This window comes from Nymphalis io, chromosome 23, assembly GCF_905147045.1.
Source record: "Nymphalis io chromosome 23, ilAglIoxx1.1, whole genome shotgun sequence".
Lineage (NCBI taxonomy): Eukaryota > Metazoa > Arthropoda > Insecta > Lepidoptera > Nymphalidae > Nymphalis > Nymphalis io.
Window position 1 is genome coordinate 3,270,344 of NC_065910.1, and position 144,179 is coordinate 3,414,522.

Sequence of the window (144,179 nt, forward strand, 5' to 3'; positions counted from 1 at the left end):
TAAAATAGGCAAAAAGTATACAATAATTAAATAAATAATAATGAAAGTATACAATAATCCGCAATGGAGCAGCGTGGTGGAATAAGCTCCAAACCTTCTCCTCAAAAGGGAGAGGAGGCCTTAGCCCAGCAGTGGGACATTAACAGGCTGTAACTGTATACAATAATGGAGTTGACATCCCAAACTTCTTCTTCGGAGAGGTTCTTAATATGTTAGTAGGTTATAAATTAGATTACCATTTCGTTTTAAATTATAGATTAAAAATAAAACTAATATTTGCTACACATACGAATATATTTATAAGTGACATATATGAATTACAATATTATAGTATAGAAAAAATACATTGAATTTTAACGGTTCTGTCAAAGAAGGTAGAGAAGATAAGTACAGGCCTTATTTAATATTCATTTAAACTGTTAAGATGCGACTTTAACAGATTTCTTGAATTTGAAATGTTGATTTATTTTTAAATAAAAGGCAAATCGAGGTTGTATAACTATTGTTATAAAATTTCCACTAATTTAGTTCCAATACCTTAACTAGCATAAATTAAAATGCGGATGTATTTGTAATGTTTAATTTTAAATATAGCAATTAATAATAGATATAAAATATATATAAATTATTGATAAAGTAAAAGTATATCTTTAAACAGTGACAAAATATACCATAAATTATAAGACTAAAATAAATTTTTAAAAATTAAATCAAGTCCGGAAAGAAAATAGTTAAGCAAAACTAATGTATTAAAAATTAATGTTCTCAGTTAAAAAAATATTTAAAATAAAAAAATATGATTAAATAATTTTTCTTATTACAATAAATGTAAACTATAGTAAAATTGTTAAAAGTTATATACATTATCGAAATTGCAAAACAAACTTATAGAAATAAAAATTATACGTAAAATATGTATTTAATATTTATTAGTATGTCGTGTGGCATAAACGATAAAAAGAGTCATCAAATCTATTCAAAATGATTGAACGAGTGAACGAATGAATGAATATTTAATTTACAAAAAGATAATAAAATTTTATTAATATATTAATTAATTTGATTTAATGTTTCCAATGCGGTTTATATATTCAATAACTTTCTTGTAAGTAACTTAGCTACATCTTAATACAATTTGAAAGTCACTATCATTGCAACTATTTATTCAGTCGTAAAAAAATCACTAAGAACGTTATTCATCGTTATTTTATTATTAAAAGTGTGCAAGAAACTGTTAAATGCGCATCAGCGATCAGTAAATATATATAATCTGATAAAATTTAATATTAACAATAGAAACATACATTTTAATATATCTACTAACATACAAGCGGTCAAAGTGAGGCAAGTGAACATATGTATGCCGTTAAAAACTATGTCACTCACTATAATAATGCACAAACTACGATTCAAATACAGATAATGACAAAACACCAATCACATGAAACGTCAAATCGATAATGGAATCAAAACGTTGACATAAAATGCGAATGGCCAATTCAATAATTTCGAAACGATATATACAATACTTTTAAGATCTTAAAACATAAATAAACTCTCAAAAAATATTATACAAAATAGACTCACTCTCGTCAACGCTTCATAATCTGTTACAATTAAATCATAGATAATAAAAAAAAAAATGAAAGTGAGCCTCTTAACACACTCTGATAACAGCTTGTAACACTTGTTGTTCCTAATACTCCTCCACATTCCCTTTATTATCACTAGAAGATGCATAAGTACTACAATTTTGATCTAATTCTAGGCAATTCGGTTAGCTGTATTCATTAGTACTTGCGCAGTGACAACGTCAGACTTGTATGAATCCCTCGAAGAAATTTCGAATGAAAAAACTTTACTACAGAAACTTTTTGATAATTTTATTGTCATTTGTTAATACAATAAGATAATTTTAAAACGATACATGTTGTAAATTTCTGTCTCAAAATTTCTTCGAAGGTCTTTTCAGGTATGTTTCGCGAAATGTCGAAAAGAAAATCTGTAAATATATTTATTTGTAATATAGCAACATTGTCACAGCGAGGCATAATGAATAGTACAACAAAGGGCATACGCTTATAATCATAAGCCCTAAAGTTCGTCATTGAAATACCATAAAATTCGTTACAAATTATTTTAGGTGGGTTAAAAAAATATCATGCCCTTCGTCTATTGATTGTATTGGAAAAATCAGTTAACCAACTAAAGTTCATTTAGCTGCAAATTAACGACTTCACCTATAAATAATGCTCATTGGATGATTGGTCAAACATTGCTGTCTTCTCCTTTCAAATGTCAAATAAATGATGACGGAAAGAGATCAGTCAGTGTTTAACTAAAAACACAAAGCACGTTTATAAGTAAAACCAAAAAATGTTTTAACACGATCAATTACTTTGCTATAGAAAAGTTATTTATTTTAAACGAGAACGATCTCATAAATATCGTACTATTTGCTGTTAACTGATTTTTCCAACAACTCTTATTTCACAATGTTTAAAAAATTAGCCGAACCGAATCAAGTTGTTTCACAGCCTTATTGAAGTCTTTGTTTTTAAGTCTCTGCCATATTTGGAATCGAGATGAGTACGCAAAACTATTACATCTTTGGTGTTTATCGATTAATGTTAATAATAGAGATGCGTACCGTCTTCAAAACAATGACGATATAACAAAAGTGTAATATTTTTAAAGCTGTCTTTTTGGCAGAGACAAAATTATTTAAACAAGAGGCGGGAATGATTTTCCTTTGTTAATGTTCTTAAAATACGGTTGTCATTTGTATTTCTATCACATTTCATTATATATATGTCAGTTGTCAATTATGGCTGTCAAAACAAAAGTGGTATAAGTTTGATAAACAGAGACTTTTTTCCCATTTAAATTACGGCTATTTTAAATAGGTAAATATATGTATTTCTTTTATGTAAGTCTTTTATTAAACTCCTATTTTAATAATATAGTTTTTGATATTTGATATTGTTTATATTATACAGAGTATAGTAATAAATATTATTGTACGCTATCCACTTTTGCAATGACCACCATCGTTGTTCTTAATATTATTTTGTAATACATATTAAGGTCTTATTTGATCTAAGCCTCTTCTATTTGTTCTCAGTCTCAGGGAATGTATGTTGGTAAGTCTCTTCGTTGCCTTACAATATATGTTCTTCGCATCGAACTTTTTATAAATGTCTTAAAAAATATTTGAAGAAACCATTGCTTTTTTTTATTCCAAGTAATTTAGTGAGTTTATTTATCTAAAGTACTTAGTACTATAACCTACTTGAAGCAATTTCTTTTAATACAAATAAATTGGCCTAGTAAAGTGATTTTTCGATTACAATAATTATTTAGCACAATTTAATATTACGAGAATCGAAGATAATGTACGAATATAATTTTTTTTTGTACACTATAATAAAAGGCGTACTTTTGAATAATTGGGTTTATTCATAAGATCACAATGTTTGTGCGTGACTATGATATATATATTTATTATCATTTTTTGCACTCCTTGTATTGTTATTGAGGAAAGCTAAAGCCGCTTCAATTTGTTTAGTCAGTGTATTTATAAACGCAATCGTGTAGCGCTGGGGACGGACTATATATGACTTCACTGAAATAAAACTATACCAACATCGGCTGTTTCATATAAATAAACATATAATATACAAGGTATAGTGAATTTCGAATTTTAATCGTTCGTATGAAATAAAATGTAATTTAAGTATTTTTTCTTCACTCTCGTGGTCGATAATGTAATGATAAATGCAATGTCTTTTTTTATATTTGTAAAAAAAAAAAATCACATTGTTAACTACGAAATTGTGTTTTAACTTAAAAGATAACATTCCACCTATATAACATTCAAGTTCCTCGGAGAAAAACTAGATTCATCGCAACAACAGAGTGGCACGTATGATAAAAATAACTGTATTTGATACAGTATTGAGATTTTTATTCTCTTAAAGCTATAGAGATGATATAAATTATAATATGTATTTTTGTAATACTTCGTTACATTTTGTGCAAATCGATCTTTAATACCGCAGGTAAACGCGTTATTCTATATAATATATGTACAAATGTCCCACGGTTCTGACTAGATGTTGCGAATTTTTTCTTTACCACCACGCCAAGTTACAAATTACAGTTTATCTCATTTTAAAACCGATACAAGAGCCTTATTTATTCGGACTTTCGTCAACCAAATTAGTGATCATTAAAAAAAAAAGAATGATTCACCTACGAATAATAAAAACTGGCGCGAACTATCTGTCAAAGAACACAGCGTAAATAAAATTTTATAAATATAACATTAAAACGTCTACACTTAAGCCAATAAAAATGAAATGTCACTTATGTTTTTATGGATATTCGAAAATGTAATGTAATCGTAAGAATATATTGAAACTTTTTTTTATTGATAAAAAAAAAAACAATGGCGAAGACTTATACGACAAAATACTATGAAAAAGATACCAATATAAAAATTCCATTTGTAGTGGTCATAAATATAAAAACTACAAGACTGAATTATTTACTATTGAAATTTGTAGTTTAATGAGTCTAAATCTATTTTTGAATTTGAATACAAATACTGTTGGCTTCATTTTATTAACCAAATCTATATAGTCTATTGTTTTTGCATCGTGTTATTTTATCGCATATATTTGTATTGAAGATAATATCAGTTCAACCGTTTTATACAACCCTTGGCGTGGGAATACTAACTTTTTAAATTTTTTATCATGAATTTCAACTACGATAAATTCGTATTTTTGAGAGATGATGCCAGTAAACATATCATTCGGCGTTTCTCAATTTTTTTTTATACATATTAGAAATTACTAAGAAACTCTATTTTTTTCGAAGTTTTATAATTTAATCTGTATTCATAAGCCTGTATAACTAATTTCTTTGCTACCGTTGATATGACAAAAGGTTAAGATAGCACTTTATTTCGTTCATTAATGATAGAACTTTTTGGTCACAATAATAAATTAATTAATGTTCTACCATAGACAAATTTATGACCACAGATTAAATATATATTTATACATATACACTCTGTTAGTAATTTTGTGAAAATTGACTTTTACTATGACTTTTGAATGCCATTATTATTTAGATTTATGATATATATAGGATACAATTTTCACAGATTTTTTTTTACTTTTTTCTTCTAAGTTTGAAAAACTTAAAGCTATTTACAAGCGTAAAACATCTATGAAGTTATCGCGTTTTCACTAAGTGCACGTTTAATTAATATGAACTTTATTAGGTCACCAGTAAATTCTAGATAAAGGAACTTTTGCTAATTAAATATTTTAATAATAGTTATGAGGAAATGCAATTTAAAAAAAAATACAACGCGAATATTCGAGGAGAAGTCGTTTAGGCCTACATATATCAATTTTTTTTTTAATATTGCATACCTTAAAAGAATGTTTTAAGATAAATTATTTAAAAACGATAGACAGAAGTAATCGACATATTTCTAACGATATAATTCTTATATCTAAATATTTCACTTAATAATGAATTTAAATTTGAGAACCCGAAACCAATTTTAGATTCAATCAACAATATCTTTTCAATATTGATGTTTTAAAATGGCATAATCAATACTGATCGTTACGATAAGAACTGGTATAATTTTTTATATAAAAAAAAATCATTCGTATATCCGATCTCAGTACAAAACAACATTATGGGTCTTACACTCCGCAGCTGTAAAATAAATCTTAGTAAATCAATCTTTGTTTATCATGCAATTCTTTTAATACATGAATATCAAAAAGATACCTAAAATTACAAGTTGTAAACATTTGCGACAAACAACAGTTGTCGTTTAATGTAAAGCCTTCGTGGCCTATAAATATGACACCAATTTCAAAAACATTCCAGTAAGTCTCACAGACCCGAGTGAATATTATATATTAAAGATCTTACTACAGTCCGTTGCTGGTAACCGTTGATAACCTGCATCTTAAATCTTGAGATCATTTTCGAATTCCATTCTAAAACCTGTTTAGAAAAAAAAATGTATAAGAATACAATTTGATTTATAAAAGGACAGATGTATTAGAATTTTTTAAAATAAATAATTGAACTATTAAGTGCAGATTTTCCAAACCAGTACTAACAGATGGCGCTAATCGTTTATAAAAGCTTTTCCAAATCGCAGTATGTAGTCGATGCGGGCGCGGGGCGCGGGGGGAGGGGACACTCACGTGCGCACGGCGGGGCGCAGGCTCTCCCGCAGCACGTAGTCGATGCGGGCGCGGGGGGAGGGGACACTCACGTGCGCACGGCGGGGCGCAGGCCCTCCCGCAGCACGTAGTCGATGCGGGCGCGGGGGGAGGGGACACTCACGTGCGCACGGCGGGGCGCAGGCTCTCCCGCAGCACGTAGTCGATGCGGGCGCGGGGCGCGGGGGGAGGGGACACTCACGTGCGCACGGCGGGGCGCAGGCTCTCCCGCAGCACGTAGTCGATGCGGGCGCGGGGGGAGGGGACACTCACGTGCGCACGGCGGGGCGCAGGCTCTCCCGCAGCACGTAGTCGATGCGGGCGCGGGGGGAGGGGACACTCACGTGCGCACGGCGGGGCGCAGGCTCTCCCGCAGCACGTAGTCGATGCGGGCGCGGGGCGCGGGGGGAGGGGACACTCACGTGCGCACGGCGGGGCGCAGGCTCTCCCGCAGCACGTAGTCGATGCGGGCGCGGGGGGAGGGGACACTCACGTGCGCACGGCGGGGCGCAGGCTCTCCCGCAGCACGTAGTCGATGCGGGCGCGGGGGGAGGGGACACTCACGTGCGCACGGCGGGGCGCAGGCTCTCCCGCAGCACGTAGTCGATGCGGGCGCGGGGCGCGGGGGGAGGGGACACTCACGTGCGCACGGCGGGGCGCAGGCTCTCCCGCAGCACTTAGTCGATGCGGGCGCGGGGCGCTGGGGGAGGGGACACTCACGTGCGCACGGCGGGGCGCAGGCTCTCCCGCAGCACGTAGTCGATGCGGGCGCGGGGGGAGGGGGGAGGGGACACTCACGTGCGCACGGCGGGGCGCAGGCTCTCCCGCAGCACGTAGTCGATGCGGGCGCGGGGCGCGGGGGGAGGGGACACTCACGTGCGCACGGCGGGGCGCAGGCTCTCCCGCAGCACGTAGTCGATGCGGGCGCGGGGCGCGGGGGGAGGGGACACTCACGTGCGCACGGCGGGGCGCAGGCTCTCCCGCAGCACGTAGTCGATGCGGGCGCGGGGCGCGGGGGGAGGGGACACTCACGTGCGCACGGCGGGGCGCAGGCTCTCCCGCAGCACGTAGTCGATGCGGGCGCGGGGGGGGGGGACACTCACGTGCGCACGGCGGGGCGCAGGCTCTCCCGCAGCACGTAGTCGATGCGGGCGCGGGGGGAGGGGACACTCACGTGCGCACGGCGGGGCGCAGGCTCTCCCGCAGCACGTAGTCGATGCGGGCGCGGGGGGAGGGGACACTCACGTGCGCACGGCGGGGCGCAGGCTCTCCCGCAGCACGTAGTCGATGCGGGCGCGGGGGGAGGGGACACTCACGTGCGCACGGCGGGGCGCAGGCTCTCCCGCAGCACGTAGTCGATGCGGGCGCGGGGGGAGGGGACACGCACGTGCGCACGGCGGGGCGCAGGCTCTCCCGCAGCACGTAGTCGATGCGGGCGCGGGGCGCGGGGGGAGGGGACACTCACGTGCGCACGGCGGGGCGCAGGCTCTCCCGCAGCACGTAGTCGATGCGGGCGCGGGGGGAGGGGACACTCACGTGCGCACGGCGGGGCGCAGGCTCTCCCGCAGCACGTAGTCGATGCGGGCGCGGGGGGAGGGGACACTCACGTGCGCACGGCGGGGCGCAGGCTCTCCCGCAGCACGTAGTCGATGCGGGCGCGGGGCGCGGGGGGAGGGGACACTCACGTGCGCACGGCGGGGCGCAGGCTCTCCCGCAGCACGTAGTCGATGCGGGCGCGGGGGGAGGGGACACTCACGTGCGCACGGCGGGGCGCAGGCTCTCCCGCAGCACGTAGTCGATGCGGGCGCGGGGGGAGGGGACACTCACGTGCGCACGGCGGGGCGCAGGCTCTCCCGCAGCACGTAGTCGATGCGGGCGCGGGGCGCGGGGGGAGGGGACACTCACGTGCGCACGGCGGGGCGCAGGCTCTCCCGCAGCACGTAGTCGATGCGGGCGCGGGGCGCGGGGGGAGGGGACACTCACGTGCGCACGGCGGGGCGCAGGCTCTCCCGCAGCACGTAGTCGATGCGGGCGCGGGGCGCGGGGGGAGGGGACACTCACGTGCGCACGGCGGGGCGCAGGCTCTCCCGCAGCACGTAGTCGATGCGGGCGCGGGGGGGGGGGACACTCACGTGCGCACGGCGGGGCGCAGGCTCTCCCGCAGCACGTAGTCGATGCGGGCGCGGGGGGAGGGGACACTCACGTGCGCACGGCGGGGCGCAGGCTCTCCCGCAGCACGTAGTCGATGCGGGCGCGGGGGGAGGGGACACTCACGTGCGCACGGCGGGGCGCAGGCTCTCCCGCAGCACGTAGTCGATGCGGGCGCGGGGGGAGGGGACACTCACGTGCGCACGGCGGGGCGCAGGCTCTCCCGCAGCACGTAGTCGATGCGGGCGCGGGGGGAGGGGACACTCACGTGCGCACGGCGGGGCGCAGGCTCTCCCGCAGCACGTAGTCGATGCGGGCGCGGGGCGCGGGGGGAGGGGACACTCACGTGCGCACGGCGGGGCGCAGGCTCTCCCGCAGCACGTAGTCGATGCGGGCGCGGGGGGAGGGGACACTCACGTGCGCACGGCGGGGCGCAGGCTCTCCCGCAGCACGTAGTCGATGCGGGCGCGGGGGGAGGGGACACTCACGTGCGCACGGCGGGGCGCAGGCTCTCCCGCAGCACGTAGTCGATGCGGGCGCGGGGGGAGGGGACACTCACGTGCGCACGGCGGGGCGCAGGCTCTCCCGCAGCACGTAGTCGATGCGGGCGCGGGGCGCGGGGGGAGGGGACACTCACGTGCGCACGGCGGGGCGCAGGCTCTCCCGCAGCACTTAGTCGATGCGGGCGCGGGGCGCGGGGGGAGGGGACACTCACGTGCGCACGGCGGGGCGCAGGCTCTCCCGCAGCACGTAGTCGATGCGGGCGCGGGGGGAGGGGACACTCACGTGCGCACGGCGGGGCGCAGGCTCTCCCGCAGCACGTAGTCGATGCGGGCGCGGGGGGAGGGGACACTCACGTGCGCACGGCGGGGCGCAGGCTCTCCCGCAGCACGTAGTCGATGCGGGCGCGGGGGGAGGGGACACTCACGTGCGCACGGCGGGGCGCAGGCTCTCCCGCAGCACGTAGTCGATGCGGGCGCGGGGCGCGGGGGGAGGGGACACTCACGTGCGCACGGCGGGGCGCAGGCTCTCCCGCAGCACTTAGTCGATGCGGGCGCGGGGCGCGGGGGGAGGGGACACTCACGTGCGCACGGCGGGGCGCAGGCTCTCCCGCAGCACGTAGTCGAGGGGGGCGCGGGGGGAGGGGACACTCACGTGCGCACGGCGGGGCGCAGGCTCTCCCGCAGCACGTAGTCGATGCGGGCGCGGGGGGAGGGGACACTCACGTGCGCACGGCGGGGCGCAGGCTCTCCCGCAGCACGTAGTCGATGCGGTGTGCGACGGTGGCTCGCGGGCGCAGGGCGGGGTGGAGTTGCTCCCACAGCGCGGGCACCCACTCGAACTCCGTATACGAGTTCACTTGCTGTCGACGATTATTATAATATATAAAGTACGACACCAACAATAACGTTCCGAGGACGTCTCTGGTGTCTTAAATAAAGAAGTACGCGACCTTCGTTTACGTTCAAAGTATTATATCCGTTGTGCCATTTATTCTGCATGATATCGAGCAAGGTGTTAAAATTACTGTCTCGGCTCACGGTGTGTTTTACTCACTTGTATATATTCAGGATCGAGGACCTTCTGCGTGTCGGTGGCCAGCACCCGTACCATGTGATCGCTGCGTGTGGCTGTAGTGAAGCGACTTTGTCTATCGTATATGGCAGATATTTCCAGATCCTGCAGGGACCTACGGAGGCGAACTATGCCTAGAAGATCGTATTGCCACACCCAGTAACCTGAAAATACATTTGTGTCCAGTACTAAACAACTGCCTCGTTGGTCTAGTGGCTTGATGTAAGGCCGCAGACCCGGAGGTCCTGGGTTCAACTCCCAGGTCAAACCCAAAAGTTATTGGGTTTTTCTGTCTGAAAATTCTCAGTAGCAGCCCGGAGTCTGGAAGTTGGAAGTGTGTGCACTCCCGTGCCTCGGAAAGCACGTAAAGCCGTCCTGCGCCTGAACTCTTTCCGGTCGTGTCGGATTGCCGTCCCATCGGATTATGAGAGTTAGGGAAAAGAGAGTGCACGTGTGTTTGCACACACACTTGTGCACTATAATATCTACTGCGTAGTTGGCTAATATCTCTTGAGATTGGCCGTCGTGGCCGAAATCGGTCTGGAGGACATTATTATTATCATTATTAATAAACAATACATTAAAATATTATATTTGTTTAAGTAGCAACACGAATATCAATAAAGTAATTAATTGTTTAAAAAACATAGTGACTTTACTCACCATGTATGACAAGTCTTTTTAATTGAGTGCACTGCCAGCATAATAATATAATCGGATTCACGTTAGACATCGTAAACTGAAATAAACAAAATACAGACATTATTTATTCCGTTATGACTTTCTTCAATATTTATATCTAACTATGCTACTTCTAGTACCATGTAAAACAGTGTAAAATGGCGTATATTACTATTCCCTACCGATAGATGGCGTTGATTAAATATGTCACAATTCTGAATTGAGCTCTCTAGATTCGCTGAGTATATATAGTGTAGGAAGTGATTATATTAATTGAGTGATTATCAAACAAATTATAGTTGTGTAAACATTGGAAAGCTGTTCCTTAGTTTCATTAACCGTTTGATCCCGCGAAATTAGTTTGGCGTAAACAAACAGTAAAACATTTTCCTGAATCGCGCTATCGTTTGGTTCGCCTCAAATGTAATCTCGACTTTAAAAATATAGAGATGGCATTTTAGTAACGTTTTGATATTTCAATTATCAAGTACCAGTTTCAGTACCAAGTTTTTTGGATCGTTCGTGTACACACCATGTAGATATACTATAATTGAAATATTCAGTAAGCATATGTAACAACTTTAATTCAATATAACAAGCTTAATTTTTTGAGTGGAAATGTAAAAAGGCAACAATGAAAAATATAATATTTGGTTTCTTGAAAAAAAAAAATTAATTAAAAAAAATCTGATTCATATACACAATACTGTACTTATATTTACATAGTTGCACGCACACATACATTAGAATTAACACCATAAACATTATATTAACAGTAGTACTTGGTTTTTTTTTTTTATAGAATAGGAAGGCGGACGAGCATATGGGCCACCTGATGGTAAGTGGTCACCAACGCTCTTAGACATTAGCATTGTAAGAAATGTCAACCATCGCTTACATATCCAATGCGCCACCAACCTTGGGAACTAAGATTTTATGTCCCTTGTGCCTGTAATTACACTGGCTCACTCACCCTTCAAACCGGAACACAACAATATCAAGTATTGCTGTTTTGCGGTAGAATATCTGATGAGTGGGTGGTACCTACCCAGACGAGCTTGCACAAAGCCCTACCACCAGTAAATTACAGGTATTGTTGTGTTCCGGTTTGAAGGATGAGTGAGCCAGTGTAATTACAGACACAAGGGGCTTAAAATATTAGGTCCCAAGGTTGGTGGCGCATTGGCTATGTAAGGTTGACATTTCTTACAATGTCAATGTCTAAGGGCGTTGGTGACCACTTACCATCAGGTGGCCCATCTGCTCGTCCGCCTTCCTATTCTATCAATCAATCAATCAATCAACAGCCAATCGTTGTCCACTGCTGAACATAGGCCTCTCCCAAGGTGCGCCAAAGCTCCCTGTCCTCCGCCTTCCGCATCCAGTTGGTGCCCGCCACCTTCTTAAGGTCGTCGGTCCACCTGACATATATATATATGAATATATATATATATATATATGTATATTTAAAAAAAAATACCTCAGTGGGTTCCCGGTGATGTTTGATAATCCTGCCGCAGACGTCGACAGTGTTGCCCGGCGAGTCGATCCAAACGAATTCGCGTATCGTCTCCTTGTACATAAGTACAACGCGTTGTAGGATACCCACGTGCAACTGCCGAATAAAATTATATGTATAAAAAGACTGGGGGGCTAAAACCACTTCAAGTGATTATGATGTTTCAAATATGGACCAAGGAAATTTTCCCATCGACCTTCCATTGACAGTTTAGCACCAAAATGATACGGTTTTTTGAACCGTTGATACTTCATCGCCAATTTTATTGCTTACTTTGATAAAGACCGTTGTATTTGTGAAAAAGTTGCGATAAAAATTAAATAAAAAAAAATTAAAATAATAAAATTTGCGACGTAATGCTAAGCTTTCCAGACAATTTGACCAGACAAATGACCCTTTTTTCAATGCTGGAAAATCTCTAGTGCAATGAAATCAACACCCATAAGGAGACGTTTGAACTGCTTACTTAAAAAAAATAAGCTATCGTCGCCTTAACGCCATTTAATTTTGTTTCAGACATAACCCAGCCCAGAATTACAGCGACCAAAAAGAAGCCTTTTATACTCATCACCGACATTGATCACAATTTTATCAAGTACTCAGTTGTAACACACAAAAATTTCCACGCGAACGGAGTCGCGGGCAATATCTAGTATTAAATAACTAACACTAAACTCATTTATACTCAAAAAGAAGAAGAAAATGAGGGTTTAGTAGTAGTATGTTAATTAAATAAGAATGGATATTGTCAAATGACATTGTTGGTTTTGAAGAATTTACAAATCCGTAATATTGTTTGGCTTGATATAACCCATCAAGTAACTTATAACGTTTTCAAACTGTCTCATTTCGATAGAATTTTGCCACTCACCGTTTCACAGAACAAAACCTTCAACGAGAATAATGGTAAGCCCTCGATGAATACTTCCTCAATCACCATGTTCATCATGCAGTGTGGGACTGTTATCTGTTAGCAAAGCATATATTTACTTGATCATTATGTTATTAAAATCGAAATCTATAAATAAAAAAAACCTATAAAACTTTGAAATTAAATTTGAAAATTTCGGAAATAAAGGTCTATTATTATTAATATTTTATTTAGATTTCGCTAATCGATGTGTTACATATTATTTTATAGATGGCGCTGGTGGCGCATTCTCTACCAAAAGTTAATATTTCTTCCACAGCCAATGTATAGGATCTGTCGTGACCACTTACCATCATATTGGCCAATCGCCAGTCTGCCTATCTATTCTAAATATAATAATTAAAAAAATACTTACAACTATCAAGGTTACACGTAAGTTACGGTTCGCGTAGTTCCAATCCACCAGTGGTAGATTGACGGGCCGCTTTTGTCCAATTGTCAACGTGAGGTCTGTTATTTGACCCATAAGACTGAGAGTCTGCAGTGTTTGTGTACTCATCAGGTCAAAATCGAAGATTAGTTGCTGAAAAAATTCAAGGTAAAGACAAAATAAGATGTAAACAAATAACTTTTGTTATACTTATTGTATAACAAAAGTTATTGGTTTTTTTTAATTAAAAATTTAAAGTTAAGTACTTTTTTTTAAAAGACATGGCTATGGGTGGGGCTTACCCAGACGAGCTTGCACATATCCCTACCAACTATGTTTAGGTCCTAGTTAGTATCTAATATAAACACATATGCAGATTATATACATAATCGGTTCTCAATACCTGTGACAATCTTAAGGCGTGGATATTCATTTAGTTTTCTCCACTATAATAATAATAATAATGTCCTGCAGACCGATTTCGGCCACGGCGGCCAATCTCAAGAGAGATTAGCGAACTGCGCAGGAGATATTATAGTGCACAAGTGTGTGCGCAAACACAGATGCACTCTCTATTCTCTAACTCTCATAATCCGATGGGACGGCTATCCGACACGACCGGAAAGAGTTCAGACGCAGGACCAACGGCTTTACGTGCTTTCCGAGGCACGAGAGCGTACACACTTCCAACTTCCAGACTCCGGGCTGCTACTGAGAATTTTCTGACAGAAAAACCCAATAACTTTTTACTGGCCTGACCTGGGAATTGAACCCAGGACCTCCGGGTCTGCGGCCTCACATCAAGCCACAAGACCAACGAGGCAGTCACCACTATATAGAATGGTTCACGAGAAAGGTTTATGAAGTTTTACTTGGCTGTTTATGAAGCTTTACAAGTAGTGTGGGATTCTGCGCGTAAAATCTTACCGATCGTGTCGGATCGCTGTCCCATCGGATTATGAGAGTGAGGAAATAGGGAGTGCATCACAGACTTTTGCACTATAATATGTCCTGCACAGTTGGCTAATCTCTCTTGAGAATGAATGCCGCGGCCGAAATCAGTTAGACATAATTGCAGAATACCATTATTCTTTTAAAACGCTAGTTATTTTGTTTTTCCCTTCAAAATATATGCTAAGTTTTTAGAAATTAGGATATACATATATACTTCTATGATACAAGAACATGAAATTGACGCGTCATTACGATTGTGTCAATTTAAAGCGGGCTAAACAGTGAATAACTCCTTATATTATGATATTATTATATAGTAAAACCTTCTTCGAAATGCGCGACATCCTCTAATACAATGTTATGTATGTTCATTTAGAAGTTTTTTTCAGTTAGGCATTCCAAAAAACACCTAATTTACTATAAAAAATAGATTATTGCATAAACAGAGAAATAACTAAGGAGTGTTCGTTGTGTGCAAATTACAAAGTTACCGTATAACTCTACATAATTGCATGATAGTTGATTAAATACTCACTCGTAATGAAGAGAAGGCCATCAAACCAGCGTTGCAATGCGAAAAAACTGTATCGAAGGGTGAAACGGCGCTGAATGTAAGTGGTCTCGAATAATACTCCACATATTTATGCTGAAATAATTTATTTGATTATATTTTCATAAATAATAATTATTGATAAAGTTAGTTTGTGTAACACGTGACTTCCTTGTTGGTACTGTTCGATATAATGCCCAATTAAAACCAGTAACACAGATAAAAAATTTTAAAGTGAAAAAAAAAAACAACTCTACATCTATCCTGGCAAACTACAATTTAATTCAATATTGTATATTATGATTATATTTGATAGAACTTACAGTGTATCTGTCGTTTTCATTCTTCACCGGTGCCATGGTACAACCCAATAAAGTGAATCTTTGTAGACAGTGAGAATTCTTAAACATTAAACTCTCAGTGATGATTCTGAAAATAAATTATGTTTTAATATTAATTTATCATAAATAAAAGTAAGATTTATAAATATTTCGTGATTTAAGAAACTTAAGAAACTTAAAAGATAGAGTTCGAAAATAATAATACGTCTATTCCTAAGTTAGGCAATATATTTTAAATAAATGTATAAATACATAATACACCCAGACTTGGGGCTGGAATCTAACCCCGGAGCGTAAGGCAGGGTCATTGCCAACTGCGCCAAATGGCCAGCGATAAAATATTAATAATCTCACCGATTTAGTTTCGACGCTGATATAATGTTCTTCTGTTGAAGGTAAACGGGTCCTATAAATACTAATTCTTGCAAGTTCATCGTATCAAAGAATCTGAAAAGATATTGATTAACTGTAAGATTTTTTGATAAATATAAATGTTAAGAATAATGAACAGGAGATTTCATTTAAATATTGACGGGATTAGTGTTGTTTCAAAATCTTATATTTTTATCGATGATATATCGGCAGACTGACAAATGCACCACGTGACGGTAATTGGTCACTACAACCCTGAGATATTGATAAGAAATATTAAACTCTTATGTCCGTTATATCTGTAGTTACATTGTCTCAACCTTCAAACCGGAACACAACAAAACTAAGTACTGCTGTTTGGAGTTAAAATAAGTTATGAGTAAAAGTTTTAAACTAAAACTAACGATGCATATTATAAAAAAAATATTAATATTGAATAATCTATTTGAATGAAAGGAGGAAATCTGTTCAAACTAAACTCACAAACGCTGTGATAAAATTATACATATGCAAATTGAACAAAAACGTAATTAATTTAGTCATTTATATAAAACACAGTCATGTAGTACATTCAATTACAATTCGTACAAAGTGAAAACATTTAAATGTCGACATAACCTCGTTATGTGTTTATAAATTTGTGTATACAATTTTCTATTTGGATAAGTTACATATGCAAAATTGAACTGGAATCCTTAAGTTCATTTCTTTTTGCTCAAACATATTATTTATACTAAAAAAATAGTAAATCTAATTGATTTAAGACACTTTAACACTAAAATTTAACCAAGTGTTCATAATATTATAAGATTATTTTTATTTACACGTAATTAGAAGAAAAAGCCGAGATGACCTAGTGGTTAGAACGCGTGAATGTTAACGGATGATCGTGGGTTCAAATCCGGGCAAACACCACTGAATTTTCATGTGCTTAATTGAACGGTGAAGGAAAACATCATGAGGAAACCTGCATGTGTCTAATTTCATTGAAATTCTGCACATGTGTATTCTACCAAACCGCATTTGAGCAGCGTGGTGGAATAAGTTCCAAACCTTCTCCTCAAAAGGTAGAGGAGGCCTTAGCCCAGCAGTGGGACATTAACAGGCTGTTACTGTAATTAGAAGAATGAATAAAATGTCCTTGAGGTAAATATATAAAAAAATTACCAAGTATATTTTACTTCTCTACATAATCTCTTTCAATCGAAAAAGTTTCTTAACTGAAATAAAGTCATCTAACGAAGCAATAACCGCGTCATCATCGTCAACTACAGTTCCACGAAAATGCTTTTTAATCTTTTAACTATGGGAGAATCAGTGAAAATCACTAAAATCTCCGGAGAATATGGTGGGTGTTGAAAGATATCGAATCAATGCGGATTGCGTAGAGCGCAACTTCCGATCAATATGCAGGAGCTTTGAAGGAACAATGACGGTTTTTCAGGGTATTTCCTTTAACCACATCAAGTATTTTTGGAATTATTTTTGCACAATAGTTTCCAATAATCGTCTGTTCATCGATTGATTTCATGCCAAAAGAACTGAGTTAAATAAATATAATATTTGTATAGTGAGCCTTGAAGGCAGAACTTGAGCTTTTTAAACGTCGACTGCTCGAGTCGCTACTCGTATGCCTTGAATATATGACTCAGCGCTGAAGCTGGAGCCTTCTAATAAAGCTTTAGCTTTAATTACGTTAGACTAGGGAAACTCGAGCCTTTTAAGTTTTAACAACATTGTAATAAGCTTATATATTTCTGATTCAACCCCGTATTAACTATTTGTCGATCAACTGACAGAGGAACCGAATAATTTCGAGTATACCTAACACAAGTTAAACCGAAATAGTTGACAGCCTTAAGATAATCTTAAGTCATACCACTAAATAGACTCTTTTTTTGCCCTGCTTTCCCTGCTATTTAAAACTATGTCGTGACATTTGGCCCAAAATAATTTGGAAAAACTTAATCAAATTACCTTCAATATTTGTTGTAAAATGACAATTCAATTGGTTTACGTAATCACTATTTAAAGAAAACTAAAATATTCACATGAAAATTATTGAATAAAAATATCATTACTTTAAACGCTTTTAAATTTTATTTTAATTAAATTTTTATGCACGTTAATAAAATAAACTATACATTTTACATAAGCGGTCGTTACATTACAAAAGAAATACATGATTTGAATTGTTAAACGAATATCGTAAAAATTACGAAATTTTACTATAATCAACTTTCTATTGCGCAAGATAAGAATAGAAATTCCACTTTATGTAAATTTACTTACATTATAAATATAGCAATTTATAATTACTATTAATAGTTAAATCGTTTTAAAAGAAAATTTTCATATTATTTGATATCGATTTTAAGGTAGGACGTATTATTATTAAGAAAAATATAAAAACAGTGGTCACGTGAATCAACCACGTGACCAAGGCGTAAAGAAATTCAGCGTTGAAGAAAGTTATAATGAAGAAACCCGAGTAATAACCAAATGACATTACGTCACACTTTATATACAATATAGCATATACTCTGAGAATTTTAAATAGCAATATAATACTGCTAATTGGCGTATGTTGGCGTTCTATGGGGGAGGCAGTGGACGGCAAAAGGCTGAAAAAAAAAAAAAAAAAAAAAAAAAAAAAAAAAAAAAAAAAAAAAAAAAACTGCTAATAAATACTGATAGATAGAATTAATTTGACATACGTATATATTTTTAATTTGAAAAATTATTGTTGATAAATTTAATGTTTATTTATGTTGTTTTATGTTTATAATCGCTTTCATTTTGTGATTCATATAATTTATAATGTATTAATATAAACTCGTTAGCGTAAGTGGCATCGTCGTTCGAATTAGATGTAAATAAACAAACAATTATGTCACAGGCAGCAAGCTTTTCCTATTAAAAATATTATAGACTAAATCAATTAAAAATACTTATTACACCTTAGATGAAACGCCTGAGTGTAACATTTATTAAAGACAATAAGTAATAAGATTACGAAATAGCATGTCGATTGTACGTAGGCTATCGTTATTACCGTAATTGTAGGTAATACGTCAATAAGGCGACAATAAAACCAACAACTGTAGGGTTGTAGCATTGTACGCATCGCTGGTTACATAACAAATAATAACATAAACTGTCTCGCCGATGTGATCGCTAACTCATAAAGCCACAGATTCAAGCCAATGAAATGTTATTGAGTTGTTTCTGTAACAGCTCGGAGTATGAAATTGGGAAATGTGTACATTCTCATAACGCCTCGCGCCTGAACTCCGGTCGGATAGGATGTCCCGTCCAATTTGTTTTTGGGAGTGAGAGAATAGGAAATACATACGTGTTTGCCGCACATACTTGTGCAATATGTTTAATAATACATGTATATAATGTATTACAATATGATTAATAATATGTTTTAATTGTATGTATATAATATACAATTAAAACATATTTCCCTTTCAAATAACCATTTCTTTGGATTAATCATCTAATCGTAATTTTCAATAAAATCACGCAAAACACAAATAAAGAACCAATTTGTATGATCTTTTTCACGTTTTTTTTATTTTCTAATTATTCAAGAAAACATGTTTGGGACAGTGTTGTATGGGTGAATTTCCATTTATTAGAAAAACACTCATACAATACCTGCGCAGTTGTGTAGTCTACAATGAGAACAGCCGCCGTGGCTGAAGTCATTCCTAAGTTCTTAATCAATATCACAAATCACATTCCGTGATAGTTACATGTATCGTAAACTCCTGTTACAATTATTTTGTAACATTTAAGGCGATATACCTGATATAGTGATATAACTATATGGTCGTCATGTGAAACGATTTTAATTGCATTCGTTGTCCGTTAGTGACTGATATTCCTTTTTGATTTGGTAAATATCTTCAAAAACAATTGTTATAAATAATAGAAATACTAGCCAAATAAAGATTTTATCGAGATGCAATGAGAGATTGATACGTCACGAATAGAAAAAGCTGAGATGGCCTAGTGGTTAGAACGCGTGAATCTTAACCGATGATCGTGGGTTCAAACCCGGGCAAGCACCACTGAATTTTCATGTTAATTTGTGTTTATAATTCGTCTCGTGCTTGACGGTGAAGGAAAACATCGTGAGAAAACCTGCATGTGTCTAATTTCATTGAAATTCAGCCACATGTGTATTCCACCAACCCGCATTGGAGCAGCGTGGTGGAATAAGCTCCAAACCTTCTCCTCAAAAGGGAGAGGAGGCCTTAGCCCAGCAGTGGGACATTAACAGGCTGTTACTGTACTGTTACTGTGAATAGAAAACTAATTGAAATAAAAATATATGAGGTCGCTGGAAGGCTGTTAAATAAAGATTAGGTTGTTTTTTACGTGAGAAATTAAAAAAAAATCTAAATGTATACCTAAGAACCATCCAGGTGATAGATCCAAAAAAAAATACTATCAAAATCGGTCAAGCTGTTTAGAAAAATAATTACGAGCACACGCACACCATAATAAACAAAGATCTGTTACCCTTGATATTATATATTATTAGTGACAAAAGTAATGACACAATATTATTATATAATAATAATATATAATTACTATCACTAACCAACTGTATTGATTAAATTCGTCTTCAATTACGATATCGATTGCATTGCGTGATTTGATTGTAACAGATGTTATTCATACATTATTGTTTCGCCACGTCGTCGTCCAAACGTTGGACCAGTGTGTTGGGCCAATGTACTGGCTCACAAATCACAATAAAAGCAAACAATTTACAGGTTGGCTTACAAATTCATTTGGCTGTTTGATACGGATGACTATTTTGTTAAACGTATCACAGCCCTATGTATATCGACGCACGTTCCATTATTATGAAAATGTATCATCCAAGTAGAGTGACTAAAAATATGGAAAGTAGCATTATGGCTTGACATAAAAATAAAATTACAAAATTTAATATTTTCTTTATTTCTAATTTTTTTTTTTTTTTTTTTTTTTTTTTTTTTTTTTCAGCCTTTTGCCGTCCACTGCTGGACGAAAGCCTCCCCCATATTTCTAAATAGAGCTGTGTTTTATTTTGTATTCTAAATTTCATCCAAATATCGGCTAAGCCGATAGACATTCTTGCAGTAAAGGCGATTAGATTAATCATACTCAAACGTTGAGCGGTTTGAGAGGTTCTACGTAATGATAATATGCTAATTTCCAGTTTAAACAAATCTAAAAGTTTAAATAAGTATCGAATTATATCAAATATTAAGCTATTATTTTAATAATTATTGTTTCTTTACACTTAGCTTAGTTTCACTTCTAAAATAATAATTATTGATTTGCTGTATGGAATGGCTGTATGGAAAACATACTCTATTTTTTACGTTGGTCATTTAGGGGATATTTCGGTAAAATTCTATAACTAAAAATTTAATCTATAATCCATATCTGTAAACCTAAAAGTTGAATATAATAATGCCCATTTATACAACTGCGTCTGCCTCTGTTGAAGCGTAATACGAACCGAATATGAAACCAACCTTGTTGGCGGAGAGCGCCAAAATCCATTGAAATGTTTAAGATAATATTGAACGACCAATGCATGCCACCAATGTCAAAAACAGACAAATCGGACCTTTACACTTGTTTACACGTTCGTTGGCCAATGCGTTGGCCGCCATCGTTGGCCCAACATGTACTGCAGACTAAATATTTTATCAAAAAGTATAACGGTTTAACGTAACGCCTTTTGTATTTAATTGGATCATTGTGGCTTGATTTATTCCGTACCACTGGGGGTTTATTTCCGTAAATTTCGATTTACACATAATTGGGTTAATGTACATTACTAGACTGCCAAAATAACAAGAATATAACGGTCTTAGCGTTACGTACGTATATACATCGCAATTCGTATTCGTAGAAAATGGTCGTCCATTTTACAATACCATTATTATATTTATATAGATAATATATATATATATATATATATATATATATGGATATGGATTTATATATGTACATATTTTTATATATTATACTTTTTAATTCATCCATAGACTACTACAAGATTTCCAGTCTCTTGTCCCGTGGGGTCCATGTAATGCAGACGACGTTATCCTCTTAATCAATGGACATAAGGACTGGAGAACATTAGCTTCCGCATTAATCATAGTAAAACAGAATACATGAACTGAAAATATTCAAACTGTAGTATAAATACATTTACATCATAAACAGAATAGTGCTTATTATATATATATATAAATTTAGAAGTCAAAGTGTTAACGTAGCATGGCTATTATAGAGAACACTGTCAGGTACTGAGTAGGTACCACCCACTTATCAGATATGATACCACTAAACAGCAATACTTATCGTTAGTATTATATTCCGGTTTGAAAGGTGAGTGAGCCAGTGTAATAAGGGACATAAAATCTTCGTTCCCAATGTTAGTGGCGCTTTTGCGATCTAAGGAATGATTAATATTTCTTCCAAATTATGTCGCAATACAATAACACTTAAATTCCGAATAAACTGATATATAAGCGGTATACATATTTAGTAATGTAACGTTTGAAATAATACAAAAACACATAAGATATTAGAGCGACTTTATTTTATTTTAAAATGCAAAACACCAGCTCTAGTCTGCTTATTGCAAATTGTAATTTGTGTAATCTTATTAAGCTAATGCATATTACATAACACGCGTCATTACATGAATGGCAATTTTTATTTTAAGTAGATTTATCACTTTGTCGTCAACACCTCAGATATTCGTGGAACTTCGTTGAAACTATAATTTTATTAAATGGTTAAATTCTATTTAAATTTTATAATCGATGATATATTTTTATTCTGTCAAAATTCAGCACAGATTAAATATTAAAATAATATCGGAGCTTCATTCAAGTTCAAGAACATTTTTTTATACGGCAACTTTAGCAACTATGCTAATTTCTTTATTTACAATTTTATAATTGAAAATTTAAGAAAATTATTAGTCAAAAAATTCACTTCAACTCGACAATTTCACTTTGCTCGAATATTAAGCAAAGTAAGTTGATATTTTGCATTTGAACCCAGTGTCGTATAATGTCAACAGTTTTGTTCTACAATTCTGTATACATTTACATCAACAATATTGTTTACACAGTACCGAACCCGAAATGATGTTTACAGTTGAAGCAAATCAATTATGCAATTCTTCCGATAAGCTATCATATTTTATAATGTAGGTATATTTTTTTTAAACACGAAATAGTATTCTTTAAAGTATATATTACGATTTTATAGAACCGTGATAGTCAAACAGAATTTGTAGACATCGTTAACGTTAATACTGAAATCTAGGAAATAATTCAATCGTTAATGAGTTTTCCAAGTAACTTTGTATTAAGAGATACTTTAGCGAGCAATATTCCGAAATATGCATATTATGCATTCGGCGTTCATTTTCAATGGAGACTGGCAAACGAGTGATATTATACTACAGCTGTCTGATTGTGTACGTAAATACAGACGCTCTATTCCCTTTTTTTACGCTGGAAAAACGCATTACGCTTTTCCTCCACAGGAACAAAAAGGGTATGTAGGGCTCACCGGTGTTCAAAGCGCCAAGAGCGCCCCGAACATCGGAAAACACTAAAAAACCAGCGGTACCCTTTCCGTCTTAACGAGGATCGCCACGGGATCACTTGCGCATGCTACCGTGTGACGTTCTATTTTTTTTTTATATAGAATTGGAAGGCGGACGAGCTTATGGGCCACCTGATGGTAAGTGGTCACCAAGGCCCATAGACATTGGCATTGTAAGAAATGTTAACCATCGCTGACATCACCAATGCTCCACCAACCTTGGGAATTAAGATGTTATGTCCCTTGTGCCTGTAATTAGACTGGCTCACTCACCCTTCAAACCGGACAAAACAATACCAAGTACTGCTGTTATGCGGTAGAATATTTCCTCTTATAGGGGCAGGATCCAAGGGTTTATCATACAAGTCATAGTATCACCGCCTAATTCATAACTCCAGACTAATATTAAGAAATTTTCGACAAAGTAAACCTCAATATTTTTTTTTAACAAAGTAATTCGAATTAGAGTCATTATGTGTAGCCGTAAAATCAAGTCACTAGAACAACGACAAAGGTATTACAGTTAAATAAACTATATCACTCGCTACAAAATGAATCAGGTAAAAATTGAGATAAAAAGGAATCAATATAACTCATAATGTCATGTACAGTTTATTACATGTCTATGTTTAAATCATGTGGATATATAAAGCTGAAAGTTGATATAGACACACCTTTCAAGGTACTGGCATTTCCTAGACATAAACATCTGAAGTTTCAAATTATAAACAATATGATTTAAACTTGCACCTTGGTTATTGTTTCAAGGTATAATGCAATAATGAAAATGTTTTCAATAAACTAAAATTTGTTATTATAAAAATAGCAGGCCTTTGCACAGCGTACAATGGGTCATGGGTACACACTCACCAGCTACTCTAACATAATTAGCAGTACCAAGTATTAATATTCTAATTTGAATTCCATTCCATATCAGAATAAATGTTAGAAAAATAGTTTTTTGTTCAATATCTATTATAATAACATCTTTCTGTTTACTGCCGTCGTGAATTGAGGAAGTAATCCATGGCAATTTAACATTAATATTATGACAAGAATGCATTAAATGAGGTTTTCAATAATTATGTTTGAAGATGTCGTACCATGTAAAAAATTTGATGTTTTCAAAACCTGAGTCATTACTGGTGGTAAGGCTTTGTACAAGCTCGCCTGGGTAAGTACCACCCCCTCATCAGATAATCTACCGCAAAACAGCAGTACTTGGTATTGTTGTGTTCCTGTTTGAAGGGTGAGTGAGCCAATGTAATTACAGGCACAAGGGACATAACATCTTAGTTCCCATTGGTGATGTAAGCAATAGTTAACATTTTATACAAAGCCAATGTCTATGGGCATTGGTGACCACTTACGATCAGGTGGCCCATATGCTCGTAACCCTACCTATACTATAAAAAAATATATATATTTTAAATTATAGTACAGATGTTACAAAAACAATATATTAATTATTATTATTCATATAAAAGAATACTCACTGCGGTAGGACAAAATTCATAAAGTTCTCTAAATCCTTGTTGTCGCTATCGATGATAACGTGGAGTCTTCTAGTGTACTTCTTGAACAGCCTCGTAACAAAGAGGTTTCTTTCAAGGGTTTTCACATTTAACTTGAGTAATTCTCTGTTATGGAATAAATAACAATATATTATGTCATTTAAATATACAAATTTTTATGTTTATTACAGATTAAAATGTTTGATTTTAAGTCTACATTGATTGAACATGGTAAAGGGTTGTTTCCTAGAAATGCAATGTTGAAACCTCTTAAGAATCAAGTTTGTACTTAAGGACTCATTCGATAGGACAATAAAATATGGCTATTGCATTTTGAAGATGTTTTCTGATGTTGATGTTACTTTTCACCACAAAAACATTTACTTTAATTGAAAAAAAGAAAATGACACTAATTGAGGAAATTAATTGTGAGGGAGTTTTGATTGAATTTATATAATGAATTAACCATATATAAATACATTCACACTAATTAAATTGTGGTATGAAAGTCTCTAGCTAAATGGTACTACAAGTGACTAGAATAATAAGGTCCTTGAAAACAATCTAAAAATACTGGAACTAAATTAAGTTAAGTATTAATCCATTTATAATGTAAATTATAAATTTTATTTTATAGAAAATATGTGGAGTATTTTTATATGTAATATTACTCGAACCACATTTTTTGTGTAAAAAAAATTAAAACAAATTAATAATGCTTTTATACTTACTTTTGACCCTCATATAGTAAAATGGCACTACGCCAGTGACGGCAAGTGGACAATGCAGCGAGAGCATCCTCTGTACTCAAATGATCTAATACGCATCTCAGTGAGAGGAGAGGCAGGCTGCCCCATTCTGCAGCCATCTATTATCAAAATAAGTTGTTAAAGCACAATGCCATAAATACTACATACAGATTGATTATTGTTTATGGCAATTTCAGATGAAATCATAATAATGAATAAATGTAGTTCTTTAATATTTTTCTCTGATCAATAAATTGATATAGGAATATATAAATTTTACTTTACTACAGATTAATAACAAATTTCGTTACATGTTTTCATTATTTTTGATACACCAATTACTTAACGCACGTAAAATATTAATCAATATTTAATACGCATAGATAAAATGTTGACCTTCAGTTTGCAATCAAGTTTAAAATAATTATTGAAAGCTGAAAACATGAAAAACAAAAAGAACCACTTAATCAGCTGTTTAGCATAAGGTGTGACGACGTAACAGCTGTTTTTGAGAAAGTAGGCTGTTTATAACAAACTGCGTAAATAATTATTACTTATAGTAGAATTAAACCACACCTATATACAGAACACAATAAATCAGATTTGTTAAAACAAAAAAGTCGAAAACATGATGATTTATACTATTTCCATACTTATTTAAGGTAAAAACAAAGAAAGGTCATTTAATAAAGATACATACCTTCAGATATGTCGTATTTTCTGACGATACTATACTATATTAGTCAGTGTATTTTATTATTAATACTTTTAAAAAACAGGTCTCATAAGGAGAAAGAGTACAATTTTATTTAAACGCCCATTGTCAATGGTATTATTGTAAAAACCGAAATCACCCGTTGCAAACACAGATTACTGGACACTTACTGAATGAGAAAACTACGTTTTACAAAAAGTGAAAACTAACTTCAAGTTGTTAACCATAGAGAATAAGTGTAGGCAGTAGGGGAAATGGGGAATGCAGAATCGAGAAGAGTTGCCAAAAACACACTAGTTTCCTTTTTAATACGATCCGACTTCATCCAGAAAATTAGGCAAATTATTCCGGGGCATTTTACAAATTTTATTTTTAATTAATTCATTAACAAAAGGCTTATACAAAAAAAAAACTATATTTGTATAAAACTGTAACTGAGTCCTGACGATTTTTTCCAAATAAGTTATGTATTTCTTGATACTAAAATTATCGTAATGTAATAGCTATGTTATAAGTTGTGTAATGAGTGAAATTTTTTAATAAGATGTAATGTAAGAAATTAACTTTGTTCTTGTGATAGTGTATGGTTATTTGGGATTCCAAATTTGATTATTTCTTTGTCCCACAACGCTTCCCTAACGTTGTTTGTTACAAATCCACAGTAAGAGTAGCACATGGATACCCAATAAAATTAAATAAATATATTTAAAAGTATCGTCTTAAGTTGTTTTGTAAAATTGTATTAGAGCAGCCACAAAAAAAACTAAGCAATATCAATTCGGTAAATACATTTTATAAGAATTAAGTATTGTTTTTATAAGTGAATTCTGAAAAAAATCGAAAGGAGACGTTCATATAAGTAGAATGTTAAAAATATCTAAAGAGTTCTTGTCATCGGGCCTACATGAAGTACGTTCTTTGATAAAGTAGTTAAATTACATTATTTTATTGTTAGTTATGGCAACTTAGTGACTGTATTTAACGAGCAATGGCGGCCAAAAATCAATTTTGAATTCTGACAGATGATTGTTTGTCGCAGTAATATTTAATAAAAAATATAAAATGCTACGCGAACATTATAATATTTTATGTCTAAATTGTTATGAATAAGGTGGGGTGATATTAGTTTGTGCACATTGTTATATTTTGTGAATAAGTCATCGCATACTAGTTATTGTAATCGATGATGTAAGATCATTGAAGGTCTCTGTGCGCGTTTCATTGTTCATTAGTTTTTTCGTGTATTCGTCATGGAAGGTAATAATTGTGGAATCGGTAATCATGAGAAGGAAGATAATGAAAGTAGTTCCCATACTACACCCCAGGAGCATAAATCTTTTGCCGAATTTGCGAAAGATAAATTGGATAGCGGTATGTTAAAAAAAGTTTTCTGAAAATATTTTTTGTTCAAAAATTGAATAATTATTTTGTTTATTATTCATTTGTAAATTATTTTTCGATTAAATATTATAAGGATTCAGATTTATGTAAGAAATGTAAATCTTTTAGGGTCTCTTTCGTACATTTTATAAGACTAACAAAGTTATAGTGAACACGTAAATAATAATAATAATATTTTTGAATGTTTGTCTTCTATTTGATGCAGCTAAAATTTTATTTTATTTATTTTGTTAATATTGATCATTCTTGAATTTGTAATTTTTTAATTAATTTAACAATATGTTATAAAGCAAAGTTTAGATCATTAAACTAACTTGTCTCCTTCTTAACTAACATCATAACCATTATATTTATACTTTTGCTAAAAAGAATATGTGATTTACAATATTTAAAATAAGGATACACATTTTTTTAAATATTTGCATAATGAATTTCTCTATAAATTAACGAAGAAGATGCTTTCGGACATTTTATCTTTACATCTTTAGATCTGTTATTGATGCAACTAATAATTAGTGTATAATAACACTACATACTTATACTTAATTACCAGCTGGTAGAGAACTACGCAGACGTTTGCCGATGGCGGGGCAATTGGGTGCTCATTTAATGCATCCAAGACGATTATTGCTACATTCTACACCGACACAACAAACTGATGTTGTGCTCATTTTTCCTAAAGGTAAATGTTTCTATTATATTTAAACATTTTACTTAGTGTTTCATCGTTTGTAAAGAGTATAATGACAATAAAAATTTTAAATTAAAATATATGGCATTCAAGTAATTACTTTTGTATTTAAAGTTAACACAATTTCAGAACATATATATAATGTAATATATATTATACATATGTGTATAATAATGAATTTTTCAATTTATGAAGTCTAAGTCATCCATGTTGGTGATTGTTAACACAACATTACATTTAAATGATGATTACTGTATTAACGGGACAGTCTGAAATAAAAAAAATAGTAATGTCCTCCAGACCGATTTAGGCCACGGCGGCCAATCTCAAGAGAGATTAGCCAACTACGCAGGAGATATTATAGTGCACAAGTGTGTGCTCAAACACAGGTGCACTCTCTATTCCCTAACTCTCATAATGACGACAATCCGACACAACCAGAAAGAGTTCAGGCGCAGGACCAACGGCTTTACGTGCTTTCCGAGGCACGGGAGTGAACACACTTTCAACTTCCAGACTCCGGGCTGCTACTGAGAATTTTCTGATAGTAAAACAAAATACAAATTTTTTATTGCCCGAACTGGAAATTGAACCCAGGACCTTCAGGTCTGCGGCCTTATATCAAGCCACTAGACCAACGAGGCCCAAAAAATAGATCAGAAACACACATAAGAATCCTATTTAAGGCCTTCTCTTTCTTGGGCGTTAGGAACTTATTCTATCTGTTATTAATTAAATAAAACTATTTAACCAATTGGCGAATTGTCATATGTCTATTGAAACAATCAGTTCTATTAGGCATATAAGCATATTTACATGTGTCAGTCTAAAAATTAAACAATTTGTTTTTTATTTGTCTAACAAACGTCGAAACAATTTTTAAGAAACAAAAGCTTAAGTTTAATAAAACACATATTTAATACATATGTATTAATCTTTTTTGCGAGACTGTAACTCTGAAATGTGACGAGACGATCTTATAATTCTTATACTTATTTGTATTTGTGTACATAGATGAGTCGCACCTTCGCCAGACCGCAATAATGTATATATATATAACGGGGTGGTATTGATCACGTGGGGCAATTCGTTGTCAGTTCAGCAAACCTCAAGTGTCTGATGTCAAATCATTAACAACTCATTATTCATTAACTGTCAAGTCGGCACTCTGAATTCCTGTATCGACCTTACAATCAATGGTCCTCCTGGCTGGCCTAGGCCAGTCTGGGTAAGGGCCTCGGGGTTGCCCCCCCTACCCGGGATGGTCCTCCCCGACGGTTCATCCGTCGTGTCGATTCATTTAGGCCCATAGGGCCAGGGTCCTTGTGACCCAGCGGCTATCCTTACACAAGCGACCTTACACAAGCGTACTACTTGACGTTTCCTAGAACCGTTTATAGACGGCGTTGTACTTAAATTATGGCGTCTTATCTTTGATTTGATTCTGCGACATATACATTCCTTACATCGCGCCACCAACCTCGAGAACTAAGATGTTATGTCCCTTGTGCCTGTAGTTACATTGGCTGGCTTACCCTTCAAACCGCAACATATTAAGTATTGCTGTTTAGCATTAGAATATACGAAAAGTGGGTGAGACCCAAGTGGGTGACGGGCTTGCACCGGCGCCATCTAAACGATAAGCTTACGCAAATAATAAATGAAGCTATTCAAGCATTATCGATTATATTGCTTATATAACTGAAAAAAAACTTCTTAACAAAGAATGGCTTACTAAAATGTTGATGATATTGTACATAAAAGCTTAGACTTGTTTGAAGTAGGGGCATTTCAAAGTTTGTGTGTCGTAAAATCCGCCTAAGGGTTTTTTTATTAAGCTCATCAATCGAGCACTTACCAATAAAAGTATTCCCAAGAAACGTAGGCGTGAATTAATTAATGCGATAAGAACGAGCTAATTGTGATGACTTGCTGGATATACTATAAACAATGGTGGGTACAAAGTACTAACGATATAATATGTTACATCCTGTTTTAATATCAACAAATAATGAAAATGTTAGTATACAATTGTACTGTAATAAAAATATATATACATATATATAATAGCTAATCGCGCCGACTTCGTAAAGATAGAGAAGAAAAATGTATTTTGGATAGCATTTGCGTAAAGTCCATTCTTAGTGACGTCTACGTCGGGTGACAGAAAGAGTAATAGTGACAGAAGGAGTAACCGTGAGAAATTTCAAGTCAATCGGGTGGATAGTTTAGGAGACCTCGTGATGAGTGGTATTTCGCTAATATATATATGATTTATTGTTATACACAAATTGTGTATTTATTCATAAACAACCGACCACCCTATGCTTAGACCTTAATAATTCAAGCGCCGAGTCTAAAATAAAAGTTCCCTATATAAATCAGGCTGAGTAGACATTTGGCAAGGCTATTTGGCAAGTGAAGTACCTATTTAACTTTCCAGTTCTCACAATGAACGTCGCTCTCGGACAGAAATCGAATTGAGACGAACGTTTTTTATTTTGCATTATATTAAATTATTTACCTTCTAATTCTAAGTTGAAACAATTATTATTTTAACCCATGTTAATATACAATATGTAATGAATTATTGGAGTAATTGAATATCACATAATTATTATATAATAATAATAATATCCTGGGTCATTTTTCACACACGGCCATCTGATCCCAAATTATGCTTGTTGAGAGTTTGTTTGTTGCAGTTTGTACTATGGAAACCAGACAACTGATATACTATACTGCTTTTCTTTTGTAAATACATACTTATATAGATAATTACACCCAGACTCAGGACAAACAGACATGTTCATGCACACAAATATCTGTCCTGGGTGGGTATCGAACACTAATATTAATGATTTATGTTGAAAAAAAAATCGAAGTCCAATCAATCAGTAATCTCAAACAGATGTACAAATATACATTTATACATAAATATAAGATTACGTATAATGTACATACGTATAAGGGTCCGTTCACACAGACCGGCTCGGAGAGCATCGGCCTGCTTTTTTCTTTTCACACAGACCGGGTCGTATACGCTTGGAATTGGCCGGAGCGGAGCCGCCAACTATTTCACATCGACCGGCTGGAAGAGATCTGAAAGCAAAAGAATCTGAAAGAGCACGCAATCAGAGCCGATCGGCTGCGCGAGCGAGAAAGAGCACGCAAGCGGAGCCGGTCGGCTCCTTTTATTACTTCACACGAAGCGCGTTCAGGCATTTTTAATGACAAAAAAGGTGCAAATGCAAAAATAAACTTTACTACAATCACTCAAAACACTGTTTCCAACGTGATAAAAATCTGCTCTCCTCTCCGAGCCGGTCTGTGTGAACGGACCCTTATACTCAGATATGATCATTAAAAAAAAATCCGCTTTCTCGGTTTGTGACTAGAGGTTAAAAATTTGTTGAAAAACCAACGTCTGTCCAATGAATTCTCCAAGTGTCCAAGTCCAATTTACAAGATATTATTCTCATTACTATTTTGTAAAACCTTCTTAAGGGTTTTTCCACTAGTCCCGTTTTCAAATTAATAACATATACAGTGCATTCAAATCCCAACGGGACTTTAACTATCGATATGTTTTCTAAATTGATTCTGAGAGATTGCCAAAATATCAATCGCTTTTCGAATATTTTTTTTATAGAATAGGAAGGCGGACGAGCATATGGGCCACCTGATGGTAAGTGGTTACCAACGCCATAGACATTGGCATTGTAAGAAATGTTAACCATCGCTCACATAGCCAATGCGCCACCAACCTGGGACCTAAGATTTTATGTCCCTCTTGTGCCTGTAATTACACTGGCTCACTCACCCTTCAAACCGGAACACAACAATACCAAATACTGCTGTTTTGCGGTAGAATATCTGATGAGTGGGTGGTACCTACCCAGACGAGCTTGCACAAAGCCCTACCACCAGTAATGATGTATAAAAGATTAACAATCGAATTAAATACTACTTACACTATTATAAAATTTCTATATCTAAGATCGAAAATTTGTAAGCCGAATTGATGATTTTAAGTTGGCTTTATTAAAGGGATCGTCAAACATCTTTAGTTTAGTGATTGTATGATATATTAAATTCGGTATTGAGATTTAAATTGAAAGTCACATCACTATTACTACATATTATAAAACAAAATTCCTCTCGCCGCGTCTGACTTTCTCTCTGAAAGCGATAAACTCAAAAACTACCAAACGGTTTTGCATACAACAACACGGTTTCCACCAATGGACGGAGTAATTTTTTAGGAAGAATTTATGACGATGATTGTTGGAGATTTAAAAAAAATATACCGTTTGGAGTTATGCCGTGTGCCACGTAAACCAATACGGTTATGTATTACAATATAAACCGCGTGGAGCCGGGATGGGTAGCTAGTATAAAGTAATTTTATTTTTTTCACTAAATCTTGATCTGAAAGTGTGTACTATAATGCTATATTTATACGTTTTAGGTCTCCCAGACAGCATGCTACTGTGGTTGCTGCAAAAGTTGCGCGGGAGTCGACCACGTTTGCGCGTATGCGTTCGTCAACACGCTTCCTCACAATGCTCTGCTTTTTATATTACTGCTGATGATGAAGTGTAAGACAACAATTAATTATACAAATATTTTCTAGTCCATTAACTTATATCAATTTATTATTATTTTTATTTATTTTTTATTATAGAATAAGAAGGCGGACGAGCATATGGACCACCTGACGGTAAGTGGTCACCAAACGCCCTTAGACATTGGCATTGTAAAAATGTCAACCATCGCTTACATCACCAATGCGCCGCCAACCTTGGGAACTAAGATGTTATGTTCCTTGTGCCTGTAATTACACTGGCTCACTTACCCTTTAAACCGGAACACAACAATACTAAGTACTGCTGTTTTGCGGTAGAATATCTAATGAGTGGGTGGTGGTGCCCAGACGAGCTTGCACAAAGCTCTACCACCAGTAAAAATTTTAATTTGTTAAAACATACGTTTCAATGATTTGTTCCTTCGTTTAGACTTCTGCAAACAGCTGAAGAAGTTCATCTGCCAAAGTTGCTGAAACCGGAGTTTGGTGGGGGATACAAGGAATTCACTGTTCGTGATATGCATTGTTTTCAAAAGGTAAGTGCCAACGATTGTTTTTGTATTTCTATTAAAATAATAACAATTTTATATTCAAGCTGTTGAATTACTGCCACTCAATAAACGTACCGTGCGAGTGTATTTATTATTATATATTTTGTTTTTTTGCTGTTTGTTAACTGTTTGAATCTTCATAATTATTTTTTATAATTTACTAAATCACTTGATTGGTGTGTGAACGAGTTAATTGTTGTATAATGTATGTGGTGTGTACTGCACGTTTCCCAATTATAATAAAAAAAAATATTAAAAAAATGTATAGTATGATTTAGTCGGCAATATTATCCTTAGAATTTATTATTCCTTTACTGGCATTAATAATTCGGAATAGAATTGTATATTTCAGTGTACAATACTCTTAGGGGTCGGACGTGCCTTATCATTATTATTAAATCGGTCGTACATTTTATTTTCAAATTGCATGAGACGTAACAGTTTTTCGAGCACTCATTTTATTTTCATGAATATGGTTTTATTTTTTATTTTAGGCATTAACCTAAATTTAGCCAAGTCTTCGATTGAATACTTTTTTTTTTTTTTAATCGTTAGATCGTCCTGTCCTAATAGCATTTGTACCGATAATATAATAACATACTATCCTTAATCGAAATAAACATAAGTTTTTAAAAATAACTTCAAAGTGTTATGGTTAAATGAATATAAATATCAAACGAATATCAATGTTAAATGTATATCAAGATAAACTTTCGTGGTTTTTGTAGTGCCATCGTTTAATTGTTATTTGGTCGTTTATATTGTTAAATAAGTAAATAAAACAGGGTACAACGGCCGCGGATTTGCTAAGCTCCCAGGAGCGCGGGGCGTTGGTGAAACACGTGCTCGAGTCCGCGCGCGCCGAGCCCGGCGACGAGCACGCGCTCGAACCGGCGCTCACTCTGCGCGCCGGGCAAAGCATCGGTAACCAGCTCGAGCTGAGCGATTATACTTAGAGCTTTGTGCTAGCTCGTCTGGATAGGTACCACCCACTCATCAGATATTCTACCGCAAAACAGCAATACTTGATATTGTTGTGTTCCGGTTTGAAGGGTGAGTGAGCCAGTGTAATTACAGGCACAAGGGACATAAAATCTTAGTTTCCAAGGTTGGTGGCGCATTGGCTATAAGCGATGGTTGACATTTCTTACAATGCCAATGTCTATGGGCGTTGGTGATCACTTACCATCAGGTGGCCCATATGCTCGTCCGCCTTCCCATTCTATAAAAAAAAACTTCGTACTGTTGCGGTCCGATTCGGTAACTGTAGACACAAGGGACATATCTTAGTTTCCAAGGTTGGTGGCGCATTGGCGATGAAAGAAATGGTTATTATTTCTCACAGCGTCAATGTCAAAAAAATAAACTTCTGGATGACTTGAAATCTTCTACTTCAAATAAAAATAAGTTTATTTTTTCTTATGAACCTTTGATCACCTATGCTTTTCTATTATTTATATTTCAAAGTAAGATAAGGGAATTTATTTAGCTGTACTAATCTTCTGTATTACAGTTCCAGCATGCGTAAGTCGTGGTGTGGTCGCTGGAATGTTCCCACTTCATGAGCGAACTGCTCTGGAAAATCTACGAAAGAAATGGGTTAAGACATTATTCTCTCCTCAGCCGTTAGGTAAGTTTTTTTTATGTTATCAATTTAATACTCGACAAGAAGATTTATTATATGATATTTAAACTTAGCTATAATAAAAATAACTTTACTTCTAAAAGTATATGTCTGACTCTGATTTATAAATTACGATGTATTGTATTAAAGTCTGAAATTAGTCTGACGGGCCTGTTGGCGTGGTTGGTAGATATTTGCCTTTCACGCCGAAGGTTGTGGGTTCTTTTTTTTTTTTATAGAATAGGAAGTTGGACGAGCATATGGGCCACCTGATGGTAAATGGTCACCAAACGCCCTTAGACATTGGCATTGTAAGAAATGTCAACCATCGCTTATAGCCAATGCGCCACCAACCTTGGAAACTAAGATTTTATGTCCCTTGTGCCTGTAATTACACTGGCTCACTCACCCTTCAAACCGGAACACAACAATATCAAGTATTGCTGTTTTGCGGTAGAATATCTGATGAGTGGGTGGTACCTACCCAGACGAGCTTGCACAAAGCCCTACCACCAGTAACCCATTTCCCACCCAGGACTGACGTTTGTGTGCATGAACATGTCTGTTTGTCCTTAGTCTGGGTGTAATTATCTATATAAGTATGTATTTACAAAAAGAAAAGTAGCATATGTATTATATAAGTTGTCTGGTTTCCATAGTATAAGCTTTGCTTAGTTTGGGATCAGATGGCCGTGTGTGAATAATGTCTAAGGTTATTATTAATATTATTATAAAGTCGGTGTCACATTGCAATATTTAATGACTTAATTATAAACCTGTCCCGTGATTCGCATATGGCTCATTATTATTTGTTTAACTAAACTTAAAATTTGTATCTTTTGTTTGTTAAGTTCTTAAAACATAAATGGACAGATCGTAACATAATCTCATTTGTGTTAGTCAATATTAACTTTTTTTTTTACACTTAATAGGCAATTGTTTGACCGTTCACTTGCCTGATATTAAGCATCGACACGGTCTAAGATGTAGCACGCTTGCCTAGGCAAGGCATTCCACAGTTTCGCAGTGCGAATAATGAATGTGGATTCAAAACGCTTCGTACGTAGGCGGGGAATTTACTGTATAAGCGAACGGATCGATTGGCGAATGTTTGTTATTTTTATACATATGAAGTCGGAACCGGCAGCCACTTTAAAATAAGTCGTTTGCCTTAGTGAGCAAAAAAATGTTAAGTTTTGAGTCCGGAACGGGACGCATTGTATACGATTATATTCTCTTAAATTTCAGATGAAATAAGCGAATATTTCGGTGTGAAAATAGCAATGTACTTTGCTTGGCTGGGACATTACACGCAGTCGCTCACAGTTCCCGCTGTCGTCGGGTTTATATTTTGGGTAAGCCCTAATCAATTGTGTAAAGTAATATGGATATTCATAAGAAAATATGACTTAATAAAACGCAAGTTTCTTGGTGGGCATAAGTTTTTTTTTAATTCTGTGAAAAGTGAGAAAAGCTTTGCTACTTGTATTGAAAATTGTAAAAAAAAACACCTGCGAGTATATTACAAGAGTAAAGATACACGATTTTTAGATTTACATAATCCATGTACTTTACTAATGTACTCTGTTATATTATGCACTACAGACAGTTCTTGGATAATTTACTTTTATTTATACAGTAGCAGTATTTATGTCCCACTGCTGGGCTAAGGCCTCTTCTCCCTTTTTGAGGAGAAGGTTTTGAAGATTATTCCACCACGCTGTTTCAATGCGGGTTGATGAAATACACATGTGGCAGAAATTCAGTTAAATTAGACAGATGCAGGTTTCCTCACGATGTTATCCTTCACCGTCAAACACGAGATGAATTATAAACACAAATTAAGTACATGAATATTCAGTGGTGCTTGCCCGGGTTTGAACCCACGGTCATCGGTTAAGATTCACGCGTTCTTACCACTAGGCCATCTCAGTTATTTATAACTCAACACCATTCCAGTTAACTTATTATATCTACTTTAATTTTTTTTCAAAGATTCCTATTATAACTTCGCCGACATTCAAAACCCATAGTGACTTCTATAGTATAGATGCCTACACCACTAAGCCGACTAGGCACCTGTCAAATATGACATCACCCGCATATGTTTCGGGTACGAATAGCAAAACAATAACAATGAAAATGGATGGAATAAAATTCGTTAACATTTAGAATGGGTAGAAAAAGTAAAATCTGTATGAACGAAAAACTGTATATTTAATATTTTAATTATATAAATAAGGATTTTATTTTTTTTAAATGATATGTGGTTGGGGATGCCTCATTCCACCCGAGAGCCGAGGCTTGGTGAAACTGTGTTTATTTAAGATCTCGACCTGTAATGTCACGTCAATTCAGCATCAAAGTTGTTTGATATTTTTACTACTTCTACTACATCTACATCTTAACTATCCAGTAGGGAGTCACCACTATAAAGTTCTTTATATTAATTTTACAATATTGTCATGTTAAATGTAATTCTATTCAATTTATTTGCTTTAAACATTATATACATGTTTAATCACTATATATATGACATGCAAATATTTTAACTTAATTACAAGGCATAACATTACATTATAATTCTTTATTTAAATAATACTTATATAATTGATAAATAAATGTCAAATATTTATTGCAGGAATTCTTTTACAGCGTTTTAAAAACATTTGTCAACCAACCATTCATGTAATATAAAATTGTTACCATATGTAGTAGAAAAATAAAGACTAAAAAGGTCTTTATTTTTCTATACACTATGTGTTAATTGTCACCGAGTTAACTCACACTAACCAAAGATAATATGATGAGATTATAGACGATTTGGTACTTTTTAATGATTTGACATATTCTTGAAAAGTATCAACATGTATAATAATTTATTAAATAATTTAATAATGTTATTTTTTACAGGTTTGGTTGGGAACAGCAAATGATTACTGGAAGGATATAGCCTATGTATTATTTTCATTGTTCAACGTACTTTGGGCCTGCGTTTATCTGGAGACTTGGAAAAGGTTTGCAAATGTAATTCATAGAGATGCCTTTTAGTTTTTTTGATGTTATTCATATACATACGTATATATTGGGTATTATATCACTAGTCATTTTTAACCGACTTCAAAAAAAGGAGGAGGTCCTCTATTTGTTTGTATTTTTTTAATGTTTGTTATGTCGTATCATGATTTATGAAATTATTTGGGAAATAATTTTTTTTGTAATTCCTGTTTAGTCCTATTTAAATTTGTAGTAAAAATACTATATCTAGGGTTGAAAATTATAGGGGATGAAATTGTTTATGGTATCGAATTTAGTTTGAAGTCGGTTTTGCTTATTAATTATTTATTTAAGAAGCAAGAAAATGTTAACTCTTATATTTATTTATTTATATAAATAAGTGTTTTATGCAGTAAGAACATTTTAATTCCAATATTTCAATGCTTAAACGTAAGAAAATGATGAACAATATTGTCAGTACTTTTAAAAAAATATTTTTGTTACATAGTAGTAATTAGTATCAAGATTGAAAATTCATCCTAGCACAGTTGAGACGCGAAATGAAAACTTTTAATACTTTAAAATATAAAAGCACGTCTAAATCGTCAATTTCTAAGATTATATCATAATTAAGGCCACCGTACCTTTTCTTAATGCCCTTGAAAATATTTTATATGTATAAATGTTATCTTGTTGCAGATATTCAAATGTATTGGCGTATAGATGGGGGACTCTGGACCAAAGGGATGAATGGCTCGTTGAACCGCGACCATTATTTCAAGTAAGAAACATTTAACGTACCGTAACCGTAACAGCCTGTGAATGTCCCACTGCTGGGCTAAAGGCCTCCTCTCCTCTTCCTCACCACGCTGCTCCAATGCGGGTTGGTGGAATACACATGTGGCAGAATTTCAGTGAAATTAGACACATGCAGGTTTCCTCACGATGTTTTTCTTAACCGTCAAGCACGAGATGAATTATAATCACAAATTAAGCACATGAAAATTCAGTGGTGCTTGCCCGGGTTTGAACCCACGATCATCGGTTAAGATTCACGCGTTCTTACCATTGGGCCATCTCGGCTCAACATTTAACGTATACGATATATAAGGTGTTAATTTGTGTACATGATTCATGTTTTGATTTTAAATTAAATATTATTTTATATTTATACGCTCTTCTCAACGTGTCGGTCAAATCAGATAGCGCAATATAGATAACTTAGTTTTTGAAATTATATGCCATTGACCACTCTCAAACTAAGGAAGGTCTAGAAAGTAAGGCCACTTTCTTTTTGCTGTCGGTTAAATGTGACACTAAAAGTAAAAGAGTCACTGTAGTCCAGCCGTCGTCTGTTAAACGAAAAAAAAAGAGGATTTAGATGAGTGTCGTGCGGTACCAGGGCGAGATGGGCACGAGCGAGGTGACGGGGCGGCCGGAGCCGCAGTACGCGGCGTGGCGGCGGCGCGTGTGGCGCCACGCCGTGTCGCTGCCGCTCATGCTGCTGTGCCTCGCCATCGCCGGCCTCGCCACCTTCGCGCTGCTCAGGACGCAGGTCGGTGTGACCGCGGAACTGCTTACAACCTTTTTTTAATCGCTGGAATAAAGCAATTACGCGTTCCCCCACCTGAACGATGTGGGACTCGATCACTAAAAACCAGCGGTACGCTCTCCGTGTGTTTGGACGGCGTCACAGGATCGCTTGCGCACGCTACCGTGATGCCCCAACATCTTGCAACCTACACTGGGTTAGTAGCTTAAGCTAGCCGAAAATATTCAATTTTTGTGTCAAGAATTTTCTGTAGCTACTCGGCTAACCGGAAAGGTTTTTTTTATAGAATAGGAAGGCGGACGAGCACATGGGCCACCCGATGGTAAGTGGTCACCAACGCCTTTAGACATTGGCATTGTAAGAAATGTTAACCATCGCTTACATAGCCTTACCTACTACCTAACCTTGGGAACTAAGATTTTTATGTCCCTTGTGCCTGTAATTAGATATTAGATAGATAGATAGATATTCTACCGCAAAACAGCAATACTTGATATTGTTGTATTCCGGTTTGAAGGGTGAGTGAGCCAGTGTAATTACAGGCACAAGGGACATAAAATCTTAGTTCCCAAGGTTGGTGGCGCATTGGATATGTAAGCGATGGTTGACATTTCTTACAATGCCAATGTCTAAGGGCGTTTGGTGACCACTTACCATCAGGTGGCCCATATGCTCGTCCGCCTTCCTATTCTATAAAAAAAAAAAAAAAATTACTATCGAACCGATTATTGGAAATGTATTAAATTTAACTCGAATCTATTTACAGGACTGGTGGGAAGATACGATATTTTATTTCAGTTGGATACCGCGCGCTTTTTTGGCGATACTAATTGCCGTTGAAGAAGAAGTTTATGCACGAATCGCGAAATGGCTCAACGATAAAGGTAAGTCCCGTGTATTTAACGTCATTTTTTATTATTTAAAAGTGATTATATTTAATATCGTATTGTCTTATAATTTTCATAAAAATTTACTTACATTTACTGGTGATAGAGCTTTGTGCAAGCTCGTCTGGGTAGGTACCACCCACTCATCAGATATTCTACCGCAAAACAGCAGTATTTGGTATTGTTGTGTTCCGGTTTGAAGGGTGAGTGAGCCAGTGTAATTACAGGCACAAGGGACATAACATCTTAGTTTCCAAGGTTGGTGGCGCATTGGTGTTGTAAGCGATGGTTAACATTTCTTACAATGCCAATGTCTAAGGGCGTTTGGTGACCACTTACCATCAGGTGGCCCATATGCTCGTCCGCCTTCCTATTCTATAAAAAAAAAAAAAAACATATTTAAAAAAAATCTCGGAAAATATTGTGCCTTTTCCTTCTTTGAGTTAAATTAGTACCAATGAATATTTATACTCGATGTTTTATTAGATTAAACCTATTATTAAATAGGTACATAGAGGTCACCATTAGATAATTGAATTAAAAATTCGCAGTACGTTTTATTGCAATAATAATAACGTATTTATTTATACTCGATTTAAAATACTGTATCCTTTCTCATTTTAGTTCAACAACCACTGGTTATAAATAGTACCCCTTCCGTTGACACTAGTAAAAAGATAAACAAAATAAACCCAAGATCTATTAAAAATTCTTGGACGCAACCTCTCTGGTAGGAATCCCTTAGGAATTATTTATTTTTATATCAATAAAACTCCTAGTTTTTTTTTTTTAATTTTTTAGTATGTCCAAATTTAATTTCATAATAGTATGCAGTACGATGAGTGAAAACTTTATATGATATTAATAATACTGTGTTCGTCGTGTGGATTTTTTCATATTTGTACTAGCAACATTCAGACAGTTGAACACTAACAAAATAGCGACATTTGAATTTTTTGTGCATGTGTTGTGTCAATTCTGCGAGATTCTTCTAGATATTTTTATAGATTTAAAATTAGAATATTATATTTTTAAAATATAAATTAAATAGTTAAACTTATAAAATTAAATAATTATCGAATCTAGTTATAGTTTTAGTTAAATGTAGCAAAAATATTAAAGAGTCTGTAGTGTTATAAGATAATATAGCGCATATTGTTTTCTCTTTACCGCTTACCAAACGGGACTGGATGGAAAAATACAACAATTAAATAAAATGGTAACACCGACACCGTCCAATTTTTATAAAAAAAAAAACAGAAAATTATCGACTCGAGACAAAGTATGAAAATCATCTGATTCTGAAAATTGCATTGGTTTGTATTAAGCTATGAAAAAGTAATGCAATACTAAAATTACAATCATGCTTATGCTACACTAATAGCAGGCCTGCCGCTAGTTGTTATAACATTCGCGTTGCATACTATCCCTTATATATATATATATATATATATATATATATATATATATATATATATATATATATATTTTTTTTAATTTACCTAGTCTTAACGACAAACGAAATTGGTGGAAGTCCCCTATTTTCATCTGTATACATTTATAAAATACTAATAACGTCGCAGTGATATGATATTACAAGTACTACCGAATACAGATCTAAAGAGTTTTAGAGAAGACTATTATTGGGACTATTATGTTTGTAAAAAGTCATATAACAAAAGTTGGAGCTTATGACGTTAGTAATATGGTCCTGCGAGGTTATTAGTGTTTTACAAATAACCATGTATATGTATATTTTCATAATAAAAAAGACAAGTACTCATCAGACATTCTACCGCATAATAGCAATACTAAGCATTGTTGCGTTCCGCTTTGAAGGGTAAGCCAGTGTAACTACAGGCACGAGTGACATAACATCTTAGTTGCTGAGGTTGATGGCGATGAAAAGAATTGGAATCGTTAATTGTACTTATAGTGCCAATATATATGAGCGGTGGTGACCATTAAATAATAAAATATAACAGAAGAGGAAGTATTCCTCGACCTTCGTTTTCCCAACCACCTACAATATGGGTACCTTCAAGTCTAGAGTGCATAGCCATCTTCTAGGCAAGCGCGCTCCACCTTAGACTGTATCTTCACTTTCCATCAGGTGTGATAACAATCAAACGCTAGCCTATATATTTAAAAAAAAATTGCACAACAAAGGATATTTATATGCGTTTACGTCATAATCGGCATGAGAATGAGCAAAACATGTTTATACTCATTTCGATTTATACAGTAATTGTCTTCGGTTGTAGTAGCAGCCTGTGTGTGTCATGTACGCTAAGAACGCGCGCTCTTTGCAGGCCTGAATAAAATATAACACCTATTAACCAAACATTTTAAAAATTCGTCAACGCACGGCATTGTCATTGATTGATGAAATCTCTTGCACGTTTTGCTCTCGCACAAAATTGTATTAATATCGCTTTTTTATTCAACATAGGCTTATTTTGAATTAATATTGTAAAATTTGGATAACCGAGTAGTTCAAATTAACGTTACATGTATGAAGCTTTGAATTTATTTTTCGTTGCATAATGACATACAAATTATATCTTTCGCAGTATTGTTTCACTATCGCCACATAAATATTACACTTCACTATTATTTGTTTTTATAATATGATATATAAAATGTAAGTACATAATTATAAAGCATTAAAAACATCTAGAAAAGACATTTCAAGACTATTTGATGATTTTTTTTTTTATTTGTATATGATTTTTAAAATTTTTTATTAATTTGAATTGAAGTCGAATTAATTTCCTTTTGAGTTTGTACTAAAAGTAGAAATGCTTTTATCATTACCGATATATTTAAAAAGGCAATAATTAAAAAAAAAACTGTTCTCTGTTTCAGTTTCAATTTGTGAATTCATTCATGAGTTTGTTCTACATTGCGTTCTACCTTCAGGATATGGATAAATTGAAAGAGGTGAGATGTTTTCTTATGGAAAAAACTTTACTGTATATCATTTTATTAATATTAGATTATTTTTGATACTAAATATCGCTTTTGGTTGATTGCATAATCAATTGTACAGTACAGTAACAGCCTGTAAATGTCCCACTGCTGGGCTAAGGCCTCCTCTCCCTTTTTTGAGGAGAAGGTTTGGAGCTTATACCACCACGCTGCTCCAGTGCGGCTTGGTAGAATACACATGTGGCAGAATTTCGATGAAATTAAACACATGCAGGTTTCCTCACGATGTTTTCGTTCACCGAAAAGCACGAGATGAATTATAAACAGAAATTAAGCACATGTAAATTCAGAGGTGCTCGCCCGGGTTTGAACCCACGTTCATCGGTTAAGATTCACGCGTTCTTACCACTGGGCCATCTCGACTTGTAATCAATTGTATTATTATAATCAATTGTACTGTCACTGAAATGTTTCGTATATTATGTCAAGTATATAGATTTAATGCTTTCACGGTTATATTTGAAGACATATAATTAAAGTACGGCCAAGTAGAGCTTTTCCGAGCAATTAACACTCTCAATAAAGCTCATGAGAGGCTCGATTTATTTTCATGACACTCGAGTGAGTTAGTATTATAATTACTATTTATTTTGAGTTAGGGAATAGAGAGTGCACCTGTGTTTGCGCACACACTTGTGCACTATAATATCTCCTGCGCATTTGGCTAATCTCTCTTGAGATTGGCCGCCGTGGTCGAAATCGGTGTGGAGTTATTATTATTATATTTAATCGGTGTGGAGTTATGTTATTATAATTCGTAAATTGTATTTATTTGTGCTATGTTTACCATATCTTAGATCTAACTATGTATAAGGCGATTTTGATAAAATTTGGTATGGAGCAAGCTTGAAACCCAAGGAAGGACATGAGCTACTGTTTCATATTTACCCCCCCCCCCCCCCCTACATAACACGTGGGTGAAGCTAGTTTACCATTAAAATATTATTATTGTTTATTTGCTCTACTAATGTATATTATTAAAAATCTCATGGTCATTAAAAATCATTTGGTCAACTACAATTATTAATTTTATATAAAGATTTTTTCATTTTAAATCAATACAGCGCTGATACAAGTTTATGTCAACCGTTTATTTTCGAAGTATGTTACTGGCCATGACCTACGTCAGACGTCAGGAACGCAATCTCTCAGTATATATAGCCATATTGTAATTATATATATTTCGATATACGAAAACAAAATACTTGATATAGACGATATAGTACCTTTTAGTGGCGTATGACAACAGTAAAAAAAGCCGAGATGGCCCAGTGGTTCGAACGCGTGAATCTTAACCGATGATCGTGGGTTCAAACCCGGGCAAGCACCACTGAATTTTCGTGTGCTTAATTTGTGTTTATAAGTCATCTCGTGCTTGACGGTGAAGGAAAATGTGTATTCTACCAAACCGCATTGGAGCAGCGTGGTGGAATAAGTTCCAAAACCTTCTCCTCAAAAGGGAGAGGAGGCCTTAGCCCAGCAGTGGGACATTAACAGGCTGTTACTGACAACAGTAAAAATAATAACAATTAAGGATTTTATTTGTGCCTATTATTTACAGATATAACTCACGAATAACTTTCGTAACATTGTAAAGTTAGTGAAATAATATTACAATTGTAACTTATGTTTTTTAGCAACTAGCTGTATTGCTCATAACGCGACAGATAATCGGAAACTTGAAAGAGTCCGCCTTACCGTATCTCATCGAGAACCTCAGGCTGGCGAAGATTTGTTTCGACGTATTCGGAGCCCTAAGTCCCAGCAAGAGTAAGTTTGGTTTTAAAATTTTCACAAGTACCATATCATTTCTCGTAATGTAGGAATTGTGCACACCGTTTCAGTACCGACGTCCGCTCAACTGAACGAGTTGTTCGAAAAGAAAACGTCATCGTCCGGTGAGCCGCCGGAAATGTTGATAAACGGCGGCACCGAGAAGGAAAAGAACGACAGGCGAGACTCGGAGCCGCTCGTTGGGCAGAAGATTATCCATCAAGCGGAACTCGAGTCACAATTGTTTAAGGTGAGTTGCTCCGACGTGATCTCTTACAAGTCTTCGTCATTCTTCTCATTTTCTCGGTCTCATCATCTTTTCGTAGAGTAGCCTTTTGTGTTATAAAGTGCGTAGCAAAGATGTTGATGTACGGCTGGTGGTGTGCCCTTGGGTCAGTACGAGGGCACGTTCGCGGAGTACCTGGAGATGCTGACGCAGCTGGGCCACGTGGTGCTGTTCTCGGCCGCCTTCCCGCTGGCGGCGCTGTGCGCGCTGCTCAACAACGCGTGCGAGGTGCGCGCCGACGCCTTCAAGCTGTGCCACGTGGCGCAGCGGCCCTTCGGCGAGCGCGTCAGCAGCATCGGCAGCTGGCAGGTACGCACTTGTGTGGCGTTCTATTATTTCCGCTACTGTCTACCTTATTTTGATCGATTTACGTGTATGTGTGTATAGAAATTTGTTCCCCATACAATTTGAGGGCCGGGCTCGTTAATCCTAAGAAACGAAGAGATGCGTGCGTGCCATCAATCAATAGTACTGAATCTTTTCGTTCAGTGTCATTCTTTTCAATACAAAAATATAAATAATTATGGTCTTATCGCTCTCTTTAATTTACTAACGTTCTGTAAAGAAAAAATCGTTTAATTATCAAAATTTTTTTGTTACTCGAATTGTGTATAACAGTAACAGCCTTTTAATGTCCCAGTGGTGGGATAAAGCCTCCTCTCCCTTTTGAGGAGAAGGTTTGGAGCTTATTCCACCACGCTGCTCCAATGAGGGTTGGTGGAATACACATGTGGCATAATTTCAATGAAATTAGACACATGCAGGTTTCTTCACGATGCTTCCCTTCACCGCCAAGCACGATATTAATTTTAAACACAAATTAAGCACATGAAAATTCAGTGGTGCTTGCCCGGGTTTGAACCCACGATCATCGGTTAAGATTCACGCGTTCTAACCACTAGGCCATCTCGACTTTGAATCGTGTATACCAATAAAATAATAATTAGCTAATAAGCAATGTCTCGCCCGTGCGCGGCAGCACGCGATGGAGGCGATGGTGGCGGTGGCGGTGCTGGTGAACTGCGCGCTCATCGGGCTGTCGGGCCCCGTGCACCGCCTGCTGCCCGACGCCTCGCCCGCGCAGACCGTGCTCGTCATCGTGGCGCTCGAGGTCCGCTGTCACGGCAGAATATTATATATGTATATTTATTTTACTTGGTCGCCTTGTGCAAGTCTTGGTGTATTCCAGCACTACATAATATTGTTGTGTTCCGGTTTGAAGGGTCAACGAATCAGTGTTACTTCAGGCACAAGGGACATGACGTCTTAAAACCCAAGGTTGGTGGCGCATTGGCGATGTAAGGATTGGTTAATATTTATTATATCGCGAATACTGGTGGTAGGGCTTTGTGCAAGCTCGTCTGGGTAGGTACCACCCACTCATCAGATATTCTACCGCAAAACAGCAATATTTGATATTGTTGTGTTCCGGTTTGAAGGGTGAGTGAGCCAGTGTAATTACAGGCACAAGGGACATAAAATCTTAGTTCCCAAGGTTGGTGGCGCATTGGCTATAAGCGATGGTTGACATTTCTTACAATGCCAATGTCTAAGGGCGTTTGGTGACCACTTACCATCAGGTGGCCCATATGCTCGTCCACCTTCCTATTCTATAAAAAAAAAAAAAAAGAATGTCTTTGGGCAGCATGTTGGTGACATTAGTGACGTGGACTGGCCACGTGATGTATTAAATATTCGTTAAGTGTTATAGAACATTTATATGATTTTTTTTTTTTTTTTTATATCCTGGGACATTATTCACACACGGCCATCTGATCCCAAACTAACCAGAGCTTGTACTATGGAAACCAGACAACTGATATACTACAAATAATACTTTTCTTTTTGTAAATACATTCTTAAATAGATAATTACATCCAGACTCAGAACAAACATGTTCATGCCCACAAATTTCTGTCCCGGTACAATAATGTAAATAATATTTCAGCACGTGGTATTAGTGATAGTGTTGTGTCTGCGGATCGCCATTCCGGAGATACCAGGCTGGTTGGCTACTGAAATGGCTAAAACGGAGTTCCAACGGAGGGAGGCGATTAAAAACGCACACGCTCCGTTATTGGTAAGCTTCTTTATTTAAATCACAATAAAATAAGAAATTAACAATAACTTTTATATTTGATTATTTTTTTAGTTTAAAGTTCTAAAATATACATGCGACCCAAAACATAAAAAATAGAATTGTTTATATATATATATATATATATATATATATATATATATATATATATATGTGCAATACAGCATTTAATTTGACCAATACCGAATGTATGACTAAAATTTCAGCTCAATCGGTTAGGTGGAACTGCCTTAAAATTTCAATCGCAGAATTTGAACTTCACTTTATATATGCGCAATAGAAATCTTTAGTTTATAAACTATACAATTTATTTAACAACGGCTCATGATATCTTTGTATTAAAAATGATCGCTTAGAAGTTGTGTATCGCGAACGAATGTGGTAGCTTTTGTGGATGACCTGTGTTACCGCCCGTGCAGTCGGAGGGCCCGAGCCAGGACGACGTGCGGCCGCCGAGCCGCAACACGCCGCACGCCACGCCCACCACGCCCAAGCAGCCCGACAAGCCCGCCGACAGGAAACGGATCAACATCGGCAAGATCCCTGAGATCCCGCCCTTCAGGTGAGACACCCCCGCACACGTTCATTGTAATTACTAAATCTGTTCTTTGGCGAGGAGATGGTGGGGTAGTACTTGAACAAGTATTACGTGAGCAAATTTTCATCGTTTAAGAAAATTAGAAAATCGTTAACCTCCAACTCAAATGATAAGATGTTTGATTTTATATAAGCGATAAAATTCGTCATAAATTATTATCGGAACGAGTATAATAACGTTTATTGTTTTAAAAATATTTCAAATTTAGCTATCTTAGTTCGATTGTCCGCTTTCTTTGTCTCTTATGTAAGAAAAATATAAATATGCTTACGTTATACTTGAACGCCTCTTTGAATGGCTTTTCGGAGTAGTTCGTAATTCTCTAAAGACGCTACCGCAACCGATGGTGCTGTAATTGTTTAATGTCGAATCGTCAGTTGATGTTCTACCCTAATCTTACGAGTTATTTAGATTGTTATTTGAATAGATCCATATGTTTTATACATACATGTATAAGATATTGTATAATGACCCGAGTAAGACATTCCAATATTGGTTTATCAATAAATATTAATATTATTTTTACTGGTGGTAGGGCTTTGTGCAAGCTCGTCTGGGTAGGTACCACCCACTCATCAGATATTCTACCGCAAAACAGCAATACTTGATATTGTTGTGTTCCGGTTTGAAGGGTGAGTGAGCCAGTGTAATTACAGGCACAAGGGACATAAAATCTTAGTTCCCAAGGTTGGTGGCGCATTGGATATGTAAGCGATGGTTGACATTTCTTACAATGCCAATGTCTAAGAGCGTTGGTGACCACTTACCATCAGGTGGCCCATATGCTCGTCCGCCTTCCTATTCTATAAAAAAAAAAAAAATTTATGTAAATGTGTGTAGCTTTCATGGAAATGTTTTGAGGTACTGTTGATAAAAAAAAATACTAGTAATGGTTAATTTTATTAGTAAATTAACAACGGCTACAACGAAGTAATTATTTTATATTTCACTTAATTATTTCTAAAATATAACATATATTAGATTTGGAGAATGTTCGAATATGCATGAATGTACGAGAGGGGGTTCAAAAGTGGGCGTAATGATGAAAAAGGGTAGGAAAATTCTTGCTTGAAAATTCTTTTTTTGAAAATGCTTCACCCCTATGACGTCATCAACAATTATAAGATGTCTGTGCGATTGCCTAAAAAGAATAGCTATCTGCATTTGATGATGTATCAAAATCTAAGGGAACGATTAAGACTAGAGTTTCATGGGTCTGTTTTACTAATTATTGCATATAAAGAAAAGGATACCTACAAAAGCAATTCAAGAAAATTATATCCAAATAAAAAAAGATGCTATTTCGAATCAATTCCATTAAAAACTTTTTTAAGTGTTATCAAAATTATTGTACCGTTCTGCTAAATGTATCGCAGTTGAGGATAATCCTATCCAATAGGCAAAATAATTTGTAAACTTCCATTTTGGGGACTTTTCGACCTACTCTCGTAATTCATTTTAAGTTCATTGAAAACTATAAATAGAGATTTAGTAGTAACATTTCCCATAGGAAATAATCATTCTAGACGAAGTAAAGCATTGTCTACGAATATTCATTAATCATATTTACCATAATTATATATTAAATAATTTATGCAAATGAAGTTATTTTCGTGAATAATATATTATCATACGTATAATAATAATAACCTTCTCCTCAAAAAGGGAGAGGAGGCCTTAGTCCAGTAATAATATCTTTAAACGAAAGCAAATCTTAAATTTTTTCTAAGATAAGAGTTAACAAAATGTAAATATTTAATGTTTTCAGTGCGGTGCATGCAATGTGCCTGTGTTTTTTTGGCTATATTAATAATCAAAATAATAATTCTAATTTATAAAATTAATTGAAAGTTATAGCCCTATAATAATTTAGCTATATGGATTTCAATGCTTCCAAGTTCCAACTTTCAAGCGGTGTTCTATATTTTTAGGATAAAATTATTCGAATTTGCAATTTAAATCTGAAACAATCGAGCAATCAAATCTTTTATCTTCTAAAAAATATAGATAAAGTATAACAAATTAGTTAAAATCAATCAAATTGAAAATATAATTCTCACCAAATTGACAGAGCAAAATATTAATTATTCAAATTAGTCGGGTAACGATTTTGTTTGTAACTCAATCGAGTCTCTCGTTAGGTATTTGTAACGTACAATCATGTAGACGATCATGTATTTTAAATTTGTTTTTTTCATTTTGTTTTCAGTTAATTTGACAAGTAATATGCCTGGATGGGTGTGTAGTTACAGAGTATATATACCATCGTAATTCCATTGAGTCAGTATTTATTATCTTTATGCTTATTATAATTATTGTGTTTTTATTAATTTTTGATTTGCAATAAAATTTATCTTTCGAATGTTGTAGTTTTTTTGGCTCTCTTGAACTTTAGAAAAGTTTGAAAAAAAAAAAACACTCCTTTACAGATAATTTAAAATATGTATTAACTATGACATATAATTCTTCAAGTATGAGTATCAGCAGAATGCCTGATTTATAGAATTTATAACAAAATTAAATGAGGTAAAATAAATTTGAATAGTTCTAAATTCGCCTTGCTTTTCGCTGATATTGCCCTAACATAACGCATATCGTTATTTGTACTCTATTTTTAAAACTATTTTTTTACTATACATTAAAATTGTTTCTAACAAAATTATCCCTTAATTCTAAAACACCTGAGTTTGTATATAAACCGTCCCAATAAAATGTATTGTTATTCTAAAATCACCTAATCACTATTTTTCATTCATCGCACATTTTTTATGCCGTAATCTTCTACGCTTTTCTATCTATCAAAATTCCGCTTGCCTCCAAAACACATTGTACGCTATACAGCGTGTTCAAGTAACTAATACTTTCAGACCTAAGGCAGCGTCTGTAACTGAGCCGGCGGTCACAACGGGGTCCTTACAGATGCTACAAGACGTTAGTCCGACGAAACCAATACGACGCAAGGTTAGTACTCTTTATTGAATAAAGAACATCAACGGAAAAGAAATCGTAAAAGTAACCCGAAATTCCAATAAGTGTCATTTTTATTATTTTCTTTTTACAAAAGTATATATATATATATATAAAAATAAAAGACAAAATATTGGATTTCTCATCCCAATCCACTGCCAGAAATAAATCCTTCCTAAATAGGACAGTGAGTTTGTGTGACGTTCTCTCGTTATAACTGGACAATCGATTATCTTTTGCATACACGTAGAGTAAAGGACTTAAGATACCTTACACTTACGGATACTCCTCACTGCGTTGAGGGTGAGTAAGTCAGTGTCATTACATGTACAAATAATACATTTTAAATCGCAAAGTTAGTCGTGGTTAAGATCAAATCTCATCAGATGGCCAGTTTAATCGTATGTTTTTATAAAAAAGATGGAAAAAAAATATATAACGATAATTAATAAACATAATTACAGGAAGGTACGCCGGGCGCCCCGCTCTCCCTTCTCGGAGTACGCGGCTTGAGAGACGAACCTCTCCACCGATCAGCGCACTGCATTCCTCATCCCACTCAGCACAGGCCGCTAGTCAACCCAACGCTACAGGCAAGCATCACCAAAAACCTAAACCGCTTATGTTCAATTCATACCATATTTATTTTAAATTATTGCATATTGATAGTAACTTTTTTTAAGGCTTTATATCGAGATGTTAGTTAGAGAAATTGACAAAAATAACTAAGAGAATGTATCTCATTATTATAATGTTTTCAGGAACTATCCGGCAGTGTCAGCGCAGGGGGGTCGGAGCCCGATTTGAACGCCGTACCATCTGCGGCGCCATCTATGGACACCAGCGCAACCTCCAGCGAAGACGATAAACCTAAGGATAAGAGCAGTGAGTGCAATGAATCCTTTCCGTTTTAGCGATTTAGAACGTGCGCATAAGAGCGATTGTTGCAGGTCTCGTGCCATTTGACGCTTAGAATAGTACGGATATGGCCAGGAATCGATGGAGCGCAGTCTTCATCGCATGCCGAGTGTTAAGCCAATGGTATCTTCTGCCCTCAGGCCGCTCGCGCGCGCGGGCCGCGCTGGTGAAGCGCGTCCGCTCGGTGGCCGTGTTCTCGCTGGGCCTGCGCAAGGCGCGCGAGGCCGCCGCCGCCGCCGACAAGCACTCGCCGCACACCCCCGAGCGACCGCACACCACGCCCGTACGTCTGCCTCTGTCTCACTCCCCGCGCCCCCGCGCCCCTCTCCGCCGGGCACCCGACACTATCTGTCTCACTTACTCCCCCGCGCCGCTCTCCCTCGCACCCGGAGCTTTCTCTCCTACGAGCGCCGGATACTTCAGAAAATTTTTTATTCAAATAATGTACTTTTAACTGTGTAGGGTCCTCCGGCTCCGATGCTGGGAGGCGAATTATCACTAATACCGATCGAGCAGCTCATACAAGTGGAAGATGTCAAGCCTCGCCCATCGATTCAAGTGGAAGAAGTCAAGACTCGGCCGTCGACATAAGTATTTATTTTATATAATTTTAATAGGTCGTAATTTAAATTTTTAATTATGTTAAAAATACATCTGTGACCGCACAACAGTTATGCGTAAATTAATTGCAAATAATGTATCAGCCTAACACCTGTAAGAAAAAATAGGTATCATATATTATTGTTACGTTTCAATGCGTGTTTGTAATTACCATTATTACCAAAGTTACCAAGTAAATTCTCGGTATTTGGGGCGTAATATTATGGCAACAAGAATTCGAATTCAAGGCCAGTAAAAAAACGAAACTTTGTTATCATCTTCAATTAAAGTAAGATCCTTATTCAAAAACATCCCAAAATAGGCGACATGATGATAAAAACGATTCAAAGATTATTTAAATATCAAGGATTTTGGACCGTATAATTAAATAAAAGCTGCCATCAAAAGTAAATATATTATTTTATATGATAACAAGTTCAGCTACCAAATAAAATGTTATGCATTTAGTACAAAATATTTGTATTGTTGAAAAATTTCCTTTCGAAGTTTTTCATATTGAAATAGTTTGAGAGTAACATTAAAGGCGCATTTTATATATAAGACGGGTAATATCGGTGATCAACATTACCGAACAACGTTGAACGAATGGATAAATATGGTGTTGTGTATCAAATGAAATTTTGGACATTTTTTAAACATTTTGTAAGAATTTTTCGATGTTGTTGATGACTTCGTTTCAAATGCAATTGTTGTAACGCAATTTGTTTCTCGAAGCTTCCGAGTTCAATAAGCAATCGTCTTGACAATAAGTTGAAAATTGTGTACGTTCATCGTTTGTCTTAATCCGACCAGAGGAAATAATTGATCAAGTAACAATATATTATAATATTTATGTCTAGTGAGATATTAACGTACAACGAATTATTCATTTGATTTCATATTATAATATTATTTGGATTTTTAATTAGATTTTAAAATTCTAGGTACGAGGCAGTTTGAAATAGCTATCATGAAAACGGTACAGTATTATTTATCAAAATAATTTACAGCAATTAAATGTACGGTCATTTTGACTGACTTTTGCTTATCGTCAGAGATATATTTTGTCTGGTCGGAAGTTTATCTTATCTATCTATGTAATACCGCTAGATTCACTTCACTCGTCGTCGTTGTTTTTAGGATAGTTATATTATAAGAAAAAGTCTGTTAAATGTTTCTAGAAAAGTACCTAACGAATTTGATCTAAGTTTCATTTCAGTTTCTAGGCTTTGTTTTGTATGAACTTTTGGGAAGTGTGTACATTACATTATAATTTTATTTTTAATCATTAAATTATTACTCGCAGATAAAAAAGTACAATTTAAAATTTTGCTTTTTTTTTTTTAACGAAAGTAATAAAACGTGACTGGCCTTATATAATTTTTGTTTAAAAGTTTCGTTTATGATTGCTCAAAAAAAAGTTATACAAATACTGTCAATTAATAAGAGAGGTGTTTCCCGAGTTATTTTTCGAAGTCAAATACAAACTTTTTTAAATCTAGAATTCTCTATAGTTTCAAAAATATATTTAGTTGTCAATGGATGTTGATTAGCAGTACGTTACCAAAGTGTTGTAACTTTAATTGTTTAGGTTTAGTTTAGAATTGTTATTAATGTATTTAACACTAACATTACAAAATAAAACTGCAGTTTATATGTCTTGCATACATTTTTAGAAGAGCAATTATTAATTATTATTCAGTCAAAATGTGACATTTTTTGTTTTGTTTAATCATCATTTGTCACCACTTTGATTTAGACAATCTATTGATTGATTGATAGATTGTATATTCTGATTATTTTTAATGGAAATAGGTATTTTTTGTATTATTGTAACATTTTTTTTTATTACAGTCGTGTCTAATTGAATTCATATAGCATTACTTAATTTAATGTAGACATTGCAGTGATATTATATAAACTAATATTGAGAGAAATAGTATAGTACTTGGTTTATTGTCGATTAGTTTGAGCTTTCATGCCTTATAGGTATTATTTTTGCATTAGAAATGTATTAAATTATAAAAAAAAATTATATAATTCGCTATAAATAAAATATATATATAATATTTGCGTCCATCTTCAGTTTTAAATTAAAATGTGCTCCTGTAAACAGCCCTTTAAAAGTAATCATTAACAAATCCTATTTTCATTGTTTATATGAGCACTGAAAATATTTATCAGCGTTTGAAATTCTATTTAAAAACCTTTTTCTTTTGTAATGTGTAAGGTCGAGTAATATTTTTGTATTATTTAATGTGTGGTTCGAAAATCTATCTTTTGTGTTTGAAAATACACTACGTATTACTCGATCAGTATAACAGTGATGTAAAATGCTTTATTATTAGCATTGCGAAGTAGCTAATTAAATATTTGTTGTTATGTAATTATTTTTTATACGAAATATTGATAAACGTTGCATTTTTGAGTAGAATATAAATTTTATGTTTGCCTAACGGTAATGCTGTTTTATTTTGTTTCATTCTAACTTCCATATAGTTATCTACACTTGGCCAAAACGTAATCAGTAACGATGAACGATTACAATGTGTAATCATCAATCACGATTACAGGTGAACTTTGATTGATTCTGAAGAGGGCACGCGGAATTGCTCTGGAGTACTTACTTGATTCACTTTACTTTTTTCAATACTTTCGTTGATTACAAATCGTTTTATTAACCATTAATCTGATTACATTTTGCCCAAGACTGTTGTTGTCATTGCTAGCTAAATTGCCTGATCGCTGATCCACTTAAAATACAGAACCTCAAAACTGGAATATTCTTTGCAATGGACTACCTCGTCTCCATCAATATCTAATAAATAAAAATGAATGTTTGTTCTTTGTGTTCCTAAACTGTTTGTCGGAATGTGAAAAAAACCCTGGTTAGTTGATATAGCCTGCGAAAGTTTCTGGCACAAATAAACAAGATTTTTTTTTTGTATGTTTGCATTTCAATAAAATCGTTTCATATACTTTCATTCTACCCGTGCAAATACGGAACGGGTTGCTAGATTCTAATTGAAAAATATATATTTTAAATAATAATTAATATATTTCAAAGCGACATTATTTATTAAAGAAACAAAAAGTACTAATTCGTTTTGTAACATTTTTATTTTAAGACATCGATTACACAGTGAATGACTAGAATGGATTATTATATTCAATAAAAGTTCTGATTCATATAAGTTATGATCTCTTCATTGCCGAACTTGATGACTTTATCAGAGACGTTGCCCAGCTCGCAGTACCTGGAATACCGTGACCCTAGAAGAGTCAATGACAGTAAAAACGTCACCGGTGCTTGATTATTACTTAACAGATCGCATATACACATTACTAAAACATCTCTAGTTAAATCTGTGTTATATGTGATCGTATCAATTACATTTGAAATAACATCAGAAATTTTAGCATTCAAGCTAGAATAATAAATATTTTTCTCCTTAAGACAATTTATGAATGAGATGAGCGCATCACTAAAACCAGCAGCTATTTCATTTGTGTTTAAGTGTTCATAGGTTTGTTCGCCATTTGCGTCGATCTTCATAGGACCAACAACTTTCTTAGAAATTATCGTTACGTTGTAGTGCCAATATAGCAAATATATTTCATTCATTGGCATCGATTTTAGAATAAGATTCATAATGTTCTCCAAAATGGGGACCGTCTGTGTTTTATTTGTGATATTACATGAATATTTTAATATTTTTTGCAAAATCTCCATTAAAAATCGATTCGTTGTGAATTTAATATCGTAGTTCCCCTTCAGTTCAATGCATTTCTTTATAATAATTGATGCCAGGTCCCAGCTTCTATCCATTTCTTTTTCATCATTAAAATTGACAATATATTTAACGGCAAGGATCCATTTCTCGTAAATAAGTGTATTGCGTCCCCATGTGTTGTCATACATTTCTACATTTTGTTTAAATGTAGTAGGCTCAACAATCTTATCTAATATGTTAATGCGACAGAACTCCTTGTTTACGCAATGGATATGCTCCCCTATTTCTCTTACGACCATAATTTTTCTATCGATGTTCTTCGATTTTTGTTCTGAAAATTTTTCAATCGCCGTCCAAGCCGTTTCTAGATAATCACCTTTCAAAGACTCCGGCAAATAACAACTCACAAGGCTAAATACGTCGTCGTCATCATCTTCGTTTAAATCTATAGTACAGGATTTGAATACTTCATAGAGATTGAGTTGCAAATCTTCATCCATTGTATTTATATAGTCGAATAGAGATTTGTAAAGGATTTTTCGCAAAGACACATTTTTTGTCTTCTTCCATACATCCATAATCAAGTTCTTCAAATCTTCAGAAGTGAAGCATCGGAAGGCGAGTCTTAAGCCATGCTTTTGTACCGACACTGGTGCATCAAGAATGGCAGAAATAAATTCTATACAGCACTGTTTCGGTAGATGTGCTACATAAGAGTTCAACATCGGCAAGCAGAAGCTCAAGTAATCTCCCTTTATGAATTGCAATATAACTGGTAAAGGTACCGGTGGCCTCGAGTAATACGCAAAGCGACAAATACCTTCTTGAATCAACAAAACTTTTCGGTTAATCGTGTCGTGCGCTACTTTCGAATCGATTGGTTTATATTTAGTCATAAACTTGATTTTGTAATCATTGTCCGCAATATGAAATATACCATTAATAAGAGTAAAAGTAAGGTTACGATTGTTTGATATATCTTTCCGTGACAAATATGCTTCAAAGATACTTATACAGTTTTTTGCGAGATCATTTGAAAAATATATTCGCAGTTTTTTCATCAATTGGTTCAAATTACTGCAGATCCAGCTAGTAGAAAGTTTTTCTATTGCTCCTGGTAGAGTATTTAGAAACTCTGTAGTATCTTGTTTTAATAAGCGAATTAATGATACAGGTGTTATGCAAGGTGTGTCCTCAGAGGGTTCCTTAAACAAATCTCTATCCTTGTAATTATCCCATTCAAGTTGTACATATTTAAAAATTGCATCAGGACAATCATCCTTTGTCAAATTAAAAAATGACAAAAGATCTAAAAAGGAACCGACAATGTTATTTATCTGATCTCTAGTCTCATTCTTATATTCTCTCCCCTCCAATCTTCTAATTTTCTCACAAAACAATTCTTTGAAAAAGTCAATAACAAGTTTGGATTGTTCCTCGTTTAAAAACCTGAAGTGTGGTTTGAAATATTGTTCTATTTCATATAAATGAATGCCATCAATATGAAAGTTTGAAGGTATTTCTTTGTTATGTATTACATAATAAATTATAGCAAGTGCTTTGTTAGAACTCATATAATCTCCTGTGAAATTGTTCATACTGCTGAGAATTTTATTAATATAATTCCAACATGCCTCATTGACATTAAATATATTGTGCAAATCAATGATTTTATTCAAGAAATCTTGTTTATTGAAATCTATCTCATTTACATGTCTTTCATAGTAATATTGAGTCAGTTTCTTCAAGTCGCGCTGATTCCTAACTGAAGAAACTAATACTTTGACAATTTCAGCTCTTTTTGTTCTATCAACAGTTTTGTTTACATATTTTTTTATACCATTGTATGCCAGATCATAACTGATAAACTGATACCAAAGGTAATCTTCACCAGAACCAAACAGTTCCTTCTCTTCTTCTAAATGTTTTAATGCCCATAATTCCCTTTCATCAATTGTTAACAACTTATAATACTTTTTTTCATAGAAGTTTTTACTCATTTCAAAATCTTTATCAGGATATTTTTCCATGAAAATTTGTCTTAAGAAACTGTAAATTTCATTGAACGGTAATAAGTTCAGTATGCTTTTATATGTTTCATAATAATCCATATACCAGAAATATTTCACATCATCTGGTAACAAAGCAACGGCATACAGTTTTGCATCTTCAACAGAACTATATTTCACTATAGTTTTCATGTGTAGGTTTTTTACATATAGAGATGGATTTCTCAGAACTCTTTCTTTATGCTTTGTCATTATTTGCTTAGAAAGGCGCTGTCCTAACTTGGGTTCATTGTAACGGTCTTGGTGACCGTACTCTTCGAATAAATTTAAATATTTTTCATTCGAAACAGAATACAAGTAACGAAAATAAATAATTTCATCTTTTGTGAACATTTGCTGACTTCTTAATTGTTTTAAATATTTTTCAATGAGATTAAACGAATTACCAAAAAATACTTGCATGTCCAACTTTGAGTCAATTTTAATTTTGTTCTCTATGTAGTCATATTTGTGTGTTTCAGATGTAAAAATAAGGAATTTTAATGCATAATCTTCTAGTTTAACACTCACACAATATTTGTAGAAATCAAGCATTCTTTCTTCATTCCTGACATGAGATGATATAGCAGATAGCATTTTCTTTTTCATCTTAAATGACATTGATGGAAATACATTATGATGCAAATAATCTGGATTAATTATCTCAGAGTAATTATCTCCATACAGCCATTCGCACTTCAATGCTCTTGAAATGTATAATGAGTCTCCACATTTAATCGTTTCTATAATGTAATCAATATTTTTGTATTTCGAAGCAACATCAATTTTAAACAATCTATCAACATCAGATTTTTCTTCGGTGGATCGAATTATTTCAAAATCAACTTCTTTGGATATTGCTTCATTAACATGTTTATTCAATTCTCGTTGACGTTCTGGCAAATTGGTTCCGATTATATCCAACATATTGATGATTTTTTTCTGAAAAAAATTTTTACTTAAATCAGTTAATTATAGAAAATATACTTATAAACTAGGAAAAGATTTTTTATTTTATTAAAAGTGATTTAAATTTATTTCTGAATTATTATGGTTGTATTGTATATAAGACAATTTAAATAATTTTTAAAACCATTTACATATAATATATAACACAATTATTATATATATTTAAATATAATTGATATTTATATCAATATTATCATTTTGCATCATATTTATATTACATAGAAACAGATATAGATATCATTAATTTGTTACATAAAAATATTAACAGAAAAATATATTTATTCAGAATGTCAATTTGAGGGTTATAACAACATATTTTTCAACATATTGATGATTTTTATCTAAAACAAATTTTTACTTAAATCAGTTAATTATAAGAAAATATACTTATAAACTAGGTAAGATTTTTTATTTTATTAAGTGATTTAAATTTATTTCTTAATTATTATGGTTGTATTGTAGATAAGACAATTTATATTGATAATTTTTAAAACCATTTAGCTTTAAATGGATATTGTTTTAAATTTTGATCACAGTAAGAGATTTGAATTATTTTTTACGTGACCTGCAAGTCGCTGTCTCGAAGTCTGGACACAGACTACAATTTATAAAAGCTGAACCCTTTGCGGCCATTGCAAAAATGATAATATCGATTTTATCGAAAATAACAAGGCGAAAAAATTGATGTTTATAAATAAAAACTGAATCCTGTAGAACCTTTTCCGGTACACTCATTAAACTCCTTAACGCTAGAATGATATAAATATTTCTTATAACTAATAACAAATACCTGTTTTGCAGAATTCCAGCTTCTCCCTCTTTAAGGGTCCAACGGGCGGGGCATTGAAATAGGCAAAGAAAGTTTACAATAACACTCAATAGATGACGTTGTACCAGATTTCTGTTAAATGTTGAGCTAAGTAGTAGTATTTCATATTCAACTCATAATAAAAACCATTACCCCAAACAAATCACTGCCAAACGTAGCTACAGGGTATTAACTATTATCTGAAATTGACACATGTGTTTACCAATTGGGATTTACAAATTTAGTTATCAAAATAAATTAAAAATAGCGTGAAAGCGGATGTCTTAATAATTTATCCCTCTAATTCTGATTTACTCTGCCAAAGTGCCGAGTTGATACTCGGTTTAGTTAGCCGTTCCTTTAAATTCCACAATTTCCACATCCTAGGTCTAGCAGCGCGGCAGCGCTATCTATGTATATATTTTCAGGGACACTTTTTATACACTAAGATACTTCTCCTTACCTTACACTTATACTTTATTTTTATTTGATTCTTCCCCGTGTACTATGTTTATTTTAGTATACTCAGGTGAGGTTTTCTTGCGGTACAAAGATTTGTATGAAAGTACTATCTATCAAGCGTCGAGTAAATATACTTTTAACGCTATAACACAATAATTATATATATTTAAATGTGATTGATATTTATATCAATATTATCATTTTGCATCTTATTTATATCACATAGAAACGTATTTACAGATATCATTAATTTGTTACATAAAAATATTAACAGAAAAATATATTTATTCAGAATGTCATTTTGAGGGACTTAAAAAAATAATTTTTTTTTTGGAGCTTTTTAAAAAATATAATTATTTTCGTTTATATAACTATTCTGCCGTTTATTCGCAACTTAAAAGTTCTTTTGCAACATTATGATTGCCATACTCACCACAAAAATTCCCTTTTGCGTCACCTATATGGCGTTATAGAAAAGACAGTCTCTCTCTCTTTAGGTTTTTTGTTGATGCATGGAAGGTAATATTAAATTCATGAATAAAAATTCTCCGATGGGTAACATTAATTACTACAGATTTAATATGGGTTTTGCCATTATTCACATATTCACGATGATATTCAACAAAAGATAGCCCACCGTTAAATAAGTAAAATTTAATTTCATTACATTATTATTTTAGGTAAGGTATTTTCAATTTAGTACTTATTTTTTAATTCGGACTTGTGCTTTTAAGCCATGTAAAATTCCATCTTCTTGATTGGTTTGATTGGAACGCGTGGTTCAGCAGTGCCATTCTGTAAGTACTTCATGACCTTTGAAATGTTGACAACCGATTTATGGTATTATATTATTTTGATGCGTGTATTCTTGAAAAATTATAATTATCATGGTCAATGTCGCATATCACTTGCTGACATTTCACGACCGTATTCTGCAGTGAGGTTCGTGTTTGTTCTAATTAATATATTGAATAGCCTTGCTCACCAAATAGTGATTTGGGGTCCTTTGATTATAATACCCGAGAACAGTGTATTACTGTGCCCATTATTATGTACATTTTGACCGTTAGAGACCTTTGTTAAAATATAAGCCTTTGTTAAAGTATAAACACAATTTAATACAAAATATGTCAGATATTTTCAGTGTACCCAGCGATAGCGTTTTATCCCTCGATGCGGTACACCTATAGTTTCACGAAAATAGGTTGAAATCTGTTTTTCAGATAAAAATGGATATAGATTAAATAGGAATTTTTAAATAAAGAGTTTTTTATCATGTAATAGAATTATAGAAATGTTTTACCATCCAATGTTTCGATAGAATATGGAGTGACACTCATAAGGTACTATAAAATTTGTAACTACTTTTTAACAGATGTTTTTTACGGCTTTTTCGGCTATTTTCTGTATGAGTACACAAGATTCGTTTTTAAGTATAATTATATTTAAAAAGGACAAATTTATTTAATAGAATATTTTCTTTCTTTATAATAATTAATAACATAACATTCATTATATTAAATAATATAATTTTATATATATATATAGTGATTTATACTTACGTATTTCAATTACTTCCTCTAAAATAATTTATAAGCTGTTTGTGTTTCGAATACAATTTATGGTTTAATTTTATTATGAATATATTAAGCAATATTATGAATACTGATAAAAAAATAAGCTGACTTGAAGGCACCTCTGCAACAGTCTACGGCAACAGTTTAGAAGCACAGGAAACAGATTAATGAATAAATTTCAACATTTAACTTCAACAACGGATGTCTGTAAAGCATATTTTGATTTATATTAAGTAGGATTTGGTGGTAGAATTTTAAGCGCCACGCCTGCCCGCGTTTATTGGGAAAGCTGTTTTTGTTGATGGGAAAAAATATCCATACTTAAATAATTAAAAGGAAAAAAAATGATTTTATATAACATGATACTTATATTTTTAAATATTTTATTATAGGCTTAACAAAGTGCTCTGTCTTAATTTATACCACTGTCATCCATACGTCTCGAATATTGTAAGGATCACAATTTTAGTGATGTTTTGCCGTTTTAGCGACTCTGTTGTTTATCTTACTAAACATTCCTTAAATCTACATATTTATAGGTTAAATGTGTAGCTAGACATCTTTTTTATGTCAGCGGGTAAAGAAATTCTTAATTTATATTAATTACTTTTAGTTGTACTCCTATCATAAACTTATATATAAAAGCTTAAGCAATGTCTTCGTTATAAGAAAAATATATATATTTTTTTAAGACAATCATAGATTTGATAACTTGAGATCCGTTCTTTATTTAGTCTGGGCGGCTTTGTCGATTTGACAGCATAGCATAGACAGATATTGCACTGTATATCTATAGAAAATGGCGGTTGTTGTATTAGGAAATACATTTGATTAATAATGTTTCTGTATTTAATTGTACGCAAATAGAGTTGTATAAAGTTCTGAGTATGTAATATCTAATATAACGATAACATGTATCATGTAATTAGTATAAATTTCTTTTGAAAATAGCCAAATATAACAGCATTATAAAACGCGGTTTTTCTGAGTACGTATTTTAAAATATATGTGTAAATAAATTGTTTATTTATAAAAAGATTTTCGTTAAAAAAGTTGCTTAGTGAATGTATTGTACTGACCAGATTTGTGCTTAAATTAACTTAGTTTATTATCACGTGTGTGTGATATTGAAAGTGATGTGTTGATTGTTATTCTCCATCACAACAATGGGAGAGACCGAAGAATTCAATACTTTAGCATTCGAAAAGAAGCTAACACAGCTTAAAGATACGCAGGAGAGTATTCAATCATTATCTGGATGGTGTCTAAAGCAAAGACTTCATCATAAAAAGATTGTTTCTAGTTGGTTAAACGTTTTAAAAAGAGTGAAGGTGGAACAGCGGCTCGTCTTATTTTATTTAGCGAATGATGTTATACAGTACAGTAAGAGGAAGAACTACGAGTTTGTTGAGAGTTGGGGTCTTAATTTACAAAAAGCGACACCTTTAGTCAGGTAAGCTTAAATTATAACAATATAAACAAAAAGTATGATTGGTAATGTTACAAATCATATTTGTATGTGTGTTTCAAAGATTTAGGGACTTTATTTCCTGTAAATTAGAATTAAAATATTAAACTAAAAATAACTACATTTTTTTAGAGATGAAAAAGTGAGATCGAAGATTTTACGGATATTTAAAATCTGGGAACAAAGATCGGTATATGATGATGAGTTTCTCTCAGACCTCACTGGTTTGCTCAGCGCTGGAGCGATTAAAAAGACTGATGATGATCCATTGGATTTTCAAGTAAGTTGAATTCATGGACCTAGTTTCCTTATGTGTTGTAGTTGAATTTGCTTATATTTGTAGTGTTAGAAATATATATTTATAAAATTTAATACATTTGGTATAAAATACTTTTAGTAAAACTATCTTGAACTAATAAGACATGTATTATCTAGTAACTGAAAATATATGTTTTTTAACCAAAAATGTTTATACTAGAGGTATAAGCAGGCATATGACTAAAATGCTAATCCTTATTTCCTAAAAAATCACTAATTCTAATATCATTTTAGTTATATGCCTGTTTATACTTCTAGTATAAACATTTTTGATTAATAACCTTTTGAACCTAAAATTTTGCTTAATAAAATTTTCAAATAAATACAAATGTTTAATGAATTAATATTAAAATATAAATTAATATTAAAATTTCAAATTATAAATTAGTCTTATATGATTAAATAATCATATGTGTAAATTGTTTCCAACAAACTTTAGAGATGGTGAATTTAGCTTAGATTAATATAAAATTGTTGTGAAATGGTGATCACAAAATCTTTGTTTTCAAAAACTCTTGTGACTTCTAAAATCATAAACTATTTATATATATCATTAAATTCTTTAAAGTAGTAATAACATTATAAGAACCATGGAAATGTATTTAGATGACTCAAAAATGTATTTTATTCCTTTCAGCCACAGCAGCTTGTGAATAAAATAAAGCAGTGTACTGTTCTAGAAGCAGATACAAAGGTTAAATTAAAATACATTCATGAAAATCATTTAGAACTATCAGATGCGGATGCGCTGTGCGCTAGTTTAAAAGGTGAGAATATTTCTGTATTTATTATTAACTGGTAACAATATAATATGGAAGTTTAGGTAACAAATGTATTTTGTATGGTAATGTCTAAGATTTATGAGATTTTCTAATTATATATAAGAAATTGTATAAACTGTCTCCGAACAACAGTATAGTTTGCATTTAAAGTATTCTTATTAATTAAAAATATTGTTTAAATAGTATCTTGAAAAATTAATTTATAAAATTCGAAATATAATACAACCATAATAACTAAGGATGGGACTATTGTAGAATATAATAATTGCATTAAAGTGTAGGCAATTGCACAAGAGATATTATAGGGCAAAGATATAACAGCTTAGCGTGACTGTGAATGTAATTAACATCTGCAATTTATCTGTATGTGACTCTCATGCAGTCACTCTCACAATACTTTTTTTTTATAGTATAGGTTGGCGGACGAGCATATGGGCTACCTGATGGTAAGTGGTCACCGACGCCCATAGATATATGCATTGTAAGAAATCTTAACCATTGCTTACATCACCAATGCACCATTAACCTTGGGAATTAAGATGTTATGTCCGTTGTGCCTGTAATTACACTGGCTCACTGGCTTGCACAAGGCCCTACCACCAATGAAACTAGTGTACATGGGTTACTTGATAGTATCTGTGGAACTTCCTGTATAACCATTCCTCAAACCATTATTGCACTGAAACTCTTGAGATTTAAGATGTTTTAAAAATTTCATTGATTATATAATTGTGACTGCACCAATTATTCTCCTTCATGTTTTCTTCATCATACATGACATTGGCGAAATAATCTGTTGGCACAACAAATTGTCATAAGCAGATAGTTAGAATTGATTTTGGTGGTTGAATAAGCAATGAGTAGTTAGTACCTTGAAAGGCATGCCCAACAAGCAATCAGGGATAAATAGAAATTCTTAATTTGTTCCACAGAAAGGAGTCATAAGGATGATGTAGAAAAAGAGTTAAATGAAGGTATATCTTGTGTTGAGCGTTATACACAGGCATTACAGAGAGAGATTGTCGCCCGTGAAGCATTGTTAGCTTTACTCACTTCAGCAAATCAATATTATTCAACCCAGAGAGGTGAAGTTAAAGTTGTCGCATATGTAAGTTTCCTTTTATATACTTTTCATTATAATTATTATTATATTATTCAACAAAAATAAATGTGAATTAGACATTTAGTTTTCTTAATGTTTAAAATTGGAATAACAATTTACGATAATTATAGATATTTCTAATATGATTTGATACAATTAGTCGTTAATCATATTGTTTAATAATTATTTGCAATTTTTGCATCAATCTAAATTTATTTACAGTGTATAATATGCTAATATCCATTCTCATCATGTTATGATACAATTTTACCTTAAAATACACTTATGCAATCTCATTCTCATTGTTATTTGTTTAGGCATATTAAAGATTCATATTTGTGATTTCGTAATATTATTATAGTTAACATTGTCATCTGTCGAAATACGGTTATTCGTTTAAAAATATTTTATTATTACAATTCCATTTGTATTGGTATTCTCTCATGTGGTGACATTGGCTTATAAAAAAAAAACAAAAATAGTATATACAAATAAAACATTGCAATATGCATTTTCTACCAGGCTTACAAAAACTTTGGAGCAAGAGTGAGAGCATTAAAACGGAAACTTGATGAGTTAGTACCAACGTTACCAAGTGCAGCGCCTTCACCCCCACAGCATGATGAGGATGTTCCTTCCCCGGGTCCTGATGAAGACCTGGATTTACCAGCTCCAGTCGAGACTGGAGAAGATGAGGGTATTTATTTGACTAAATTATTTCTTGTATGTGTGGAAACTGAATTCTATTTTACTTTAACTGTTTAGTTCTTGCTGCTGTTATAATTACTAACTTATTTTAAACATGTTTTTATCAATTTTTAAGTAAATATTATATACTGTACAACTTAATTTACATATATATTACTATTTCCTATAAGAAAATTAATAATATAAATATTTACTTTGTATAAGTAATGTAATAATGCAATGAGCGTCGTCAAGCGAGATGTAAGGTTGTATCACAGGTTTGATCCTGATCCTTTTGTGTTATTATCGTCCCTAATCCTAACACAAGCTTTACGCTTAAATGGAGGGGTAAACAAGAATACTAGTAATTCCATAAAAAAAGGCATTGCTATTATTGTTAAAAAAAAGAAGCATTATGTATGTGTTGCCATTTTTTTTCTATAAATTCGCTTGCTTGGCAATAAAGCAGCTTCTTAAAATCTTGTATCTTCTTTGTATTTATTAAAAATTATTTATTTCAGTATCATATAATATAGACCGGACATTCAACACATCTTTGTCAGCCGATGGTTCGTTGTACAACCTTGGTCTATCATCTTTCCTCACATCAGACAATCCTATGGCAATATTCAATGATACAGCCGAATTGGATATTAGCGGTGAGTTTTATATTTTAATCAATTAATTATTTTAATTTTTTTTTTATAGTATAGGAAGGCGGACGAGCATATGGACTACCTGATGGTAAGTGGTCACCAACGCCCTTAGACATTGGCATTGTAAGAAATGTCAACCATCGCTTACATATCCAATGCGCCACCAACCTTGGGAACTAAGATTTTGTGTCCCTTGTGCCTGTAATTACACTGGCTCACTCACCCTTCAAACCGGAACACAACAATACCAAGTACTGCTGTTTTGCGGTAGAATATCTGATGAGTAGGTGGTACCTACCCAGACGAGCTTGCACAAAACCCTACCAAAACCTTTCTTTAGTTGTAACAATATAATGTGTAATGCTGAGTTTAGGTGGGGTATCGTTCAGAGACAAAATTAAAATAATTGTTTAAGTTATTAAAATCTCAGTGAACGGATATAATTAATGCTAAATTCTGGTAATGATATACATTCTTTGAGTTTAAAATATGGATACAATTTTTGTTTGTGTATATTATATTGTATTTTCATATTGGTGTATATAGGAACCGCATTCTTTCTATTAACATTTATAATAAATGACGTTTGCTATCGGTTCTATGTTTATAGTATCCGGTCTGTATTAAAAAAAATATTTTAAGTAAGTTGCTAATTATTTAGTTTAGAGATGAAGTTATAATTTAAATGCAGAATGGTTGTAATTTTTTTTTTTTACGTGCGTATTCTATTCTCCAAAAGAGTGTTAACAATTTACAGCCAAAAAAATTGAGGTAATCAACTCGCGATCGTCTGAAAACCAAGATTTCAATTTAGGAGAAATATTGAAGAACTTTGAAACTCCTGATAATAATTCAACTTCATCCGAAAATAATTCAGGTACGGTCGCGAATAGAAAATATAGCTTCGATAGCCTTACAGCATGTATGAAATATTTCATATGTTCGAATTTGTACAAGTATTTTTCACATATATAAATAATAATAAAACAAAATACGTCTGTCAGTAATCCCCGTGTGTACATTAAAAAAAAAGGAAAAAAAAAAAAAAATAAGACATTCAAAATCTCTGCCAGTTTTTGCCTTTTCTGATAGCTTTGCCATTATAGTAAGTTTGTTATAGTATCGTTCACCATAGCATTGTTGTTTTTGCTTGTATTAATTTTTTAACCTATTTTTTTTTATTTTGCCAATTTTTTTAATAACTAGGACAGCATATGCCTTAAAAGTAGGCTTTCAAATTATTTAACGAACATAAAATTATATGTAAAAATATATAAGTCAGATCGCTATGAGAATGGAACAGAATGTTATCAAAGTATATTAGTTCTCGAGCGAAGTAGCGTTAGCAAAGAATTTCTGAAAAATATTTATTTACAACTCTGGCAAAGCCAAAAAAGTAATAAGGTTATAGATTGAGAAATTTATCTAGGTGTGTGAGTGTGTATGTAGTATGTGTGTGTGTGTTCACCTGCAAGATTTTTTTCGTGTGTTTGACTTTTCAAAATGTCATCACTAAATCTGTCAGAACTGCTAATAGCTCTAGCAGTGTCTGGTATTCAAAGTGGTTGGGACGCACTCGGCGGACTATGTGCGTTGCTCGCCCAACACCCTCCTTTTACTTATTATTATAATCTAATAATAATTTTAATCACTAAATTAATCCAATAACAAAATATCTCTAAAATATTGCAGTAGCAAATCACGAGCAAATATCCACACTAAGAAACATGTAACAATGTCTCGCGAGTCATCGAGGCGAGATTGCCGACCGTGCGTGTCTCACTATTAAAAGGTCGCATCGCATTTTGATTACGCGCGGCCTGTACGCATTGCTATTTTAATAATACCGAAAATCTATATCATTTATCTGTACTGCATTTAAGTATTTCATATATATATATACATATATTTTATAGTAAAGGAAGGCGGACGAGCATATGGGCCACCTGATGGTAAGTGGTCACCAACGCCCTTAGACATTGGCAGTGTAAGAAATGTTAACCATCGCTTACATCACCAATGCGCCACCAACTTTGGGAACTAAGATGTTTTGTCCCTTGTGCCTGTAATTACACTGGCTCACTCACCCTTCAAACCGGAACAACAATACCAAGTACTGTTGTTTTGCGGTAGAATATCTGATGAGTGGGTGGTACCTACCCAGACGAGCTTGCACAAAGCTCTACCACCAGTAATTTGTTCAGTACAGTACAGTAACAGCCTGTTAATGTAACACTGCTGGGCTAAGGCCTCCTCTCCCTTTTGAGGAGAAGGTTTTGGAGCTTATTCCACCACGCTGCTCCAATGCGGGTTGGTAGAATACACATGTGGCATAATTTCAATGAAATTAGACACATGCAGATTTCCTCACGATGTTTTCCTTCACCGTCAAGCACGAGATGAATTACAAACACAAATTAAGCACATGAAAATTCAGTGGTGCTTGCCCGGGTTTGAACCCACGATCATAGGTTAAGATTCACGCGTTCTAACCACTAGGCCATCTCGGCTTATTTACAGCCAAAAAAATATTTGTTCAATAATCCATAATATTATAATCTACACCTGATTCCAATAGCAGAAATAGTCAAGATAAATACAACAGCTTTGACCTCGAACTGACGTGACATTATTGGTCGAGTAAATAATCTGTGTGCGTGTGTGTGTGTGTGTGTGTGAAGTTTTTGTAGTGTGTAATAAAGCAGAGCTATTTGTAAATTGCATGGAATATGTAAATTTTCGTAAAAGTTTGTTTGTCTTTACTCCTTTGGACATTCTATATAATGAATGAATTAATCAATGTAGTGTGTTTAATACATTATTGTTTTTTTTTCTCATTACTTTTACCAGGTACATTAGTTCAAGAAATATATGATCACAAAATAAAATTTTGCCAATGTTTATTTAGAGGGTAACACGACAGTGTTACCATCGTACCGCTAAATTGAATGATTCAATGGAAATATTTCAATTCAAATAGACGTATAATTAGTATTTTAGAAGGAATGATTACTGATCAGTGCCTAACGTTTTTAGCATTTAATTGTCGTAGTTATCATGTGATCTCCCATTAATTGTAATATTTCTAAAATGTACAGTTAGCTTAGATTTTATTTTCTCTAGATTTAAAAATTAGCAGTTCGATTATGTAAGCATGTAGATGATATTTTTTCTTATGTTCCGTTAATGCTATAATAGTATAATCTGGTTTAGTATGTCGTAAACTGGATTAGAGTCACGTTTAGAGTTATGATATACCAACGGTCTGGAGGCGCATTAGCTATAGAATAGCCTTCCGGAAACAGCATAATTACCAGTATTGCTTTAAGCAAGCCCACCTAGGTAGATAAGCCCCACTTACCATTTATGCTACCGTCAAGCAGCAGTGTATTGCAACCATGTATTGCTGTGTTCCAGTTTCAAATGGTGAGCGAAGTGTAGTCCATTCGCGTTAAGAAAATAGTGAGTCATCGTAGTCAACCAGTCTAGCGCCGCCCCCTGACCAATCAGGTCGCATAAAATTATAAAGTCAAGTTCACAATTACCAGTTGAAGGCAGACTTTCGTACGAAACAGTTGTGTTCTTTGTGCGTTAGCTACAATAAATTTTAAAAATAACAACTTACCTATTCGTAAGAATAGAAGTGGGTCGATATAATTAATAGCGTCGAAAGACGAGTAATTTACATTAAAAAAAAAAAAACAAATAAAAACACGTTATTAGGTCCTTACATATGAAATTAGCGTTTTGTACGGGAGGAATATGAAGTCAATTTTTTTCGTAAAATATATTTAATTATTCAAAGTATGCACTGTTTGAAGGCGGTTGAAACTCTTTGAAGGCGGTTTGGACTGCCGCATCGGAGTTGATTTTTTCTTCCTTGTAAGAAGTTGTCCACATCCGGAAAAAATGGTATTCTGTTGGAGCAAGGTCCGAGGAGTACGGTGGATGTCGCAGACATTCCAATTGTAGCTCATCTAACTTTGTGGTTGTTTGTTGTGCAGTGTGTGGTCTTGTGTTGTCACGAAACAGCACTTTGGGTCTCCAGGGTTCAGCCATTGCGACGAGCGCTTTCGATTATCGTACAGTATCGACTTTTCATCACAAGTAATGATTCGATTTAAAATATCTTCATTATTGTATCGGTTGAGCAAAGTAACACAGCAGTCGACGCGTGTTTGCAAGTTCGATTCACTCAATTCATGAGGTACCCATCAAAAAAATGATGAATAACTGTTTTCAAAACTCAAATGTACCAGCTAAATAATTTTATAAATTTGAATTTGGAATTCTTAACCAAAGAGGAGATATTTCAGATCAAAGTGGTCAGTACGACAAAACGCTAATTTCATATGTAAGGACCTATAATTAGGAAAAAAAAATAACACACTAAAATCGTTCATGAAAAAAAAAACTCGGTTATGCATTCGCAGAACAAAATTCTTTAATAATAAATACAAATAAGATTTAAGTGATACTGATTAAATATATTATTAATGACTTTATTTTAGTTGATTTTTATTCATTAAACTTTGCGCTGTGAATAAACCTTTTCCTGCAGTTGCACTTGATGTCTCATTATTTTCTTTAAGCGAATGGACTATAGTGGAATTTCTAGTGGTACAATGTACATACAATCTTCGGAGTTTTAATTTAAAGCGTCTAGAGTGTATAAGGAGACGCTTGAGCAAAGGATATTCACCATCAGGTTCTCCTCTGGCTTTATAAAATAATCTAAATGACTCAATTTTTTTTTAATACTTACGTTTCGTATAATAACATCGCCCGATGTACACGCCTTATGATTTAAGGCAAGCTACATACTAGGTTATACGTTTTGTTTACATAGTGTACTCAACGCTTGTTATATCAATGTCATTCAGCACAATATTTGGAGATTCATCTCAACATGTGAATAGTCGAGATGGCCTAGTGGTTAGAACGAGTGAATCTTAACTGATAATCGTGGGTTCAAACCGGGCAAGCACCACTGAATTTTCACGTGCTCAATTTGTGTTTATAATTCATCTCGTGCTTGACGGCGAAGGAAAAAATCGTGAGGAAACCTGCATGTGTCTAATTTCATTGAAATTATGCCATATTTGTATTCTACCAACCCGCAGCGTGGTGTAATAAGCTCCAAGCTTTCTCCTCAAAAGGGAGAGGAGGCCTTAGCCCAGCAGTGGGATATTAGCAGACTGTCACTGTTACTATGTGTCTAGTTTATGAAAGATTATATCTATTACGTCATAAAAGAAAATGTAGGTTCGGATTCTGATTAGTTTAAACTAGCTTATATTTATTATATACTTTTAAACATAAATCACAATAAATATTTAGCGTATCGGTTTTGTTTCAGCTGCCAGTGCGAATATTTCTCAGAAGTCGCAAGATGCCTTGCCCGGTCTAGATCTCCTGACTCCGGACAGTACTGGCAATCCCGCACCTCCGACATCGTTTTACGGAACCATGGAGACCATCACTAGTAAGTATCCTTTATTATCCTCGAAATTCATTGGTGGTGGCTGGTCTGAATACATAGGTACCACTAACTTACCAGTTATTTTATCGTGAAACAGAAATTATGTGTTGCTATAAAAAAATTAAAATATTTCATGATAATGATTTCATGAGTATTTTTGTACCGTCAGTAAAAAAATTCCTTTTTTTCTTAAATTACAAAAGGTAAAAACTAAACAAAAAAGAAGTCATTATTAATATTCGTAAATTTTATTTATCAATATCAGAATGCTTTAGGTACAAATATATACGATTGGGAAGTCTCCCTTGGTAAAACCTTGGTTGGAATTCCACCGTTAACAAAAAAATTTAGTTTTGCAAATACCGGTCACTATTGTACGAGTTTTGTGTTTTGAGAGTAATTATAATAGATAAGTTATATGCTAAGATTGTTTCGAAGGCCTATTAATTCAAGACTGGGGAATTATTAGTCCTTTAAATATATTTTATTCCGCTGCCGCCGCCGCAAGTTCGAGAAGTTTCTTCAAGATGGCGCGAAACCATTGTCGTCGTTGATTGGTCAAACGACATCCCAATCGTATAAGGGAGAAAGTATAAAACATATATATTTTGTTATAAGTTGGAAATAGTTAATGCGTATTCACTGTAATTAGTGTTGCAAGTATTATAAATTAAACAATATAGTTTAAAAGTAAAAGTATAGTGACATCTTGTAAATATCCCACTGCTGGGCTGAGTTTATCTCTCTCTCCTTTTAAGTACAAGGCTTAGAGCAAATTCTAACACGAGACGAGACTAGAGAACACAAATTAAGCATTTGAAAATTTAGTGGTTCTTGCCTATGCCTATTCTATGGTTAAAATTTCTGTTCTAACCATTCGGTTCTAAATATTGTGAGATATATTTATATTGATTATATATATATATATATATATATATATATATATATATATATATATATATAAATAATACATGAATAATCAATCAATGCTGTTACAAAATTACCGTTTCATTTAAAATTATAAATGATTACATGCCCACGGTCTTGTCATGTAAATTTTCCACTGTTCTGTCAAGTCCTTTTTAGGAGGAGAGTAAACATATCCCAGCATGCTGCTCCAATGAGGGTCGGCGGTTGGTATTAGATGAACAATTCTTGTATTCATATATATTTTGTGTATTTCGAAAACAGCTTCAGGGTCTGACTCAATTTTTGTATTTACACAAGGAACCAAGTTCAGTCGCCCATATACTAACTATAATATATATAACTAGCCCATATACTAACTTAATATATGTATATATATTCAATATCATCATATCAGCCGAAAGACGTCCACTGCTGAACAAAGGCCTCCCCCAAGGATTCCCACGTTGGCCGGTCTTGCGCTGCCCGCATCCAATGATGAACATGATTATATTTAATATCGGAATTAATAATTAGTTTCAGATGAGCCGGAGCAGCCATACTTACCAGAAGCTCTGACGAACACCCAGTGGAATAACCCGACCTGGACTGTTCCTGCGGTCAGTATTTAATGCAAACGTTTATTTATTTATAATAGCACATTTACAACATACATACAAAGCATTGAAAAGATTAGTTTATAAAACAATAAAAGTATATCTAATATGCATGTCAATTGCAAGTGTACATAGCACTTCCAGATTCATCTAATCAAATTCAAATTAAAAGTAACAAAAAATCATCAGTAATTATTTAAAAAAAAATGTCAAAATTAAATAATAAATAATGTCATTGTTATAACAAAAAAATCAATCGGCGAAATCATAATTAAAAATTATAAAAAGTATTAATTAAAACTAATCATGCATTTTATAATAATTAAGTAACTTATTTCAAAAGATTGAGGGAGAGTCACAAAAAATGTCAATGGCCGGAATTGATTTAACGATATTGTTATATTCATTACACAACCGTACTACGTTTAAAAAATATTTGCCTGAAAATTATATTAGTCGAAGCTGCTTAAGGATGATAAAACAGCAATAGACATAATTAATCACAATAAATCAACTGAAAGATTTCTGTTAGTATAGTAATAATGTCCTCCAGACCGATTTCGGCCACGGCGGGCAATTTCAAGAGAGATTAGCCAACTATGCAGGAGATATTTCAGTAGCACAAGTGTGTGCGCAAAACACAGGTGCATTCTCTATTCCCTAACTCTCATAATCCGATGGAACGGCTATCCGACACGACCGGAAAGAGTTCTGGTGCAGGACCAACGGCTTTACGTGCTTTCCGAGGCACGGGAGTGAACACACTTCCTAAAACTTCAAGACTCCGGGCTGCTACTGAGAATTTCCTGACAGAAAAATCCAATAACTTTTTATTGGTCCGACCTGGGAATTGAACCCAGGACCTCCGGGTCTGCGGCCTTGCATCGAGCCACTGGACCAACGAAGCAGTCGTTTTTATTAGTATAGTTGTAGTACAGTAGATGTGAACTATAGTTGTTTCTGTATATTCATCAGCTGTTTGTTTGCTCTGAACTACACTTCTGTACGATGCCAAACAGTTTAAATATATAGAACAACACTTCTGTACGATGCCAAACAGTTTAAATATATAGAACTACACTTCTGTACGATGCCAAACAGTTTAAATATATAGAACTACACTTCTGTACGATGCCAAACAGTTTAAATATATAGAACTACACTTCTGTACGATGCCAAACAGTTTAAATATATAGAACTACACTTCTGTACGATGCCAAACAGTTTAAATATATAGAACACTAGTTTTCGTGTTTACGGGTCGAGACGGCCCAGTGAGAGTGAGGTAAGAGCGCGTGAATCTTCTGATGAACGTGGGTTCAAACGCGGGCAAGCACCACTGAACTTTCATGTGCTTAATTTCCGTTTATAATTCATCTCGTTCTTTTCGGTGGAGGAAAACATCGTGAGGAAACCCGTGTCTAATTTCATCGAAATTCTGCCACGTGTGTATTCCACCAATACGCATTGGAGCAGCGTGGTGGAATAAGCTCCAAACATTCTCCTCAAAAAGGGAGAGAAGGCCTCAGCCCAGCAGTGGGACATTTACAGGCTGTTACTTACGTTTTCGCCTTCGCCTAAGGGGAGGAGGACTATATGCCTTTCTAGTACCGCTGAGAATGTCTATACAAAATTTAATGATGATCGATTTAGTAGTTAAGACGTATAAGTGTAACAAACATAAGTGTTAACGGGATCTTCCAAAATCCTGTTAAACTGAAAATTTCTTCATAGAAACTTTTTATTGACGCGATCGACCTTGCAATCGGCAGTCTTTTAAACCAACTGCCTCGTTGGTCTAGTGGCTTGATATAAGGCCGCAGACCCGGAGGTCCTGGGTTCAATTCCCTGGTCGGGCCAGTAAAAAGTTATTGGGTATTCTGGAAGTTGGAAGTGTGTACACACCCGTGCCTCGGAAAGCACGTGAAGCCGTTGGTCCTGCGCCTAAACTCTTTCCGGTCGTGTCGGAGTGCCGTCCCATCGGATTATGAAAATTAGGGAATAGAGAGTGCATCTGTGTTTGCGCACACACTTGTGCACTATAATATCTCCTGCGTAGTTGGCTAATCTCTCTTGAGATTGGCCGCCGTGGCCGAAATCGGTCTGGAGGACATTAGTATTAGTATTTAAACAGACTACTAGATTAAAACAACGTCACAGTTAATCCATATTAATGTTAATATAATTTGACAGGACCTGCCGCCAGCTGATGTCGACCACCGCGGGATATTGCCGCCACCGCCACCGCCACCGATACTTCCGTTATTGGGACGTGAGTAAAACTTATAATATAGTTAAATATATTTTTTCCTTGGGGTTAAATTTTGATTCGTACTAAATTTTATCAAAATCGGTTCAGTGGCTTAACTGTGAAAGCGTAATAGACAGTCAGACTATTATATATATATAATATTTTAATACATAAGTATTAATATTATATTTTGTAAATTTTTTTTAAAAGCCTCTACACGGAAGGACTTGGTAATCTTGGGTACGTATGTTATTGTTTGTTTACTCACTCACTACGAAATTTTTGTAATTTATTCGATAGCGTTGGCTTTAACTGCGATCTGTGTGGAATTCTGATTTTTCTTATAGACGGCGCTGTTTTCCTTAACGCCAACGGTATCGAATCCTTAACGATAGACGGCACGATATAATTTCGGGACTTTTGTCCCACACAGGACAGCTTCATTGTCCCTTTTACATTTTTATAACATTAATAATTTATTGCTATCCATTGTATCTGTTATATATCTATTGTAATAATAATAAAAAAGTATCAGTGTACATATATGTAAATGTATGTATACATTGGTAGACGTAGACGACGTAGACCACCGTCTGCTGCCCGGCCTGCCGCCGCCGCCCGTGCCCGTCGCCCACCACGCCGCCCACGCCGCCCACGCCGCCCACCACGGTACGCACACACACACACACACACACACACACACACACACACACACTTCTGTACGTGTGCTTCCACATTGACGGCCTAGACGGGCACGCAGTATCAAACATATGAAACCGCCGTTAGCGTTCACAGAGTAGTGATTAAGGCGCCCAGCGCGTTCCTATCGCGCGATACGGTCGCACTGCGGGCATAGACAACTAGCGACCTAATGCGCGGGTGACACGGAACAATTTAGCGGTTCAACGGCTCGATCGTCGCTGTAACCACTATCGGGTGTAATTATCTATATAAATATGTATTTACAAAAGTATATGTAGTATATCAGTTGTCTGGTTTCCATAATACAAACTCAGTACACGACAAGCTTAATTTGGGATCAGATGGCCGTGTGTGAAAAATGTCCCAGGATATTATTATTATTACTTTCGACAAAGTTCCATCCCATTTTCATGTCGTGCAGTATTGAACACACGATATATATATATACTGAATTATTTTATTACGTACTATTGAATTAGTTTTATATACAAATGAACAAGAATGAAATAAACACTGTAGCAACTAATAGGTATGCGAATGTATGCAAATACATAATCGTGACGTCATCAGCGTTTAAGTAATATTATTACAATTAATAACCGACGATTCTAAACTTAGATAATTTTGTGATACGCGATTTTGTTATTGGTGAATGGTGTGGTACAAATAGGTAAAATTCTAAATAAAGGTATTATTTTTCAGATGTCGATCACAGAAATTTAATATCGTTAACGCACCAGACTGCAACGCCTCAGCCTGTTGCTAGACCGCAAATCGTTGACCAAGTAAGTTTAGAAAGAGAGATATAGTGTGACAGAGAAAGATATATATATATATGGATAGAGACAGCGTCTAAGGAAAAGTGAGAAATATCTCACGATTTATAAAATATATTAAAGAAGAAGACATATAAATATAGCTGAGTTTTTGGATTTGTAAATAAATAATTTTAAAAGAAATAATACTGTTTTATAAACGTGTTGAAAAGAGATGTTGAATTCGTAGAAAAAAATATAACTACATTTTGGAATTCGTAATATATGAGACCTATTTACAAAGAAATAGGAATTCGTTAGCATTCCGCCGAATATACTTACCAATATTCCGCGATAAATTTCAGCCTTTCAATAATGGATCTGTCCCCATATATTATTAAGTCTGCTAATGAAATATGATAACACCTTGTTAGGTGTAAATTACTTTATGGATATATTTATCATACAACTTCTGAAAAAAATATAATTTTCTATTGCCACCAAGCAGGTTACAATTACTTTATAAAAATAATCTTATTGGTAAAGCCTATGACTCTGTTACTGAATATACGTCTGACAAAAATGCGTGGATAGAATGATTGCTAAATCTCGTACAGGAACTAAGTATATACGATAATTGATACAAAATTGTATTTTTATAAAAAATAAAAGAGTTTCTTGCCAGTACTTCTTGGTAGAATCTACATTCTGAACCGGTTGTAGCGCTTGACAGTTCATAAGAACTTTTAAAAGTCGATTTGATTTTGATATCATCGCTCTTCAATGTTTCGTCTGTACCTCCGTTAAGCACTAGACTATAGTATTTTATTTTATTTAATTCCGTAACGCGTATTTATAATGATTTTGTGTAATTCTGAATTGCGATTATTATTAATCTTGGTAACTGTTTCTATGATTAATTTTAACAAAACGGTTGATAATTTTTAATGCATGTGTATATCAATAGATGTTTACTCCAAATTTTACCGAGTTTTGCGTTACTGTACGAGATTAGGGCACCTGTAGTTAAGCGGTGATATTTTTAAGTGGATAGGGATTGGAGGGGAGCTGGAGTTCTAGCTGAATGTCGTGCCCTGGAGAGTTATATGTACAGCAGTTCACGAATATGGGATGACGATGATGGTGACTGCGTTTACTGCTGAGACCTCGTGTAGCGTGATGTTAGATATGGTCTATAAAATTTCACAGTAAATAAGCTATTAATGCAAACACTTTTCTTCATATCGTTCCGTGGACATCACAATGTCTACTGCGCATTAAATATTGATAGTTGTAGATAGTAACTATGGGAAAGTCAATGTTACACAACACATGTGTAGTATGTTACACATGTGTAGCGCTGGCATTAATTTAATTGATATTTTACCTTTTGTTTTTGTTTACCGTAGAATCTTTTTCTGTAAAAAAACGTTGTATGTTGTTTTTACTGCAGGGTGAAAATAAATAGGCCTCGTATGTGTTTAATAATATTAATATATTTAGCTATATTTATATTATAATTAATTCAATTATATGTTCAAAATAAGATATATATTGGCTACTATCGAAGACAAAGAAGGTAAGGCTTTGTGCAAGCTCGTCTGGTTAGGTACCACCCACTCATCAGATATTCTATCGCAAAACAGCAATACTTGATATTGTTGTGTTCCGGTTTGAAGGGTGATTGAGCCAGTGTAATTACAGGCACAAGGGACATAAAATCTTAGTTCCCTTGGTTGGTGGCGCATTGGCTATAAGCGATGGTTGGCAATACAATGCCAATGTCTAAGGGCGTTTGGTGACCACTTACCATCACTTGCCCATATGCTCGTCCGCCTTCCTATTCTATAAAAAAAGGTTTAAATGTATAGGAGGACATTTCATTTATGAAATGTTGACTAGTACCCAAAAGTACCACCATTTTTGGTACTGTCACGTGATACATTTTTTTTAAATAATTTGTGGTTGTCAATTCCTTTAGGATTATAGAGTTCCACCGATGGTGCCGCCAACGGACATTGTCGAGAGTGTTGACATGGATCTCTCTGAAGATGAGGAGCAACGTAAGCCATATCGTTATATTTTAATATTTACAATCCCGTTGAATGATATACGTTCGAGGTTGTACGTTATCCCTTGTTGATAATTTTTTATATCTAAATAATTATTTATTAATAAATATCAAAAGTTTTTTTTTTACATAAAAAAATAATGTATAAAATATATCCTAAAATCTATAGAAGTTTATTAAAATCATTATTTTATCGAAATAAAGACGAGAAACCAAAAATAATATATTTTTAAACTAAATATATTTTTTCAGAAACTATATAATATCATTCGTGATACATTGGCAATATGAATAATTTAGGAAATTTCATTTGAATTTCAGAAGGCATGTATCCGACACAGCAAATCCAGAACGAGAATCGACGCAACAGCTTCAACAACAATAAAGTTTTAGTCGGAGGCGACATCGAGAAAGCGAGCCACGTAGACAATAATCACATAAACCTTGTACAAATGCACACTAACACAGTAAACGCTAGGAATAACGATGGCGCTCATAGCTCTCCCATAGTCACTCCGCTATCAAATCCATTCGATAACATGCCATCCGGCCTTAAGTTCAATATGCCGCCAACCTACCAGAATTTAACGCCGAATTACAAAAAGCCGGCGAGTTTCGATGAAATTAGAGAGGAGATTTCTAAAGATAGTGTATACGATGATGACTTGAGGAACAGAAATTTGGAAATACCAGTCGACCGAAGGAACTCTTCGCCGTCGGAATACGAAGATTTTACTAAAGACGGCGAATGGCAAGCTGGACCTAGGCCGTTCATGAATCAAAGGTTTCCTAGGAATTGGGGACCCCGGACTAACTTTAGACCACAGAGCTACAGTCCCCAGTTTTGGCCTAGAAACGGTCCCAGGCCAGCCAATAGATGGATGGGACCTAGACCGCAAAGATTTTGGTGATCCCGTGTTAGTGGTAGTGTAAAAGAGTTCTTATTTATAGTGACAGAAGCCTCTATTTTGACTGTAAGATTAGTATAGGGTCTTAAATCATTTATGTATATTACCGGCTAAGTTTCATTTGGTCGAGTTGTAGAGGAAAAAATTTTGGCTTGTTTTTATTTCAGAGTTATTATGCACATTATTAAAATTAAAATATAAGTATGCCGTATTTTGTTTTTATTACAAGCGGTTTGTGAATTTGTCTTATCAATGATTATAGTTCGTTATTTTTTTTTAAGTACCCAACTACACTAAACTAGTGTCTTTGAAAATAATTTTTGTTCATTTTATCGATTTGTAAGACATATCATTTATATAAACAGGTTTGTGTTTAATTTAAAAAATGTCGATTTAGGTGTGGCTTACGTTATTTACCAAAAAAATGCGCGACCCTGATCCAAAAACGGTGCCCTTTTATATCGTTTTAAAATTGTCTGTCTTAAATTACGAGATGGAACTTGCAACATTTAAATAAATTATGAAAAGTCTAAAATATTACGTTTTTGTCATAAAATACGTTCAATACAAATTTTCAGGATTCATATAAATATTTATTAAGCCTTTACGGCTGAGCGTAAGTAGGCCTTCGTGTCTCTTGATTGTTTAAATAATTCGAGAGTTCTATAAAATTTTATTATCTGTAGTTTAGTATTAATAAATAAAATTTAATATTAAACGTCAATACGCCGTAACGTTGTTAATATGAATGACTATACATATATATAATATACGTAATTATATTTTTTTCCTTTGACCTTTTAAATGCCGATGTACGTTCGTGAAGTAATAAATTTTATTACTGTATATACATACTTTTTAATATATCTCTTTTAAATTGTCTATGATCGATAAAAAAACGGTTTTATATTAATTTTAAGCATTATGCACAATGCATTGGTAACAACGGACACTATGAAATTGTTATTTAGTTTTATCATAGATTTTGAAATAAATTAGATTGTTTATACGTCGCCCTTAAATCTATTCGTCAGTATATAAGGGTGTATTTATCCAATATACATAATGAAATAAAATATAATTATATTTTAAAGTTATCTATATTTATAACTATTATCTACTATTTCTTAAATGGTTTTGTTAAACAATAGTCACCTTGATCTAGACTTTGAAGAATTTAAATATAAATATGTCTAGAAATAGTTATTTCAGACAGTAGACTTCGTGAAATATTCGTATAACTTTTTTTTAATGTTTTTCGGTAGGCGGACGGGCAAATGGGCCACTGATGCAAAATGGTCATCATCATAGACATTGGCGATGTAAGAAATATTAAACATTCCTTACATTGCCAATGCGCCACCAACCTTAGGAACGAAGATGTTACGTCCCATGTGCCTTTAGTTACTAACTCACTCATCCTTCAAACCGGAACGCAACAAGCCTAAGTATTGCTGTTTAGCGGTGGGTGGTACCTATTTGAGGAGTGGGTGGTACCTACCCAAGCGGGCTTGCATAAAGCCCTAGAAACTAGTAAAATTACTTAATCGCTGTTAAGATTTTCTTATCATGAAAAATTGATACGTATAAGTAATTCCAATGGTTGGAGAAAAGATAACTAAATAAAATTGACCTCGAGTTGAAATGACGTCATTGGTCGAAAATTTAATTTTTTTAATGATTTGTGAATGAATTACGTTTTGATTTTCGGCGAAGCTATATGATCGTTTAGTATAAGTAGTAAGGTGTTGTTATTTAAATAATTATACATATTGATCAAGAACTGTTTTTAGTACTTAATGTAGAAGAGATATTAGCAAATCGCATAAAAATATGTAACTAAGGTAACTTTACCTGCTATTGAAATATAGGATTGGTTGCGTTCCATAAACATTGGAGTCAATAATTTTCATAATCACGAACGATATGAGAACTCGAGACAGTACAGTGGATGTTACTCGTAATCATAGAGATAACGCTTATAATCTATTTCGTTATCGACTGTGAAAGAAAACATTAAGAATAAATCTGATTGCGTCGAATTAAACCAACCAACCCTCAGTAGAGCAGCATGATGGAATAAGCTAACCTTTCTTTATAAGAACTTTACCCAGCTGAGGTAGACAGCGACCACAAACGATTTGAATTTGAATTTAGAATGTAATAACAATCTTAGGTTGTTATATAATATTATATACTTTAATCCGAGTCTTATGGCTCTTCATTCGACCTTAGTCTATGACGAATATCAATTGACAATCATGCGTTCGGATTTGACATTGGGTATAAAAATAAAACATTTCTAAACCCTCATCATTTTCTGCGATGAAGTGTGCTTGCTAGAACCTACACAGTTTAGTATCTATAAAAAAAAACTTAAGTAAATTTTTGTATTTAAAAAAAAAAACTAGTTAACTATGTTTGTGATCCAAAGATCAAATTTCAATGGATTATTTTTTTCAAAGTTTTAAAGCGTTCATTTTAAATATTTTTTAATTTAAATTTAATTACAATGTCAATAAAAAAATAATTCAACAGAATATCACTAAATTCAAACCGTATAGTATGATTATTACTTCGAAGCTTATAGAATGTATGGCCTGACTTGTCAATTAAATTATTGTTAGCCTTTCTCCGTGAAAGAGAAAGATAACATTTAAAAATAGATTTGCTCTGTCAGTTACTCTTTACTTAGATAAATATAAATAGATTTGAAAGCTTCGTTGGCAAATGAGAAATGTTCGTACAAAATTAAACCAAAGTAAACATTATTTATATTTAGAGCGCGCCTAAAGTCAGCCATATTTCAGATTTCCCCGCGCCTCCCTGACACGGTTCTTGCGGTGCGCGAATTCATTTCTATACTTTTTATATCTACAACAGAATTGTTTTTTTTGTTTGCCCCTATTTTAAAGAATGTTGTGTGATTCTTCTATCTACCTAAAATATTATAATTAAAGCGCCGGCACTTTATTTCAACAGCGCCGTAGCGACTTATTTAAGAAACAAATATATTTTTCACGGTACGGTTGATATGCGACAGATTTAGTTTTACGTGTAAAGAAAATGTTATAAAAATAAAATGAAAGGATTTTACAAACAATTTCTAATGTCAGTTCTATATTATATGTAAATATAATTAATTATTCAATATTTGTCTCAATAACAAAAAAAAAAAAAATATGTAAAAAGGACATTTCGAGAATTTTTTATATCGAGAAGCTTAATTTTTTGTTTCACATCGAACTTAACCCTGGAAGGTATAATGTAGTTTACATACAATATTTTATTTTTTAATAATAGCCCAATGGAATACAAAATCAATTAAAAAAATACTAATTTTGCTTTATATCTGATCTTGAAGCCAAATTATTATTTTCTGCATACACAATCCACGTATGGGATGGTTTTATTGGAATCAGCAAGGTCAGTCAACACTGAGTTTTTGAAATACACATTTATTGCATTTATATAAATATATACTTATACAAGCCATTTCAATGGATTCATATCTTTTAAGAGTTCTTATTAGTTAATACTTTGAGACAACGCTGAACTTTTTATTTAAACTTACATTTCTACTGTATCTTTGGTAAGATTAAAAGCTTATATAAGCTGTACGGAGCCCGTTTTGAGTGCTGCAGTACCCATATCGAAATACATATTAGTAAGCCAGCCGATCTACGGCTTTGGGATATGAGTCTGTCTCGTATATATGTTAAAATAGTAGTTTTAACAATTCGTATAGTTAGACGTTTGAGCAGGTTAATATTAGTAGGTAATTATGGCCGGCAGTGACGTAATTTACTATGAGCGTAGGAGCGATAGTCTAGGACAGCATGACATTCATTCGTTCTATTTTGAGTTGCTCTCAAATTTAAGGAAATTGTTTACAAGATAACGACATTTCAAATATTGAACTGGATTTAACCGACTTTTCAGTATTCGGCCACATACTTGGTGCTGAGCTGACCAGTATTATATGACAGCTTATTTTTTTTTCTTCATGTACTATTACGTGCGATGACTGCCAAGACCAAGGCGCATTGTTTAAGCGCTGATTTGGAGTTGCATTGTAGTTTTCCTAATATTCTTCCGGTGTCTTTCGATCCAGATAAATTAATTTAAGAGTAGTTAACGGACGTTTACAAATAATCGACTAAACATATAATAAGTATTCCTCTTAATATATTAAAAAATGTTATATAAGGAATGCATTATTGTTTTAAGTAAATTAAACAAAAATATATTATGATTGATTTGTATTGATAGAAGTTACGTTAATTTAGAAAGAGAAGGGGAGAAAGCCTTTCTTGAATATGGTTTTGGCGGCAATTTTTTGAAAAGGAAAGTTTTCCCGCGTAAATCAATGTTTTTATTAGTTAAATACGCAGACCATAGACGTTTTTGTTGCGTTTTCATGTGATACCAATAATCATTTGCATAACTCGTACTCCTGTTTTTTAGCTTCAAGAAGTTGTATTTGTATATTGTCTGCTAATATTAGTTTAATATCAATCTTTCCGCGGCATACATATATATTAATTATAATTATTTCACATTGACATGTTAATGAGTCGATCTAAGATTTAAACAAGTCAAAGTTTTTTCTAGACCATCAATAACTGTTCTCTCAATTATTATAGGATTATGAAAATATGACCCCTATTATGACATATGACAAATGAATATAGTCGATATTAAATTAAGTTTCTATAAGTTAAATATATCGTTTGACAGACGAAATGTTCCTGTATTGACGAGAAACTCCGATTTTTAAATAAGTATATCGTGTTTAGCTTCTGTTTGAAATTATTTTCAGGTGATCTCAGAATAATAATTAAATTCAATATACGTATAATAGAAACAAAACAAAACTGGGTTTTTGATATATTTTAAGTATTATAATAAGATAGTCTACCTTTTAAGAAACTTGCGATTAATATCGTCTATATTCAGTTTTTTATATAATAATTATGTAAAAATATTTTATATACTATTGAATTAATAATTTTAAGAAATTTAGACTGAATATATATTATTGTTATAAATATTTTTCGTTTTAGATATAACGTTTATACGTATTTTTTGGTTTTAGTTTTCAAAATAACTAAATTCCAATATTCTGTCTCATTTGCAATATTTTTCTAGTCTTAAGAATTCGAATTTGCAGGGTTGTTTGATATACATAAAGAATGTTTTATGATGAGTATTATAAATGTGGGTATTACTTTGCAAAAATCCGCAAATGACAAATAAAATATTACTTGCAAATATCTCGTAATTTTTTTATTAAATTCAAACTTATTAATTATTTAATGATTTAACTGGTTATTAAAAAAGAAACAAAAATTAAAAGTTCCAGTAAATGCTTTTATAGAGGCTTTGTATACGCAGACATTTAATTTTTTTTATAACTACATTAATTACGATAATATTCACTACGTTAATATTCCTTATATGTCAAGCTTGACACGTATTATATAAATGTATTTTTTTGTTCGTAATGATTTAAAACAGTTTACATTGACTCCATACCCAGTCCAATCCAGCGTCTTGAAAACGTCTTCCAACGCGTTGGTGAACAGTTTCGGGGATATTACATCCCCCTGTCTCACCCCCCTGCGCAGTTGGATCGCCTTCGTCTTACAGTTCTGGATGTGGACAGTCATTGTAGCGGCGTTGTACAGACATCTCAGTACCTCGATATATCTCCAATCGATATGACATCTCTGCAATGAGTCGAGCACTGCCCAGGTTTCGATGGAGTCAAAGGCTTTCTCGTAATTCACAAAGCCATACACAGCGGCTGATTGTACTCTTCGGTCTTCTGCACATCTGCCGAACAGTATGGATGTGGTCTACGGTGCTGTAGCCTGATCGAAAGCCGGCTTGCTCTGGGGGCTGGAACTCGTCAAGTCGTCTGTGCGAGACGGTTCGTGACGACTCTTGAGAACAGCTTATACACGTGACTCAGGAGGGAGATTGGTCTGTAGTTTTACAAGAGGGTTTTATCACCTTTCTTGAAAAACAGTACCACCTCACTCCCGCTCCACGTTTCCGGGGTCTTCCCATATTGGATGACGGAATTAAAGAGGCTTGCTAGCTCTTTCAGGACCGGAGTCCCGTGTGCCTTAAGCAACTCTGTTGTGATTCCGTCATCTCCCGGAGCTTTGTTGTTTTTAAGCTGTTCTAGAGCCGCCCTAATCTCGCCTTGGTCAACGACCGGGAGCTCCTCGGAGTAATGGCGCATAAGCGGGGCGCGCTGGTCATCAATACTGATTCCCACGGGTTTATCCGATCTTGAAGAGAACAACTGCCCATAAAACCTCTCTACTTCTCCGACAATCTCAGGCCTAGAGATAACGACCCCACCATTTTCAGTTTTAATTTTTGTCAGACGCGGCCTCCCAAACTTGCGAGCGAACACTTTCGATCCCCGATTTTGCTCAATCGCAGCCTTGATGGCACGGGTATTGGAGCATCGGAGATCGCGTCGCGTCAGCGTTTTTATTGTTCGGTTTAAGGTCTTATCTAACAAAAACGATGGTAGTTCTCGTCGTTTCCTCATTAGCTCGAGTGTCTCAGCAGAGAGTTTTGGTACGTTGTCTCTTCTCTGTGCCGGAAAACACTCGCGGGATGTGTTTTGCAGTATTTTGACCAGCTTGTCGGTTTTCTCATCAATACTGCTTATGGTTTTCAACGCGGTGAATTGATTTTGAAGTTCCATTTGGAACTTTTCGGAGTCTTGAACAGCTTGGAGCATGGTAGATCGGAGAGTAGACCTCATCATTCTCGATCTTTCGGCTTTGAAGTCGATATTTAGAGTGCCTCGAACCAAGCGGGGACCACTTCCGGTCTCAAATAAACCTGTTGATCACTGAGACATCTCTAAATATGTGCCTTTTATTCGAAATGATAAAGTCTATCTTGTTCCTTGTCACGTTATCGGGGCTTCGTCAGGTCCACCTCCTCTGGGGCTTCTTTTGAAAGAAAGAATTCATCAAAAAGAGCTCCCTGCGCTTCGAGGAAGTTTACCAGCATTTGCCCCCTGTGATTTCTGCAGTCCAAGCCAACTTCAGCCAAGGTCCGACTTTCGATTCACCGCTATCTTGTACACTTTAGCATTAAAGTCTCCCATAACAACATTGTAGTGGGCCCTCGAGGTGTTGTTGAGGGCCTTTGGGATGTCCTCGTACATCGTTTCTACCACATCATCAAAGTATGCCGAAGTTGGCGCATATACCTGTACAACCTTCAGGGAGTACCTGTCGGAAAGTTTTAGGACAAGGTACGCTACCCGGTTCGACACACTACTGATTTCTACAATGCTGTTAATGAGATCCTTTTTGACTAAAAAACCGATACCACCCTGGGAGACTTCATCACCTTCGCGGAAGTAGAGTAAGTTACCGGATTCTAGAGATATCGTGTCCTCCCCCTGTCTTCGGACTTCACATAACCCCAGTATATGCCAGTTTATATGACTTAACTCTACTTCTAATTCGGCGAGGTAATGGTCCAGCCTTATCGAGCGTCCATTATACGTTGCCATGTTTAGTCGTTTTTTATAATAGCCTGCCATTAACAGGTGATTGTTCGCACCCCCTGCCCTGCCGATACCGCGACCGCTACGTTGGTCGGGCCTAGCGGGCTTGCCGGTAACTGGGGGCCTTTTTTTAAGCGCATCTACCGTCTGGGAAGGTTTGCCCATACTCGCCGCGCCGGGCAGGCGTGTTGGCAAGCGCGATAGGGGGTTAGGTTGTTTATGGGTGGGACGCTGCTGCCCATCCCCCCTTTTCCCTGTCACTTAGTCGCCTTTTATGACACCCATTTGAGATAAGATTGGGGGAGTGCAATTCTAAGCCGGCACTCCACGGCACACGCACGTTACGTACTTAAGTAAATTAAATTAAAGGAAAACTTTCTTTCCTTTAATTATATAGGTTATATTGATGTGACTTTAACGTGATTCTGTTAAATGTTTGTCTGCGTGCATACCTGTATATACAAAGCTGTTGGTTCGGGTACGTGCGTTGGAATGGCAACGGAGCTTGGTTTGTGCAAGAGTAAACTAGCCGAAGGCTGGACAGTTGCAAAGTTTGACTTCAACGTAAAGACAGTCGATGAAGCCAAACTTGAACTAAAGGCAGATTTGCTACTGGTGAAGAAATATTATAATGTTTCAGGGAATCCAATTAATGATCTTGTACAGTTTTGCTTGTTTGTCGGTTGTTTGTTAGTTTGCTTGCTTTTCAACACTAAAAAACAGTGTGTCCAAAAATAATATTTCTTCTATTGACGACATTGCCGGCACATAACTAAAAATACAATGGAGCGCCAATTGGAGCGTGATTAGTCCCACCATATAAGTATGGCATTTCGCTAAAGTCAAACGTATAATAATTCGTTATAAATAGGTAATAAAGTCAATTAATTGTTACCTCCACGAGTAGCCCTGACTATCATTTTTGTTTCATTCATGACGTAATTCGTCTACGTATAATGACGTTTTACGGTCTAATTTATACTGCGGCTTCAAGAAAAAGAAAAATGTAAGGATGATTGATTATAATATTTGTATGTCTTAGAGTCGTAATGTTACACATTATACATAAGTTTACATTACATTTTACATAATTTTGTTAAACACTCAGGGAACGAAAATGAAACAAAATTTAAAATATATTATAAATGAAATGAATGTATATTGAAACACTGTATATAACATGTAATGCCCTAATAACAAGTCTGATAAAGACACAGGATAGTCACGAACTTGCAATTTAGATGCTAACTTTGATAGTAAAACTTAGAATATTCGAAAACTTAATTTTGGATTACACATAGAAAGCGCGCTATTTTCCATCGAGAGTCATAGTTTGTTGATCAAAATTTACATGCTAACCGGTACCTATCATGTGTAATTCAGCTTAACATATATTTATAATTGATTGTCTCGTTGATTTAACGGCTATTTCATAATACCTTGAGGGTCCCATGTCGATGAGTATCGTCATATTACCTCAATAATATATCTAAGACTACCGACTCATATTGCAAGGTGCATTTTTTATTTAAAGAATACGTTTTACAAAAATCTGTTTTCTTATTTTATAAATGATTCTCACGGTGCCTTTAATAAATTGCTATCATTAATGTTTTTCACACTTTGTACATATATAAAATGACTTAACGATTTCAATTATTTTTTTAATATAAAGAAATTACTTTTTGTGACTTTAATATACAAGTTAGACATATGCTGTCGCTGAATTTTTTGTAGTCATTATTAAGTTGTACAACTTTTATCTAGAATTCACTCATATATCTCTCATCGTTAAGGCAGTGTTCGTAAGAAACGTTTTCATTCGACCGTTTTTTCTCCGACTTACTTTGCAAATCCGACTACCACGAAAAAGAATTTTCATTTTTCGAATTAATATATAGCCTATGGCACTCACAAATAATGTGGTTTTCTATTGCTAAAAGAATTTTCAAAATCGGTTCTGTAGATCCAGATATTATCTCTTACAACCTCACAAACTTTACCTTTTTCTAATCTAATATATAAAAATCTCGTGTCACGGTGTTTGTGGTCAAACTCCTCCGAAACGGCTCGACCTATTTTTATGAAATTTGTTATGTATATTTGGGAGGTATGAGAATCGGCGTAAAGTATATTTCGTACCGCTAGTTGATAAGGGTGTCCCTATCCCGAATTTATTTTTCTATTTTTTCGATATTTTTTATTTGTATTTTATTTAGATTTAGCATCAAAAAATACATATAACCCCAAATTTTCACTCTCCTAACCCATCATCCCATTTTGTAATCACGATTTTTGTATTTTTGTATGAACGTCATCGAAATTTTCTTCTTAATCGAGCTTCTCGAGAATGACATAGTCGTCTACGTCATTCACGAGAAGCTCGATGACGCTTCGAGAAGCGTCGCGTCATTTTGACATTTCAAAATTTGTAAAATATTTAACGATTTATTTAATTGATAAGAAAAATAAACGTGTTTATGATATTGAAAAGGTTGGTAAAATACTAAAAGATCAAATACATTATCGGTATGCCGTTTTTATCAGTAAATACAACAATTTGATATATTTGTGTGTGTTACAGTGAAAAATGCCAGCAAGACGCATGGGGGCCCATTTAGGCCGTCAAACTAATAAAGCATCAAGCATGCGTAATAATAGAGCAGAAGGAACAGACGAAGAAATCCAACAAAATAACGAAAATGTGCGTATGAGCATGTCACCATTGAACTGTTTGCTCATCGGCACGTATAGCAAGGCTGTTCCTGAAGTCCATACGCACACAAAAAAATATCCTTTTTCCCCAAGCACATTGTTTTTTTTGTTATTTTAATTTAATTTGTGCTTTAATTTACACGGGACTTATATCGTGTCTTCATCGAAATTTTAAATTTATAGAGGAAAGTCAAGAAACCGAAATTGTAGCAAGTATATTTAATACAATCTTCAAAAATGAGTTAATAAACAATGTAAATGAATTCAAGTATACATACATTACATACATTCAATATACACATGATTCGAGTGTTTCCTTGACAGTATAATCATAGAAATGATAGTATAATCATATGCTTATTACTTTATAGTATACTCTGTTTTGATTGTTTGAAACTTTTAAAGATATTTTTGATGTTTAATTTATTGTTGAAGGGTTTACTTTGACACTATTCAAAATAAAATCCTTTAGAATTAATGTCATTATTCTGAATCAAATTTAATTATTTAATGCAATAAGAAAAACTTAATTCCATTTAAATTCTGTTAGCAGTGTCATCTTTGAACAGACTATGTTTGTTTATATAGTTTGTGTGAGTTGAGTAAAAAAATTAAACTATATTTCAAAAAATATTAAGCAGTAATTCAATTTGTCTGTTTTAATAGAAACTGTTTGTTGCTAATAAATGAATCGTTTGAAAGGCAATAAAAAGACGTGGTTGCCTCACTGGAATTATAAAAGGATTAATTTAAATTAATATCTTAGGAGTCACGGCAAAATTAAAATTCTCGCGCAAGAAAAAAAAAATGGTGATGGCCAACGATGTGACAGTGAAATAGCCAGCGCAAAGATTATTTTCCATTCGTATGTACTATGTTTATCCCATATTCAACCGCCAAACAGCAATATTTAGTATTGTTATGTTCCGGCTTAAAGGGCGATGGAGCCAGTGTAACTACAGGCACAAGGGACAATTTAGTTCCCAAGATCGGTGGCGCATTCGCGATGTAAGGAATGGTTAATATTTTTATAGTGCCAGTGCATATGAGTGGGGGTGAACATTTACCAATATTATAAAGAAAACAAATAACGGACCACCTTTTTCAAAAGTTCTGTCTCATAATGTGGGAATGTACGATGAGCCACTCACACACAAAATCCGTAGACGTAACCTAAGAAAACAATAATAAATAAACGCATGAAAAAATTCGCAGGGTGGTGCTTTATGCATATACGTATAATGCCCAGTATACGTGGCATGTTCTCGGGTGGCCAACCATCGAGCTTATTTGTGTTGGCTAAACACGGACAGACAAAACATATCGTACTCTCAATTGCTCTTCGAAATTAATTAACTGCTTTAGGATAAAAATATTTTCACTTTACATTTAACTTTTAATCAAACAATGAATATGTCCATTACATTAATGAAATACATTGAATTGAGAAAATGAATGGTTGGTGTTTTTTTATTTTTATTGGCGGTTATCGTCTACAGACTAAAAAAAGTCGAGATGGCGAGTGGTAAGAACGCGTGAATCTTAACCGATGAACGTGGGTTCAAACCCGGGCAAGCACCTCTGAATTTTCATGTGCTTAATTTCTGTTTATAATTCATCTCGTGCATTTCGGTGAAGGAAAACATCGTGAGGAAACCTGCATGTGTCTAATTTCATCGAAATTCTGCCACATGTGTATTCCACCAACCCGCATTGGAGCAGCGTGATGGAATAAGGTCCAAACCTTCCCCTCAAATAGGGAGAGGAGGCCTTAGCCCAGCAGTGGGACATTTACAGGCTGTTACTTTTTATCGTCTACAGCGCTCCTTTCCTTTTTCTGTCATAGATCCCATCCCCATATACAATAAAATCGTTACTTTTTATTCAAAATCCAAAATATTCTGTAAGTACATATAATTTATATGGCAGAACAACGTTTGCCGGGTGAGCTAGTATTAGTATAGATGACGTTAAATTAACATAAGCTATTTTACTATAATGCAAGATATTATAAACTATTAAGGTTAACATCATTGGAAAATCTTTATTATCCCCATCTGATGAGCAGTTTTTTCCGTGAATCCGGAAAAAACAAAACATAAACTTACTTCCTTATCATATTAGTATAAAAACTAATAACGTTTAACTAAAGTTATGAAGCCGATGAGCCGAACGCATGTCGCCGACTATATACTTATTAAAAAGAATAAAAGCAGTAACTTTTTTTAAAGGAATTACACATATGCTTTAACCCTTAAAATTTTGCATGTATCTTAGGAGGCTAGGAGTAAGAACGACAATTACCCAAGGGGTCAGGATTGCACTTACGGACCTTTAGATAGGCGGCAAATACGACGCACTAAATTTATAAAGAAAAAAGCAAATCTGGACAAAGAACGCTTAAAGCTAGTTTTCATGTGCTTAATTTGTGATTATACTTCGTACTTGAATAAAGTCATCATTAGTCGGAACAGATGTCGAAATAAAATACTTTCTTTCATATATATCCAGAAAACCGTACTAGAGTAGCGTGGGAAAAAGCTTATTTTTTTCCATAAAAGGAGATAATGCCTTGAGCATGAGCTGGACATTTGCAAGCTGTAATAACATTTTATTGGCCTGACCTGGGATTTGACCTCAGGACTTCCGAGTCTGCGGCCTTACATCTAGCCACTTACCAACATTTACTATACAACATAACATTAACTTTATTACATTATCATCCTTATTTTAATTTATCTACAATCAGTCGAGTTCGCTTATGATAAAGTTTTGATAATTACGACGTTACAAACGCGCCCTCATGGAAATTTCTCGAAACTGTGGCTTCTTAGTGAAATTAATAGCGAATGGAACTATTGCATGCATTCTAGACTAACAACCTGTGACGTAACGCAAGTTAAATAACTGCAACCAGTGAGATGCACGAACTGAGAAGTGCGGCCATGAAAAAAATATCATTTTGATAATGTTTATAAATGCTGGTGTAATGTCGCTGTTTTCAGGCTCTGGGTGGATACTGTCAAGGCCGTTTCTTAAAAAGGCTTTACAAAAATGGCTTATAGAGAAAATACAAACCGAAGGTACTTAAGTCGATTAGTGTAGTATTTAGATATTAATTAAATAGACGCGGTAGATTAAAGAAATAATACAATATTTGTAAGTAAAATTTGTATTTATTAAGGCCTATCTATATCTTTAAGTTAATGTTATTTTATTTTGCATTTGTGTATTATGTATTCAGTATTTGTTAATTGTGTATATAGTATATTTATAGCTATATTTTTAAAACTTATTTTTACTGATATAAGATTTTATAAATGAAACGGATAAAAAGAGATAAATTCCAGTTATGTATTTAGTAGTAGTAATTCCTCGTATGACTTAAAGTGTCAATATTTTAATGTAGTTATATAGTATTTATAGGATATTTTAATATTAGTTATATAATATATAAATAAAAATAAATATAGCCAATTATCAAAATCTCAATACAACAACAATAGCTTGCAAATAGAAAGGAATTATGCCTTCGGATTCATATATTTTCCCGCTGATTTAATGGCCTTAAATAATTACACTTGAAAATATCATACGTGACAGAAAATCTCTAATTTTGAGTCGGAATCGCAGGTTTAACGCGAGTGTTAGGATTGTTCCGACTTTGATATACGAGCTCGCGAGTTTAAGTACACTAGTTCCAGAGTTTCAAGAGAAAGGAAGTTCAGAAAGAAACTGTTTATTAAGATAAGATGCGTGCGTGATACTTAAATATATGCTTAGTAAAAACACGCAAGTGCGTGCCACTACTGGTTCGGAAATAAAACCATAAAAACCTTTGAATGTTTTTTGTAAAATATATAAAAAAATAACGATTCAAAATGTGTTGATGAGATTAAATTTAACGTCAAGCTACTATCGGTTTTGAGTGTAGATACTACGGAAAAGTACTTAAGAAACTGGATTGATGATTAGGTGATTGTGTATAGATAGGGTTTACTCGTAGTAGAGAGCCTACTGGTGGTAGAACTTTGTGCAACCTCATCTGGGTAGGTACCACCCACTCATCAGATATTCTACCGCAAAACAGCAAGTGCTTGTTATTGTTGTGTTCCCGTTTGAAGGGTGAGTGAGTCAGTGTAATTACAGGCACAAGGGACATAACATCGTAGTTCCCATGGTTGGTGGCGCATTGGTGACGTAAGCGATGGTTAACATTTCTTACAATGCCAATGTCTATGGACGTTAATGACCACTTACCATCAGGTGGCCCACATGCATTATTATTAGCAATTGATGACCTATTATTTATTTTTGTAAAAAATTGCCACGCCACTGCACTTGGAACGAAGGATGAGTAAATTCAATATCAAAATTCAAAATCTGACTGTGTCTTTATTAATAAAATTTATAATTATACATTTTTTTTATAATAATAATTTTATACTGTTTTAAAATGTAATGATTACATTAAAATTGGCCATTTAATATTTAGGAGATGGCCTTACAACAAAACATTATTAAATTGTTCAAAAAGTGTTTAAACCCAATTCATTTTCGCCCCATAAATTTTAAAATAATGCGCAAAGCGACAAATAATGGAGCGAAAAGTTCCTTTTGCCCGGACATTTTATCCGACATAATCTGTACGTAGGCCGTTAGTCGGTAATTAGTGGTGCTGAAAAACACTTAAACGGCGTCGGTTAATGCGAAAAAAAGCACTAACGACTTGGAGAATACCATGTAGGTATGTGGACTTAGGTTTGTTTAGTATAATATTGGTCTTTTTTAATGGCAGCACTTAATAGAAAAAAGTATTTTCTTTAGCCGAGTAAGAATTTGAATTAAGTGCATTTAAACATATAATAGTATTTTTGATTCATTTTCTTTTTCGTTAAAAATATAAGCGTTGACTTTGAGTAGTTAAACGTTATATATAACGTTATATATATACTTCATATAATACACGATTGCTTGCTGAGGATAAGATGTTTTAAATATTACATCATATATATATCCACGACAAAGAAGTAGGAAGGCAGGTGGACAATTGGGTTACGTGTAGCCAATTGGTCTCCAACCGTGCATGGACATGAGCACTAAAAAAATTTTATTCCTTACACACGGTATTGAGACGGCAAATTGACGAAATTGTTGCTTCAATGGATCTTAGAAAATCCCTTGTCCCTAAATCATAGCAATTATATCGGTTCACACACCCTTTACACCGGATACATGAATACAAATCATTGATGCTCGAGGCAACAGGGGAGGTAGCGAAGCAAAGATATAGTAGTCTAAGAAGTTAAAAAATAGCAAAATCTAGACAATAATAATAATCCTAGTAAATAGTTTTTTTCAAATATAAGAGATATATATATGTTACAGAATAACATTATATATACAATGTGATGTAATTAGGTAAAATTTAATAAGATGTTGTTCTAATCCTTTTAATTTTGTCAAATACAAAGTAATAATTCTGTTAAGCAGTCAGATACAATGCAACTAAAGGCACAATGTACGTGGATAATAAAAAAAAATAAAAAAGTATTCATGCTTGTAAAACCACTAGCAATATAAGAGCTTTATTAAAATTTTCCAAACAGACAACGCATTTGAAACGTTATCATAACATATCTTCGAGTTTATAAGACTTCATAAAGTGAATCGAAAGAAAAAGTTCATTTCCACGACCTAAATCCGTCTCTCACAAAGGCAGAAATCCGAGCCAGTGTAATATCTGGAGTATAAAGGATAGCGAACTCGGCACTAATTTCATGGGCATAAAGTAAGCTAGGTCCTTTTTATTGCTTTGTAAGCATAAAATATTATAGTGGTAGTATTTAATAATTTCTTAGTTATTTTATAAAGCTATCTAATGTGTAAGTTAATGAAAAAACAAATTTTTTGTACCGTTTTACTGCATTTAGGTAAAAAGTGGCAGTTAGTAAATGTCCAGCAGCTGGACCTCTCTTGAGGAGTTTTAGAGATCATTTCGAGACGCTACTCCGGTGCGGGTTGGTAAACACGTGTCGCAGAATTTGAACATTTTTTTAAATTTATAATAGGTAGATAGACTGTCGATGTTAGGTCGTATTTTTGTTAAATTCGTTTTGGTACGGTAACGAATTTCCATACCCTTCATGAAATTCAACACTTTCTCTTTAACTTATAAGGGCATTCTATATTGTATATAACTTATAAAGTGTAAAGAATAAAAATAATTTTTAATTTTTTTTTTTGTTATAAATAAATAAATAAATTCGCATAGAGTTACAAGTTAAGTTTTCAACAGTTTGTCATTAAATGTATAGTGTAACGATATACTGTCCCTAAAATAAATAAATAGATAAAGTTAAACACCCCTCTGGCATACTGTCAAATGTAGATAAAGGTCCCTAATACTGTATGTTATATAAATACTAGGATACAGTAACAGCCTGTTAATGTCCCACTGCTGGGCTAAGGCCTCCTCTCCCATTTGAGAAGGTTTGGAGTTTATTCCACCACGCTGTTCCAATGCGGGTTAGTAGAATACACATGTGACAGAATTTCAATGAAATTAGACACATGCGGGTTTCCACGATTATCACTATTTTATCACGATGTTTTCTTTCAATGTCAAACACGAGGTGAATTATAAACAAAAATTAAGTACATGAAAATTCAATGGTGCTCACCCGGGTTTGAATCCACGATCATCGGTTAAGATTCACCAATGGTGCTCACCCGGGTTTGAATCCACGATCATCGGTTAAGATTCACGCGTTCTTACCACTGGGCCATCCCGGCTAATGATAAGATAATAAGCTAAGATATACCGTAACCGTAACAGCCTGTGAATGTCCCACTGCTGGGCTAAAGGCCTCCTCTCCTCTTTTTGAGGAGAAGGTTTGGAGCTTATTCCATCACGCTGCTCTAATGCGGGTTGGTAGAATTCACATGTGGCAGAACTTCAGTGAAATTAGACACATGCAGGTTTCCTCACGATGTTTTCCTTCACCGTAAAGCACGAGATGAATTATAATCACAAATTAAGCACATGAAAATTCAGTGGTGCTTGCCCGGGTTTGAACCCACGATCATCGGTTAAGATTCACGCGTTCTTACCACAGGGCCATCTCGGCTTTTTTTAAGCTAAGATATACTCATAGATAATTACTACGTTGGTCAAATAATTGGGCATATCACTAACAAAATAGAACCGCGCATGATTTAGGAAATTTCAATCTATTCAATGAATGATGAAAGCTGTTCGAACTAATATTATATATACAAGTGAGTTTTTTTGCTTGTTACGTTATCACAGCTTAACAACTCAGCGATCATCATTAAGTCGTACGTACACGTGACCCCAGAAAATTATATATGGTATATGCCTTATCAATGGGTGAAGCAGCAGGTTACTAGTATTGTATACATATACAAATAATCCAATACAGAAAACAATAAAGAAAGCAAGCGCTACTTCGTGCTTACACTTATCAGAAGTGAACCATATTCGCGTCGGAATCGTTACACATAAAACGCTGCACTTAAATTTTCGACCTTGATATACCACTTTATCCGCGACCATTGACGTTTTACTTCGAAATAAAAAATACAATCAGTACAACGTCAAGCTCAAGCGATCTCTCAACCCGTGGCAAGGTGCCAGCTTACATAGCTTACCCGGCGCTATGCATTTTTTAAATATGCAATTACAAAAATATTACAACATACCTCCAAAACTTTTGTAATGAGAACAAATTCTAGTTGCGAAAGAAAGTTGTGATTATTACAATACGAATTCTTTGAGGGGGAGGGTTTGGTACCCTATATGCAACTATGTGTATGCAAAATTTCATGCAATTTCATGAGTAGAGGAGTGAAAGAGTAACAAACAAACTCATATTTGCATTTATAATATTAGTGAGGATACAGTGATTTATTTTGATCGTAAAACATTGTTTTTATTATAGGTAGGCGGACGAGCATATGGGACACCTATTGGTCACCACCACCCATAGACATTGGCGATGTAAGAAATAATAACGATTCCTTATATCGCCAATGCGCCACCAACCTTGGGAACTGAGATGTTATGTCCTTTATGCATGTAGTTACACTGACTCACTCACCCATCAAACCGGAACGCAACAATGTTAAGTATTGCCGCTTAGCGGCAGAATATCTGATGAGTAGGTGGTACCCACCCAGACGGGCACTTTCACCAGTTAGTACTTTGTGCAGTTTTGTAAATTAAGTAAGTATTACAAATAAATGTTAGAGCCTCTTTTTATAAACGATATTTTATTCGTTTCTGCTTATAGTTTATATTTAAAACATTAATGTAGATTGACCAGTAGTTATTTAGATCTATAAAATATGAAAAAAAAGTGTTTCACTGACCGTACTAGTAAATAATACTAGTACATATGTACATGTTTATATGAACTTGTATATATTTATTCATTAATGTTTAAATATAGTTAAGATTATGAGACACGGATTAGCTTATCATCTTTTTGTTAATAATTGAAGTAACTATTTCGTTAGCATGATTTTTTAAATGCTAATGAATTTTGTACAATTCTATATAATAATTAAATTTATAATTCGTTTAAGAAAACATTCAGCATTGAAACGAAATTTCAGTTTCATTCTTTAGAATCGAGTTTTTCTCCGAAAGGTAAAGTTTTGCGTGGAATTGTGTTAATTATCCCTAGAGACCCTTTGTATTGGAACCGGGAACGGAAACAGCAAAATAAAAGTAATGGAAGATGTAATAATCGTTACAGCTAAGCGGAAAGCCTTTGATATATTTTTAACTTTCCGCTTGCAAGTTATTCTGAAATTTTATAAAATCAAAATTATATTGTCTCTTTTATCTTTTTAAGTCCCTAAAGATGAAATATATGTCTTGTAGGACGTGTTTATGTACATGTACCTATGTAAATAATCATATATATATATATATATGTAAATAATATATATATATATGATTATTTAAATATATATATATGTAAATAATCATATATATATATGTATTTAAAACACACGGTGATAAAACAAATGAAAAGATTTAATCTTGCAACAGCAGTAAAGTATATGTAATAGAAATCAGTCATAGAGCTTGTTATTTGAAAAGTAAATAAGTAATGTTCGAAAATGTTATATATTTCAACTTATTTGAACTCCAGTTACATAAGGGCTAGTGAACACGTTTAAGGATATGTTTCCAAGAGTCGTTATTGAGGCTGGGTTTGATGTAGCGCTTGGTAGTAAACACTGTGATGCCCTAATTGCTTCTCTGTCCAAAGCATTATACGATTATACCCTATTATGGGTTACTAGCTACCCATCTTGAATTCGCACGGGTTTTATTACGGGTTCGCCCTAAGGATATACCGAAGTGGGCATATAAATAAATATTATAATATAAACATAATCGCGACAAGCAATCTGTACCCTCGTATACTAACACAGCCCATGGCTTATTTATCTTGACGCAAGTATCTCGAGTTTTTGGTGCGTTTTTAAATGCAACATGTAATATTTATTTCAAGTCCTTTTTTAATAAAATTGCTGTAAATTGTTTGCTTATAAGGACATATGTATATTTATTTATTTTACTCAAATTCAATACAGTATAACACAGGATATATAACAGGATAAAAGCATTCCAAAGCGGTTTATCGCTACAGCGATCTCCTATGACATTTTACATAAACGGCAATATACATAAATATCGATAGTCTTGTTACATTGGCGTACTATTATAGTCGATACCTTCTGTCCTGCTATTGAAGAGATTTGTATGTGTCTATTTTATCTTCCGTCGGGTTACGAATCTATTAATTAGCTATTTAGTTTAACGTGGGACAAATATGGAAATTTAAAATTCGAAAGACAAAGACTAAGACCGTCAAATATAACGGAAATCTCTGATTGAAGCTTGCTGTACGGTTTGACAAGCAACCGATTCTGGTTCGGTATATGGGACCTTGATAAGTATTTACACGTAAAACAAAAACACAAATTATACTTTAAAATTCGAACGACAAAGTCTAACCTATAACGTCCTATAATGGAAATATGATATTGAAGCTTTTATTGGTATTACTGTAAGGTTTGGCAATCAATTGATTCAGATTGTATAAATGACTTTGACACGTGATACAAATTATAGTTTATAATTAGATCAACAAAGACTGACCTATCAGTGGAATTCTCCAATTTACGCTCCCTGTACGGTTTGACAATCAAGTGACGTACGCAATCGTACCAGCCATTATGGTTCACAGACCAGTACATGCAATGCATCTCTATAAAAGATGCATCTGCCCCACTGGCAGTGCATCAGGCGATTTATCCTTATTTATTGCTTTGTTTTGCTGCGGATTTGTGGAAATAGGCCGTATTTTATTTATGTTGGTCCGTTTGTAATTTATGCGTATCACGTTATTTCATTAAGTGGTTTAAAAATGATGACCAGGTTATTGCTTGTTGTTATTTATTTGTACACGAATTCAATGTTCATTTTAATTTTATCGCATAGATTCTCCAAGTTATAGTTTTACCTCAATTTTTTACAACATTAATCAAACTCAGATTTATTAATAACCGTCGTCGTCATTGGTATGATCATTAATATTAAAGTCGAATTAGTTCAAATTACTTTGATCAACGTTTCAGAAACTGGAGGTCACATACCTTCTTTGTTACATTCCAGAAATCCCATTAAATCAAATTCTACGTCTTATCATTTTAATAACCTATAAGATAATTGGATTACATAAAATTACACTATTTAAATCCCTCGATCTCAGCGAGTTATTAATTTCTTTATCTAATCACTATTATCTTTCATTCAATTATATTCCTTATACCATATTATAGTACGGTGTATAATGGATTATATGATAACAGGACATGTCAGCGCGATTAGTACCCTCAGAAAGATTGGTGTCGTAAAATGTCGCCATCAAAGTAGCCATCTTGGTATCAAACGTCAGCTTACTGCAAATGTTGGGGCTATGAGCTTAGCGGGTAGAAGCAGCAGTAGTCTCTCCCCCAAAACAGTAAATGTTCTGTCTGCAAGGCGAAGGCAATAGGGCTATATATATATTATTAGGTTAGGTATGTTAGGTTTTTTCTCAAGATATTATGATATTTAGATGTTATGATATTTACTTATGCCACTAAGCACGAGATGAATAAAAAAACTAGGTACGGAACTTCGCTTTGAAAAGCGAAGCAAACTTTTGCTGTTTGCTACGAATATTACGTAGTATTATAACAGTTTATAAGTTTGAAAAGTACTGAATAAGAATGTACACGCCGATTTCGTGGCTTCAAGTTGTAAACTTGCCCATAAACTTCGGTCGGCTTCATAATGTTGATCCCATGGAGTCACTTCGTGAAAACATCAGTTTTTCTATAAGCTTCTTCAAGCGTATCAAAGAGATATAGGGCATCCTCACAAGGAACATCAGCCTCCAATTCAAAAAAGTTAAATTTATGTTTACCTTCAAATATCGTTTAATAAATTTCCATCGGTCTCCATGCTACTCTTTACCATGTAGACCATAAATGTCTGTCATAACTTGTATCGCATAGTCGAAACCTTTCAGAATAGTGTGTTATAAATTCGGCTTCGCACGGAAAGTAGAGGTTAACTCCGTGACATTATTATAATTCTTATTGTACAAAAATGAGATGTAAAAGATGATACAATCAGTAATGAGCCAAGCGTCCGACGACCAGACCTTCCGTAAGTACCATCTACTGAATACTCGAAAGAAGTGCTTTCTTTTCATGCGTTTATTTATGTTTATATTTCGCACCTATATCGACAGGAAACCTTTATAATTAATATAATAATCCACCGTGGTTATCAACTGAAACTTAATGTTTTAAATATGAGGAAATATTATTTATATGACAAATTGTTTTAGTTTCAACGCCGATTTAGGCCACAGTCATTCTCAAGGTAAATTTAGCTGCTCAGGGCATACATGCCAACTTCCGGGCGTCTACTGTAAAATTCTCTTAACCCAATAAATTCGTAATGGACCGGCTAGGGGTTTGAATCTAGGACTTCGGAGGCAGTCGTGAGGCACTATTTAAGCAAGTGGAAATCAGTTCTACCAATTTGGCCACAAATATGAGCGTGATCGTGTATTATATATAGTTGGCGTGGTTGGTAGATACTTGCCTTTTACGCCGAAGGTTGTGGGTTTGATTCCCACCCAAGACAGATATTTGTGTGCATGAACATGTCTGTTTGTCCTAAGTCTGGGTGTAATTATCTATATAAGTATGTATTTACAAAAGAAAAGTAATATATTTAGTATATTGTTGTCTGGTTTCCATAGCACAAGCTCAAATTGAGATCAAATGACCGTGTGTGAATAATGACCCAGGATATTATTATTATTATTAATATTATTAAATATATAAATAATATTATATATGTAGCTAGCCGACCGATGTGAATAGCATCATTGACCTTGCAGTCCTATTATCAAAAGAAAAAGGGAATCGTCCTCTTAACTTTTACGACGTTTGATGATAATAATTCAAGACGGGCACCAAAATTTGTACGAACAATGAAAGCACAATATAGTAATAAACGGTCTACCTACCCTGGCTTCCCTTTCACCGAAGTCACGTATTTCATTTCGCATTCAAATTGCTCCGATATGAGCCTAAAGTTGAAAATCAAATTCCTTCCTTCGAAGTGTGAAATATTATAATTGGGAATTGATGGTTTTTGTTAGCTAGATTTTTTTTCCAATAATTTCTTGTCTTTCGTATTAAGTGATCATGAATAATTGTGCACGATTTCGTTATTATTTCTTTATATTATTTTGTATTTAAAACTATCATGAGAAATTTAATTTTTTTCAAGTTATTAACTCGAAAGAAAACTGAAACATTAAGGTGTTCGTGAACAATAAATATTTTATTAGAAAGACGATTTGCTTAAGATTTTATAATAAATAATACAAAGATCTCAAAATAAAAATGTTCAAGATTTCTATTAAGAAAAGTCGAACGTTAATTTTTCGTTAAAGCTTAGATATTTTTTTACCTAATTTAAAATAGATAAAGGTTATTGACCTAGCTTTTGCTTGTATGTTCTTCGATAGCTTTGATTTTTTTTATTAGATGAATTATTTCCCAATTGTGGTTTTAATTTAACTTTAAAAATTATCTTTATTATATCATTGGAATAGATGTGAATAATTTTTAATAATTCTTATCTTAATGAACAGATATTGGTCCCTTTAAATCGGTTTTAGAAAGCCGAGATGGCCCAGTGGTAAGAACGCGTGGATCTTAACCGATGATAGTGGGTTCAAACCCGGGCAAGCACTACTGAATTTTCATGTGCTTAATTTGTGATTATAATTCATCTCGTGCTTTACGGTGAAGAAAAACATCGTGAGGAAACCTGCATGTGTCTAATTTCACTGAAATCTGCCACATGTGTATTCCACCAACCCGCATTGGAGCAGCGTGGTGGAATAAACTCCAGTACCTCCTCCTCAAAAAGAGGAGAGGAGGCCTTTAGCCCAGCAGTGGGACATTCACAGGCTGTTACGGTACGGTTACGGTAAATCGGTTTCAAGTCTTGTATATGATTATTATTATTTCGATATATTCGCCGCTTGTAAAATGTAATTAATTTATTTCAATAAATAGATTATTCTTTGGTTACTAATGGTTATAGTTAGTGCCATGTAAAAAGAAGAAATAATTCCACCACTATATTGCTTTTAATCACACTGTTTTAATTGAGCAGAACCTAAAATGTACAATCACATATCTTATATACAGTGGCGTGCAAAAGTTTCGGGCCACCCTTTTTATCTCATAGAATTATTTAAACATTTGATTTTTTTCACTTGTTCGTTATTCAAGATATACAATAGAGCCAGGATATAGACAATAACATCAAATGTTATATTTTTTCATAGCATATACCGATAATCGCTGTGACTTTGTAGGCTTGGTTTGATTATAATTTTTTCCTCAAAGCTTTCGAAACAAAGTTCTGCTCTGCTTTTCAAAAGAAAATTAGCCATATTTCTGCAACAATAACCGCTGAATAACCGAAGCACATGAATTTCAGGTTCGTAAAATCGTATTTAAAATTTCTTCAGAAAAAAGAGTTCTCGTGATGTCGCGAGGGCTTCATCTGTTGGTAAAAGTCTACTATCAATCATATTATTTCTAAATATAAATCTACAAATACATTTTGGGACAAAAATCGGACCGGTAGTCCTCGAAAAACTTCGAACCTTGTCAGCAAATTTATAAAAAGGAAGTGCGTCGTACATTAACGAAAAACCGCAGCCAATATTTCACGGGAATTATGAAGTGAAAATTTAGCTAATGCTTGTCAGCGTAGGGTCTTTCGACGTTTGAAGGCTATGGGGCTAATTGAACGTGTTGGTGTAAAGAAGCCATTAATTGGTCAAAAAAATAAGAAGGCTATGTTGGTCTTCGCGAAAAAATATCTGCGTTTTGTTCATTAGATGCCGTTTATGCGGATATATTGGCTGATATTTTGCGGAATGTGCTGTTTTCTGATGAATTAAAATTTCAATTGCTTGGAAGTGATGGTTGGAAGTACGAAAAACACAGTGGCGGGAACATCAAAGTATAGGGAACATTTTCTGCATGGTGTTGGTCTGCTAATAAAAATTCATGGCAATATACACTCTGCAATATACACTAATATACTGGAAGATCATAGGCTTCCATTTGCAAGGAAAAAATTACCTCGCCACTGGGTTTGTCAACACGATAACGATCCCAAACATGTTTTGCACCTTGTGAAAAATTTTCATTAAAGCAATAAAATCCGGGTTCTGGACTGGTCTTCGCAATCACCGGATTTAAATCCCATTACAAAACCGTGGTAAGATCTGAAGCTTTGTGTTGGAATGAAAAATTACGCTAAAAAGATGGAATTGTGGGACCTTTTGCAGAATGAGTGAGAAGAATTGACAGAAGAACGAATCTTGTAATTAATTGAGTCTATGTCTCTTCAGTGCACTGCTGCTAAAGGCATGGCAACAAGTATCACACCCAGTGAAAACTAAAAAAATATGCTTTCTTAAATATTATATATATTTTTGTTTTTTTCGACCAAACTGTATGCGGCCCGATACTTTTGCACAGCCATAAATGAAAAATTATTGAACAATTAATTATTTAAAAGCAATACTAATGTATATAATTAATTGTTTCCAAATATAAATGAATACGTGTTATAATCAGTCATTTATATTTCCCCCAACATGATATTTTTGTGCAATGTGTATGAAAAATAAGGTGGCCCGCAACTTTTGCACGCCACAGTATATAAAAACAATTACACTTGCTCTAAAAGTAAAATAAGGGAGTCACTCCGATACCACGGGGTGCCTTCCTACCTCAGAAGGCTGTTGAGGGCATACCTCCGGGACCGAGTGGTCCTCTGGGAGGGGGGCGATGGGCGACTTGTCTGGCGTTGGGTAGGTTGCGCCGTTCCACAGGGGTCGGTACTCGGCCCAATCCTGTGGAACGTCGGATTCGATTGGCTCCTTAGGGCCCCCATCCTTCCCGGAATGAGGGTGTTGTGCTACGCGGATGACACCCTCATCACGGCGACGGGGCAGACCTTTCAGGAGGCGGCCCGCCTGGCCGAGGTCGGAGTATCGTTCACGATGGATCGGATTGGGATGCTGGGCTTGAGGGTCTCTGCCACAAAAACAGAGGCCCTCCTATTCCACGGTCCACGTCGGGGTCCCCCTCGAGGGGCGTCTATCACCGTCCAGGGGACGGTGATTAAGGTGCAAGCCCAGATGAGGTATCTGGGCCTGATCCTGGACGGAAGATGGAGCTTCAGGCAGCATTTTGTCCAACTCGGCCCGAAGCTCATAAGCGCTGCTGCTGCCCTGGGCCGCCTCCTACCCAATGTAGGAGGGCCGGAAACACCATGTCGGCGCTTATACGCTGGCGTGGTACGCTCCATAGCGTTGTACGGTGCACCCATTTGGGTGGATGCTCTCACCGCTCGTAACAGAGCTTTTCTGCGGAGGCCGCAAAGAGTCATAGCGGTGAGAGCGATACGTGGGTACCGTACGGTGTCATGGACGGCAGCAACACTTCTCGCGAGTGATCCGCCCTAGGAACTCCAGGCAGAGGTGCTTGTGGAAGTGCACCGGTTCCGGGTGGGTTTATCCGTGCAGTGACGGAGAAAGAATACATTTCACTGCCCCTCTCTTTCCCTGTCCAACGCTGTCCATCACCATCTCGAGACAGCACGGCCAGCAATGTTGCTTCTCACGGAGACGCAAATACCCCGCCCTGCCGACACCAGCTACCTTAACTATCCCGGCTACATGCTTGAAGAATCTTTTAAAGCGAAAGCCGGAGTATGCTTGTTCGTCAGGGCGGATGTTTGTTGTCACCGATTGCGCTACTTGGAGGACCCCTCCTTCTCCATGTTGGTGGTACGTGTGGACCTGGTTCGTCAGAGTCGAGTCTACGTGTGCCTCTACAGATCCCACAATGGTGACTTGGAGACAAGCCGATTATTTGACCATCTTAGTCGGGTGGCAGATGCTGCGCAAGAGCAGTTTCCTAACGCGGAATTGGTGTTTTTGGGGGATTTTAATGCTCACCACGAATCATGGTTGAAATCCCTCAAAACTGACCATGCTGGAAGAACTGCTCATGCTTTTGCTCTCACACACGACTTGACCCAACTGGTTGATCAGCCCACCAGGATCCCAGACATTGATGAGCAAGCGCCTTCTCTACTGGATCTTCTGCTGACTTTTTACCCGGTGGACTATCAGGTTGTGGTTCAAGCTCCACTTGGTTCTTCGGATCACGGCCTTATATCTACCAAAGTGCCACAGGCCAAGCTGCCGCCATCAGCGGTATGCAAACGTCGCGTTTGGCACTATAAGTCGGCAGATTGGGATGGTATGCGCGATTACTATGCGTCAGTCCCTTGGAAGGAACGTTGCTTCAGTGGGAATGACCCGACAGCTAGTGCCGCTGCTGTTGCTGATGAGATCATGTTAGGAATGGAATACTACATTCCTAGCTCAGATCTCATCAATAGGGGCACGCGTAACCGTTGGTTCACTCGTGAATGTGCCGACGCTGTATCATCTAAGCAGGCGGCATATCGCGCGTGGATCAACGGCTGCATTAGCGGGGCATCTAACATTGACTCACTGAAAGCAAACTACAATAAAAATTCCAAGTCCTGTAGGAAGACATACACGAGAGCGGATGCACAGCGCATTGTACAGATTGGTCATGACCTTATTTCGCATCCTAGGGGCTCCCGTAGCTTCTGGTGTCTGACCAAGTCTGTGCAAAACAATTTCTGCCAACCTTCGCTGCCACCGCTCAGAAATCCGGACGGATCGCTATCTCACAGTCCGCAGGAGAAAGCCGACCTCCTGGCTAAACTCTTTGCCGAAAACTCTGTGATCGATGATTGTAGTGCGCAGCCACCAACAATACCTTCATGTGGCCACACGATGCCTGACATCAAAATCAGGCAACGTGATGTGCGTGCGGAGCTGCAGTCACTTGATATACGGAAAGCTAGCGGTCCTGATGGAATACCAGCCATTGTGCTGAAGAAGTGCGCGGCGGAGCTGTCTCCTGTGTTAACGCGCCTGTTCCAACTTTCTCTCTCTTTGGGATGTGTGCCGGGGGCTTGGAGAAGAGCTAATGTGCAAGCGGTTCCCAAAAAAGGGGATCGGTCTGACCCGGCAAATTATCGGCCAATAGCTATCACCTCAGTACTTTGTAAGGTGATGGAACGGATTCTAAACAACCAACTGATCCATTACCTAGAAGATCACTGTCTAATTAATGATCGTCAGTACGGGTTTCGACCAAAACGGTCCACAGGTGATCTTCTAGCGTACGTAACACACCTCTGGGGTGAAGCTATCGACAAGCATGGAGAATCGTTGGCTGTCAGCCTCGATATCTCTAAGGCTTTCGACAGGGTCTGGCACAGAAGTCTTCTCTCCAAGCTACCGGCATATGGTCTGCCTGCTCAGCTATGCACCTGGATTGCCAGCTTCCTACACAAGCGTAGCCTTCGTGTTTTAGTAGATGGTTGCGCTTCTCAATTCTATGTAGTGAATGCTGGGGTCCCCCAGGGATCTGTGCTATCTCCCACACTCTTTCTTTTGCATATCAATGATATGCTTTCCCTTGGGAACATACATTGCTATGCAGATGATAGTACAGTGCATGGTGGATACCACGGACGCGCAGTGGCTGGGCGGGCGGAAACTGAGGAGAGGCGGGAGAATCTTGTCATTGAACTCGATAGAACGTTAGAGCTCATCGCCAAATGGGGTTCTGATAATCTTGTTGAGTTTAATGCCAAGAAAACACAGGTATGCGCTCTCACAGCAAAAAAGTCACCATTTTACCCTCATCCCTCCCTCTGTGGCACACCGCTGATGATACAAAGCAAAATCGCCATGCTGGGGATGGACGTTCGCTGCGACCTTAGTCCAAGGGATTACATCGAGGCTATTATAAAAACAGCTTCACGGAAACTCGGAGTTCTGAACAAGGTGCGGCGTTTTTTCACGCCACAACAACTGTGCCTGTTATACAAAACACAGGTACGGTCTTGCGTTGAATATTGCTCGCACCTTTGGGATGGCTCCGCTAAGTACCTACTGGAGGCCTTGGACCGGTTGCAGCGACGTGCAGTACGCATTATTGGCGACGTAAAGGTCACAAACACCCTTGAACCTTTACAATTGCGTCGCGAGATAGCAGCACTGAGTGCTTTCTATCGACTGTATCACGGCGAGTGCTCTGAGGAATTATTCTCTCTAATTCCTGCTTCCCCCTTCCTTCTTAAGTCCACGCGAGCTGGTTCTCGATGTCACCGCCTAACTGTGACATCAATTCCATCGCGCACAAAGAAATTTGGCAACTCCTTTCTTTGTCGCACTACCAAAAAATGGAATTCCTTACCAGCTCACGTTTTCCCCTCCTCTTACAACCCGGGTTCCTTCAAACGAGGCGTGAAGAGGCATCTTGCGGGCCGGCAAGGCGGTGACGGCTAGTACAGAACATTCTTCCCGACTGTACTGGCCGTCGTCGCGTTTGGACTCTACTACCACTTACCATCAGGTGGAGTAGAGTCATTTGCCATCCCGCACATATAAAAAAAAAAAAAACGAGGTCAAGCGGCGTCCGTCCAGGGTCGGTGGAGGTTGAGCGAGTCAGGGCCCTAGCCCAGCGAGCCTTGATTCGTAGGGGGGACCTCAGGTCCTCCTGAGGTCCCCCTCGGCAGGCCTAGTGACAGTGGAGGCGGTCCGCCCCCACTTGAGTCGCTGGGTGGAACGGAGTCACGGCACACTCACATTCAGGCTGACGCAGGTACTTACCGGACACGGTTGTTTCGGTAAGTACCTGCACCGGATAGCGAGGCGGGAGGTGACATCCTCCTGCCATGAATGTGGCGCGCCTTCGGACACAGCGTGCCACACTCTGATTGAGTGTGCCGCTTGGGGACCTCAGCGCCTGTCCCTGGCGGCCCTAGTCGGTGAAGACCTCTCGCTGCCGAGTGTGATAAATGCTATGCTTGGTAGCGAGAGGTGCTGGTTGGAGACGGTCTCCTTCTGCGAAAATGTCATGTCGCAGAAGAAGGCAGTGGAGCAGGAGCGTGAGGAGAGGGCCTCCGCTGACTCGCTTCGCCGAAGAAGACCAGGGAGAAGGCGTCGGCGCTATGCGCATCTTCTCCTCCCGCCCTAAGTGTTGCCGGGGTTAGGGGGTCTTTGTACCCTGAGAACCCCCTAGGATTTGGAGGCCTACGTAGGCCAACGTAGGCAAGCCAACCTAGGGGGCAAGCCTAGGGGAATCCCAACCGTCGGGGCGTCACGGTAGTATGCGCAAGCGATCCCGTGACGCCCCTCGAAAAGGCGGTGTGGGTCCCGCTGGTTTTTTAGTGGGTATTCCGGCGCATACTCGGCGCCGGCGAGTCCCACATACCCCCTCACTTCAAGTGGGAAACGCGTAAACGCGTTTTTCCAGCGAAAAAAAAATGGTCTAAAAGTAAAAAAAAAAATGTCTACATTAGTTTATAATATTTGTTAATTTTACTTATTTTAATATTATCCTAGGTAGAATTAATTATGAATTTGAAATTCATATTAAATTTTGTAACCCAGCGAGGAGTCTCTTGAGTATCGTATCTAACGTGCTTTGACCTTGAGCTAAAGCTTTTAATTGGTACTAAGAAAGTAATCTTCTCTAATGATTTTCTAATGAAAATCTTTATTATTGGGGGGTCCAAATACAATCACTATACAAACCCAAAAATATACATTTAATATAAATTTTTAATAATAAAATATTAATAAAAATATAAAATTGTTAATAAAATAAAAATATACGAGTTGAGATTGAGTGGACAGAAAACGTTGACGTTATCTGAAACGAGTTAAAATCCTGATAAGCGTATTTTTATTTTATCACGTTTATATTTTATCTCTTGCTCAGCCTTGAAAGAAAACATCAAAGGAAACCGATCACATAAGTGACACCCCATACCTCCTATGGGGAGGTATGGAGAGGCATTTGCCACAATACTAAAACAACAACTATATAACACAAGCACTTTACCTTTCGATTGAAAGTTTGGTATTAGAAGTTTATTTTTTACTATTGTTTCGTTGTTTTTCAAGTATTCTTTTTCATACTTAAGTGCATATTTAGATTATACAATTCATGCGGATACAGAGACTTTGTTTTATAATATATGGAGATAAAGATTAAAGGTTCCGTTTTTCTGTCAAGAAATGCTCAGTAGCAAATCACTAATATATATTTGTTATTATTTTAAATTTTGACAGAATCACCTGAAACTTATAAAACGGTTAAACAATAAAAGAAACATTTGAAAGCAAGTTGTAATAACATTTAGGAGTGTCATTAGAAACGCCTGCTTTTAGCTTTCTCAACTCATAAACGCTAAGCTTTGCTAGTATTAGTCTCGATAATATACCTGAACGAAACAATATTCAAGCGAAATTATTGTATCGTGTCATTGTATTATGAACTTTATTTCATGAATGATAGGGCACAAATATTAGTGCAATTTTTTCTTCATACAGTGCAAGTAAACAATGTAAGTTGAATATTCTGTTTATTTACGTTTGCGCTATCGTTATTAGGGTAGCAATTCTCTCTGAAAATAACATGTTTTCGGATTAGATTCTTCAGATCAATTTACATTTTTTTGTTTACGTGTGAGTTAATTATTTTAAGCTTCTTGGCAAAAACATATTTGTGCAGAAGAATTCGAAATTAAATTGGTATATGTGCCCTTAATTCTACTACACAACACCACACACAAACGAAACAATACAACATATTTATCTGACATTAAACATTAATATTTGCTATTGTGGGGACACACAGCATGACGCAACAATATATACATATTGCACTTTAAGCAATCGACGCTCAGCGCGACTCACCAGTCGCTTCTCTCCTCGGTTCGAATTATGTGTATTTCTTCCGCACAAATAAATTCGGTTCACATTTTGATATTTTATTGTTTATGACTTCAAGCCTACAGACATTGAACACGAATATAATAAGGCCTAACCTTACTTGGTCATTTATTTATTTTATTATTTGTTCAATTCAGAAATAGAAGACGTAAAATAACCCAAGATTTCCCCACCCAAACCCATTTCATTCATTAGACGGTTGCAAGATAAGTATATCCGATATCGACTTGCGGTTTCTCTGAAGATTCTAATGAAAATGCTTTTATAAATTTATACTTTTATATAAAGTTTAAAGTTCTCACAATAAATGAGTTAAAACTAATGTGAACTATACAATACTGAATATTTGATACCTAATTGATTATTTATTCCATAATCATTCCATGAAGAAATAATTTTCGTTATCGAGCGATTCCGAAAAATGTTACTTTATTACGTCGCCAGGCAATTATTGTAATTATATTATGTTCTCGTGTAAGTGAATATTATTCTCAACGAGAAAAAGGATGATGTTTTACAAGCTGCTCTTCTAAAGTATGACCTTTTAATGATGATGATATTCTCGTGACTGATTTCCTCCATGGGGCCAATCTGAAGGGAGACTAGCCTTCTGCGTGTGCATATTACAGTTCACAGATGTGTGCGCAAATACAAGTACATTTTATTGCTTCATTCTCATAATCCGATGTGATGGCAAATCCCACGTAACCAAGTGGCTAAGAGTTCGTAGTGTTAACGACTTTTCGTGCTTTCTAGCTGCAACTAAGAAATTTTTAATGGAAAAACTCAAAGAGTCCCTCACCTCTTGTTCTGCGTTACGAACCATCGTTGTTTTATAATACTATCATAAGCTTAAGAAAGTAACTGATTGATTATTTTTAGCATTTTCTTAACTTCTTAATTGAGATATGAATCGAAATATGAAACCATCCATTTGGAAGCGTACATAAAGTGGCTGGCGTCTTGTAAGATAAAACTTATAAGTTTGCGTAAAGTTTGATAATTAGTCAGTGTGTACTCGTGCTGATTCTGGTAATGTTTTCTCATTTCTACGCCTTCGAAGCAGTCGAAACTACGTACGAGTTCTGATAGTATTCGAAATTTATTCTCGCGTTTGCAAAATGAACGCAGTGAAAATTCATTGCGAACTTGATACGTTACCAAAAATATATTTGAAAATTGAATTTATTTATCATCTATTAGATTATGGTGAAGCCATGAAAGATATTGTTTTTTATTTGTAAATATATATTGTTTATGAAGTTATTGCCTTATTTATAAAGCCACAGATCCGAAGTCCCAATTTTAAGTTTCGCAACAATCATGTATAACGGAATTAGTCCTCTGAAAAAGTTCTCAAAAAAGTCCGCGATAGCATATGTCTATCTTTGAAGGTTGACTCACTATAACCTTATTTATGGTAATCCAATTTGTTTTAAAATGCATTATTTGCGAAGACGTTTTTATAAACATGGCATTAATTATTATGAAAGATCGATATCTAGATAAGATCATAGAAAGTTTTTAGTACTTTTTATATTTTGGTCATATTTCAACAGGTAGTTGTTAGGTAGTTTGAAAACAGTCATTCTTAAGCAATTGTTTTCGTTTTGTAAATAGCTTTGTAAGTTTACGTTTATAAGTTAGGTAGGTGTTCCGTCTTTGAGGGTCTCTGTCACAAAAACAGAAGGCCTCCTATTCCACGGTCCACGTCGGGGTCCTCCTCGAGGGGCGTCTATCACCGTCACCGGACGGTGATTAAGGTGCAAGCCCAGATGAGGTATCTGGGCCTGATCATGAACGGAAGATGGAGCTTCGAGCAGTATTTCGTACAACTCGGCCCGAAGCTCATAAGCACTGCTGCCGCCCTGGGCTGCCTCCTACCCAATGCAGGAGGGCCGGAAACACCATGTCGGCGTTTATACGCTGGCGTGGTACGCTCCATGGCGTTGTATGGTGCACCCATTTGGGTGGATGCTCTCACCGCTCGTAACAGAGCTCTTCTGCGGAGGCCATAAAGAGTCATAGCGTTGAGAAGGATTCGTGGGTACCGTACGGTATCATGGACGCCAGCGACACTTCTCGCGAGTGATCCGCCCTGGGAACTCCAGGCCGAGGTGATGAGGAAGATTTAAGGAAATGCTGTTTTTCTCTTGGCCAATTGTATGTTGCCCTATATAGATCCGGGTACGACTAAAACCAATAAATACTAAAATCCCACGAAAATAAATCAAAAATGTTGTTTATACGTCTGATCTTAGTGATTTATTTAAGTTATTTGGGGGTGAAACCGCGCGAACAGCCAGTTACAATATATAATATGAATTCATTTAAAGTATTCTATTTCCAATGCTAATGTTAAGTTATGTAAAGTTGCTAAATTTGCGTTGTTAAGTTGCCAAAAGCGGCTATGAAGCTGTTTGTATATCTGTCGTATTACTTATTTTACTATATAATATATATTTTAAGCACTTAAGATAAAGTGCTTAAAAAGGGGCTAGGGGGATCTCCGTACCCCAGGAACCCCCCTAAAAATGGAGGTCCGTTTATGCGGGGCGACCGTCAAATCATCACGCGACCACGGAGGGGTTTCCAGGGATAAAAAGGTACCATTTATATCATCGATCGATCGGTTGTCTTTCAAAAGTTACAACAAATTAACTACTGCTATATAATAATTTAAATATTGTATTGTAAATTGATTGTGATTGATTCTGTTTTCCTGTTAAACCATTATGTAAAGCTGAAGGTAAATTTACTCGATAATCTATATTTTACAGCGAAATTCACTTGAAATTAATAATTTCTTGTCAAACACCAATCGCATCCAGAGATCACAAGTCGCTAATCAGCAACATACCCGATAACACTAAACGTAACATTTTGTGTTTGGTGTAACATTGTTAGGGACAGTTCACAATAAAGAGATCTTACTGCGACATTTTGTCTGTGTGCAAAAATTGTGGAACTTCAATATGTTTTAAATAATTTTATTGTAACGCTTTGCATAACACTTAAATTACAATAAGTGTACCTAAGCTGCATATACTTAAGTTATTTCATTATGATTCATTTATTAGATACTGATTATTTGTGGTAACGTTTTTATTCTATCGACAAAATTAGGTACTACTTATGTAAAGGCCGGTTTAGAGTTAGAGTACAGTAAAGTAACAGCCTGTTAATGTCCCGCTGCTGGGCTAAGGCCTAATCTCCCTTTTGATGGGAAGGTTTGGAGCTTATTCCACCACGCTGCTCCAATACGGTTGGTAGAATACACATGTGGCATAATTTTAATGAAATTAGACACATGCAGGTTTCCTCACGATGTTTTCCTTTACCGTCAAGCACGAGATGAATAATAAATACAAATTAAGCATATGAAAATTCAGTATCGCTTGCCCGGGTTTGAACCCAAGATCATCGGTTAAGATTCACGCGTTCTAACCACTAGGCCATCTCAGCTATATAGTGGTAGAGTGAGACGGAGTAATTATATTTAGGTACATAACATCTAAGTTCTTATTATTGACGACATTGGATTGAAATGATGGTAATGTATAAAACTGTGCCGATTTCTATGGACGGTAGGGACCACTTGCCGTCAGGTTAACTATTTGCACGTCTGCCTTGTAAGGTAGATTTTTGTTAATAAAAATATAAGTACCCTATGTCCTGTTCCAAGATATAATCGAATTTTATATCAAATCGCATTAAAACCTGTTCAGTCCAGTTCGATTCTCTGACGTCGAGACTCTGGATTCGAGCGTGATAAGGATAACGAGAAAAACCACAAGTAATATTTTGTTATTATGAGAAAATAATACAAATAAATATTTTAAAAATTCAAAATTAATTTTCAAATTAAAATAAATAAATTGTGCAATCAAAAGTTATGAAAAGTAAATGTTTCGTCAATGTCGAACTATAAATGTTAATATTGTAAACACACCTTTAGGGCATCGAAAGTTCATGTCCACTTGCATTTTACTGACAATCGCATAACACTTTGTGCAAATGTCCATAGCTTTTGATGCGCCGCCAAACCCAAATCGATGGTAAAACCGCTATTGAATGGTGCTTGTATTTGAACTATCACACGTTATAGTAGCCATTAAATATTTCGAAGATAAGGTACATTTGCTTTTAATTTCGTTATATAAAAAATTCTATGTGCAATGTATGGGCTTTATTTATTTATATATTTATATACTAAAATACGTCCGAGTATATTATTATATATAGTATATTATAATTGTTTTAACCATATTTCATTAGGGCTTTGTGCACGTCTGTCTAGGTAGGTAATCCTAATCACTTAATTAACCGCTGAATAGAACTGTTTACTATTGTTGTATAACAGTTTGATAGGTGAGTGAGCCAGTGTTATTAAAGCCGAAAGGGCCATGATATCTAAGTTACACCACTTACCATCAGGTGGCATAATTGCCAGTCAGTACCAAATACAATAAATTAAAAAAATATATTTTACGAAAGCCAAGATGGCCCAGTGGTAAGAGCGCGTAAATCTTAACCGATGATCGTGGGTTCAAACCCGGGCAAGCACCACTGAATTTTCATGTGCTTAATTTGTGATTATAATTCATCTCGTGCTTGACGGTGAAGGAAAACATCGTGATGAAATCTGCATGTGTCTAATTTCAATGAAATTCAGCCACATGTGTATTTGAATTAAAGCCGCATTGAAGCAGCGTGGTGGAATAAGCTCCAAAACCTTCTCCTCAAAAAGGGATAGGAGGCATTAGCCCAGCAATGGGACATTGACAGGCTGTTACTGAAGATTTTACGAATCGATTAAAAGATAAGTTAGACTTGATGCCAACTTCAGCAAATGCTTAGAAGAGGTGCGTCCTAATCGTATATTGCGGGTTCAAATCCAACTCTTACTTACTACTGAACCAGTAGAGCTTACTACAGGATTTTCAAGACATTTCATGTGTTTATAATTCATTTCGTACTAGACGATTAAGGAAAACATCTAAGGAAATACGCCGCATTTAAATACATAATATAGGAGTAGTAGATAGTTTACCTAGCAATGTGACCTTTATTTATAAAACACAATTAAAACAGAAAGTCAAAGCATTTGGATATGAACGGACCATTTTAAAGGTCCACTTTTTTATTAACTGGACCATCGCAGCATGTATTTAATTAAGTTTATATTTTGTAATATTACTAAATACTTGTTTCTATCAACAAACGTAAACCACACGCTACTTTAGAATAGAAGTCAGTATTTACTGGATTTTACTATAAGCCTACTCCGTGAACACGCAGTCCGCATTCACAATGAAACTTTTCAGCGTATTGCGTTGAATTATTTGAAACATTTGTTTTTGTATTCCATTTGCGAATTGTCTGAAATCTTTAATTTAAGCATTAAAAATAAATGTTTTAGGAAATGAAATGGTTAGAATTTTGTTGTTGCCAAATTAAAATTCTTCAAGCATTTCTAATAGCATAGAGGTGTCTATGCTATTAGGCGAAATTGTGATACCTCCTTCGTTTACTCGGATGTTAATAAATAAGTGATTTTTAGGAGGTTATTGGCAAAATCTAAAACATATTTTGTTTTTATTAAAGTTATATCACATTAAATATTGGGTTTATAGATATTTATTCCTCAAAACGACAATACCTCCTCAATTCCTCAAAACAGTCAATTACAATTTTAAAGAAAATATTATGAAGGTTCGTCGTTCTTGGTAGGTATAATATTAATCTAATTATAAAAAAATATATATCGTTACGAGTATAAATAAAAGAAAATAATAAATAAACACGTAAAACAAAACAATACTTTGGTAGATGTGTATATCATAGGTTTTTTAAACTTAAAAGTAGGTCTTTATAACATACAACAGTTGTGCTAGTTGGGATTTAAACATTTACAATTAGTTTAGTTACAATTTTTAATTATTGGAGATAATTTTTACATTACGATCGTTTGATTTAACTACCGTTGGTCTAGTGGCAAAGGTAGAGCCCGAAGTCCTGGGTTCAAACCTGAAATCAGGCTAATAAAAAGTTATTAGGTTTGTCTATCAAAAATTCTTTGTAGTAACCCGGACTCTGTAATCGAAGTATGTACGATCCCGTGACTGTGAAATCTTGTAAAGTTTTTAACTATCGCCCGCTAAACAACGTATCTAATAAGGCCGTAAATAAATAGTTAAATCGCTTACTAATTTTGATGTTACATCTGAAATAATCTTTATTCTCTCTCCCGTCAGTCGCAATATGTGTATAAAATATACAAGTATTAATACGTTATAAGAATTATAATGGAAAATAAATTGATTGCAAAAGATAAGTGATCTTACGTTGCTGTTAGATCGCTTGCCAGCTATGTTGGTGTTCTGCCAAAACCTATAAGTACGCCGTAACAGTATGTAAATTCGTGCTATTCGACTCAAATGTGGGCGTAAACTAAGTTAAAATAAACATTCTATATTGCACACAACCTAGCCGGCATTGTTTTATGTAAGCACACACTCACGCACCATAACTACACGCATACATAGAAACTAATTAACAGATTTATATTCATTGTTTTTTTTTTTAAAGTAATTTTAATTACTTAATATGGTTTACTTGTTTTAATTGCTGAAATTCCTTTCTAATAAATATTTTATTTTAATTCAACAGACTAAGTTTTTAAGCTGTGATTTTGTATTAATTTTCCACAAACGAAGTCGGTCAGACAGCTAGTACATCGTAAGTGTCACATCTGATCTGTTACAGTTTCATTTAATCTAAGTAAAGAATGAATTAAACAAGAACAATTAAAAAAAAATGTAGGCTCATGTTGTGTAATTGCTGTGGTTATTACGTGACTTGGGCCACGTAATTATTCGTGTTTTGCTTTAAAACAAAAGCGACTGTTCGCAACATACATATTTTTATACTCACATTTTAACCCAGGCTTGTTAAGGATATATGTGGAGGTTTTACATTACAACGTTCATTAATAAATACTTTTTTATTTTACAATTAAAATTTCTACGTTTTTTCGTTTGGAGTGTTAACAAAGTTGAGTTTGTAGGTTAAATATGTTTGTGATATATTTTATTTCAAATCATCTTTTACAATATATTATACAAAAGTAATGAATAATATATTTTATTTATATACATCCGCAATACAATATAAAAGTGCTATATACAAGAAGAATATCTTACTTAGTTGTAAATCCGAAAGTAAGGTAGTTTGCCATGGTTATTACTAAATCACGCTTGAACGACTACAGGAATAATGTTGTATAAATAAAACTATTCAAATTGTCATAGAAGTTATTTTTTTTTTTTTATAATTTGTTTTAAAAAGGCAGACAAGCGAATGACAAGTGGTCCATCTGTCACGGTAGCATGCGCAAGCGATCCCGTGGCGCTCCGCGTTAAGACGAAAAGGGTACCGCTGGTTTTTTAGTGGTTATTCCGATGTTCGGGGCGCACTCGTCGCCTTGGACACCGGCGAGCCTCCATACCACAACACTGTTCCCGCGGGGGAAACGCGTAATGCGTTTTTCCAGTAAAAAAAAAGAAAAAGAAATGGTCTATCTGTAAGTCACATTGTGAGCAGTCAACTTTGCTTGGCGTCTGTGTCACGTTGATATATTGAGGCGAGATGGCCTAGTGGTTGGAATAAGAGAATCTTAACCGAAGATAGCGGTTTATAACTCAGGCTAGCACAAATGAGTATTGATGAGCTTAATTTGTGTTTATACTTAATGTCGTGTTCAACGTGAAGGAAAACATCGGATTATTTTTTATATGTAATCCACTTGTAAACAAGCTATACCTTCTTCTCAAAATTATAGGAAGCCTTAGCTTAGCAGTACAGGCCGATATGTACAATTATTGCATGCAAAAGTGGTTTTTATGTCGGTTTCCTTGCAAAGAGCATTCATTCATAGGAATTGACAGAAAATAACAACAATTACTATGTTTTTAACTTAGAAAATATCGAAAGACTAACCAATAATCGTATATCTTCTCTGTGATAGATTTATTTGTCAAGCAAGACCAGATACCGACGATAGTTTATTGGGAAAGTGGGCCAGCTCTTTTGAGGGACGCCGCATACATTGATTCAATTCAAGTTCAGGCAGATGGCACAAATAATTCTTATTTCAATTTGTATATTGCACTGTTGGTTGTCTAACCACTCGGATCTTAGAGAAATAGCAGAAAGAAAATTGTTTAAAAGATTTAATCCACTATTTGCTTGCATCAACTAGTCACAAAAGGCTTCGTTTTTTTAACAGAATTTTGATTAAACGGGGAAATGCTGTTAGCATTTATGGCACAATTTTTCGTTTTCATGATCTGTAAAGCAATCATTCTTAAGATTAAATATTATATACATTTTGTTAAGCATTTTCTGATATTGAAATAATGTACATTATGCTAAGACTGTGCCATAAATAAAACTGTTATAAGATCACTAGCTTGCCCTTATCATATTTATTTGAGGTTGTTACGGTGTTGTTTGATGACTATATAATACAAATGGTTTGTGCAGACTTCTGTAACTGGCTACTTGCCTGTTACCTTTTACTGGTGAGTTGGTTTGCAATTTTATCATAGGGGTTTTTAAGGCCAGACTAACTTTAATCTAATTTATCAGCCCGACCTATGGTTTGAACCCGAGACCTCGGGATCTGTGGCATCATATCTAGCCACTAGACCAAGGAGGCCTTTCAGTCATGTATGATACTATAATACATATGCTGAGAGCTACTTTATAGCCCGGAGACGTGTTTTAACTTTAAGTTTAGAGTTTTTTTCCGTGTGAGAACAAGAACATGATGCTGTATTTATTAAATCGCTATCGCTTATGACTTGAAGCTGCTAATTTGTAGTTTAGAGTCTTATCCGCTTGTGTCCTCTAGCAATCCGAGTGGAGGCAAACTAATCCTGTAGTAATTTCGTCTCAGCTTCTCGGCGGAATTGAATCGAAAGGCCTACGCTCGGTTATATAAACGCTACGTTAAGTTCGAAATGAACGGAGAGTGAGATAGTTCGCACCAGATGTGGTGATGAAACTTGTTACGTAGACACATTCCATACGAATTGCTTTCTTACTACGTCTACGTGTATATGATAGAAGCCGGAAAAATTGCTTTTTTTAAATGTTTATTTAGATTTTGATATTAAGGGTTTATCATGCTTAAAAGTTTGAAATAAAATATATGTGTGTAAAAGAAACGTTTTATTCAAGCCTTAATAAACGTTGCAAACAAAATTGACCTTGAAATGTTTTTCTCATCGCGCCAAAATAAATATCAAGTATAATATTTACTTATATAATATTTACTTAAGATTGCAATTAATGTAAGGATAATAATTATGGCTGAACTTTTACTTGCTTAGTGGTGGGGCTTGCATGGTGGTTGGTTCTCGCGGATTCAAATAGATTATATTAAAACTACTTATTTATTTAGGGGTAGTTTTTATTGATTTAATAATTAATATACAAAATATGTTGTACAATATCCTTACTTAAAATTGCGAATGTGATTTTTTTTGTTTGTTACACTTTCATTTCTTAACTGCTCAACCGATTATCATGGAATTTTTCATACACTTCGTCAAGAGTACAGAAAAGGACATGGGGTACCTCTTTCTTACAAGCGGGCGAAGCCGTGGGTTACAACTGGTATTAAATATTACCGTAAATAATATTTTGTGAATAGAAATTAAAACGACTGAGTCATAATGTGTTTCATTTGTGTTTGTAATTCATCTATGGGTTGACCTTGCAGTAAAACCTAATGAGGAAAACCGCTTGTGATGGGTGAAACTTTCCATACGTGTATTCCAAACGAATTAAAGGAGGCCTTTGCTTAATACGGAAATAACTTAAGCTTAAACTTATTTTCGTATCTCATACTCTATTCAACAGAGTGCACTTTATTTATTTCTCGTCTGGCCGACAACCATTTCAGATAATGTCACTCACGTGCCTGACACATGTACCGGTTTCACGTTGGCTCACGAGAATAATATATTGAGAAGAAAATTGAATTAAGAATGACATTACGTCAATGTAAATGAAAATGTTGCAATATTTAAATATATTTCTGACTAATTATAATGGTTTTGTTTTATAACATTGTGTTTCATAATGGTTTATAAACAGATTATCTTTTTTGTATTGGTATTATTATAAGCTGTCATTGTTGTATTCCCTGCTATTATGTTGGAACGTATAGGATCGGTGTAACGGCTTTTAGACTGCCATCAAGAGCTAGTGCAGCTGAGCCATTGGAGCCGGGTATCTCCTGAAACAAATATAGTGAGAAAGATAGTCATATATTTGTGACGTCACACTTCTGTGCGGATAAAATGTATTTTATTTGGTTGTTTTTTTAGTTGCTTGCTTATGTTTTACATTGATTGATTTTTATTCAGAGATTCATTAAATTCTAATATCAATATGTATAATACAAAAAGGAAACATATAAAGGCATGGATGTTAAAGACTATGGAGAAAGAAATATAAATGGTGTGAGTGCCAAGGTATTCACGAGAATTGATGTGTGAACATGTGAGCTTATGTACTGATCACACGCACACATTACCGAACTTAAATAACAAATCTTATGACGTCATCTGACGCTCGAACTCAGTTAGCCCCTACCGTGTACCGAGCGCTAAGATGGGTACAGATAAAGCAATAATATTAAGTGAATTAAATATAAGAAAACGTTTAATACTCTTTAATGTAGACTAGTTTTTACGACTAATTAAAACGGCTTGAGAGTGAAAAACTTCTCTTCTTTTAACGAATAAAGTCATAGTCATTTATGTTAACGTTGAGTAACGTACAGTAACAATAATTGTATTATTATTAATGAAATTAAAAAGTGCAGTTGAATATATTTTAAAATTATAATTAAGAGGTTTTGTCGCCTTATTAATGGCCTCGCCTTTATGCAGAGTAGAATTTATTTTGAACATCTTAAGCGTCGAGAGCTTATTTAAAAACTCGTGAACTAACGCGATAGTGTGTTCAGGTTTAAATTTTATAAAAATTGTGAAAATTTTATTGTAAATTGCTAAATTGTTATATCAATTACGTTTATTCATAAATAAGTAGCTTATATTTTACTTATTGGTATGGATTTTTGCAAGCCCATCTAGGTAGGGACACATATATATTTTCTACCGCGTAGCAGCAATAATTAGTATTATTGTGTTTCGGTTTTAAGGTTGAGTGAGCCAGTATAACTACAGACACAAGGATCATAACATCATAGTCCCCACGGTTGGTGGAGCATTGAAGATGTAAGAGATAATCCCAGCAAGAACATAAATGTGAAGTAAGAGCAAAGTTCAATATTATAATATATGCCTTGGTTATTGACTTAAACGACAAAAGAAGTGAGATCTAAATGGGTGCCAAGTTCAATGGTCAGCCCTGAAATTTATTTATAACAACATAAAAATTTTATAACAACCTAAAATATAATTTCTTCTTATAACTTAGAATAATATATTTAAGCCTAAGGTCTGTCTTGGCTAGTTGCCATATACAATTTATTATTAAGTACCTATTAAACATTCATGGAAGAGCCTTATGTTTGATGGATAGTTTCTACCAACAAGCTAAATTTTCGTAAGAATAAAACAAAAACTTACAGCTTTAGAACTTGGAATGGCTATGATATAATTAGTATAATTACTAAAACTGATAATTTGGGATTAAAAAAAAGTTAAGGGTGGTATTCCATATTATATATTCACGCAAAGACCTTAAAATCCACATAAAGACCGGCTGTCATCAATTTTGATTGCTGATTCTTACATTACAGGCACTATAAGTAAGTGTTCCTAATAGAATCAATTAATTGAAAAATTATAATAAAATGATAAAAATTTACTAGTTTCTGATTTATCCCTTTGTATTCACTCAACTACGTATCTGAATGCCAAATTTGAACTTTCTTTGTCATCTAGGACTGGGTTAGAGTTTTGATCTATAGGTCAGTCAGTAATAAAAATGCGATTTTTGGACGTTAATTTGGACCGTTTGAAACCGTTTGAGGTGTGTTTATGAAATTTGGAGCACATATGTATCTCGCAAGTCTCAATATATGAGCCCAATTTGACACGTTTATGTGAAATAGTTTTTGAGTTATGAGCGAGTCAAAAGCCACCAAAAATCTAACCAAGAGCCACCAAATGAATCGTGTAATATTACATATGGTGCTGCTCGCCAGTTCTGCTTGAACTTGGCTTGACACGCTACAAGATGTATGGATATTATATATATAATAAAAATATACACTATAATAAAAAAATATATGAAAACAATTTTTTGTATTGTCATAGTTAGTAGGTTAGAAGTTAACGTGGAGCAACATACATAAATACCGTACATAAATATTGATTGTAAAAATATAAACCACACACTCTCAATGGTGGTTGATAGACTCTCTTAATTAAATTATTCCAAGCGTTTTCGTAAACACATTAGTTAAGTTGCTCCTTAGAACATAGAAAAATGGAAGTCATCTGTTCCATTATATCTTACAGCAAATCGGAATCAAAATACAATAATAATAATAATAATATCCTGGGACATTATTCATACACAGACACACAGATCTCAAATTAAGCAGAGCTTGAACTATGGAAACCAGATAACTGATATACTACATATACTACTTTTCTTTTGTAAATACATATTTATATAGATAATTACACCTAGACTCAGGACAAATAGACATGTTCATGCACGCAAATGTCTGTCCTGTCGCAAAGCAAGTAACCAACCACGCCAACCGGCTCGTAAAATACATTTGTATACTGTAGAAGGCTGTACAAGGCTTTTGAATTACCGTTTTAAAAAATATTGATGTGAATCATGCATACGCCCCGACGGCAAATGACATGATCCTCTCTTATACATACTAATACTATAAATGCAAAAGTAACTCGGTCTGTTAAGCTTTCACGTAATTATGTTAATAATGTTATATATAAATTAGTATGAAGCTAGTTTGAACCACAATATCTGCACCCCCAAATTTCTCACTTACAAGCGGGCGAAGTATATAGCCCAGACGGCGCTGTGGTTATAACGCCTGAATCCTAACCGAAGTTTGCGAGTTCAAACTCGGGCACCTCTGAATTATCATGAGTTTAAGTTGTGTTTATAATTCAGCTCGTGCTTGACAACATCCTTAAGAAAGTGTCAGATAAAAGTCTTCCACATGTGTAAATCTTCCAAATCTTCCTAATCGCATTGGATCAGCGTGGTTGAATATGCTCCAAGCGTTTTCATCAGAAGAGAAGCCTTACATATATAGATTAATCTTAATATTATTATTTTGTTAGATGTCATTTCTATTTCGTCGTTTTTGATCATTCCTGTTTTAGTACGCTTTGATTTTAACATCAGATGTATCTGGTAAACCGCAACTATGTCTTTACTTAGTGTAATGACTCGATTTGTTTCAAATAGGAGATTTTAAGGAATTCCGGATAGTTTTAAGCTAGTTCTCCATTCGAATTTCGATCTTGAGATAAATTTTATTTTGTTTTATATCAAAAATAAATAGATATCCTAGATATTGAAAAATAATTTAAAATAATTTAAAGCGAGTGTGTTTTTAACATCATATTTGATTTTTAACGAAATAAAATTGCTATATTATTTTAAAAATCGTTTTTTATAATAAGCTTCTTTTGCACAATTTTAGATTTTGCAGTGTTGTTAAAAAATTCGCGCTAATTTATAGCCGCCATTTTGTTGGTGGACAGATAATTAAAGTCAATTAATTCAAAATAATGAAAAAATGGTTGAATTTGTTCAATTGAATTATTTGGATTTTAATAACTGAGTGAGTAATTTACAAAAATTTTCTTAACATTACATGTTTAAAATTACATGTTTTATAATATTGAAAAAACTAGTTTTCATATGTAACATCTTTTGGCGTTTTGGAGGTAATTCGGGGAAAAACCGACTCGTATGCCGCGACTAAAAATGGCTTTACGTTATCTAATGCCGTCATGTCTCCGTCGCCGCTTGTTCGCAATATATTATATTAAAACATTTATTTTATTAACGAAACTATTTATTGGTTTTCATTAATTATAACTAATTTTAATAACAATTAATATAATGGCCACGTTGGCCATGTTTTATTGTTAGTTTCAATTTAAAAGACAGCTATGTTTTTAACTGAAAGTCGACAACAAAACCAAAAATTTCTTATAGATAAAACAGTTGCCAACATCTTCGTCTTCTTTGCCGTTTATGACAAATATTAAAGAGATTTAATTTCATATTATTTTCCATAGTTTCTAAGTCTCATTCACGCTTCTTGAGTCGACTTCATTGCGAGAATTCATTTAGCCTGCTATGCGCTTATTTTATATTAAATTCTCTTCCCCTTATTGTTCTCAATCTGTGTTAATGTGCAATTGTGTGTGTTAGTACGCACTTGTATTAGTATTGCGCGAGTGTATGTGAATAATGAATATCTAGTGTGCGTCCTCTATTATACTATCATAACAATATAATCTACGCCGCAGTATTACTTCCTCATATCTAATAAAGGTCTTCCAATCTCTGAATAGCCACAGACCTCTATTAATTTCAGATAATATTATGAGTAGGATATATAGTTAAGTCTATATATTTGACAAATATGTATACGTACGGGCTTACTTAATTTATTACTATCTAGTTTGTCTTTAATTTTTTTTTTGTATATAATTATCCAAATCCATACATGCGCCACCTATTGTGAATCGATGGTACTAAGAATGAAAAAAATATTTAATCACATTAAATAAATGGTAAAAAAACTTTCTTTGTACCGTATGCATGTAAGAAATTTGTTTGAATGTTTTTTTTTGTATTATTATTATTTATTGTGTTATTATATAGATTTTAAAATATAATACTAAAATATAAGTTTTAAATTGTTTATTTCAAATGAAATTATAAAAATAGATAAATGTAGTTTGTGTTTTCCTGTAATAAGCCATTCATGCAGCTTGTTTATTAAAGTCTAGGTTTCGTTCGCGATTTCGCCCGCGTGTTTAGGGTTAGATATAAAAATAGTCCTTCCTCAGGATTCAAGATTGCTTGTTAATAAATTTTACGAAAATCGGTTCCTGAATAAGATTCTAAATAATTCCTTATTATAGTTGGTAGCATAAATTTAATTATTAATTTTTCTTTTTATTTATAAGACAACACAATCTTTAGAAGCAAGATTTATCTAGTTATTTACTTGTTTTTTTGGGAACTAGTTTGACTACTTTCTTTATTCATAATAGAGGAAACCCAATAGAAACGTTCCCATTGGTTAGACGCGCGACTACAGCGCCACTTGCGTTGAACTATTCTCTTCTCGATATTTTACGCGTTCTCATAAAAAAAACTGTTATCTGTGTACTCTGCGAGTAATATTATCATATATATATATATATATATGTGGACGACAATCCCTGGTTCCTTTAGCAACTGGTAACCTGTAGAAGACGTATAAAATAGGAGGACTGAAGACACGTTCTGGGCCCAGTCTACGTGAGCTAGTTGGTGCTGTTTAAGGTAGGTGCTTAGGCTCAATTCACAATTGTACACTACACTTATAATACATGTTCACTAAAATAGTTGCAGATGAGATGAGGGAGAAAGTTTTCCACTGGTGAGCAAAGGCATTTGACATTTATATAAGCTTAACGAAATCAATAAGATTTTCAGTGTCACCTTAGAGTACTTTAATTAACGCATCAGTATTGTTAATCCGAAGGTAGGTTGATATACGATATATTATGTTAATCATTCGTTAAAGCCTAAGTGAATGAAGAATTACGAGTTGACGAAAGTTATAATGGAGTTTAATTAATTTGTTTCAACACGGGATAACTCCTCTAATATCATAATTGTGAAAGTCTGTTTGTTTGTAAATGTTATATGCAGGAAAGAATTGATGAGACTTTTTGGATTTAGACTTGGAGATAATTTTTAATACTGATATATGCACGAGATAGAAGCCGCGGGTAGAAACTATTATAGTATGACGATAATGATGTCCTCCTGACTAATGTCGGTCACGATAGCTATTTTCAATGGCGACTACCCAACTGCGCCTGGCAGCAGGGCATGGCGCATTATACAGGATAAGTTGGTGCGAAAACGACAGGCACAACGCACTAATCGGCTTCGACTCTTCATAAACGCTTTATATTGAGTAGCATTTCAAATCATACGCTATTCGCATATATAAGATCCAAAATTAGTTGATCGGACAGCCGACTAAATTAGACGGTAGTCAGTTTAAAGTGTCTACATGTAATTCGAGGAATATTTTAAATTGAAGCATTGCTAATATAAAACGTGTCTCGTAAGATGAAGTTATTATATATTAAATAGTAATAAGTAGATCGTAAATTATGTTGTACTTAAAGTTGTAAGTTAGCCTACTGTGTTCTACGAAGGTTGAACACTATGGATTCAAGTCCTTAATTGCTCCTTATGCGGGGATCGTATTCAAGGTACTTTGTTAATTACGCTTTGCGTGTAAGTACTTGTCGTAATTTAACTCGTGCTATCGGGTTTCTTAAGCAATTTTACCATTAAGTAGTTTTATTTATCAGATTATTTTGTGGTATTTTTCACGAAAGTAATATAAAACAACATCGGATAGTCATAAAATAAGAATTAATGAATGTCTTACTATAAAAATATAATTTTACAATTAATATAAGAAAATAAATAAATGTATCGCATATGTATTTTAGAAACATGCATTAATTCTATAAACAATAAAAACAGATCGATAACTTTTTCCTGAAAACTTGGTGATATTTTTATTAAATACTTTTATTATGATCAAGAGCTATGCCAATGGCATAATTCTGTAGGTATTATGTCTGAGAAATATTTAGAATTTTTTTTTTTATAATTTAGCCAAATGATATATTTTTGTTGTTTATAACTCTATTTTTTACCACCTGATGGTAAATGACCATAATAAAACATCAAAAAATAGTATTTCTTAAGATCCTTGACCAAATATTATATAAATAATTTTCACTTTCATATTCTGAAATTAATCTAATAAAATGCAAATCATAAAAGAAAATACTATCGAAAAACAATTAAACACGGACAAAACCGCGAGTAATAATTAGTATATACGTGCTACGAAAGGCGAAAACAAAATTCATTTAAAATTAATCCATAACAAGTGACTTGACTGTGTCACATTCACGCAATTATTATCGAAGTTTTGATTACTTTCGGTCTAGAAAATCGGATTATGATGTTATATTCGGATGTAGTTAAATATTACCATTAGTTTAGTGTGCCTTTATGATTTCATTTACTTGGTCATTTCTGTGCCCTATTTAATCCCACAAATTATTGTTGTGAACGTTACTAAATATATCTCGTTGAAGCAATTTGTTGGAATTTAACGAATAAATTTTATTAATTTTTCTGTTATAATAATAATGTCCTCTGGATCGATTTTGGCTACTGCGCAGGACATTTTATAGAGCATAAGTGTCCGTGTAAACACAGATGCGCTCTCTATTTCCCAACTCTCATAATCCGATGGGACGGCAAGCCGACACGACCGGAGAGAGTTCAGGTGCAGGACCAACGGCTTTACGTGCTTTCTGAGGCACGGCAGTGTACACACTTTCAACTTCCAGACTCCGGGCTGCTATTGATAATTTTCGACGGAAAAACTCAATACATTTTTTATTGGCCTGACCTGGGATTTGAACTCAAGTTCTCCGAGCCTGTGGCGTTACATCTAGCCACTAGACCAACGAAGCAGTAAAATAAGTTTGTGTTATATAGTGTATTGTGATCTCTTTCTTTAATATGACAAACCTTTTCAGCTAAAGAGGAGGTATAAGCAAAATTGGTAATCTTTTACTTGATATTGCATGGGTATACTTATAAAGTTAATAATAAAAACATATATAATACGTACATACACCTACATTATAATTTCAAGACAACATAAAATAATAAAATTTTCTTTATAGAAAAAAGACACGAAATGAAAAACTTTAATTTTATTTTTACTCGTAATGTTATAGATTAAGTTATTGAGATAAAAACTGGATGTTTTTTTTACAAATAATTTAGGCCTGTCGAAATCAGTTAGATTTTTTTAAAGTTTTTTAATAACGATAAAAAGCGTTTGGTGCTTACTATGTTTTCATTCAACGATAAAACACATCTCCTGTGACATGTCACCTATTATATTTCAAACGTATATTTGTTTCTTAAATCGATCGCTGCTCATGAGAGGACTACGTTTTTTTAACTGCTCAGCGCTTTTATTGTTACATTACACAATAATTACTAAAGTATATGTAATACAAAAAAATATTGTAGATAGAAAAAGCCTAGAGATAAGATCGCGCACCGAGGGGCGAGTATGGGACGCGTGGGTGAAAGCTGAAATTTAGTTGGTTTTAGCCGCGTCCTTAACAAATATATTTATACTGTATAACGTAAATAAATTCGAATGTAATAAAGTACAAAACATTTGAATGGTATCCAATATATGAATGTATAAAAAAAACTTTAGGTAGATATGTAGACGGTTATTTCAGAAAAGTATATTATTTTTTATGGTATTCAGATATTTATTTACCTTGAAAATATAATTTTATAAAAATCCACAAGAAACGTTTGCACTAAAATGTGGTCTCCAATAGATAACAACTCTTTTAAAATTGTGAAATATACATAATACATTAGGTGGAAACTTTTGAATCCGTACTGACTTTTATAAGAATTCAGCAAGCCAAAGGCTAAGTTACAACTTTTCCGTTCCATTCCTGGCTATTTATACGTAGTACTTTAAGAAACAAAAGCCGAGAGTTTTCTATTTGAAAAATATTACGGAAATTTAATTCCTTTTCTCATATAAGACTGGCTGGTATATTAATACACTCTCCTCGAGCTGTCAAGGGATTTCCAACCTTGATTTTTCACGTTAAAGTCAATTTTAGAATGGCATATTTAGAATTGGCTGTATAACATGCAACTTGGAAACAATAGGAAACTAAAAGTTAGGATGTGTGACTTGTCATTAGGGAGTTTGCTTTTATTGATGCGGTTTGTTCGATCTTGTAGTTTGCCCTCTGCGGATTACAGTAGCTTGTAGTTCGAATAACTTGGAAATACGTACATGCTTCTACACGTCCTTCCATAAAATGAGAGCTTAGTTAATTTTCAAAGAACCAGTACCGCATCTGCTGTTAATAAGATATATTTGTTCCGTTTATTTCATATTCCTAGACATCATCATCATCATCATCAATCCTTCGTTGTCCACTGTTGGACATAGGTCTCTCCAATGGCATGCTACAGAGCTCGATCTTCAGCTCTCAGTCTCCATTCGCTGCCAGCCACTTTGCGTATATCGTCACTTCACCTAGCCAGAGGGCGAGAGCTAGAGCATGTGTAACTACTTTCAATAGGGACATAACATCTTAGTTCAAAAGTTGCACCATGGCAGGCACTTGGATAATTAACTTAATAATGATATCGTTTTGCTGTTCCTTTTTACTATTACAATTTGTTCTACCTATGACCATTGACCAGCTCGAATCGCTGGGCATAAAGTTAGATTAATTTAATTTCTATAAAACTGTTAGAGCTAATATAAATATTTTTGTATTGATTTTTTAATGTCTGCCTTCAATGGTCTTGGGCTAGATGAAGATTCTGGGCCCAAATCCCAGGCCACTTGCCGTTTCATCGGATTAATTTATTTAGGACAACCGACAGAAGATACATTAGATAGAAAGTTAGCAGAGGTTGAAAATTTATTCCATAAATGTTCTACTAATTATAGGTTATCACATCGTTCATAAAAAGCATCACATTATAAATAGTCATTAAAATATATCACATCAGCTACTAGCTTAGAAATGCTATTGTATAAATCTTATTATAAATATGTAAATTGAAAATCTTATAAGAGGGTAATGGAATAGAGAGTGCTTCTGTGTTTGCGCACATGTGTGCGCGATCACACAAGCACTAAATATGTGTACTTGTTTAATGTTTTTTTGAAAGTCACGAGGAAAAACTAAAATTTATTAATAATATTAAAATATTAGTATGGATTAAATAAATGCCCCTCCCATTGCTAGTCATGGTCATGAGTATTTGACGTTTAGTTCACCACGATGTTTTCCTGGCAGATGTTTTCTCCGAGAGAATATTAACTTGATAATATATATAAAAAATAAAGAATAAACAGGGAACAAATATTACTAATAAAAGGCATTCTTTCAACATATAAAAAGTAAATTGACAATCGTATTAAACTTATCTAGCTCAATTCAAACTTTTACACTCGGAGCGGAAAAGTTGAGTCGCCTCAAATAAAAACAATTCTGTCTGAGTTCCACCTGAAATTCAATCAGTTATATTTATATATATCTATATTAAATTTTTAATATAAGTAAAACTATATAACTTATTTAACGTATGAATTTAAATATAAGTAAGTAAGTAATTCGAATATAATAAAACAATTTATCATAAACACAAGACTAGAATTATATTTGTCGTATTATCGTTCTAAATTTAATTGTGTGATCATTAACGATACACGTCCACACATATCTAAATGTAAAACGCATGTAATATATTATGTTTGAAACTCATTACAGCTCAGTTATGCGAGCTGACTATATCAGAGTTTGCGGTGGATTAATACTATGTGCATAAAATTCGGAATGAATAATTTCTCATGGGTATTAATGTTAGAATCGTTTTGGTATTAAGCTGATAGTACAATTTTAAATTTATTAAAAACAAATGTATATACAAAAAGGTGACTTTTTTATTTTATTTTTAGAATAGGAAGGCGGACGAGCATATGGGCCACCTGATGGTAAGTGGACACCAACGCCCATAGATATTGGCATTGTAAGAAATGTTAACCATCGCTTACATCACCAATGCGCCACCAACCTTGGGAACTAAGATGTTATGTCCCTTCTGCCTGTAATTACACTGGCTCACTCACCCTTCAAACCGGAACACAGTACCAAGTACTGCTGTTTTGCGGTAGAATATCGACCCTGACGAGCTTGCACAGAGCGCCACCACCAGTGATTTAAACATTAAGTATTTTTTTAAAATAAATTTTTCATGTTATGAAATTAAAAAAAATTCGTCAATCATCAACAATCGGACGCTGCGCTCAAACAATACTCTTATTTTCGGTTCTTATTCGTAGCTCTGGTTTCCTTTTTAACTATTTCATTATTCGTTCTTTTACCATTTTTAGCTAATACTAACAGTAAATATATACATATTGTATTTGTATATATTCAGTGTTATCATACTTATTGCTATATTACGACGAGGCGGTTGGCCTAGCTGGTTGATACTTGCCTTTCACGCCGAAGGTTGTGGGTTCGATTCCCACCCAGGACAGATATTTCTGTGCATGAACATGTTTGTTTGTCCTTAGTCTGGGTGTAGTTATCTATATAAGCATGTATTTACAAAAGAAAAGGAGAGTATGTAGCATATCAGTTGTCTGGTTTCCTGGTGTGTGAATAATGTCCCAGGATATTGTTGTATTTCTCGTAGTAATAAAATATCATTTTTAATTGTAGTACTGCTTAAATGTTTTCTTGATTATCCTAAAGGTTGACTGGTAGAGAATTACCTCCGATTGAACCAGTCTAACTGTATAAAACAGGCACAAGTGACATAACATCTTAGCTTCCAAGGTTGGTGGCGCATTGGCGATATAAGAGGTGCTTAGTATTTCTTAAGGGCCCAATGGATTTACCAGTCCGCCTCTCTATAATATAAAGAATGGTGTGGGTAAGTCTGTTAGTTCTACTTTCTCCTCTAAACTCTTAACTAATACTCGTGAATTTGCTCATGACTGGTTGTGTAACAGTAACAGCCTGTTAATGTCCCACTGCTGGGCTAAGGCCTCCTCTCCCTTTTGAGGAGAAGGTTTGGAGCTTATTCCACAACGCTGCTCCAATGAGGGTTGGTAGAATACACATGTGGCATCATTTCAATGAAATTAGACACATGCAGGTTTCCTCAAGATGTTTTCCTTCACCGTCAAGCACGAGATGAATTATAAACACAAATTAAACACATGAATATTCAGTGGTGCTTGCCCGGGTTTGAACCCATGATCATCGGTTAAGATTCACGCGTTCCAACCACTAGGCCATCTCGGCTTCTCTCTGGTTGTGTGCTTAAAGGAAATTAAATTGGGACATAATTTTATCTTCATCAGTATTTAATTGTGGACAAAATTTTAGTATTAATATTATTACGAATAGAATCGATACGAATAGATATTGAACCAAATACCGTAAAAGTCGCTAGTTATGAATATCTGCTATTAGAATATTTACAGTGTTCGAGCCCAGCGTCCCTCCTACCCCGGAAATACGTAACGTTGCATAAATTTAAATAACATTAAAATATAACCGCTTCTGTTATTTCTCCACGCTGTTGTAATGCTTCGAGATAATTTTCATAAATATTTTACTTTGGACGAAGATAAATTATCCTAGGAATACACTCCGCTTAAAATGAATAATATTATTTATATTATAAATAAGCAAATCGCTTACCAGGTATGTTTTTTTTAATTTATGTAATGAAGATTATGGTCTTGGGGCCACGGAAGCGATACGTGTCGAGGATCGCAGGGTTTTTAGTAATACCAGGGTTAGTATAATAATAATAATAATATTCTGGGACATTTTTCACACACGGCCATCTGATCCCAAATTAAGCTTGTACAGAGCTTGTTCTATGGAAACCAGACAACTGGTGTACTACATATACTATTTTCTTTTGTAAATACATACTTATATAGATAAAAACCCAGACTCAGGACAAACAGACATGTTCATGCACACAAATATCTGTCCTGGGTGGAAATCGAACCCACAACCTTCGGCGTGAAAGGCAAGCATCCACCAACCACGCCAACCAGCTCGTCAAGTAGTAGTTAGTAATACCATACTCACTCGTTTCCTAATCAGGACTCGGATATCGTTCGATATACTTTGCTTAAAAAAATATTCTGGTCAAGCTTTTATGTATGATTTCCGCATATTTCCAAATTATAAAAAAATCACTTATTCCTAACTTTATTACTTAAAATGCAACAGTTCAAGCATTCAAGAGTTTATTACATTATTATTTAAAAAACACATTAGGCTTAATATTTCAGACAAGAAACACAGGTGCGAGAGGTAACAGACACGTTGTAAAACAAATCTTTTTATAATTTTACGAATTAAATTATCAGAATCCCTTAAAATGCCTCAGTTACATTAAATTGAATCATGTCCAACACTACGTGACCTAAATAACGTGACAAAGTTTAATAAATGTAAAACATGAGGGAGGAATAACACGCAGACATGCTCGGTATTCACTTACATAAATAAATCTTCAAAGTAATAAATCTCATACTATTTTAGATTACTAATGATGCTCATCATTTATCTTATATACTTTATATTGCTGTTTTCCGGCGACAGGAAGATCTAGAAATTATTTACAGAAGAAATCTAATATTTTCTATGAAATGTTTTTTTTTAAATAATCCTAAAAACGTGATCAATTAAAGGCATATTAAGTATATGAGAACTTAAAGGTGCTTGCCCAGGTTTCAAGCTGCAATCCTCGTTTATAATTCTCATATTCTTGCTACTGGTGCTCTCGGCTCATGACATAATTGAAATACCAATATTACTATTTTCTCCTTCAGTCAAGCGTATAGCTTGGTAGTAGTAAGGACGACAATATGGGATAAGTTAAAACTTGTGACTTTCACATCGCTAGATGCTCTATATATCGATGAGATATTGACCCTTAGCAGCGCATTGACAATATAAGGAAAAGTATATTTTTATTGTTATATCTCTAGGCTTATGGTTTACTCGAAGGATATTTTTATACCCGTGATTCAAGAATGTAAAAAAAAGACTTGGCATAATGGTCTTGTGCATATCTTCTGTACACGCCCACAGTCAAATATAAAATTATTGTTGTGTTCAGGTTTGAAATGTGAGTACGTTATATTAACGGCCACAAGGCGCATACCATTTTAGATTCCATATTTGGCAGCGCATTTACTGGGTAAGAAATGGTTTACACTTTTAAATCTATAGGCGGATGAGTACCTTACATCAAGAGGCTCATTGGATGGCTGCTTTCTGCTATAAAATACAAGGGACTTGTGTAATATTCTAAGAAAAGAGACAATAAATGTGCAATTGCTGTGTAAAAGCTATCTTCATTATTTAAGAAAAACATCTGTAAAACACACTACTCTCTCGCGGGCTTGATACACATAAGTTAAGTGTATTTTCTACACATGCAATTCTTTTCACGATATTTACATTACCCTTGACTATGAGATGAATTGAAAATCAATTTGTAACTTGGAAAACGAATTACTGTTTGTCCATTTTCGAACCCTCGATCTCTGTTGAACTGTGAAACATTTTATATCGACTGGGACATTTAGACTAACTTCATGCATTGGTCTTCTAATTAAAGGGAATCTAGCAATGAAACCAGGATTTAAAGTAAATTCATTCGTCATGATATACCGATTTCGGCTACAGTGGCCATTCTCATTAGAGAAGTCTCCAGTCTTCAGTCCAGTTCAGTCAGTCCAATCAGTCTCAGGATAGTGCAAAATAAGTGTACGAGTAAGTGTGTGCGCAAACATAGGCATTCTCTTCGTTTTTCTTCTATTCCCTTACTCTCATAATCCGATGGGATGGGAAATTTGACACGAGAAGAGATAAAACGCAGGGCCAACAGCTTAATGCAGCGTGTTCTTGCTGAGGAACGGTAGTATGAACACTGCCATGTTCTAATTTTCAAACTTCGGTCAGCTACTAAGAATTCCTGTATAGAAAAACCTCATAACTTTTTATTAACCTGAATCGGGATTTGATCGCAGGACCTGTGATCTTATAAGCAGCCACTAAGCTAACGCATTTGTTAGTCAGGGGCAAATATATATAAACAGGGTGATGGATTTTTCAAAAGACATAATATAGATATATAAATGTTAAAAATATTCATAAAAAGTGATAAAGTATGGACGTAACACTAATCAAATACTCATACCATATGTTCATTTGCTGAATAAAAGAGGGATTTGAAAAATGGGACAAGTCGGTCTTTGTCTTCAGCTATGTTCCTATTTACTCGGCAAATATCAGACTACATTTCTTTCAGAGCCATTGTTTAGAGAAAAAGATAAATCTTTAATATGAATGTAGAAATTAATTAACGCATGAAAGCTATTCACATGACGCAGCTGCGGCCGCGGAATAGACTGAAATGGGATAGGTATTTAAGATCGAAGCTTAAATGAATTAAATATAGTTGTTGGATGGTTGACTTTTCCATACATCTGCTCAGTTAGAGAATATAATAATATAAAATAATATACTCTTTTATTTCGTATTTTATAAAAATGCCTGTACATAAATATAAATAAAAAATATATAAACAATATTTTATTTAAATCGTTCCGAGCTTAAACGACCTTAGTGTTATGGTAATATCAGCTCTTTAAAAAACCGCTGCTTAAACACTGCTGGACGAAAGCCTCCCCCATAGAGCGCCAACCATACTGATCTTGGGCAGACCGCATCCATCCCGTAGGGCGTCCTACACTACGTTTGCCTAAAAACGTTGCCATTTAGTAAGCATTATTATTATATTATATTAATGAAGCTTAAAGGCTGACTCTTGTACCCTGGGAACGAAAAGTCTCTATTGTGAGACGCTATATTTTTTGATACAATAGCCACGATTTATGTCTGGGAATAATGTTCAAGACCGCAGCAGTGGGAATTTATGATGCGAAGAAACGGTGCAAATATTACTCGTTAATTTTAAAGGATATCTCTGTACCGTATGAAATACCTAATTTTTAATGTAATAATTTAAAAATATTTCTAAAACATATATCATCCAGTTCTATCGAATTCTCTAGTAACAAGAGAGCTGCTTCATATTTTCGACCAGGGAATCGGAATTGCGATTCAACGTGGAAATACTGCTAGCATTCTTGCCAACATTCCAAGCGTACATGATTTGTGTATAGCTGTTATTAATTTACATAACATAACATTGTGAATAATTAATAACAATTAAAATAACAGAGTTTGAACATAGTAATTACAATTTCAAACAGATGGGTGAATTACTGTACTCCTCGCTAGGTTATAAAATAATCTGTATTAAAGCGTGAGAGACCCTTTCCCTTTTTTGTATGTAACAAAATATTTATGTACAATATGTTTTCTTTATGGCTTTTTATAAAAATATTAAATTATATTGTTAACAATAAAATACATTTTTTTCTTTACTTTCTAACTTTGTTTTTGGTAATGGAACATCATCAATTCAAAGCGCTTGTTATTTTCTTTTTAATTCATATATTTTAGCGTTTATTCCAGTTTATTTGAAACTGCCAATCCCTTCAAATTCATTCTGTGTCGATTCACCTCCACCGGAGCGATTTTCCAACTCATCCGAACTTAAGTCAACGCACACGAACCACTCTCTCACATCAAAGGTTTGGCGATCAGTTCGGAGTTTAGAATGTCGTGAGGATCTAGCTTAAACCCCATTTAATTTATAACAGTGTTACGGGCTTACTATATTTGTAAATGTATTATTATTGCTTAGCATCTTTATATAATATAGACTATCATCTAAATATGAAAATGATTATATATATATATATATATATATATATATATATATATATATATATATATATATATATCTTGTATCAATATAAATAACATTTCATTAATGTTTTTGTCAGCGCTTTTGTGTGAATTATTCTTTGCGATTGCTATTTTTAAGTGGATTGGCTTAGGTACAATTTAATTCATATGTTATTGTATGTAATTTATTTTGTTCGTTTCTATAACAAACCCCAAAAAGTGTTCGAAACTTTTCAAAACAAAAGAATTATTATTTGTCTAAAACTATACAAGTAAGAGTCGGGCTTGGAGGCTATTGATGAGTTTAATATTCAGGTATAAAGTTCGAAGTTCCTTCTGATCAGCTTAAATGTTCCGAATATATTCTTATCCAAATTACAAAGCATGTAGAGTTTCAAATCAATACCTCAAAAATAAATACGTTCAAAGTACAGAATAGGTAGGTGGACGAGCATACGGGCCACGTGATGGTATGTGGTCACCAACGCCTATAGACATTGACATTGTATGAAATGTTAACCATCGCTTACATCGCCGATGCGCCGCCAACCTTGGGAGCTAAGGTGTTATGTCCCTTGTGTCTGTAATTACACTGGTTCACTCACCCTTCAAACCGGAACACAACGATACTAAGTACTGCTGTTTTGCAGTAGAATATCTGATGAGTGGGTGATACCTACCCGGAGCTTGCACAAAGCCCTACCTAGCCTACCTACCTAAAATGTAGCTAATATAAATTTACACTAATTATTTATTAATATTATATAAGCGACAGTAACTCGGTCTGTTACAGTGTTCGTGTTACGCTTTTCAAGGCTAAACATCACAAATCATACATTTCTATAACTTAAACCGCTTTAATTAATGACTAAGAGAATTACGCGTTCTTTACTGATTCTGCTTATTTTATTTACTCAGGAATAACCCTTTTAAGAGTAAACTTGAACTAAATCCAGTAAAGTTCTTATTTCTTAGACATAAGACCGATATTGCAATAAAAAATAGTTTTGACCTATCCTTCTAGGTAAAACAATAGCATCCATTAGCCTGAATTCTAGGAAAAAGATAGGAACAATAGTTCTACTAGACGGCACGCAGATTAGTAATTCGATAGTGCTCTAGAATTTTTCTCTTTTTTGCCGTTTAAAATGACTATTCTATGATTCTATGATTGATATCATTAAAGAATTCCACTGCGGGGCAAAGTATTTCTCCCCTCTTGAGGAACAAACCAAATTAAGCACATGAACACTCAGTGGTGCTTGCTTGGGTTTGAACCCGTAATCTTTACTTAAAATTAACGTGTTTTAGCCACTGAGGTACTTCAGGTCAACGTATTCCTTTAATTTATCCCTGGGTGCTGTCAAGGTTTTATATTATAAAAAAGTTCTTACCATTAATTCAAGCAAGCATCGCTGAATTTCAAGTGCTAAAGCGCTTAAAACGTGTCTGATCATTATTGTGAAGAAAAAAAGACCTGGGTTGAAAGAAATTCAGTGTCATATATATATATATGTTTAATCCGCAGTGAAGCAGTGTCCGGCGTAACAGGAGAAGCCTTTGTCCAGCAAATGAACAGTTAGAGACTGTTATTTACTTTTACTTTAGGTTTAACGCGTTAGAAGCTATGGATATTCGTGTGTTAAAACTTTTGTTGCATGCATTGGATATAATTTCGTTACATTAGTACTGTTGTAGGTTATATTACATCTATTTATATATTTGGAACAAAAAACAAATATTAACGCAATTATACGTACACGAAGAAGAACAAAGAGAGCCGAGATGGCCTAGTGGTTAGAACGCGTAAATCTTAATCGATGATCGTGGTGTGATGAGGTTCGAACCCGGGCAAGCACCACTGAATTTTCATGTGCTTAATTTGTGATTATAATTCATCTCGTGCTTGACGGTTAAGAAAAACATCTTGAGGAAACCTGAATGTGTCTAATTTCATTGAAATTATGTCACTTGTGTATTCTACCAACCCGCATTGGAGCAGCGTGGTGGAATAAGCTCCAAAAACCTTCTCCTCAAAAAGGGAGAGGAGGCCTTAGCCCAGCAGTGGGACATTTACAGGCTGTTACTGTACGTACACGAAGCGACAATAGTGCAATGGTACGGGTTACCTGGCGATGTAAAAATTGCAAGTTCAACTTTTATTTATGTAAAAAATGTGTTATAATATGTCAATAATTGAATCAGAATTCAGTTTGTGATGAAAATACTTTCAAATCTGCCATTTTAACGTACATTATACGCCTATTTGAAGTATATACATGTAATATTTAAATTAGGTATTAGTGATAGTAGCCATTAATAAAACGGAGATAAAAACTTTAATTTTATTTATTTGTTTATAGATTATACATAATATATACATAAGAAGATTAAAATTTCCATGTATTCGCCACAGCTTATTAATTTTGAATTTGTAAAAAAAATGACTGCCAAGTTTCTTGCCGGTTCTTCTTCTGTTTCTATTGAATCTACATTCCGTAGACAGGGCTTTTCACAGGATATAAAATCTTAGGTCCAAAAGTCGGTGGTGTATTGACGATGTTTCTTAAAGTATATATCAATCGGCGGTGATGACCATTTACCATACCGATTTGCCAGATTTGTCTACATAATTAATAATAAAAAAACATATAATTTCTATATGAATTTTCATTATTAATACGTCAGTATACACCAGTTTTATACAAAGCCTTTAAAACTCGTTATCCTGAGATTTTCCGACAATGGATTATAAATTTATAAAAAGGTAGTCTTTACGTGACCGTTGGACTGACAGACGTATTTATAAAGAGAATAAATGAGGACACACGTAACAGTAACATAATTATTTTAAACAATTATTTTAATTATGATATTTAAATTATTATATGAGCAGTGATTGTAGATACAAATCATTAATTTATATTCTCGTATATTAAAACGAATGTTTGTTTGTTTGCGTGTCAATATCATTGATTCGATTACCCGTGGTTTAGGTGCGAGGTGAAACCGTGTTATGTGGGATTCCTAACCACTGAAACCACTGCGATATCACCCCCCGAATCACTTTCTAGTGCATACGGTAGCGAGAAGCCATTCCAGCTGCTGTCTTATTCAGAGCCTTCTAAAACAGGACACGCGAGGCTCCTACCTTACGCATCCACGTCGCAGGGTTCCGCCCTCACAGGCATCTTTTTAGACCAGGACGCGGGGGGTGCCTCATGTCACCTCTGCCGAACCAACACCCTGTGCTGCTGATTTTGCTGTTTGTTATCCTTCATTGATCGTAGTGAACAAAATGTGAGCATTAGAAAAAACTTAATTTGCCAAGAGACACTCGAGGCCTTTGTTCAAGGTCTGATCGTTCGATTAAATGAGCCATCTTGGTTATTTCCTTTGGTATATTTAATTTATATCCTTATCATTATAATACGGCAAGCAAATAAAGGATAGAAGTTATTAAAGATCTTATCTTGCTCGGATTATAAAAGCGGTCCTCTGGAGATATAAATTTCTAAAGTAGAATTATTTTGACGTGGGTGTTCTACTGTCAAGCTTATATAATGATTTTGTCAAACATTTAATGTGGATAATATTTTATCTTTGAAGACATTATTTGCAAATGTTTTTGATTTTATTTTTAGTATAATTTATGTAATTGAATTTAGGCAAATACACAAATGTGCTCAGGGCTATATCGGGGTATGTCATTAACGAATTGTGCTTTCAAAATTAAGCGTTAACTTTAAATATATAACTACGTATCTTTTGACTTACCCCAGAGGACTCATTAGCATCGGAGAACATAATTATATAGAATATTATAGATAATATTTATGTTTATTCTCTATCAGAAAATAATCTAATCTGATTGATATTAAATTCTATTGTTATCAGGTATAAGTGTAATTTTATATTATGAGATGTGGTTTGGAAAACATCCTTAATGTTTTTGTACGCCAATATCAAGTTGCTGTTTTGGGCCAATGGTGGGCACGTGAATCTTAACTGAATATTGTTGGTTTAAATCCAGACCACGAGAGTACGAACACTTTAACTTCACTTGGTGGTAGGGTATGTTTAAGACCGACTGGGTATGTAACACCCACTGATTATATTCTACCTCCAAACAGCAGTACTTAGCATGGTTGTGCTTGAAATTATATTATTGTTTTGATTGTAGCTATCATTCAAATCCGTTTCTGACTTAAATGAACTATTAGAAGTCCTGAAAACTATTACTATAAATATATATTTCGTTTTAGAGTTTAGTTTTAAACTTTAGTTACTTGAAAAGTTATTATAAGTTCCCAATATCAAATACATAATTATATATATATTTAAATATATATTTATATATTTTTTTTATTCTTCACTGAACAAGTATTTGTGAAGTACCT

The 144,179-nt window shown here is 35.1% G+C and overlaps 4 protein-coding genes across 7 annotated transcripts; 2 read left to right on the top strand and 2 right to left on the bottom strand.

Moving 5' to 3' along the window:
* Nucleotides 1–1,529: 1,529 nt before the first annotated feature.
* On the bottom strand, nt 1,530–26,533 carry LOC126777660 (uncharacterized). 2 transcript variants are annotated; one of them, XR_007670073.1, is made up of 13 exons: nt 26,315–26,533; nt 25,597–25,733; nt 24,848–24,991; nt 15,687–15,779; nt 15,315–15,420; nt 14,977–15,087; nt 13,473–13,640; nt 13,058–13,153; nt 12,148–12,282; nt 10,650–10,725; nt 9,969–10,150; nt 9,567–9,774; nt 1,530–6,039 (listed from the first exon to the last, which is right to left on the bottom strand). XR_007670073.1 is itself a non-coding variant. In XM_050500780.1 (13 exons), exons 2-13 carry the CDS (start codon nt 25,731–25,733, stop codon nt 6,033–6,035), a joined length of 1,392 nt encoding a protein of 463 aa, XP_050356737.1. In that variant the 5' UTR covers nt 26,315–26,533; the 3' UTR covers nt 1,530–6,032. The 2 variants fall into 2 exon arrangements, 1 of the variants encoding a protein (XP_050356737.1); XM_050500780.1 differs by having other exon boundaries at nt 9,638–9,774.
* A 784-nt stretch (nt 26,534–27,317) lies between these two features.
* LOC126777620 (anoctamin-8-like) lies at nt 27,318–54,566 on the top strand. Its single transcript, XM_050500703.1, has 24 exons — nt 27,318–27,700; nt 28,284–28,412; nt 32,893–33,022; nt 33,440–33,545; nt 34,346–34,484; nt 35,074–35,190; nt 36,433–36,539; nt 38,098–38,201; nt 38,881–38,962; nt 39,584–39,736; nt 40,500–40,617; nt 41,881–41,936; nt 43,489–43,563; nt 45,249–45,381; nt 45,456–45,634; nt 45,782–45,979; nt 46,650–46,781; nt 47,619–47,750; nt 48,188–48,330; nt 51,234–51,327; nt 51,798–51,926; nt 52,095–52,218; nt 52,392–52,534; nt 52,714–54,566. Exons 1-24 carry the CDS (start codon nt 27,580–27,582, stop codon nt 52,840–52,842), a joined length of 2,973 nt encoding a protein of 990 aa, XP_050356660.1. The 5' UTR covers nt 27,318–27,579; the 3' UTR covers nt 52,843–54,566.
* Nucleotides 54,567–55,952: 1,386 nt separating this feature from the next.
* Nucleotides 55,953–61,047, bottom strand: LOC126777618 (uncharacterized). Its single transcript, XM_050500700.1, has 3 exons — nt 60,874–61,047; nt 60,393–60,610; nt 55,953–59,575 (listed from the first exon to the last, which is right to left on the bottom strand). The coding sequence occupies exon 3, from the start codon at nt 59,558–59,560 to the stop codon at nt 56,021–56,023; it is 3,540 nt and encodes a 1,179-aa protein (XP_050356657.1). The 5' UTR covers nt 59,561–59,575; nt 60,393–60,610; nt 60,874–61,047; the 3' UTR covers nt 55,953–56,020.
* Nucleotides 61,048–63,249: 2,202 nt separating this feature from the next.
* Nucleotides 63,250–81,609, top strand: LOC126777627 (regulation of nuclear pre-mRNA domain-containing protein 2). Of its 3 annotated transcripts, none has more exons than XM_050500726.1 (14): nt 63,250–63,902; nt 64,050–64,197; nt 64,873–65,002; nt 65,950–66,125; nt 66,642–66,816; nt 67,328–67,465; nt 68,220–68,339; nt 72,822–72,947; nt 74,388–74,470; nt 76,661–76,739; nt 77,289–77,387; nt 78,123–78,205; nt 80,157–80,238; nt 80,568–81,609. In XM_050500726.1, the coding sequence occupies exons 1-14, from the start codon at nt 63,616–63,618 to the stop codon at nt 81,155–81,157; spliced, it is 2,316 nt and encodes a 771-aa protein (XP_050356683.1). In that variant the 5' UTR covers nt 63,250–63,615; the 3' UTR covers nt 81,158–81,609. The 3 variants fall into 3 exon arrangements, with proteins under 3 accessions (XP_050356683.1, XP_050356684.1, XP_050356685.1); XM_050500727.1 differs by having other exon boundaries at nt 80,571–81,609; XM_050500728.1 differs by lacking the exon at nt 68,220–68,339 and having other exon boundaries at nt 80,568–81,607.
* The last annotated feature ends 62,570 nt before the right edge of the window (nt 81,610–144,179 follow it).

What these genes read in the sequence shown, in the direction of transcription:
- LOC126777618 (XM_050500700.1), bottom strand. Translation starts at nt 59,560, where the DNA reads ATGTTGGATATAATCGGAACCAATTTGCCAGAACGTCAACGAGAATTG.
- LOC126777627 (XM_050500726.1), top strand. Translation starts at nt 63,616, where the DNA reads ATGGGAGAGACCGAAGAATTCAATACTTTAGCATTCGAAAAGAAGCTA. An exon ending in CGCCCACGCCGCCCACCACG is followed by an intron (nt 77,388 to 78,122) that starts GTACGCACACAC and finishes ATTATTTTTCAG; the next exon opens with ATGTCGATCACAGAAATTTA. An exon ending in GACCGCAAATCGTTGACCAA is followed by an intron (nt 78,206 to 80,156) that starts GTAAGTTTAGAA and finishes CAATTCCTTTAG; the next exon opens with GATTATAGAGTTCCACCGAT.
- LOC126777620 (XM_050500703.1), top strand. Translation starts at nt 27,580, where the DNA reads ATGGAAGGTAATAATTGTGGAATCGGTAATCATGAGAAGGAAGATAAT. An exon ending in GCAGCATCGGCAGCTGGCAG is followed by an intron (nt 45,980 to 46,649) that starts GTACGCACTTGT and finishes CGTGCGCGGCAG; the next exon opens with CACGCGATGGAGGCGATGGT. An exon ending in AGCGACCGCACACCACGCCC is followed by an intron (nt 52,535 to 52,713) that starts GTACGTCTGCCT and finishes TTAACTGTGTAG; the next exon opens with GGTCCTCCGGCTCCGATGCT.
- LOC126777660 (XM_050500780.1), bottom strand. Translation starts at nt 25,733, where the DNA reads ATGGCTGCAGAATGGGGCAGCCTGCCTCTCCTCTCACTGAGATGCGTA. An exon ending in TTACTATATGAGGGTCAAAA is followed by an intron (nt 24,992 to 25,596) that starts GTAAGTATAAAA and finishes ATTCCATAACAG; the next exon opens with AGAATTACTCAAGTTAAATG. An exon ending in TCAGCGTCGAAACTAAATCG is followed by an intron (nt 15,421 to 15,686) that starts GTGAGATTATTA and finishes ATTTATTTTCAG; the next exon opens with AATCATCACTGAGAGTTTAA.